Genomic DNA, 120377 nt, shown 5'->3' with positions numbered 1-120377 from the left:
GAGAGGGCTGAGAGCTGAAGTTGTCTATAGTCCAAGGGGAAGTTGGGGGCACACACTGCCATTGACAGTCAGAAAAATGTCTTGCTGTGTACCAAACCCACACCCACAGATTTACAATATTAGCTCTTTTGAGCCTCACAGCAACCTGGTGAGGTCAGAACTGTTTTTCACCACCCAAATCCTTTGCTTGACAACTCACTGCCCTTTGGCCATATTGGCCTTCTGTTCTGTGACCGTATTGCTCCTCCGCACCTCAGGACATTTGCACATGCTCTGTCTCACCACCCCCCGCTGCACAGCCCAGGATGCTCTTCTACTGGCTCACTCGTACTCACCCTTCACTCAAGGGTCTCTTTCTCATGGCGACACTCCTGGATCTTCCTGACCGGGCCACACCCTCATTATGTGTATCCCATTCTCCTACGGACAGCAGCACTCAGCCCAGTTTTGAATTACATATTTATTCTTGAGAGTCTGTTTTATCCCATAGCTGCCCAGGAAGGCAGGGGCTCTGACTGACTTCATCACCTCGTCCTTGGCACTCAGTACAATGCCTGGCACATGGTAGGTGCTCAGTAAAGGATGAACCCAAACTTACAGTGAGGAAATTGAGGTCCGGAGAGGGGAAGCAACTTTCCCCAAGTAAGCGGAAGAACCTGGCTTTAGACTCAGACCTGTTCTGCTCCAAAGCCAGTGCCCCGAACTCCTCTGCTAGGCGAGTCCTTGCAGACACAAGGCTGGGGTGTTCCAGGCTCAAGGGAGAAGCCTTCTGAGGGCCTACCGCATCCCCACTGCCCCTGCCCCTGCCCGTTGGTCTTGGAGGAGGGGAAGTCTGGCTGGGTGGGGTGGTGGCAGGCGCCTAACATGTGAATAAAGACTCAGCCTTGACAGAAGGTGCAGGCCCCTTGGCCCTGCTTAGGTGGCTAATGGAGGGGCAGACCTACCCACCACGGCTGCCTTCCCTCCCCCAGCAGCCAGCTACATGATGACTCAGGGCCCTCCCTGGGCCCCTCCTGGGCTCAGTGACAGACAGCAAGTCGGGGGGAGCAAGTGGGAGGTGTGAGAAGCTGGCTACAGGCAAGCAGCGGGGTCCCTGTGGCCAGGGGAAGGCTGTCATTGTCCCCTAAGTCCCCATAGCCTCCGTCCTTTGGGGACACCTTGTAGGCGGAGCTGTGTGTTTCCCTCTCCATCCTTTGTCTGCTGGAGTCCTTGAAGCCCCTTCTCTCTGTGTGCTGCTCTGCAATCCAAGGGCACGGCCGGCACGGCAGATGCTGGCTGCACCGGGGTGCCGGCTGCAGCCTTGCCCACGGGGCTGCAGAGGCAGCTGACTCTGCCTGGGTCTCAGGCGCCAGGGTGTCCCGAGCTGCGTGTGTGCCGTTCCTCACTCACGCCCTGGAGGTTTCCCATGGCGGGTGTTGGAGGTGGGCTCAGAGGGCAGCCCCTGAGCCCCGAGAGGGGAGAGGAGTGAGCCGTATCACATGGCCTAGAAGAAATTGCTTGCTCAGCCCAGGGCTCTGCCAGCCTCCCTCATCCCTGACCCCACCTTGCCCAGTCGGCTTCCCTGGGCCAGACAGAGAGCTCGGGAGAAGGGAGAGGACGGCCCCCAGGTCTGACAGGAGTAGGACCTCATTTCTGCGCCATAGGAGCTGTGAGCACTGAAAGCTCCTTTTTGTATTGGAGGCAGGGCCAGATGTGGAGAGGACTGACAGATGTGGGGAGCAGGGCGGCACATGGGGAGTAGTGGGCACTCATCGAGAGGCCCCTCCAGGTAAGGCCTCACACGCACTGTCTTTATGGCCCCTGACAACTCTGCACGAAGCAGCTTCTCATGGGGCAACTGAGGCCAAGGCCCCAGGGGTAGGGACAGTGGGGCTGGGAGGCGGCTCCTTCTCTCTCCAGCGCACTGCTCCCCCGAGCCCCAGTGGGGAGGCCCAGCGGGTGAGAGCAGAGGCAGCCTTGGGAAGAAGCAGCAGGCACTGGAGCAGATGTGCAGGGATGGTCAGAAGTGGGAGGAAGGCCCCGGCCCTCTTAGCTCTCAAAGAAGGGAGGGGAGCTGGCAGTGGTCAGGGTTCCCTCCATGAGGGCAGAAAATCAGCCAGAGAAGTCCAAAATGCAGGGGACAGTCAGGTGTAACGAGCAACCCGGAGCAAATAAACTGTCAAGTCCTCATCTCGCTGACCCTGGGAAGGGGGTGTGGGGAGAGGGCCGGCTGTGCAGTGGTTCCCACGGGCAGTCAGGCTTCCAGGGCAGCTGCGATGGAATTCTCAGGACTGGGGCCTGCTGCTCTGAGCTGAATGAGAGTTGGGACAAGCCTGGAGGGTGGGAAGTCGAGGTGGTGGCTGAAGGTAGGGACTGGTGGGCTTGGGACCAGGGCTGGAAATAGGCCATTTGTCACGAGAGCCAGCAGGGAACCTCTGGTCAGTCAGGCGGGTCTTGACTACCCTGATACGGACAGGCCTGCATTCTTAGGGTCCCCCAACATGAATGCATTTGCAGGGAGTATACATGCAGGGTCCCAGAGGTGCTGTTTTTTTTTTTTTTTTAAATAAATTTATTTATTTTATTTATTTATTTTTGGCTGTGTTGGGTCTTCGTTGCTGTGCGCGGGCTTTCTCTAGTTGTGGCGAGCGGGGGCTACTCTTCGTGGCAGTGCACCGGCTTCTCATTGCGGTGGCTTCTGTCGTTGTGGAGCACGGGCTCTAGGCGCGCGGGCTTCAGTAGTTGTGGCACGTGGGCTCAGTAGTTGTGGCGCACGGGCTTAGTTGCTCCGCGGCATGTGGGATCTTCCCGGACTGGGGCTTGAACCCACGTCTCCTGCATTGTCAGGCGGATTCTCAACCACTGCACCACCAGGGAAGCCCCCAGAGGTGCTGTTTTGCTTGCTCCCCACCCCCAGCTCAGCTGAACCTTTCCTCCATCTAGCTCAGGCATCCAGGACGTGGGGTTTCCAACCCAGTGTGGCAACACCAGCATGGGGATGGGGGCAAGAGATAGAAAGGACAATAGAAGTGGGCCCACGTCTGGGATAGGGTCTCCAGTCACATTGTAGGTGGATGCTGGGCTCACCGGCAGAGCTTGGCGGAAGCCTGGCGAAAGGTTTACAACCAATGCTCTCGCCACCAACCTTGGTCTAAGAGTTTTCTAGGTGTTAGGCATTCACAAAATGCCTTCAATATTTTTTGTACTACCTGTTTAATTTTTTATTTAACATATTTAGTCCTAGCCATTTAATTATTTAGTGCATTTTGGTACACCAGCTCACCTTTCATTTCAACAAAGATGAATTATGAAGGAAATCCTATGTTACTATATTACTACCAAAAAGTGAAAATCAGAATCACTTGCCAGAAACAGAAGGGACTGATATAAATCAATACTTAACTTCTAACTAGATACTGTTGCCTCCTAAAGGTTCTGAGTCCAAGGCTGGCTTTGGTTTTGTTTTATGGGGTGATTGTCAAGTGTGGAAGGGTGTTGGAGAGGCCCTACGATCTGAGATTTTCTCCTTGACTGAGCAAAAGATTGAAAAATGGAGAAAGGAAATACTTTTTTCACCAAGTGATGTACTAATTTAACATAACCTCTGTGCATCACCTAAAAGCATCTCAGGAAACACTGGTCCTTTATGAAACCTAAACATCCTTTAGCTGCAGCTCAGAGGTCATTGCCTCTTCTAGAGGTCATTGTTGACAACCCTAGCCTCTCTCTTCTTAACCCTTAACTCTTTTGTTTGGCTCTTAGCATCTCCTACCTGGAGCCATCAGTTATCTTTCCTTCATCCAATTTGTGGGGATCTTATTTGGACCAGACACAGTGCTGGGCACAAGAACAAGTTCAAGATGAGCAGCGGAGGCATAGAGGAACTTATCCTGTTGATGGGGGGTCGGGGGTTGGGGGTACGGCGATACACCGTGGAAACTGTAACGGAGAGAAGCACAAAGCCAGAGGGAGAGAACCAGGAAGGCTTCACAGAGGAGGGGGCACATAGATGGGTTGCCAAAGAAAAGTAGGAGTTTTCTGGGTAGAAGAGACAAGAGGAACTTTTTAAAAAAAATTTATTTATTTATTTTTGGCTGTGTTGGGTTTTTTTTTTGTTGCTGCGCATGGGCTTTCTCTAGTTGCGGTGAGTGGGGGCTACTTTTCGTTGCGGTGCGTGGGTTTCTCATTGCAGTGACTTCTCTTGTTGCGGAGCACGGGCTCTAGGCGCGCGGGCTTCAGTAGTTGTGGCTTGCGGGCTCTAGAGCGCAGGCTCAGTAGTTGTGGCGCACGGGCTTGCTCCGCGTCATGCGGGATCTTCCCGGACCAGGGCTCGAACCCGTGTCCCTTGCATTGGCAGGTGGGTTCCCAACCACTGCGCCACCAGGGAAGTCCTGAGAGGAACATTTTAACTGGAGGGAACTGCAAGTGTGCACGTTCTCTGAGGTACACAGGGTGCGTGGGAGCATTGTATGGTTTAGTTAAGGGGTCTGGGGAATGGTGGGAGATGGGGCTGGAATGAAAGATCGGGATAGGCCTTGAATGCCAGGAATGTGGACCCTGTCTTGGGGGTGAAGGGAAGTCAGTGACGGTCAGATAGGAATGTCTACTAGGCTTCTTGCGTGGAGGAGTCAGAAGGCCTGAAAGAAGCAGGGAGAACAGCCAGGAGCTGGTGGCAAAGGTCTGGGTGAGGGCAGAGTGGAGAGGAACTCAGGGGGCTGAATGAGCAGAGGTCAGTCTAACATTTGTCAGGTGCTTCTCATGCGTCTCTTACTAGGAGATGGGCTGACTACTAATGTCATCATTTTATAGAAGAGGGAACAAAGGCATAGAGTAGTCAAGTAACTTACCAAAGCCAAACAGCTAGTGAGCTTTGAGCTGGGTTTGAGCTCACGTAGCCTGGCATCAGAGCCCGCTCTCTTCTTGCCTTGCCCACCAGAATATGCTCTGACTTTCTGCCAGGGGCAGCGGCTTGTAAATTCCAGGAGGGCAGGATAAGTCACACATCTCAGTATCTTTCCCAGGGCTCGGTATGGGCTAGACACCTGGGAAAGGTCAATTCCATACCCATTGCTGGGCCCTGCTGAAGGACCAGGACAGTCGAGCCACTTGCCTTCCTGCTCCAAGGTCAGCTAGCGTTAGCAGTGCTTTTATTCAGTCTACTCTCTCCCAATTCCTTCGTGTGAACTCTGCTTGCTGTTTTCAAGTATTGGCGGGCACACTGCTTTGTAACTGTCTCAGCCTTTCTGCCATGCCACTCGTCTCTTCCATCAGACTGGAGACTCTGAGAGCAAGGACTGAGCTCCCCAGCAGATTGGGGCTCCATGAGGCCAGGGGCCGGGCTTTCTACCCACACGGGCAGCTCCCCCATCCTCTGTAACAACTCCTTGGTAGCCTGGTCCCAGCTCACTCACAATGGGCACCAAGTGGGAGCGGGGAGGGGTGCGGACAACAATGGTCCTCAGTGGGGGAGGTGACTCTGTTCCCGGGAGTTTCTATCCCGGAGGGGCTAAGTCTCAGATCTGCCGTCGGGCCAGTGGAGACCAAACTCTAGGATCTAGGTCACCCCCCTTGGTGGCAGAGCTGCTTTATGGTGCCCCTGACAGCCTAATATCGTCACGTTACCCCACACAGTGGAGAGAGGCTGGGCCGCCTCCAGGCAGTCAGCAAAGGATGCAGAGCCTGGGGCTGCTTGGGGCAGCCCGGCCACCTCCTGGATCTCAGACCTCCTTTGGAGTCTGTCTGGGGGAGACGGGGGCAGACAGCGGGCACACCCAGGCGTGCCACCATCACGGAGGGTATAAGTAGGCAGCCTCGGGAACTGCTCTGCATCCTGGTTCCAGAGCTGGCGGCACTCCTGCAACTGCTTTCAGCCACAAGCTGCGGGCAGTGTCGTGAGTTGCAGACAGCTCTCATCGTCCTGCTGGAGCCGGGTCGGGGAGGCACGAGGTCCTCCTTTAGCCGCTTCAGCTCCTCTGGGGCTGGTGGAGGAGGGGGCCGATTCAGCTCTACCAGTTGCTATGGTGTGGGGAGCTCTGGGGCCTGTGGGAGGGGAGGTGGCGGCCGTTCTGGCTCCGGTTATGGCAGAGGATCTGGGCGTGGTTTTAGTGTTGGGAGTTTTGGTGGAGGCTTTGGTGGAGGTTCCAGGGGCTGCGGCAGGGGAGGCTTTGGCGGTGGTGCTGAAGGCGGAGATGGGGGCATGAACTTAATAGCCGGCTGGCCTCCTACTTGGATAAGGTGCAGACACTAGAGGAGGCCAATACTGACCTTTAGAGTCAGATCTGGGACTGGTACAAAAGGCAGGGGCCCAGGACCGTCCAAAAGGATTACTCTTGTTATCATGACCCCATCCGGGATCTCAAGAACCACGTAGGCCCGGGAAACTCGGATCTCTGTCTCCCAGTCTCTCTCTCTCACACACGTGTACACACACGCTCACACACTCACTCACATGCTTTATCTCCCCCCAAAAGGCAAGATGCCGGACTCTAAGCTTAGACAGTAGCTGGAGAATCCAACTCTTGGAAACTTTAACTTAAAAAAATTTTTTCTTTTAAATTGAAGTATAGTTCTTTACAGTGTTGTGTTAATTACTGCTGTAAGGCAAAGTGATTTAGTTATACATACATATGTACATTCTTTTTAAAAATATTCTTTTCCATTATGGTTTATCACAGGATATTGAATACAGTTTGTGCTCTACAGTAGGACCTTGTTGTTTATCCAGTCTATATATAAAAGCTGACATCTGCTCACCCCATCCCCCCACTCCATCCCTCCCCCAACCACCTTCCCCTTGACAACCACCAGTCTGTTTTCCATGTCCGTGAGTCTGTTTCTGTTTCATAGATAGGGTCATTTGTGTCATATTTTAGATTCCATGGAAACTTTAACTTTTATCAGAAACAACTCTTGGCCTGGCCTAGGTGGGAAACGCAGAGGCAGCGTGGAGGGAACATAGCAATGGGGCAACCCGGTCCTGAGTCTGACACCAATTCACTATGTGATGTTGGGAAGCCCGATGCCCTGTCTGGGCCTATTCTCCTATCCTTTTAATGCAGAGGATGGGCAGACTAGATTTCAGGTCCCTGTTGGTTTAAAATTTCTGTAATCTTATGAAAAAAAAACGAGAGTGCTGTGGTCCAAAACAGGTGGATCGTATGCCTCAGGAGAGGGGAACATCTGTGCCTGTCTCTCCTCTTAACCCCTAAGAGTTCAAAGCTTTCTAGTTAGGAAAATTAGAAATCCTATCTCTCACTTCCTACTTCTCCTGGGCTCCTATAGGGACCTGTCTTGCTTTTTCCAGTTTGGCTGGATCCAGATACACATGGTAGCTGTTCAAGTGATGGAGAGGATCGAGAACTCTGGGGGTAGACATCGTCTATCCACCCATCCATCCATTCAGCCATCCATCCATCCACATGTCCATCTATCCACTCAACTTAGAGACTGAGTACCCTCAGTGTTGCTCTGGGCAGACATAGTGATGTCCCAGACATGGTCTCTGCCCTTGAGGAGCTCATAGTCTAACTAAGTCACAGTTTCTACCTGTTTCCCTTGCCTTCACAGCTTCTAATGAACAGCCTCTGGATATCTTGTTTCTTCTACCCCAAACCTCTTCCATCTGTTTATTCATGAGTGGCCGTAGCCATCTTTCAGGGACCAATTCAATTGCCACCTCCTCCCTGAAGTCTTTCTTGATTTCCTGTAGCCATAAGTCAACTCTCCTTTCCTTGAACTCTTCTAGGATATTCTGGACTCTGTAGTCGACTGTGGCCTCCTTGAGGGGCAGTATCTCATTGATCTCTAAACACCACAGTGTGCTTTGTAGTAGATCTTCAAATATTTGTTGAATGAATGAATGAAGGCCACACTGAACATCCCTGCTGAAGCCTGAGGGATCTGTGCCATGCACCAGCTGTTGGAAGCTCCTCCTGCCTCTTGGGCATTTTCCTGGATGGGATCCTCACCTCCTATGGCTTTGCCTGGCCTCTTGCTCTCCCAGAAGTGGGTCATAGCAGGGGTGCATGGGTTCCATGCCATTTCCTCTTTATTAGATTGTGTACATCACAGTGGACAACAAGAAGATTCTCCTGGACATCGACAACAGTCGCATGACCCTGAATGACTTCAGGATGAAGTGAGTCCTGCTCCCTCTCCTGTCATCCATCCTTCCTCCAGCCCCTGGTGCTCTGGAGGTCCCTGTAGGGGCTGGTACCCCCTTGCTCATGCACTACCCCTGGTTGGTCTGCAGGTTTGAGATGGAGCAGAGCCTGCGGCAAGCGGTGGAGGCTGACATAAATGGCCTGCGGAAGGTGCTGGATGATCTGACCATGCAGAAGTCTGACCTGGAGATGCAGTATGAGTCTCTGTGGGAGGAGCTCGTGGCCCTCAAGAAGAATCATGAGGATGTAGGGTCCTGGCTACTTACCACTCGTTGGGGAGAGGGAGGAACAGAAGTGCAGGGACAACTGGGGGTGGAGGGGAGCTCTGGACCATTGCCTGGGAGACACCCTCTCCCTCACACTCGAGGAGGACACGCCCAGCCTACGGTGGTGGTCGGGCTTTGACTTCACAACTGTGTCCCATCCCATTTTTGCACCCCAGGGGGAGGAGAAGGAGAGGGCTGAAAGGTGATGGAGAGGATCCCAGCCCCCTGACTTCATATCCCCTTCTTCCCTGGCAGGCGATGCACCAGCTGTGTGGGCAGGGCACCGGGGATGTCAGTGTGGAGACGAACGCTACTCCTGGCAGAGATCTCGCCAAGATCCTCAGTGACATGTGCAGGAGTATGAGCAGCTCAGTGCTAAGACCTGAAGGGACATTGAACAGCAATACGAGACTCAGGTAAGCAGCCTGGGACACCAATTCAACCTTTTCTCCCTCTGTCCACGTATCCTTCTCTTCCTCCACCCGCCCCTCCATCTCTGAGCCCAGCTGGGCTTCTCAGTCATCCTTCTGCAAATGAATTCACTGCCCACAGGTGTAATTATCGAGTAGCTTCCCAGTGCCAGGTTTCATGTGGAGTGCTGATGTCTCAGAGACGAGCCACACAAGATCGCTGCCCTCGAGAAGCTGCTCAGTGTTTATTGAATGTGTGAACAAAGGCAGAGGATGAACAGCTTACGTTAGGCTGTGTGCTGTCAGACTCTAGTAGAGGTACCCAGGTGCCCCTCACACTGCACTGAGCTCCTTGATGACTCCCTTCCTGCTGGATCTCCAGCACCTGGCGTAGAGGTGGGCACAGGAGGGCATGATCTGTAGTGTGCATGTGTGCGTGTGTGTGTGCGTGCATGTGTTTGGGCGGCACTTTGAAATAAGGTTAAAAAGTGGTTTAGGGACAAAGTATGAAGAGCCTTGAAGCCTTGCTGAGAGGGAATGTTGAGTTGAGAGAAATTGACAACCCTGCCTGGCTGGAGGGACCCAGAACTCAAGATGACTTGTCTTCGGCTTTGACTCAGTCTTGGTCCTGGAGGCGAAGGTGCTAACGAGTGGGGAAGAACCTTCTTCATTCAATGAGCTGCCCAATGAGCTTTTGTTGTTTGCAGATGAGCCAGATTGAGCAGGGGGTGACACTTTGTGGCCAGGAGGTGACAAGTTGTGGCCAGGAGGTGACAGAGTCCAACAAAAAGGAGGTGACCAAGCTTCAACACAGTGTCCAGGAGTTGGAGTTTGAGCTGCAGTCTCAGCTCAGCATGGGTGGTGGCCCTGCTCTGGACCCTCTGCCCGGGTGGGGCACAGGAGGCTGGGCACGATCCCCAGGGGCAGGAAGGGGAGCAGCTATGAGGTAGCAGCCCTCTCAGTGCCTCCTCCTGCTGCCTAGAAATTGGCCCTGGAGAAATCCTTGGGAGACACAAAGAACCGCTACTGTGGCCAGCTGCAGCAGATCCAGGAGCAGATCAGCTGGAGGCCCAGCTTGCTGAGATCTGGGCAGAGACTGAGTGTCAGAATCAGGAATACATCAGTACCAAGATGTGGCTGGAGCAGGAAACCAAGTTCTACCGCAGCCTCCTTGAGGGTGGCCAGGAGGACTTGTAGGTGCCCCAGGGCTCTGTGGAACCCCTAAGAAGTCCTAGGCCCCTGATGCTACTTCTGTTCTTCTAGATAGAGGCAGCTGGGAAAGTTCCTGTAACACAAGAGTCTGATGGATCGAGGATTTCTTCATCCCATGGGGGGAACCTCGGGGCCTTTGGGCTTTGAAGAAGGGCTTCCTGTTCCAGGGAGAGGAAAGCTCTCCCCTCCCAGCTGTGGTGCTAGCCCAGCCTCTGCCTTCTGCCTTGCGGAAAGGAAGACTTAGGAGGACTCATATTTGGGTCTTCTCTCCAGGTTCATCCTTGTGTATGTACGTGGAGGTCACTCATTTTATCTCTGTGTTTTCTTTTTTTTTTTTTTAAAGAGCTCCTGACTTATTTATTTATTTATTTATTTTTAATTTTTTTGGCTGTGTTGGGTCTTCGTTTCTGTGCGAGGGCTTTCTCCAGTTGTGGCAAGCGGGGGCCACTCTTCATCGCGGCGCGCGGGCCTTTCACTGTCGCGGCCTCTCTTGTTGCGGGGCACAGGCTCCAGACGCGCAAGCTCAGTAGTTGTGGCTCACGGGCCTAGTTGCTCCGCGGCATGTGGGATCTTCCCAGACCAGGGCTCGAACCCGTGTCCCCTGCATTGGCAGGCAGACTCTCAACCACTGCGCCACCAGGGAAGCCCCCATCTGTGTTTTCTTTACTTCTCAGTGAATCTCATGCAGCTGGACAAATTGGCTTTGGAGGTGGCAAAAGAAGTGGATCTCAAGGTGGAAGTGGAGGCAGTTACGGAAGAGGAGCCAGGGTGGAAGAGGAGGCAGCTGTGGAGGAGGAAGAGGATCCAGGGGTGGAAAAGGAGGCCGCTGTGGAGGAGGAAGTGGATCCAGGGGTGGAAGTGGAGGCAGCTGTGGTGGAGGAAGTAGCTCTGGAGGAGGACGTGGAAGGACATCCCAGCCCCCGTCCTATTCCTCAATACTGGTGGCTGTGATACACGAGGTAAGGGACAACTATAGGTTGTGGGGTGGGGGAGGAACAGGGGTTACCTGTCAAGGTACCACCCCTTTGTGAATATCCTTGAGCCTCTCTAGAGAGAGAAAAGATATTCTAAACAGAGCTAGATTTTAGGGAGGTCTCTGGTGAGTGCCATAGACTTGTCCTTGTTTCTGAATTGATCATTATTTTTGACAGAGCCTTAGGTAAGGCTAGGACACACGTGGCTTAAGTCTCAAAAGCATAGGAGATGAGTTGGAAATGGTGTATTAGCTTGTCTATTTCTCCCCACACCCTACAAGGTGGGTATTGTTATTATCCCCATTTTAGAGATAAGGAAAAAGAGGTTCAGAGAAGATAAGTAACTGACTTGAGGTCATACAAATCATAAATGAGAGATCAGCTCTGTGGGGCCCCATAGCCAGTACTTTTAATCATCATGAGGATGGGGACACCTGGGTCAGCCACGGTTCAGGCAGAAAAGAGGCTCAGGGGTTGTAGTCAGTGGTTGGTTTGGGCAAGCCAGTTTTATGATGAAACTGCCAAAAGGAGCATATATTAAAAATAAAGTCTAAATGCAAGAAAGAGTCACACAGGTGAAGTGGTCTCTAGGTCAGAGAAAGTTTCCCTTGTGCGTGTTGAATCTTGTAAAATAAAAATTTACTATGAAGTTGTAGCGAAAGGCTGGGTAACATGATTGGGAATGTTTGGCTCAGAGAAGCCTTGAGGTGCCTGGGAGCTGGTCTTCTCTAGAGAGTCTGGTGTGGTTTTGTGTGTCGGGTGGCACTGCAGAGCCATGGATGTGCATCTATGGGCAGAGGCTGAGGCCATCTTTGCCTCAACATGCAAGGGATTTACTAACAAAAACTGTTGCATGGAGGAGGGAGCTGCCTCATGAGCCTCCATCCTCACATATGGGAGAGCATCTACCAGCTGCTGCAGGAGATCTTCAGGAATTGGATGGGGGCCACTAGGACCCGAGGGTCCTTCCATCTCAGGATTCTCCAGCTCTTTGAGCTCTAGCCTCCTTGCTCCCAGTTGCCCATCTTCCTCCAAGTCCTGGTCTCTCTGTCTCTTGCTCTAAGTCCTCTCTTTTCACTCTCACCTCCCTTCTGTCTCTCCATAGGCTACCAGCTGCGATATGAGAGCCCCTGTAAACTTTCCCAGCCCCGCCCCAGCTGGGAAAGCATCCCCCAGACAGGCAGACCCTGCTCATTGCATTGTGACACTGGGAATATCTAGCAACAAGCCTCCAGGCCCATTTGGAACTGGGTTGACTGGGCATGTCGTTCCTCTGGCTGCCCATTGGCTCCCTCCTCTGGGACAGTTGGGGAGACCTCTCTCCCTCTCTGTGGTCTGGGGGTGACCCACTCCCTGTCTTATCTCGACTTCCCAATAAAGCTTTCTTACTGCAAATCAAACTTGGGACTTTGACCCATTTGTTCTTTGGGATTGAGAAGGGGCAGAAAGGAGGTGAAGGGAAAATCAAGTGAATCCACTCTAAGAGTGTTGGTTAGCTTTTCTATCAGTTAACTTTTGCTTGTAACAAAGCAACCCACAATTTAGTGGCTTAAAATCACAACCATTTATCTAGCTTGTGCTTTTGCAGTTGACAGTTTGGACTGGGCAGTTCTGTTTTCCTTTAAGCATCTGTGGTCAGCTCCGAGTCAGATGCATAGCTCTGCATCAGGGGCTTGGTTGCATACTGCTTAGGGGTGAAAGGGCCACATGACTCTCATCCTCCAGCCAGCTGGCTCAAGCAAGTCTGGATAATGAACCGAAGTGTGTAAGGTCTCTTACCTACAGAGGGAAACAAGGCAAAAATGATGTGGGTTTTGCCTTGGAAGATTTCACAGATGGTGAAACGTATAGGCACAAATAAAGTGCTCCAAGGCAAAGTGAGGAACATTCTCACAAGACAGCAGCTGACAATGTTCTCCAAGGATTCTGACTAGAGACAGATTCAGACAGAGCCCTCAGCCTATGTTCCAGATGCTACAGCTGTGTATCAAACCTCCCCAAAGCTTAGAGGCTTAAAAGAACAATGTTGATTTGGGGGCTTGGTGGGAACAGCCCACTTCTGCTCCACTTGGTGTCACCGTGGCTCATAGACTGGGGGCTGGAGTCATCTGAAGCCTTGCTTGCTCACATGTTTGGCCCCTGGGCTGGAAACACTCCAACCTGGGGGTGGCCCTGCAGGGGTTCCTTGGCGTCTCTGTATGAAGACTCTCAGTGTGATCCCTCCAGCAGGGCAGCCTCAGGGTAGCCAGACTTCTTACATGCTGACTCAGGGCTCCCAAGACATATGTTCTAAGCAAGAAAGAACCAGGAAGAAGCTGTTTTTCTTCATTGCCTAGATTTGGAAGTCATGCAGTGTCACTTCTGCTGTACTCACATGCTTGCCTAGATTCAAGGGGAGGAAGCATAGACCTTGCAGTAGGCAGAATTCTAAGATAATCCCAGTTATTCAATCAAAGACAGACTTAGGTGCTGCTGTGAAGGGATTTTGGAGAATTAATTAAGGTCTCTACTGTGTTGGCCTTAAGATAGGGAGGTTATCCAGGTGGGCCTGACATAATCACGTAAGCTCTTTAAAAGCAGATAGCTTTCTCTGGTTGGTTGCAGAAGAGGAAGTCAGAGATTTGAAGCACAAAAAGATTTCAATATTCCATTGCTGGCTTGAAGATGGAAGGGGACATGAGGCAAGGAATGTGGCTGGCCTCTAAGAGCTGAGAGCCACCAAGGAAACGGGGACCTCAGCCCTTCAGCTGCAAAGAACTGAGTTTTTCCAAGGACGAGAAAGAGTTTGGAAGTAGATTTTCTCCCAGAGTCTCCAGATGAGAACTCGACCTGGCCAACACCTTGGTTTCAGCCTTGTGATACCCTGCAAAGAGAATCCGGTCACACTTGCAGAACTGCGAGCTAATAAATGGGTGCTCTTTGAAGCTGCTACATTTGCAGTAATTTGCTTGGCAGAAATAGAAAACAAAGACCCCATCTCAAGATGGAGGAGTGGCAATGTCACATTGAAGGACAGCATGTGGAATGAGATATATCGATCTTTGGAAAACATAATTTGCCACAGACTCTCTGAATCATTGGGGGAGGGATTATGTAAGGGTAAACTTAGGACATTAAGCAAACACGGAAGCTCAGGAAAACCCAAGATCCTGGGATTTATGGAGGTGGAAGCTGTATGGTGTCTCTGGGTCCAAGATGGCTCTAGCAAGATGCCTGAGCATCGAGAGTTTGTGATCCATTCTCTAGTGCTTTGCCCTTAATGTGCAACTGGTGACAATCTTCTCTGGTTCTCTTCCTGCTACCAGCTCTCTTCCTCTCCTATCTTCTCTCTATCTCTATTTGGGGAATGCTCCATGTTGAGTCTGAGACTCCCCAAGAACTGGTTTTCCCAACTTCCCTTGCTGCTATGGCATGGCCATGTGGCATAGCTCTGCCAATCAGGTGCTCCTACACAAGACTTTGATTTGTATGTGAAGGAAGCGCTGAGTGGAATCTAATATGGCAGGAACAGGGCTGGGGCAGAGACAGGGAGTTTATTAAGGCTACAGTAGCAGTGGTTCTGCAGGGATATGCAGTGCCCAACATCAATGGTTCGAGCTGCAATGCCTGTGGCCAGCAGTGACAGCAGTGGTGTCTTCCTGGAGCAATCATTTAGTGTGATTTGGGCAATGGCTTCTGTTTGCATAACCCCCAAGTCTGATTCTCTGAAAATGCTGGAAAAGATGTACTGCTTTCTCTGTAGGTGAAAGCAAACATATTCTGGTATTCTTTGCTTATTGGGATAGAGAAAAAAGAGGTTTCCATATCAGGTGCCAAGGATTATCGTGATCCAATGTGGATCAATGATTGCTATTAGAATAGACATGTAGTAAGTTGTAAAATAATCCTTCCCTAACGTCTGCCCATATTCTGCATGGAGAAAACAACAAGTTAATTGGAAAGTGATCAGAGACATCAACCCTGAATTTATCAGATCTTTCATATGGCACTAATCTCTCTCATTCCCTTAGAGATATAGTGTTGTTGACTCTTGTCACCACAATAATCCTTACTCCATGGATCAGGGAGCCATTTACTATCTTCTTCTATTCCATTTCAGAGACTGGGAAGAAAAACACAGGCTGGGTCCAGGGTACTATTGGGCTCAGGAGAGGCAGACTTAGGTCAAAACTCCATTTGCCATATGATCCTCTGTAATGGTCAGATTCTCAGCTGCAACCAACAGAAGCTACTCTGGCTGTGTTAACAAGTAAGGGATTTATAGTTGCTCTAGATAAATCAAAGAATCATTAGGAGGGTTAGAGAAATAGGACCTAGGCTGAATTTCTAACATCTCCCAAAATGACACAGCAGAATGGGTCTGCCAAGGGAGCTGTTGCCTCTGCCAAGACTAGGAAGTTTTCAAGTCAGGATGCAGCCTTCTGAATCAACAGCCTCCCCAGCTTGGGCTTCAGGACAACACTGTCTCTGCCATCCATGCCAGCAAACGAGATGCCCCAAGTGGAGCCCATACTTCACATACCTCCCTTCTAAGTCTCACATGGTGCACCTGATTGGTAGAACCTAAATCACCTGGCTTATCTTAGTGACAAAGGAAGCTGGGAAATGTAGTTTTTGGATTTACCTGGGAAAGAATAGTGATCAAAATGACAGATATAACCTACCCCCACATAAGCTTTCTGTCTAACTGGTGAACCACAGTGTTGTTCTGCATTTTCAGAGATTAGAGTTAGTTTGGAGCCAGAGTCCAATAATCCCCAAAGGTCTGGATATTTCCCTTCCCTCAGTACACAACTACTCTTGTAAATGCCCACAGGCTCCTATGTGGAAGGTTAGGAGGTAGATGTACAGTACTTGCTTGTGATGTTATTGCAGAGCCCTTCCTCAAGGGTACCTGGACTTCCCTTTATTCAAAGTCCTCTGGGTCTAGGAGCTGATTCTGGTCTTGGAACTGGATAAGAGTCTGTCATTCTCTAACACAAGGCTTAAGACAGGCTTCTTCCTGGCCTAAAGTTTTCTTTTTGGGGGGTGGGGTAGGAAACTATGGCAGATATGACAGACTGACTTGCTCATATCAGTTCCCACATCCTTTTAGTGAACTTTCCTATTCTCTAGAGGCAGATAATCTTTAACCCTACTTTTTCTAGACTCCCTTACAGCTACAGATCTAGGTGTAATTTGGGTTTTTCCAATCAGATGCACTTCTGTGGGACATGAGTTGAGTGGAAAGAGATCTGGAGGAAGGAAGTGTTTTTTGTTGGAATAGATCTACCAGTTACTATATGGTCCTAGGGCCACTTATTGTGGCAGACCAGGAGTTCCTTTGGGGGGTGGTTCTGTGGTGTTAATCTGGGAGCCCTTCCTAGAGGCCCAATCTAGAGTCTGCTCCTCCAGCCTTCTAATGATTTTTGTAAGCAGCCAATGCTCTGTATTAAATTCCTTTCTGTTAAGAAAGTGAGATTTGTTTCTGTTACTTTAAACTGAATGCTCACTGAAGCAGGATTTTGGTGGTCTGCCCTCGTCTTTTGGTCATAGAGATCCAGGATGAACTGATCATCATATGGATCCCTACAAGTCTTATCATTCTGCTTACTATTCCAGCCCTACAGCATTGAAGGGTCCCTACTTGTCCTCTGCCACCTGGGACCCCATTTCTATAGAAATCAGGGAGGCTACTTCAACTGTAGCATCTCCCATCCACAACCCCAAAGAACAACTGCTACCATGCTTTTCAAAGACACTGTGTTTCCTCTTGTCTAGGTATTTCTTAATTGCCAGAGTCTAGACAGTGTCTTCTGGGCTCTCATAGTTGGGAACTTGTTGAGTGGGTTCTACATGATAACTCCACCCCAACATTTCTGTTTCCCTGGCTGGTTGCATTTCTTCTTCTTTATTCCTCTTCCTTTATTATTATTCCTTCCTTCTCTGCAACAAGGATTTTATGGAAACTCAAGTTTATTTTGTATAGGCCACTACTGAGTTCAGTTTCTGCCACCCAACTGAACGAATATTTAGACCAACTCCTAGACACTCAAGCTAGCAGCTGAATTGTGACTCTCTGGTTAATGCCTCTATATTGATTAATTCAGCCTGATCAAAAATTAGGGTCCATTCCCAAACCCAGTATTCACATTACTGCTGATACAGATTAGTAACATCTTGAAATTCTCTTGACGAGTAAGCCTTTTTCTCTCAGCTTTGGCTTTATAATGGACCTCTTCCCTTGGGGGTCTGATTTATAATTTTGGAGACAATAAAGGATGGTAGGGTGGAGTGTGAGGATAATTTGGAGTTTGGGGGTACTATAAGTCAATTAAATTGACTCATCTATTTCTCTTCCAGTTCTGTGGGTGCCCCTCTTTCCTGATCGATGGTCTAAATTTTACATAAGAGACTTGGCAACATTATGATTTCAGCTGATGCTGTGGTTTGGCAACTTGGAGAAGTCAACTTTCAGACGAAGTACTAGCTACTTCAGCCTTGTAAGTACAAGATATAAGAGATCTTTTCTGTATTATCATGGAAAGTCCCCAGTCCTGTGACCATCCATAGAGTCCAGACCTTAGGAATTTGAGTATATTACTCTTCCTGGAAATTCTCCAGTGCAGCTAGAAGAAACTAGACAACCCCTCTTTTATCACTGCATGCATGGGCTTCTAGAGTCCCATATTTTAGTAATAGCTGGATTTTCACTGCCTTCAGGCCCATCTAAGCCGGATAACCATTCTGATTCTCATGTCATTCATGCAACAAACTTTACTGGATAAATATACATTAAATTCCTTCTATGCAAGACACTGTTCAATGGACAAAAGAGACAAAGATTCCTGCCTACGTGGAGCTTACAATATAGGTAGGGGGAGGGGAAAACACTAAGTGTCATAAATAAATTATTATATTTTAAGGTGATAAATGCAAAGAGAAGAAGGGAATGGTGGGGGGATTGGAGTGCTGTGGTGGGGTGGGAAGGGTTGCAAACTTAAATAGGGTGGCCAAGGTCAGGGCCATTGAGAAGGTGAAATGTAAGCAATGACTTGACAGAGTGCGGAAGGCAGTCAGGTGGGTATACGGTGGGAGAGCAATCTAGGCACAGGGCTTGGGTGTGTAACGGCCCTAAGGTGGGAACGTATTTCATATGTTCAGAGATGAGTAGGGAGGCCAGTGTAGTTGGAGCAGAGAGAGTGAGGAAATAAGTGATGGAAGACGGGGTCAGAGAGATGAGTGGTTACCTCATTTAGGGCTTTGTGGGACCCTTTAAGGAACTTGGCTTTTATGCTCAGTGAAACGGGGAGCCACCGAAGGCACAGGTGAAAGTGAAGGACTCCAAGATGGCAGATGGCAGAGGATAGTAGAAACCTGAATTCCTGAGTTCACTGCTTGGAGGGGAGCTAGGAACAGTCAATCACACAGTCCTTACGTGAGCAAGTGACAAATGTTCATCACGTTAAGCCAGTGGCGTTTTTGAGGTTGTTACAGCAACCAGCACTGCCAAGCATGACTAGCACACGGGGCTTTGAGCGGAGAAGTAGCCCCATCTAAGTTACGTCTTAAGAGGATCTCTTTGGCTATTGTTTGGTAAGAGGCCGAGGGATCAGGGGTAGAAGCAGAGAGATCGGTTGGGACGGAGGTAATCTTAGTGAGAGACAATGGCACTTGCTGTGGAGATGGTCAGAGGCAGTCGGTTCTGGATGTAATTTGAAGGTAGAGCCATCAGGATTCTTGAAGAGAGGAAGGAGTCAAGGATGTCTCCGAGTCTGTTGTCTGAGGAACTGGATGAGAGGGATTGCCACCCACCGAGATGGGAAGGCTGTGAGTGGAGGCGGTGGGGGTGAAAGGTGAGTCCGTTTTGGACATGCTAGATTTACAAGGTCTGTTAGACAATGTTCTGGGCTGAATTGTGTCCCCCCAAGTTCATATGTTGAAGCCTTAACCCCTGGTACCTCAGAATGTGACTGTATTTGGAGATAGGGCCTTTAAAAAAGGAGATTAAGTCAAAGTGGGACTATTGGGGTGGCCCTAATCCAATCAGTCTTATAAGGATTGGTGTCCTTATAAGAAGAGGAAATTTGGACGCACAGAGAGACATCAGGGTTGTGCTTCCTCAGAGAAAGACCGTGTGAGGACACGGCAAGAAGGTGGCCATCTGTAAGCCAAGGAGAGAGGCCTCAGAAGAAACCAAACCTGCAACAGCCTGATTTTGGACTTCTTCCACCCCCCAGAACTGTGAGAAAATAAATTTCTGTTGTGTAGGCCACCTAGTCTGTGGCATTTTGTGGCAGTCCAAGCAAACTAAGACAGGCCCCCAAGTAGAGATTTCTTAGGCGTCTCTTTCCTGCAATCACTCCTTTTACTAAATTCTGTATCAATCAGTGTTTTTACCTACAAAGATCAGAACCCTCACTTCGAAGCCAGTTTGTTAAGGGATGTGAGGTAAGTCCTAGAATCTTCAGGAAGAACTTCCAGAGAACGAGGCTTGAAGACTGCACAGCTAGAGGAATCCCACTCGTGCCACCATCTGTGGGCACAGACATGGCGGCACGTTCCACTCGTGGCTACTGCTACATCTCTGGCATTGCTGCTTCTGGAAGCTGGATGTCTCTGTGGCCACTCCTGCCAGACGGATTCCATGGAGCACCTCCTTCTTAGGACATTAGCTGCCACCTGCAAGCTTTTGTGATGTGTTTGTTTGGGGGATCCTGATCATGTCACATGTCTGTGCTCCAGAGGCAAGGGAGGCTGGAAGGCTAATTTCTGGCTTCTACAATGGGGAGCATAGCCACCAGATGGAGAATTCCTTTTCAAAGGAGTTGGGTGACCAAGAGGAAGAACAACTGTCCACAAAAGGAATGGGCAGGGTCAAGCATTCGCTGAATGCTTACTGCGTGCCAGGCACTGTGGTAAACCCCTTATATATATTACCTTATTCAATCCTCACAGCAACCTCACGCTGCTGCTTATATTTTCACTTTACACATGAGTACACTTGCTGAGAGGGATTAAATGACTTGCCCAAAAGATCACACAGCTTCTAAGTGGTAGAGCCAGGCTTTGAATATGGGACGTCTGATCCAACAAAGCAGGGGTTATTATGCCCATTTTACAGATGAAGAAACTCTAGCTCAGAGAGGTTAAGTAATGTGTCTGAGGCGACACAGCTTATCAGTGACTGAGTAAAGACTGAAATCCAGTTTGGCCTGGCTTCAAAGCAGGTATGCTTTTTCCTGCCCTCTCTGTCCTCAAACAATTATTGAGCCCCCACTGAATACAGAGACAAACAACTCCCATAGGCAGAAGCTTGTCAGAAGTGCCCTGTGTGGGAGGCAATGACTCTGCAAAGGGCTGGGAAGAAGATGGGTGACGGACTTCCCTGGTGGCGCAGTGGTTAAGAATCCGCCTGCCAATGCAGGGGACATGGGTTCGAGCCCTGGCCCGGGAAGATCCCACATGCCGTGGAGCAACTAAGCCCGCAAGCCACAACTATTGAGCCTGCATGCCACAACTACTGAAGCCTGCGCGCTTAGAGCCCGTGCTCCGCAGCAAGAGAAGCCACTGCAATGAGAAGCCCGCGCACTGCAATGAAGAGTAGCCCCTGCTCTCTGCAACTAGAGAAAGTTCATGAGCAACAACAATGGCCCAACCCAGCCATAAATAAATAGATAAATAAATAAATAAATTTATACCAAAAAAAAAAAGAAGATGGGTGACTTCCCACACGTGGATTCTTTCCCAGGACCTGATTCCCCGCCTAAGGCCCTGGCTCAGTGCTGAACAATGGGAGGTGCGGGTAACTGAGCGGATAGTGGAGGAATGAGGGTGACAGCTGGATGGTCTCCAAGAATCCTCTTGGCTCCAGCATCTATTACTCCAACACTCATAAACCCCGAGTGCCTTGATCTCCCTGCGTTTCCCTCCCCTTCGAGTCTCTGCTACATGTCGAGGCTGCTGCCGGCCCTCTTGGCCTCGGGGCCCTGAGGCTCTCTCTCTATCTCAGGCCCAAACAGGAACATAATCAGTTCCCTTCTCTGTAACTCTTACTAGACTGAGATCACTGGGATTATCGGAGGGGGTTCCTGTGAAACTGAAAATAAAGTTCAAGGGGACGAGCCACCACCATCAGCAACAAATAAAACCCAGCAGCGACAGTACAGTGTGAGGTTAAAAGATGGTGAGGAAAGGTGGGTGTGGGGACTGTGCTTCTGTGAACATCTCTAGCTGCAGTCTCTATTTTAATTGCTTCTTCAAATCATTCATTCATCTGTTGATTCATTCGACGAATATTTATTGGTGCCTTTTCTGGGTCAGGGGGTGGAAATCAATAAAACTGTGAACAAAACAGATGAGGTCTGTTTCCCCATGGGGCTCGCAGTCTAGTGCTGGGGGCAGATAAGCAGCCTGGTCATTGCTGGACAATGTGGTGTGTGCAGTTGGTGATGGGAGGGAACAGGGGCTGGGACAGCACACAGGCCCGCTGACCTGACCATGGCGGCAGGGGACGCTTCCTATGACAGGTGTGTCCGTAACATCTCATTATTTCTCACAACACCTGTGAGAGGTAGCTATTGTTGTTTCCATTTACAGATGAGGAAACCAGGGCTCAGAGAGGGAAGTAAGTTGCCCAAGTCACACACACCAAGGTTGTTCTGGCTCCAGATGCTGCCATCCTAGTACTGCCTATGTGGCCTCTAACAATTTCTAGCACTTTTTTTTTTAACTTATTTTATTGAAGTATAGTTGATTTATAATGTTAATTTCTGCTGTAGAGCAAAGCGATGCAGTTATACATATATATATTCTTTTTCATTTTCTTTTCCATTATGGTTTATTCTAGCACTTTCTAAGGTCAGAGATGGGCTTCTGAAGAGCAGAGGAGAGCTGTTTTGAGACAATTGTGCAAATAATTAGGCAAGCTCTGCCATGTCTGGCCTCAGTTTCCCCCATGAAGGCACTTTGTCTGAGTTTGTTGAAGGAATGAGTAAATGAATGACACTAAGGAAGGATGAGGGTTTTGGACCAGATGGTCCCTAAGGACTCCTCTGCCCCAACACTGTCTGGTTCTGACACTCATACACCTTCAGATGGCTTTGATCTTCCTGAACTTTGGGGAGTCTCTAGTCCTGGAGACTCTCGATCCATCTTTGCTGCCACCAGCACCCTCAGTCGCAGGGACTTGCCATTCTCACCTTAACTCAGGCCCGACCCAGCCAACTGTCATCTCTCTCAACTGTTCCCCTCGGCATGACTGAGACACGTGGGCCATTATCAGAAGTACTTTCGTCAAGGGAGAGGGAAACCTCAGGAAAGTGAATCAAGAAAACACAAAACCTGTAAGAAAGAGTCAAGTCTGAGACCCAAAGGTGGGGTAGGGGTGGGGGGGAAGCTGGCTCCCCTGAGCCTCCGGTTCATGGGGGTCCCCAGTGGAGCCCCTGTCTACCTTTACCAAGTCATTGACCCCTTCATTCACAACACGCACTTATCCAGGGCCTGCTCTGTGCACGCTGCTGGTTACCGGGGCTACGACAGGGACCCAGGCGGACACGGGCTCTGCCCCGGAGTCTTACGGGGGGAGACCAACGAGTAGCAGAAGCACAACCCAGGGTGCTGAGCTCCGCTCTGGGAAGCCCGGGGGCTCTGGGGCACACAGCACGAGTCCTAACCCAGCCTTGGGAGTCAGGGAACATTCCATGGAGCCAGGGCTGGGCCGAGACCTGAAGGACTGGTTGGATTTATCCAGGTGAAAATCTATGGGGGTGTGGTGTTTGTGTGCATGTGTGTGTTGCGGAGAGGCCAGTGCTCTGGGCAGGGGCAGCTGTCAAGGCCTGGAGGTGACACTGAGTGTGGCCTAATGGAGGAACTGGAACCCGCTTTCTGGGGCTGGTGAGAGGGCAGGTTGGGTTGGCAGGGGCTGGGGATGGGACAAGGGGAGGACTTGTTCGGTGAAGGGGAGGAGACTGAACTGGATCCCGAGGGCCCCAGGTAAGCCCGTGACCTCTCTACACTCACCTTTTCCCAGCCTGTGTGGGGGACAAAGCCCCATTGGCCAAAAAGTGCCACCATCTTTGGTCCGGATGCAATCCTCCTAGTAGAGAATGAGTCTGGCAAGAAGATAGATACATGGTCTCCAATCTGGTCGGAAGCTGCTCTAGAGTTGGGAAGCATCATTTATCAAACTCCCAGCACCTGCTTTCTCTGAGTAAACACCATGGCTGAGTTGTATCCACGGCTTCAATAGCTCCCTGTGTGCGCCCATGACACCCGTCACTGATGAGGACCCCACCCCCCAGCTTACAACTGTGCCTGAGTTGGGTCCCTTCCTTTCTCCAAAGTTATGCTCCATTGGTAACAACTATAAGTCTCCTTGTCGTTTTTGTCCTCCGCCTCCACCCCATCCTCATCATGATTGCAGCTGCACCTCTTTTATGCTGGCCCTGTGGCAGGCCTTTACGTAAGTCATCTACTTGATTGCCCACAACCAACCAACTTCAAAGATGGGAAACTGAGGCTCAGACAGATGACATAACTCAGCTGACAAAAGATCTGGGTTGGTCTGACTCACAAGCCCACCCTCATCATCTCATGCCATCTAAAATAATCCCTGGGCACCTACTGAGTGCAGAGATGAACACCTCCCATGAGCAGGAAAGCTTTGGAAATTCTCTTCTTAGGAAGGAAGTAGCCACAAATGAACAATGAGTCCCTGTCTCAGCTATTTCTTGTCTCTGGACCTCAGTTTCCCCACTAGAGGTCTTCAGTGTGTGGAACAAATGGATTGACACTGAAGGGATGAGGGCACTGGGGTGGGTGGTCTCCACGGACTTCCTGAGCCAGGGAAATCCATCATTCATAATCTCTCTGACTTTTCTCTGCCCCTGGGGTCTTATATCCATCTGTCTTGTTGCTACCCCCTCAACCTCAGGGCCACACCATCTTCTTTCTCTCAGGCCCAAACATGAACCAAACCAAATCCCTTCTCTCTGTTCTCTTCAACATGACATGCTGGGATTTTCCAAGGGAACTTCTGTCAGCCCTGGCAGATATCTCAGATAAATACAAAGGAAACAAAATTCAAAATCCACTGCAAATAGTTTTGTTTGAGGTGCAAAAAGTATGTATGTGTGTTGGGGTGGGCTTGCTCAAAGCATCCTCTTCATAATAGTTCCTAACAGAAGTCCCTTCCTAGATTCTTTGAGGCTCTCAATTTTCCAATGTATTTTCCTGGGGGTGCCAATAAAAATAACCCCCCCCCCACAACCAAAACTCTTGAGATCAAATCCAGTGGGAAACATGGAAGTAAACAAGTCAAAACAGTTTTCTGTATTTGCAGGACTTTTTAAAGCCTTTGTTTTCTTAAAGTGCTTTGTGAGTTTCCAAGAGGAGGTAACAGTATCCAGAATTCCCTCATCAATTTGCTGAAGAGCTGGTGCTCTCTGAAGGATGCTGATGGGGTGGTTGGGGTCCCCCAACCCACCTTCCTCAGCTGGGCAGAGAACTTCTAGAAGGGGCCCCCACTGAAGATGGACACAGGTCATCTCAGAGTTTCTGAGAAACTCCAGCCCCAGGGCACATGGGACAAGGGAAAAGAGAGTTGTGGCTCTACCTCAGTGTGTAGAAGCAGAGCGTGGGGAATGGTAGAAGCATTCCTTGCCTCCACCACCACCTCCCAGCCTATCTCTCCTCCCAGCAACTATCAAGGCAGAGCCTTGCCATTGTCCCAACGGATGTCTGTGTCAGTTCATCACACGTTGTTTTCACCATCACGCATATTAAGCCCCTGAGCTGGGGACCTTCTCTCTTGCAACGTGTGCACAAGAACCATATTACAACTACTACTAATAATTAAAAAAAAAAAAACAAAGTAAATGACGCCCATTGGTCGAGTTTCAGCTAGGTCCCAGCCCTGTCCCAGGCAGGTTAGATATGCTGTTTCATGAATTCTCACAACCACGATTTGAGGAAGGTCTTGCTGTCTCAAGAGCCTGAGTCTTAGAGGTTCACCAACTCACCCAAGGTCACTTAACATATAAGTGACCAGGTTTGGCCTGGCTCCAAAGTGGCAGAGAAGACTTCCCATCAATTCTCCGATGACAGGGGTTCAGATAGGTGAGAACCCAAGCTGTGCTGACTTCTAAACCAACCCCTTCTCCTCTGAGGAGGGGCTGAGGTCTATGCTTGTTGAACACATGTTGAAGTGTAACTGATGAAAGAACAGCAGCCAGGGCTGGGGACCCTCTGGCTCTACTGATTTATGATTCCGAAACTCATCAATCTCAAAGAAAATCTGCATTTTCCTCAAGCTTTCGCCTCCCTGCAGGGCCTCTCATCTCCCTCTCCAATGTCATGGCTCCCCTCAGCCTCAGGGGAAAGTTGCTCTAGCTTTTTCTTAGGCCCAAACACACAAAAAAATCCTCTTTTCTCTTCTCTTGGTTTTCTTCCTTTCCCTTCTCTTCTTGGTTCTGTCTGAGATGCTTTGGAATTTTCAGAGGAAATGTCTGGGAAGCACAGGGAGAACTTTATGGGAATGAACAAGGAATATTCAGAGCCTCTAAGACCCTGTGAGATGGAGTGAAGCTTGTGGGACTAAGGGTAAAGGAAAACAAGAGAGGCTGTGTCCAAAGCTGCTCCTGCCGTTAAATCTGGGTCCACAGTCCCCTTCCCAGGTCATCCGTGCAGTTGGCAAATCTTCCATGAGCACATAGCCCCTTGTTCCCATGGACCTCACCACCCACCAGGGACACACAGGTAAACATGGGGAGGAATACAGGCTGGGGAGCTCGGTGCAGGGACTCCCAATCTAGACTAGGGAGAGGATTAAGGAGACACAGGTGGGAGAGGACAAAGTGGAGGTGCTGCTGGTGGTGGAATGGGTAATAAGGAGGGCATATGCAGAAGCCTGGAGGGAAGGGCCAGCCTGGCACATTTGAGAAGACAGGGGCTTCCCTGGTGGTGCAGTGGTTAAGAATCCACCTGCCAATGCAGGGGACACAGGTTCAAGCCCTGGTCCAGGAAGATCCCACATGCTGCAGAGCAACTAAGCCTGTGTGCCACAACTACTGAGCCCACGAGCCACAACTACTGAAGCCCGTGTGCCTAGAGCCTGTGCTCCACAACAAGAGGAGCCACCGCAATGAGAAGCCCGTGCACCACATTGAAGAGTAGCCCCGGCTTGCTGCAACTAGAGAAAGCCCGTGCACAGCAACGAAGACGCAACGCAGCCAAAAAAAAAAATAAATAAATAAAATAAATAAATTAAAAAAAGAGAAAGAAACCAGAAGAAGTTTGGAATGGTGGGAGGGGGAGAGTGATGAGGGTTGGAGGTGGAGAAGTAGGCTGGGCTGGATCACAAAGGATTTTAAAAGCCATGCTGGAGAGGGGTACCCATGTAGAGTCCTGTGTTCAGGCTGTGGATCCTTCTTTTTTTAAAAAAATTCTTTTCCATTATGGTTAATTACAGGATATTGAATATAGTTCCCTGCACTATACAATAGGACCTTGTTGTGTATCCATTCTATATATAATAGTTTGCATCTGCTAATCCCAAACTCTCAATCCAACCCTCCCCCGCCCCCTCCCCCTCCCCTTTGGCAACCACAAGTCTGTTCTCTATGTCTGTGAACCTGTTTCTGTTTCATAGATAAGTTCATTTGTGTCATATTTTACATTCAACATATAAGTGATATCATATGGTATTTGTCTTTGTCTGACTTCCTTCACTTAGTATAATAATCTCTAGGTCCATCTATGTTGCTACAAATGGCATTATTTCATTCTTTTTATGGCTGGGTAGTATTCCATTGTATATATGTACCACATCTTCTTTATCCATTCATCTGTTGATGGACATTTAGGTTGCTTCCGTGTCTTGGCTATTGTGAATAGTGCTGTTATGAACATAGGGATGTGTGTATCTTTTCAAATTACAGTTTTGTCTGGATATATGCCCAGGAGTGGAATTGCTGGATCATATGGCAACTCTATTTTTAGTTTTTTGAGGAATCTCCATACTGTTCTACATAGTGGGTGCACCAATTTACATTCCCTACAGCAGTGTAGGAGGGTTAGGCTGAGGAATCTTCTAATGTCACATCTCTAGAGTGATCTCAAGGGTTGCTCTGAGGCTGCTATGAGCCCCTTGCCTATGCCCACATTTCCTATCTGTGCAGGGCAACTGCTGGGGATGGGGGGAACTTGGGGGTGGGTCCCCCAGTTCAAATACTGACCCCACCTGCAGAGGGTTTCCTCCTACCAGGTGGTTCTGGGAAGAAATCAAAGTTCAGAGAGGTTCATTGACTTGTCTAAGGACCAACAGCTAGTTGGGGACTCCCTACCCTCCTGGATTTGAGCCCACGCACATGGGATTCCATGGCTGACCGGATTTCCTTTTGGCATCTTGTCTTAGCCCCTTGCAAGGGATTTAGGGGTGTTTCTAGGTCTCACTGGATATATGCTCCTAGTTTGCCCAGCTTTCTGTAGCTCCATCTCCTAATGGTCCCACTAAGCTCCACCCCCAATAGAACTATGAATTGAGGGGACTGTCCTATTCTGGGAAGGTTGTAAACATTTGGGTTACGTTATGATTCCGGCAGGGATGGTACTGGGATGAGGGAGGCTGCGCTGACTGCCCGCGGGGTCGTGCCGGGGCTGTGGCGCGGCCAGGCAGTTCAGCTGGGAAGGTGTGGCCAGTTTCTATGAGCGCCAGCTTCTTTCATAGCTGTGGCTGCAGCGCCCCCTTGTGGCCATTTTGCACGGAGGCGACTAAATGTCAGACAAACTACAATTTTAGAATTGGGAGGGGAGGTACGTTTCCTTAGACGGCCTCCTCCACTCCTCTGTTGCCCAGAGAGGGAAAGACACACGCCCAGGGTCCCACAGGTAGAATCTGGGTCTTTGGACTTCCAGCCCTTCTGGGGCTCTTTCTTTTGTACCACTCTCAGCTCAGTGCCCGTTTGCTCTCCATAGGGAGGCCAAGGAGTAGACTGGAGTGTAGGGCCTGCCCTTGCCCAGACAGACCTCTCTGACCCTTCCTCTCTTCTCAGAACTGAGCAGTCAGAGATGCAGAAAGGGGAGGGCCGCATCCCGTGGCAGGGCGGCGAGTCCCCATGCGGCCTCCAGGGGGCGCTGTGGCACCGAGTTGGCCTGGTCCTGGGCGCCCGCCGCACAGGCGTAATGAGCTCAGCACGCTGAGGACAAAGGGAGCTGCAGGCGGCCGGGGAGCTTGTAAAGTCAGCCCGGTGGCCCGCAGCCTGCCCGCAGCCTGCTCTTTCCGAAGCCGTGGCTGGCTGCGGGGCGGACACCACCGCCTCCTTCCGTGGCTCAGATGCCAGCCTCTGATCCGCCTTGCAATTCCCTCTTCTCTCAGACAGAGCCCAGACTCCATCCAGTGCTTTGGACTCGACACCCAGCGCCCTTTCCTCCATACTGTGACTTCCCTGAGTTTGGCTCAGGGTAAACAGGAAAGCTGCCGTGGCTGGAGGCAGAGGGCTTTGGAGTTCGCTCCACTGCCACCTGCCCCTGTAGCTTTCAGCAAGTCACTTACCTCTCTGTGCCTCAGTGTCATCATCTGTGAAATGGGTGCTGGTGATCTCCCTTGGAAAGTTGTACAAAATGGATGCAACGCGTTACGTCCGGGCGCCTGGTCTAGGGTAGCTAGTGTTGGAAATGTGGGGTGCGCCGGGTCTGGGCTGGGACATCAGAGGCCTGCTGTATCTCCGTGAGGCAGGGGCGAGCTTCCCTGGATTCTGGGGGTGCAGAGCGTGGGGCAGCATTGCTCAGGCTGTTGGAACCAGTCAGGGGCAGGGTCAGGGTGTGAGGGGTGTGGGGTGAGTCACTTAGCAGCCCAGACCCTGGGGAGTGAAGGGGAAGGAGTACGGCAGCTGGCCAGGCCTGGTGGCACCAGGCACCAGACACCAGGCACCGAGGCAGCCCTGCAGAAGGAGGCGAGGGCGTGGCACCGTGCCAGCCCCACCCCACCAGCTCCTGCCCTGCCCACGTGCCCCAGGAGCAGGGGTGGAGCCAGAGGAGAAATGTGGCTGGGATCTCTCCAGGTGTGGGCAGTGGGGTCCAGAGAACCTGATGGGGGTGAGGGCCAGGCTGCTTTGCTCCACCTGGTGCCCAGTCCCTCCTGCTCTCCCCCCTTGCTAAGGCTTTTCTTCCTGCCTGCATGGCTGGGGGTGGAGGATGAATGCTCCGTGGGCCTCTCCCAGCCCTGGTGGAGTCACCATCTAAGACAGAACAGACCGAGGCGGTGTCCACATGGGCAGCAGGCCCATTGCAGCTGACTGCCACGCCTGCACGGGTCAGGGTGCCCGCAGAATACAATGACTCTCGGGGTCAGCTGAAAGGACTTTAGAGAAAGAACTATTTTTGGAGGTCTGGACAGGAGCAGGGATGGGGTAGCAACCGGGGTGGGGGGGAGCATGGGAGCTGAAGGGACAGTGGAGGGGGGAGCAGTGTGATGGGAGCTGGTGGGGACTGAGGCCAGGAGGGCTGCTCTGCCGAAGCAGCGACCCCAGCTGCCCTTGGGGGGAGTGTATGCCCAGCCTCTTTCTTCCCTCCTGTCCATCTCCTGCAGCCGCCCCCCACTGGCTGATCCAACGGGGCAGCCAGAGATTAGCCGTCGGGGCACAGAGCAGGGCCAAGAAGGGTCGAAAATACATCTGGAAGGATGCAGAAGAATTATCAGGGCGGTGGGGACACAAACATAAAGAGCCAGACCTTGCCCTCAAGGAGCTCACCGTCTAGTAGAGGAGCTAAGAGCCAACTAACTCTCACCAGGCGGGGAGAGGACAGCCCCAGGAGAGGGTCAGATAAAGCACCAGATGGGCTAGAGGAGGGAAGGAGTTGGGGTGGAGAGGGTGCCAGGGCCACAGAGGCTTGAAGGAGGAAGTGGTGTATTGGTTTCCTATTTCTGCTCGAAAAAGCTACCTCAAACTTAGTGTCTTAAAACAACACAATCTTAGTATCTTATAGTTCTAACGGTCCGAAGTCTGAAATGGGTCTTATGGGCTAAAATCAAGGTGTCAGCAGAACGGTGTTCCTTCTGGAGGTTTTAGGAGAGAATCTTGTTTCCTTGCCTTTTGCAGCTTTTAGAGGCCACTTGCGTTCCTTGGCTTGTGGCCCCTTCCTTCTTCAGTGTGCATCACTCCAACCTCTGTTTCTGTGGTCACATCTCCTGTCTCTGATTTTGACCATCTTCCTTCCCTCTTATAAGGACCCTTGTGATTGCACTGAGCCCATTTAGATGATCCAGGATAATGTCTCCATCTCAAGGTCTTTAACTTAATCACATTCGCAGACTCCCTTTTTGCCATGTGAGATACATAGTTGTGGGTCCCGGAGATTAGGATTTGTACATCTCTGGAGGGTCACTATCTGCCTATCACATCGGGCACTGGAGAAGGGCTAGGGTTCGAGCTCTGATGGCCGAAGGCAAGGACACCGCAGGTGGAGGGGATGGCGGAGCAGAGACAGGAGCCTGAGGACATAAGCAGCTCCTGCCGCCACCTGGCGTCTGGTTGCAGGAAGGTGTGGTTTTGGGGAATAGGCCTGGAAAAGCTGAAAGGCCAGTGCCTGCTCCATTTCCAAATCCACATAGTTGGCCTCTGAGATGAGGGGGCAAACATTGCCCCAGAGGGATGGTGGGGCTGGGGCGGGCCCTGTGGGTACCGGTTCGCGTTTAGCTTTCATTCCCCTGCTTTATTGAGGTACCAGTCATGGCCAGTTTGGCCTTTGTAATTGTCCCTCAGTGACTGTTCTCCATTTAGCCTGCTCCCCTCCCACCCATGTGACCCTCGCAGCTGACGGCTTTAGAATCGGTACCACTCTCTCCCCCGTGGAAGTGTGGGTCTGGACTTTGCTCCCCTCAATGACCTTCCCCAGCCTCCACGCCTCCAACTTTACTCCGTAGCCACACTGAACCACTCCCAGCTCCTGAATGCCCTGCATTCACTGACAAAAATCAGCACCTGCTGAGCGGCCGTCCACGCAGGGATGGTGGCCATGTCACATCCAATCCTCCTATTGGTGTTACAAGCTATTGGCTGTTGAAGGCTCTCCCTATGCCAGGCCCTGTTCATTACGTATGATTTTTATTTATCTCGCACAAGCCCTCTGAGGTTGGTGCCGTTAGCCCCATTTCAGAGACGGGGAAACTGAGGTTCTGAAATGTTAAGTAACTGGCCTTGGATGACATGGCCTTAAAATAAATAGTGGATCCATGAATCAAACCCAGGCCACATTTTATAAGGGAGGAAACTGAAGCTTGGGGCGGTGAAACAACTGGACCAGGCTAATGAGTAGTTCATAAACTGAGGTGTGGCTCGTTTCAAAGGCCAGCTTGTCACTGGCCTACTACACAGTCACTCATTAATCTTAACTGCTGCACTAAACTGCTTAGCCTCTGCCCCGTAGTTATTTGTACAGATATTCTTTGCTTCGCCTCCACCTTGCCCACTCTACAGGGAGCTGGCCAGCGGCTGGGCCTGGGTCTCTTTCATCTCGCTCTGTATTCTGCATCTGGCGCAGGGCCTGGCTCAGAGCACATGCGTGGCAGACAAATGAGTGAGGCAGTGAATGATACTTTCTGGGCGTGGCTCTGGACACAGGTCAGGGGGGCCACCTGCAGCCACGGAGATCCAGAGTGGCTGAAGTCTTGAGGCCCTACTGGGCCCAGGCTTGGGGTCCCAGGCCATCCAAATTTCTTGGCGGGTCTGAAAGCCCAAGTTTGTTTTTTTTTCACAAATGTATTTTATATGTAGCTTTTGGAAGAGGTGCTACATGCACAATATAGTACAAAATTTAAAAGTACGAAGGATAGACAACAAAATGTTAGTCTTCCTGCATCCTTTGAATCCAATCTCCTAGCTCCCCTCCCAGGAAGCATTCCTTGCCATCACTTTCTTGTGTATTTTTCTAGAGCTATCCTATGCATATACAAATATACGTGTGTTCAAGTTCTTCCCTGGAGCACACATACAAAGGGTAGCAAACGATATTCTTTGCTCTGCAATCTTATTTTTCATCTAAGTATTTGGAAAATCTTTCCTATCAGTCCCATATAGAGCTGCCTCATTCTTTTTGATGGTTGCACAGTATTGTATTGTATAGAGGTATCATATAATGGATATTTAGATGTTTCCACCTTTTGCTATTATAAATAACACTGCAATGAACATCCTAGTACATCATGTCATTTTGCATGTGTGCAAAAATACACCCAAAAGATAAATACCTGTAAGAGAAGTTGATGGGTCAAAGAACTATATCTAAAATTTTGATGGAAGTTGGAAATCACTGTTCATAGATTTTATACTGATTTTCCTGCTATCAACAATGGGTGGATTTTTCAGTTCCCCATATGCCCAACAAATAGTAAGTTATCAACCCTTTTCATCTTTACCAATCTGACATGTAAAAAATGAGAAATCATGATAGCCTAATTTGCATTTCTCTTATTGTGAGTGACGTTGAACATTTTCATATGTCTAAATGCAATTTGTATATCCTGAGATATATTATATATATATATATTCTGTGAACTCTTTGCTCACATGCTTGGCTCTTTTTTCCTCCTGGGTTGTTGATCTCTTACTTGGTTATTTGTAGGAACTCTAAATGTCTTAAGGCTATTGGCTGTGGGTTCATGATATAGCTTGCCAATATTTCCCCTTGGTTGTTCCCACAAATTCTGTAGTGAAAGGCTACTCATTAGCCTGGTCCAGTTGCTTCACCGCCCTGAGCTTCAGTTTCCTCCCCTATAAAATGTGGCCTGGGTTTGATTCATGGATCCACTATTTATTTTAAGGCCACGTCATCCAAGGCCAGTTACTTAACATTTCAGAACCTCAGTTTCCCCATCTCTGAAATGGGGCTAACAGCATCAACCTCAGAGAGCTTGTGCAAGATAAATAAAAATCATATGTAATGAACAGTGCCTGGCACAGGGAGAGCCTTCAATAGCCGATAGCTTGTAACACCAATAGGAGGATTGGATGTGATATGTCCACCATCCCTGTGTGGGCCCTCAGTTTCCTAGTTGGTAAAATGGGGATATTGCTGTTTGCAACAGTATCTACAGCACAGGGGAGCTTTTATGATTGAAACAAGTCAGTTTGCTACATACTTGAACAGAGCCAGGCATGTAGTAAGGACTCAATACATTTGGGCTGTTTTTACAGCATCCTTTCTGGAACTTTCCACTCATCTGCCACCTTGGTGTCCTCACTCTGCTCACCCTGGGCTCTGCTCACTCCGCCTCCTCCAGGGGTGCCTCCCTGCTCACCCCAGGCCTCACACAGCGGCTTTCCTTCCCTGAGCTCCCGCAGTCCTCTGTACGTGTCCCTCCTCTGCCCCTGGCCTGTCACCTGCTCTTGTCAGGAGCCTGCAGTGTTTACCCCTTTCTCTTCTGTGAGCTCAGATCTTCCCCTGGGGGCAGACAGCTTGGTTCCAGGGCACCTGCCTGCTGGTCTCAGTTCGGCTGCGGGAAACCAGCTGTGTGACCTCAGGGAGGCCAAGTCTCTCTCCTGTCTCTGTCTCCTGACCTACAAACTGATGGAGTTGGGTGAAAGTGCCAGTCGTTGAGCTTTAGAAGAGGGACAATCCTTTGCTCAAGCAAAACCTTACAGGAAGCTGGCTGTGCGAAACCAGTGAGAGCAGAGCTGCTTTGGATGGAGGAATGTGAGTGTGTAAGTGTGTGTGTGTATGTGTGAGCATGTGAGTGCGTGACTATATGAGTGTGGGGAGTGTGTGCACGTGTGTGAGTGAATGAGCGTGTATGCATGTGACAGTGAGCATGTGAGTGTGTGTAAGTGTGTGAGTGTATGTGTGAGCACGCAATTGAGTGTGGAGGGTGTGAGAGCGTGTGCACGTGTGCATATGTACAGCTGTGTGAGTGAGCGAGTGTGTGCACACCTGTGTGAGAGTGAGTGAATGAGTGTGTATGTATGAGTGTGAGTGTGGGTGTGTGAGTGTGTGTGAGTGTGTGGGGTCAGCAGAGGTCTGCTCAGTTGGCATCTCTGCGGAGGGTTCCTCAGGCCAGACTTGAAAACCTCGGGGTGAGGAAGTTTCCGCCCTCCCATCCTACAGGGGTAGGAGTTTCATCTGAGTCCTCTTGCTGGGCCTGCAGCGGAGGTTTACCGTATTTCTTAGTGGTCAAGATGCCAGTGAAGACAAGGTAAAGTGGGCCTGGCAGGAATGGCAAGTTCCGGGTTCCCGGGGCCTCCCCTCCCCCTCCCTGGCTCAAACCCTTTCTTCTGAAACCCCAGATCTGGATCTCTGCCTGAAGGTGTTGGTTGGGTTTCTGCCCGCCGGGGACCTCTCTGTGTGTTTACTGAGCTAGGATTGATGTCTTCGCTGCATGTTCTGGTCTCGTCAGTCCCCTGCCCTGATCCCAGACCAGGCCTGCAAAGGAAGTCCCCGCCCCCCCTCAACCCCAGCACATTCCACTGGAGAGGGCTGGGGCTCAGGCCGGGGTGGCTGGAAGGCTTCCTGGCCCTGGGGCTCCAGAGCTGATTCCCCGAGCTCCCTGGTGGTGGCTGGGAGGCCTCAGGCCTGGTGCTTGGGTGCCCCGGTGAGGGCTGGTGCTGGCATCCCATAGGTCCTGCCTGGAATGGCAGTGAAGCACCCAAGGGAGCCAGTGAGGTTTCGTCCTCCATTAATGGTGTGTGTGTGTGTTTGTCTGGGGCGGGGCGCATTTTCCCTCCCAATCGACTGTAGGTTGACCAAAACGCCCCTTGGATACCAGGCCCCTGGCAGACGACGGGGCCTCAGTCGTTCTTTCTTTGGGCAAAGGGCTTCTCCCCCAGCACACCCCAGACCTGGGGCCCTCCTTTGTTCCCAGCTTCTGGCAGCCCGCCTTGTTCTGGGATTCTTTGCGGTTTCTGCTTAATGAATGTTTATCCTGCAGCTGGCTGGAGCCAGGAGGGGCCAGGAAGAGCCGAGAGGAGCCAGGAAGGGCCAGGAGGGTCAAGGCGCAGCATTCTGTCTCCAGAGGGCTCTGAATTCCGGCTGCTCTCAAGAATGTACCCCACCCCTCGCCCCCCAACACACACCCTTCCATCTGCCCTCCTCCCTGGGGAGGTAGCTGTTTTTCCAGGAGCTTGGCCAACCTGATCACCCCTCTCCCAGTCTGCTGGGCCGCACTTGCCAGATTGAGGCCACTGAAGCCTAGGGCAAGTCAGAACTGAAAATATGTAAACACCTTCCGTCCCAGATTATAGAGGTGATACATGTTCACTGTTGCTCTGCTGAGATTTTGGAAAACGCAGGTTCTGGTCAGAAGTCACCTCCGTACTCCTGGCCCTGACTGTGGGCTCCGTGTGGGCAGGCCCTGTGTGGACACAGCCTTTGTCTTTCCCCCTCCCTCAGTGGGCATCAGTGCTGGCAGACGTGCGCACAGGGAGTGCTTCGTGAGTAGAACCCAGTTAGAACCTATTTCTGGACTTCATCCAAAGCAGATCCAGGGATGACCCTGGGGGGTGACCACTGACCTTCTGGGGGGCAGAATCGGATAAGCCACGGCTCCAGACCAGTCCTCTGACTGCAGTGCACATGCCAGGCTCAGGCCCCAGGCTAGGAGCCATTCTAGATTCCTCTCCTTCCCTCGTGCTCCTCGTGACTCCATCAGCTCCATCCGTAGGCTCTGCGTCAGGATACGCCCCAGTCAGGCCACTTCTCACCAACCTCTCACATCTCCTTGGATCCAGCCCCCAGCTTCTCTTGCCTGGACTTTTGTCAGAGTCTCTTATCAGATCTCCAGCTTCCTCTGTTGGCTCCTGGTCTGTGATCTGGAGAGCGGCCACAGGGATCCCAGGGCTCCTCGGATCAAAGCCTCTTTACTCTCAGAATAAAGCCCAGCTCCCTAGTAAGACTGCCGACCTGTGTGCCTGGCCTCCTCCAGGACTCGCCTCCTGCACACCCGCCCCTGGCACATGCCTCTCAGCTCCGGGCATTCTTCCTCAGGGAGTCTGCCTCTGCTGTGCCCTCAGCCCGGTCCCCAGGGATCTGGAGGCTCCTTTGTCTCCCTCAGGTCTCTGTCCATGTGCCACCTCCTCAGGGTCCTCTCTTCCACGCCCCCCCAACGCCCTTCACTCCTTCCCTTCTTTGCTTATCCCCGTGTGCCCCTCACTCCTAGAATCACACTGTCTGCCAGTGTGAAATCTGGCAGAAACCCAGCATGAAAGCTCAGGAGGGCAGGGAGATTTTGATTGTTTTGTTCTAGAAGCCCAGAGTCTAGAAGGTGACTGGCACATAGAGGGTGATCTGTAATTATTGTTCGAATGAAAACAAAAAAGGTCTTCTCCCTTTTTCTTCATCTTTTCCAGCAAATAATTATTAAGCATTTACTCGTGCTGGTGTTGGCCTGGGGCTAGATGCGGAGGGGAAGCTCTGTCTAGCTGGGGAGACAGAGCCAGGGCATGTGATGGGGCGAATCCGGGGGCTGGGGCCGGGGAGGCTGGGAAAAACTGGCCCAGCCTGAATGGCTCAGGCGGACGTCCCAGAGGAGGTGATGGCCAAGCTGGGTGCTGAAAGAGGGACTAGAGTTACTGGCATCCAGGTAAAGGAGGCAGGTGAGAAGGGACGATGCGCCAGGTCTGAGGAAGGGCCTGCTCCCCTCCTGGAGGGCAGGGATGTGGCCCTCACGGCCTCGGGTCAGCCTCTGGTGCACAGCAGGTGTTTGGTGAAAATGCTGAGATAGCTTGAGTCCAGGAACCACACCTGATTTTCAGGAAGACAGTTTCAGTTCCTGGACAGGAACCTTGCTGTGGGGAGGTCAGCAAGGGCTCTGTAGGGTTCAGAGGATCAGATCAGTTTTGAAATGGAAAGGATCCCACATCCTAGAGCCTCTGCCCCTGAGGGAGGAAGCGCCGGTTCCCTTGAGGATGCTGGCGGGAGGGAAGTTAGCAGAAGACCACTCAGGGGACCACGGTGGGCTCTAGGAAATCAGGGCAAACACGGGACATTTTTCTTTCTCTCTGTCCTGTGTCTGGCCCTCCCCATGCCCCAGCTCACGTGGTACTGGCCGAGGTTTGGCGCAGGACTCTAAATGGGGCCCAAGTAGCCCAGAATCAGGGCAGAGGCAGAGAGAGGTACCCCTGGCTAGGAGGCCGGCCAGGGCCCTGCTTGTATGGAGAGGAGCTGAACCTGGTCACGTACACTCAGCCCCGCGGGAGGGACAGGGCAGGGAGAGGGCAGTCCTGTCTCCCTGGGGCGTGGAATGTGGCACTTGGGGGGAGGCTGACTCTCTCCCTCCCCCCCTGGTCTGGACCTGGGGCAGTTCCCCAGGACTCAGCGCTCCCTCCCTTCCCCCATGCTTGGTCCCGGTTCCGGTCAGGCTGGCTTTTCCTCCCCTGGGGACTCTAAGGGAACACCTGGGGTCATCCTGGGCCAGCCTGCTGTGTCCCACCTTCCCTGGGTCCCCACTTGTGGGAAGTGACAGCGATGAGTTGCTGCAGAGGGAGCCGGACTTGGGTTGGGGGGAGCTCCCACCCCACCGCTGGCCTCGGTCCCCATGACACCACCCACCTGGCCTGAGCAAGCCGCTCCATAGCATGGCCAGCCGTTTCTTGTCTCCATCCTTTACTCTACATCATCAATCCTAGGACTCAGTCCAGGCCCTCTTTATCCCCAACGGGGACTATCTCAACAGACCTAACCTGGTCTCCCCACCCCTGGCCATGCCTCGCTCATCCGACCAACCCATTCAACACGTGGAACCCACGGCAATTTCTAAAATATGAAATTGACCACATCACATCCCTGGTTGAAATGACTTTCCACTGTCTTCAGGATAAATCAACTCCTTGGCTGAGATTTACAGCCCCTGTGACTTCTTCCCTGGCTTCGCCCCTCCCCCACATGCCCCCAACTGAACTGAATGTCCAATGGCCCCCGAGTTGGCCCCAGTGATCCCACTCTCCCAGGACCTCCTGCCTGATAAACACCAACAGGTCTTTCAGCCTCTTGCTCGAGGGTGGTGCCTCTGTGAAACATCTTGCTCCCAGGCAGAAATGAGGGCTCCCTCCCTTTGCCCCCCTCCCTGCCCGCCCACTCCTGCGTAGGAATTCCCGGCACCCACACACCCGATTATACTGATTTGTTTGAGGTCCACATGCCTACTGGCTCAATAGTTTTATATATATATATTTTTTTTTAAAAAAAATAAATTTACTTTTATTTTTTGTTTATGATTTTTTTTGGCTACGTTGGGTCTTTGTTGCTGCACGGGGGCTTTCTCTAGTTGCGGGGAGTGGGGGCTACCCTTCGTTGCGGTGCGTGGGCTTCTCATTGCGGTGGCTTCTCTTGTTGCGGAGCACGGGCTCTAGAGCACACTGGTTTCAGTAGATGCGGCACGTGGGCTCAGTAGTTGTGGCTCGCGGACTCTAGAGCGCAGGCTCAGTAGTTGTGGCGCACGGGCTTAGTTGCTCCGCGGCATGTGGGATCTTCCCGGACCAGGGCTCAAACCCGTGTCCCCTGCATTGGCAGGCCGATTCTTAACCCCTGCGCCACCAGGGAAGCCTGACTCAACAGCTTCAGAACGGTGGCCCATAGAGTGGCTACTCCCTCCAGCACCCCTAGAAACTCCCCCACAAATGTCTCCCATGTGCTCTCAAGGTGGCTGCTGGTTGCAGGCTCAGGCGGGGGTCACTCCAGCTCCAGCTCACCCGTCCACGTGCACTACCTGGGGAGGCTGGCTGTCCGTCGTGGGAACCCCCAGGTCCCCACCAGAGGGTGACACCGGGTATTCCTAAGGTTTCCAATCCTTGGGGAGCCAGAACGGAAGGGACCTCCCCCCCAACCCCCGGGTCCAAGTCATCCGAGCTGAAGGAGCCCTCCTGCACCCAGACTCTTTCCAAGTCCCTCTTGAAATGTTCTGTCATGGGATTTCCTGGTGGTCCAGTGGATAAGACTCCGTGCTTCCACTGCAGGGGGCATGGGTTCGATCCCTGGTAGGGGAACTAAGATGCTGCATGCCACGTGGTGTGGCCAAAAAAAAAAAAAAGAAAAAAGAAAAGAAAAGTTCTGTCGCCTTCTCTTCTTTTCCCTTCTCACCCTCTTGCTTCATAAAGAGGGAAAATCAGAGCAAAGGACCCAGGGGTAGGGGCAGGAGCCTAGAAACCTTTTGTGGGGGGCTCTTTTCTCCCCACATCTACCGCTCCTCTTTCCAAAACTTCCTCTCTCCGTTCCTAACCCAAGACTAGAGTGTCAGAGTGTATGAGTGGGGACACAGAGGTCGGTGTTGTGGGTACGGGGAGGGGAAGAGGGATTTACTGTATTAAATATGGCCAGTTCTAAATGTCCATCATATAGTGTTTCCTAAGAAATTATTTTTAATTAGTAATTAATCATTTTTAATTAACTAGTAATACGTAAATACATACTTGTTGTAAAAATTAGAATAGCAGAGACAAGCCTGGGTTCCCCTGACTACTATCCTTCAATCAGCTTCTCTCCAAGGAAATCTCTGTTGTCGGTCTGGTGTGTTTCCTTCCTTATTTATGTGCTTATGTGCATATTCATATGTACTTGTAGAAATATCATCTTTTAAGTGTATGTCAGCATTAATTATGTTATATGTATTGCTCTCCCGCTGCTTTTATTTTACCCAGCAACTGGTTCTTTAAGATTCTTCACGTCACTAAATATTGACATGACTCATTCTGTTTAATTCTTCTCACATCATGTGAATGTTACGTAGTTTACTCAACTGTCCCCCTACCTGTTGTTGTTTCCGTCTTTCCTTTATTACAAACAATGCTTCAGAGAGTATCTTTTTATATGCCTCCCTGAATATATGAACAAGGGTTCTTTGGGGTAAATGCAGAAGAGTGGAACTGGGGCTTGCAGGGTGTGTGGATTTTTTTAAAGAAAGACACTGCCAAATGGCCCTGCAAAGTGGTAGCTGCAACCTGCCTCCCACTAATGTGTCTGTGGGAGTTCATTTGCCCACATCTTCCCCAGCACTTGATGTTATCAAACTTTGTAATTTTCCAGTCTAATGGGGAAGAGTGAATCTCCCATCTTCTCCTGGTTGCCCTTAGTTGGGCTGGGGATCTGGGAGGGGAAATTGGTGCTGTTTTTTTTTTTTTTTTTGCCCATGGGTCATAGTTTCCCAACTCCTACTTTCTTTTTTAATTTTTATTTTATATTGGAGTATAGTTGATTAACAATGTTGTGTTAGTTTCAGGTGTATAGCTGAGTGATTCAGTTATACATATACGTGTACATCTATTCTTTCAAGTTAACTTGGTGCTGTTTATAGAAACTTCTAGCTAGCCCTGTTCACAGTCCCATCTTCTACTTCTCCTTTCAGGGTCCCTGGTGCCCCAGTTCCCGAGCTTCTGGGTTTTGTGTTGAGAATCTTCTTGCTTCTGTGGATTTCCTGCCCTCCCCTCTTCTGTGCCCTCCCTATGCTCCCAAGCCCTAGGTCTCAGCTTCCTCTTGTCTGCTTTTAGTTACCATTTTCGAGCTTTAAAATTTTCGTGGCCATTTATCATCTTCTGTTGTCTCTTCTTTTATTCTTTTAAAATAGTCCTTTACTGTCAGCTTAACAGGGTTTTAGGAAGGTGCAAAGATTAATGTGGGTATTCAATCTACCACATTTAATCAAAACGAAATGTCTCTATAATTCCCTGCCAGACTGTCAGCTTCTTAGAGGCAGGAAAGGCTCGTTTTTACTTCTGTATCCCAGCATCTAGCATCTTGCCTGGCAAATAGGGGATAGGACTTGATACACTTTTGCTGAATGGAGGAGCGAGTGAGAAAGTATTGATAGCTGAGCATCTTGTGATGATGGTCCTTAGGAAGGGGATGTTGCTTAGGGAAGGGTTACCAATTTACATGACAGGCAAGTTCATGAAGTCTTGCATCCTTTTCCTTTCTGTCCTCCAGCTTATGACTTCTGTTCTGTTTACATACACGAGCCCATCTCCTCTTCAAGGCTGAACTTTGAATCTTGTTTGTATGACCCACTGACTGACCAAATAGATACTTGTGTATCCAAGCAGGGGGGACAAGTTGGGACCTTGGCAGGTGACACTATGCCTTTCCCAACTTGATGACCCTTTCTCCAGACCAGTGGAAGAAGTCACCTTAACCCCCAACTCATGAGAGGAGGGACAGCGTTAGTGGTTGGGACTACAGCTTTAGGGAGTTAAAGATCTGGGCTTGAATCCTGGGTCCACTATTTATTTGTGTGACTTTGGTCAAGTCAGTAACCTTTTTGAGCCTCAGTTTTTTGGTCTGTAAAATGGGGATGATAATACTTTAAGTCACAGGATTAGTTGAGATAATGTATACAAAGTGTTTAACCTAGAGGCTGGCCCAGTAGATGCTGGCTGTCATCATCATCACCTTCATCATCATTATCACCTTTGTCATCGTTATCATCGTCGCCCTTATTGTCATAGTCACACCATTTCGTTCTACCCAGGGACTAGGACTCTCACTTCTTTCCAGTGGTCCCCAACCACTATTTCATTTCCTCAGGGATGATGAAAACTCCCCTACCTTCAGTCTCTCCCCTCTGGGAACTGCAATCTGCATTTGCTCTAGTGTAAGAAGCTTCTAGGGTAGGTCCAGGTGGAGATGCAGAGAGAACCGTTGGCCTCGGGACTTGGACACAAGTTAGCCATGTGACCTCAGGCGAGTCACTTTACCTCTCTGAGCTTCCTTGGACTGGATCAGCTTTTCTTGTGATATATGGATTATTAATAGGCATTACCTGACAAAAGACGCCATGGTCCAGTATATTTTGGAACTGCTGATTAAATGAAGTTAAATAATAATACTTAAAATAATATAATACTTACATGTATATAATACATTATATACCATCAAATGATAAGTATTTATTGTGTTACATTGTTATTATTAAATAGTACATTACTATCTATCTAATTAGCATCTATCTAACCACTGAAACAACTCCAGGAACTAGATTGTTATTATGATTATTATCCCTGTTTTACAAATGAAGGACTGAGGTTTTCACAGCCTTTAGTACCGTGCATTGTGAATTTCCAAAAGGGAGTGGGGACATCAGTGTTTCTGATCCTATCTGACAGTGGCCCCCCTTTCCCACAAGGATGTCGTGGGGCTGCGGCTCTGCAGCAACAAGCGGGGTGGGGGGGAAGGCTGGGCAGTTTCCTCTCTGGGATCCCTTCATGCTCAAACATTCCCTTCTCATCACTCCTGACCCTGTGTGTCCCTCCTCTGCAGACTGCGGATCACCAGGCTGGAGATCAGGACTTGGGAAAGGAGCTACTCCGATCAGGTTCTACAGGTTCTTGCCCTCACTCAGCCAGAGGCAGATCAAGGACTCTGCTCGTGGGCAGTCTGTTTACCGAATGGGAACCGCAGCTTGATTCCTCAGTTCTGTCTCTGGGGGTGGGGGGCAGACTTTACAGTTTGTTCTCTTGAGTTCTTGATGTGCCAGAGAAGTGTTTAAAAGCCACACAACTCATGGTGGAAGGTGCTAGGCACTGTTCTGGCCAGAGTGGGAGCAGGGGACTGTCTTTGGAGTTGGCCTAGGATTTGGGGGGAAAGAGACCCAAAGGAGTTGTTTTGGAGCTGGGACTTCCTTGGAAGGGAGAGTGCAGCCTTTGTTGCACTCAGGAACCCAGGCCATGGGGCTGAGGGTTAAGAGGCTGGAAGCCAGAATCTGACACTCCTGGCTGTCCCTCTCGAAGCTTCTGTTTCCTCATCTGTAAAATGGGCATAAGAATACCTTTTCCACTGGGCTGCTGTGGGGATCCAATGAGATCTGAAAAGGCTTTGTAAATGGTACTACCCTGCAGTCAATTGTTCTTATGGCTTTGGGGTAGGGGGCTGGGACTCTAAGCTCTTCTGAAGTTTAGTGAACTCACAACCCATTAATCTTTGGAGGAGAACTGTTGGTCCTATTCTTTGTTTCCTAATGCAAAGTCCCTTCCCAAACTCTCCTATCAGGCCACAGAAGCAGAGGTTCCAGCTGGGGGTTGTTGTGCTAGCAACTCTCTGGCCAATCTCCCCCTTCCCCGACCAGGAGCAGGCCTCCTCCTTAAGGCCAAATAGTGACTCACGTCAGATCAGCCCTGGCAGCTACAACCTTTGTGAAGGCCCAGCCACACCCTGCTTTCAGGGCCAGCCTTGAGTCTTCTTCCCCCTTGGAGCCCCTGGACCCACTTGCAGGTCTGATTCACTAGTTTAGACAGCCTCAGGCTGGCCTTCCTAGTGGCTCTGGGGCTGCTCCTGGTGGGTTATGGGTGTGTGTGTGTGTGTGTGTGTGTGTGTGTGTAGGGGGGGTTTGCTGCCCCTGTTCCTGGATCAATTGGTGGCCAGAAGACAGTTTACTGGGGACAGGTTTCAGAGGCTGGGGACAGGTCTTCATTTAGCCACAGGTGACCCAGGGGATAATATGCAGAGAGGAGGCCTAAGATTTCACAGGAAACCGAGAGTAACTGACCCATCTCCCTACCACCCTGTCTAAAGGGCACCGGGCCTCTGTCCTGAGATTGGGTGGCTGCTCTGACATAAGGATGCAAAGGAACTGTGGGGACAGTTCTGAGGAGGGGTGAGGTCCCTGCGGACAGGAACCGGGGTGAGGCTGCTTCAGGGCCCTGCAGTGTCTGGCAGGGAGGCCTCCAAGGCGATTAAAAAGGTGGGTGGAATTACTGAGCTGGATGAAGAATGGGGCTGGGGGTTGTGTGTGGAGCGGAGGGACTCCCTCCTCTATTATCGAAACTCGCCACGTTGTGTGTGGGCGCCCTCCCTAGCAATCCAGTCATTCATCCATGTACTGGGACAGGACTGTTAGGCACAGGAGGATTCAACCTCTGACACCCTCCTTGGAGATGCTCACAGGAGGGAGGGATTCCATCCTGTCTCCAGGCGGCAGGTGCTAAAAGTCTCATGGGCGAGTTACTCGCCTCCCTTAGGCTCAGATGCCTCACTACAGCATCACTTCAGTAAGTCTGTGTCGAATGCATGCTTTTGGGGTTGGAGGGTAGAGGGTTGTCCTGGTTAGGGGCGGGGGCAGCGTGGGTGGATGGTTGGTGAGAGTACTGAGTCGGGGGTTCAGCTCCCAGGTGGGGTTCTGGCTTGAGCTCCGGATTCTGAAGGTGCCTTTTACAGTCCAGCTGCAGAACCCCTCCCAGCAGCTGTTCCCAGGAGCCTATTGTCACCTTGGGGCTTTGTATGGCCACAGCAGGGTGGGGCGGCTTTGTCTCAGGAGGCCTGGGAAGTTGCAGCTCAGAGCACCTCATGTGGGGGACTGAGGGGGGGTCAGGGTGTGGGTGATCCCCAAGGGGCAGGTTCTGAGAGGCTGTAATTCCCAGTGGGGCGTAGGAATCAGGTGAATGTACTTTGGGGGGGTTAATTTTGATCACAAGGAAGGGGCTCAGAATATGATGGGGGGACTCTGAGTGAGGGATCACTGGGGGGGCTGACGTCTCGGCGTGTACTCTCAGAAAAACTATAATTCCTGGGGGGTGTCAAACTCTGGGTGATCTTAATGGGGGAGGGCCAGCAGTGTGAATTGCGGGGATATCTAAGTGTGCGTGTGGTTGGGGTGAAGATCCGAACGAGTGTGCCAGCGGGGTGTGCGGCTGGGCGTCGGCGTGGGCTGGTGTGGGGCAGCTCTCCGGAGGGCAGGAGCCTCTGGCCCCTGGGAGGGGAGAGTCGGAAGCAGAGCCGCCAGGAACTGACCAATGGGGAGAGCGCCCGTATTTGCACTCAGGAGCCTGCAAATTCCTGGGCCCTCAGATATCCGCCCGACACCGTCCCCCCTCCCCCGCCCAACCCCGGGCATAAAAGGCGCCAGGTGAGGGCCTCGCCACTCCTCTTGCCGACTGCAGCCACTCCGACCGGTGTCGCCCGCGTCCTCCTTCGCCATGACTTCCTACAGCCTTCGCCAGTCGTCGGCCACCTCGTCCTTCGGGGGTCTGGGCAGCGGCTCCATGCGCTTCGGGGCGGGAGGCGCCTTCCGCGCGCCCAGCATCCACGGCGGCTCGGGTGGCCGCGGCGTGTCGGTGTCCTCCGCCCGCTTCGTGTCCTCGTCCTCCTCCGGGGGCTACGGCGGCGGCTATGCGGGCGCCCTGGCCGGCTCCGACGGGCTGCTGGCGGGCAACGAGAAGGTCACCATGCAGAACCTCAACGACCGCCTGGCCTCCTACCTGGAGAAGGTGCGCGCCCTGGAGGAGGCCAACGACGACTTGGAGGGGAAGATCCGCGACTGGTACCAGAAGCAGGGGCCCGGGCCCGCCCGCGACTACAGCCACTACTTCAAGACCATCGAGGACCTGCGGGGCCAGGTGGGAGGCGGCCCGGCCGCGGGAAGTGCACCTGCCGCGGATACCCAGCCCCGCGGGCCGGGTGAGGCCCGAGGCGGGGACGGCGGGCGCCAGGGCCACCTCCCGGCCGGGGCGGGAGCGAGTGTTAGGATCGGGGAGGGCCCGCAGGGTGGGGCGGAGGGAAGCCGGCCGGGGAGGAGGGGCAGGACCACGGGGCAGGAAGTGGAGGCCTGGGGGTGGGGGTGGGGCGGGGAAGTGGGGGCGGCGGGTTAATGTGGGGGACTCGAGGGCGGGAGGAAGAAGGCGCGCCGGTCGGCTAGGCCTGGGAAAGGAGGGAGGAAGGAGGGGGAAGAGATGGGGCGCGCTGTGGGCTGCCCTGAGGTCTGGACCCGAGTCGCTGTGCAACAGGGAAATGCAAGAGTTTGGCCAGGGAGGAATCTGGTTCTCGCCGGGCCAGACCTGCCTTCTGCTGCCCCCGGTGAGAGGCCCTCCGCATTCCTTTTCTCCCGGCCGGGCGGGTCTGGTTTCCATCACGCTGAGGCTGAAGCCCCTCCCCCCGCCCAGGGGGCCACTAGGGACTTAGAGGCGCTCTAGGAAGAATGGGAGAGGCCAACTCTGGCCCGTGGTCAAGGAGGGACATATGCTGTGGCCCCCGAACTGGGTAAAGGAGAGACGAATGCTGAGCTTGTGAAGACCTCTGTGGAGAGGCCCAGTGCCGTGTGGGTGGAGACCCCAGGTCTCACCCACAGCCTCTTGCTGGGGGGCCCTCAGGGTCCTTCAGGGTGGGGCTTGGTCTCTGCCCACAGGGAACAGCTCGGAGCTGGGATCTGGGTCCAGAAGAAATGTTTCAAAAGCCAGTGGGACATTTAACAGCCTCACACGTTGGGTCTCCAAACGCACAGTCCCCACAGCGTAGGCCTGGGCCCACCCTGTGCCTGGCGTGGTGCTGGATGCCAGGGCCCTAGACCAGACCCGTAGATGAGGGAGAGCTAGAGATGTAAACAACGAGCGTAGTGCTTTCAAACTTTATAAACTGTGACCTACACGAGGGAATACATTTTGCCTCAAAGAGGAGGCACAAAGTGCCGGCACGTAATACGTGCTCAACAGAAGGCTTTCCCTTCCCTGAAGGCAGAATGTGCTTTGAGTGGGGGTCAGACCACAGGGTGACCCCTGTGCTCCCTGCGTCTGGTTTGCGAATCACTAGAAGTTGCCTCCCTACGAGCATTTAGAGTTTCCGTGGGTGCAGGTTGTGGATTGTGGAGACTTTTCCCCCAGGCTTACCTCCCTGCCCTTCCCGTTTCCCCCTGGCTCAGCCTCCCTCGCAGTAGTTTCTCCTGCTCCAGCTCCTGGGCCTGGACCCATTCCAAGGCCTCCCAGAGAGCAGGCTGATGGGCAGCCTGGGGTGGCCGAGGCTTTGGTCTCCTGGCGGTGGAGGCACACAGGCACGCATACTCCTTTGCTTTTCTCTCTCTTCTGGGAAGAAAGTGGGTGGACAGTGCCCATATACTGAACTGGTGCCAACCTCCTGCCTTCTGCCTTCCAGATTCTTGGTGCCACCATTGAGAATTCCAGGATAGTCCTGCAGATCGACAACGCCCGTTTGGCTGCAGATGACTTTCGAACCAAGTGAGTGTCTCTGCCTTGGGGGCTGCAGGAGCCAGGGCAGGGGAGGGGGGCAATCTCAGGCCCTTATGGGGCTCAGTGCCGTGGGGGGAATGGACTCTGCTCTCACCCACCGCAGCTGGTCTGAAGCACACCCCATCCCCCATGGGCCCCTGAACCCAGGGGAGGTGGGCAAGTCTTCAGAGGTGCAGAGGAAATGCTGGCCTGACTGCAACTGTTTCCTCTGAAAGGTTTGAGACGGAGCACGCCCTGCGAGTGAGCGTGGAGGCCGACATCAACGGCCTGCGCAGGTTGCTGGATGAGCTGACTCTGGCCAGGACTGACCTGGAGATGCAGATCGAGGGTCTGAAGGAGGAGCTGGCCTACCTCCGGAAGAACCACGAGGAGGTGGGTTTCAAGCTGGGCTTCCCATCCATCCCAGCCCAGCTTCCCAGAGCTGAGGACACTTTTTTTTTTTATTCTGTATCCTCTGACTGTGGCCACATTTGCTGCACCCTTGACCTGGCCCTGAGTGTGTCATGTGGATCCCAAGGGTTCCAGCAGGGGATGGTGGTGACCCCATCTGTACCCCAGTGCTGGCTCCTAGGTCTGCACCTGAAAACCAGCCCCCCGATGGCCTGGGGGATAGGGGAGTGACGTGGCTCAGGCCCAGCAGGCTCTGGGCCCTGACATGCCCATCTCTGCTGTATCTTTCTAGGAAATCAGTGTCCTGAAGGGCCAGGTGGGAGGTCAGGTCAACGTGGAGGTAGACTCCGCTCCGGGCATCGACCTAGCCAAGATCCTGAGCGACATGAGAAGCCAACATGAGGTCATGGCTGAGAAGAACCGGAAGGATGCTGAGGCCTGGTTCACCAGCCAGGTATGGAGGGGGAGGCAGGTGCCCCTTGGGGAGGTGGCAAGGAGAGCGGGCTTAATGCTCCCAGGCAAGGGTCTGCCTCAGCGCTTACTCCCTCTGCCTCCTCTCACTGCAGACCGAGGAGCTGAACAGGGAGGTCGCTGGCCACACGGAGCAGCTGCAGATCAGCAAGACGGAGGTCACCGACCTGCGGCGTACCCTCCAGGGTCTGGAGATCGAGCTGCAGTCTCAGCTCAGCATGGTATGTGCCCTCTGCCCTGTGGGACGCACACTCGTGTCCTTGCGGCCTCGGGCAGCCCGGATGGTGGCTGGGCCCGTGCCATCGCTGGGCACCAGGCTCTGCTGAGTCTCCTTCGCTCTCCCTGCCCTCAGAAAGCTGCCCTGGAAGACACGCTGGCCGAAACGGAGGCTCGCTTCGGAGCCCAGCTGGCGCATATCCAGGCGCTGATCAGTGGTGTCGAAGCCCAGCTGAGCAATGTGCGTGCCGACACCGAGCGGCAGAACCAGGAGTACCAGCACCTCATGGACATCAAGTCCCGGCTGGAGCAGGAGATCGCCACCTACCGAAGCCTGCTGGAGGGCCAGGACGCCTTCTCCAACAACCTGCCCACCCCGAAGGTCCTCTGAGTCTGGCAGACTCCTGGCCTTCCTACCCTGCTGCAGAGGGATTCCCCTGGGTAGGGGCATGGGAGGGGAGGGACCCTTATCCCTGGCTCTCCCCCTGACCTTCCAATAAAACTTTATGGCCCAGGGGAGGAAGGACGTTGAGTTTGTTATTTCAGCCCATGGCGGGGCGGGGTGCGGGGGCCAGACCTTGGCACTGTTTAGGTTTTATTGTTTAGGTTTCATTTGGACCAGAGTCCACGCTTTCCCAGGAAAGGGGAGGGAGGGCGCTCACAAACTCCAGCTGTTACAGTAATTCCTGTTTGCAGAGGTCTTCCTGTATTCACCTGTTCCCTAAAACAAGGTTGTTAAATAAGCATTGCTCCCATTTTACAGAGGGATAAACTAAGGCTCAGAGAGGCGAGGTGGGTTGTTGTAATATATAACTGTTCTAACACATGGCAAAGGTGGGATTTGAAACTGGTTTTTGCTTCCAGATTTAGTTTTCTTTCCACTGAACTCACCCCAAGGGTTGGTGTGTGTTTGTGTATCTGTAATTAATGTTTACTGAGCACCTACTAAGTGCTATTTAATCAGACAACCCTGAAAGGTAGTATGAGTTATATCCTATAGAGTAGGAAACAGGGTCAGAGAGGTTAAGTAACTTGACCAAGGCCACATAGCAACTACATGGCAGAGCTAGGACCAGAATTACATTTCCTGATCCTTAACCCACAGTGCCACCCCTGCACCCCGTCTCCTAGGATGACACTGCTTGTGCCATTTCCTCAGTACATTCCAGTCTTGCTCTGTGTGAAGGCCCCTGAGGCAGTTCCTCCTGACAGGTTTCTCCACCTAACTTAAGGAGAAACTGGGGCTTTGGGGTCAGGGGGCGGGCACCAGCTCAGAACAGAGCTGGAGAGGGCGCCCTCGTAGGGCTGTGTGTGCGCATGCACTGACACCTCCTTCCATCCCCTGGCAGCCCTGCGTAAGCCCCTTATGCCCACCAGCCCATACCTGGGCCCAGAGCCTGGAATAGGACCCAGCTGTGACCTAGACCTCCCACAGAGACCCCCAAACTGGCTTGCCTGGGGCCCGTCCTGGGCCCCCAAAGGAATGCAAGTCCCAGCTTCCTGGTACAACTCTGCCCTTGGGTTGGTATGGTCCTGTCCCTGTGGTTTACAACTTAGCTGCCAAGAACGGAGGCCAATTAAAGGTAAATAAGTCCCACTTCCCCCAGCAGAGAGGTTCAGGCTGAGCGGGTCTGTTCAGGCCCCGTGGATCTGTCTGTGACAGCGGCCGACCCTGTGAGGGAGGGGGCTGAGTGAGGCGGAAGGTCTCTAGGGGGACAGATCGTCGCTCTGCCACCTGTGCTCGGCACTGCGCTATGGAGGCTCAGGACCCCGCCATACCTGGTGTTCATCCTGAAGGGGGTGCTTTTCTCGCCATTTTCCGTGGAGCTTGGTAGGCTTATTAGTTTACTCCAAATCCCAGGCTGGTGACTCCAGAGCCCAGCTCTTCCCGCTTCCCCTGCCGCAGCCCTGGGCCAGGAGCCCCTTCTGCCACCTCCCCAGCTATTCCGCTCTGGCCATCAGCACCTACAGGCCCACTCTCCCACTTAACTTAGGAGGCCTTGGAGCTAGAGGCCAGAGGCCTGGCTGCACCCCCAGTCCCAGGCTGGGACTGCCCAGAGATATTTGTCCCCTGTTCATGAAAGCCTCTGTTGTCACAGCTGAAACCCTCCCCTGTGCCCCAGAGGCCCCTGGAATGTGGCTGTGAGGCGGGGTCTGGGCCCCATACAGGTGGGGCTGGTGACGGGGTCTCAGGTCTGGGTGTCAGGAAGAAAGCTTTCCTTTGTGTGCGTGCACGCGCGCATGTGTGTGTGTGTGTGTGGACACTTTTCTGTCTCAGTCTGGGAGCTGAAACTAGGGGTACCGTGTTGACAGAAGCAGCTGGGATAGAGGAAAGGGAGCGAGAGGCAGGGGGAGGGGATTTGGGGGGGCAGGGTCTTTCCAGCCCTGCTGGTCATCATGACCACTTCGGTTTGCAAGCATTTCCAGTCCGTCATCTTGCTCCATCTCCGTGAGTCAGACTGGGCCAGAGTTATTTCCATTTTTCCAATTGGTAGACTGAGGCTCGGAGAGAGGAGGCTTGATTCCTCAAAGCCACATAACTAATAAATGAGAAATGAGGAATTCTCCAGGCCCCAGGGCATGCCCTCTCTCTGACCCTGGCATCTCCCTGGGGAGCGGAGGAGTGAGGGAGGATCCTAACGTCTGTGGAGGTCCCCACTCCCCCTGTGACGTTGAATGCTCACTGTGGCCCTGTAGCTGGGGCCAGTGTTAACGGGGTCAGTGTTTTGTTTTTTTTTTAATTTTTTTATTGTGGTAAATACACATAACATAAACGTTACCATCTTACGCATTTCTCGGTGCACAGTCCTGTGGCAGTTCTGTGCGTGCACGTTGTTGTGCAAGCATGATTACCCTCCATCCTCATAACTCTTTCCATCTTGTAAAACTGAAACTTTATCCCCATTAAACCATAACTCCTCATTCTCCCTCCCCACCCCTGGCAACCACCATTACACTTTCTGTCTCTATGATTTTGACTCTTCTTAGTACCTCATGTAAGTGGGAAAATGACCCAATTTTAAGTCAGGAACCTGGCTCGGAGATGTTAAGTCACACCCAGAGGTGGAGTCCAGCTCAGGCTCTTTCCACTGGGCTGCATCGTCCCATCCCAAGGAGGGAAGGCCGGCTCTGGGGCAGCCTGTCTGCCTTCAGTGGGCAAAGGACAGAAACTGGCACAGCAACCCGGGCAGGCTGCCTGGGGCAGGGCCCAGGTCTGCAGTCTGGGCTGGAGCCAAATGGAGCTTGATCTCTGCCCTTGCCCAGCCATCACCTTCTGGTGCTAACGAGTAGACTCCGGCCACCCAGACCTTGAGCTCATAGGAACTGTTTGGACCGAAACCAGGGATTTGTGACTGGGGCAGCTGCTGCCTGGCCTGGGCCTGAGAGGGTAGGGAAAGCCCCCTTGAGGGGCTGCTGGAGGGGAGTCAGGGTGCAGAGAGAGGCTGGCTGGGGTCCAGCCCTCCCTCATCCCGGGGTGATGGCACATAATTTTTCCCCGGGGTAATTGCTGGGGCCGTAATGTCTGCAGAGGCTTTAATGAGCTAGGGTTGATCTGAGTTTGATTATTTTTCTTTCAGAGGAAAAGACAGTATCCTCCCACCCTCGAGACAATACCTCACTGTCTGGGCCCAGCACTCAGAGGCTGGCTTACTGTGACGCTGGGCAAGGAGAAGCCCACCCCCGCGTACCAGGAATATGCCACTACCCTTGCTCAGGTGCAGGAATCTGGGGTCTGGGGAGGGGAACACCTTCTTTTCCTGTCTCCTGTTTGAGTGCGGGGGGAGCGGTCAGAGGACCCAGTGAGTCCTGGCGATGCCCTCTTACTAGCTGTGCCACCTTATACAAATCACTTCCCTCTCTGAGCTGCAATTTCATTTCTTCTGAAATAGGGGCAGGGATCATCTTCTTAGCTGTGAGGAATAGAGGAGGCGTGGATGCAGAAGTGCTTTGTGAACTGTGAAGGATGCCGTGGAAGTAAGAATTTACTGTTATTAGAGCAATAATAACAATGACCTGCATTGCCCAATAGGTGCTGGTTATGGAAGAATATGGCAGAGTGTGACGGTCACTCACAGGGCAGATCTGATGCCCAAGGACAAAAAAAAGTCCCCCCAGGTGATGGTACTCGGGAGTCCTAAGTATTGGACGTGCACCCCACTATCCGGCGCCTCAGAAGACGGGGAGCAAGGAGGAGGCAGGATGGGGGCTCTTGGGCCTCAGGGCTTCCCTGTAAGTGGGAGCTGAGAGTGCCCGTTGCCACAAGGAAACTGAGACTTGAAAGGTACCGTGTCCAAGGTTTTCCAAGCAGTGATGGCTAGAGCCAGGCTTGAAGCCAGGTCCCAGGGAATCCAGAGCTCCGTCAACTTCACGGTGCTGCAGCTGTGGTCCAGGAATCCTCCTCCTGACTCTCCAGCCTGGTCTTGCTCACTTCCCCACCGCTGGCTCTCTCTAAACCCCGCAGCCAAAGCCAGAGGGCCAGGCCACGCCTCCAGTGGCACTGCCCACAGGTATCAGGTATCCCCGGAAAGCGGGCCCCTGAGCTGGCGGCAGAGAAAAGGGCTCTCCTGAGTGTTGGACTCCCCTCTCCGGCCTCAGCATCCTGCTCTCTGAAGCGGTGCCTTGACCTTCAAGATCTCCGAGGTGTCTTCCAGCCCGCCCGCCAGGCCCCTCTATCCCCTCCCTCCTCATGGTGCTCAGGCACGTACGGCTTTCTGGATCGGGTCCCTCCCCAGCCCCGCGGTGCTTGACAGGACAAACAGGGTTAATCTAGCCCCGCTGTGCAGCGACTTGCCTCTCCCTGGAGAAAGCAGGGGCTTTCTGGAACTTGCTCCCGTCTTATCTGCAGAGGTTTGCCCCAACTCGTCCCAGGAGCAAGCAAAGGTTCAGTGACATGTAGTTGGCAGGTGGTGGGATTATCAATCAGCCCCTTGTCAGCCCTGAGCCCGCTGGCTTTTGTGAGGATGCCAGTGCCATGGGGCTGAGGGCGGGGGTGGGGGGAGCTGGAGAAGAAGGAGGGGGACTGTGGGTGGGGGAGGAGAGGAGGAGAGGGGTCCATTTGGAGCATCAGGGAAGTGACAGATGCTGGCCCCTCCGGTCACCTCAGCTGGAACTTGACTCAGAATCCCTCTCCTGTCCTCAGTCTATCCCCGTGGGCCCCGCATTCCTCTGTGTACCTCTGCCCGCCAATCCCCAGAGCCCGCAGGCTCGCACATGGGGCCTGTGAGAGGGACCACACAGGGCAGCGATGGGAAGTGGATTCTCAAACTGAGATCAGGGAGCCGGCCACCTGCGGGCAGCAGAGAAGTCCAGCGGAGGGTGGAGTTGGCCTGAGCCTCTAAGAGGGCAGGCGGAGGCCTGGCAGATGTGATGCGAGTTTGCTCCTTTCCATTTTCTCCTGGAGTGTAGAGATGAACCTGTAATCCAAGTGTTAAAACCATGACCCGGGGCAAAACACCGTTCATTCTGAATCATCACTTTTGTTGCATTTAAAAAAAAAAAAAAAGAAAGAGAGAAAAGAAAAACCCCATACCAGCCACGTAGAGGTGTGCAGGTAGCTGTGTTTGTCAGGAACGCAGAAGGAGTTGGCTTCCCTTTGGGGGAGGAGACATGGTCCCACAACACCCTGGGAGGGGTATATAAGGAGCCTGGGGCTGGGGGTGACAGGCGCAGCCCTCGGGTTTCAGCCCAGCTCACGCCTCCTGCCAGCTTTGCTTGTGCCGCTGAGAGCTCAGGGCTGCTGCCTGGCCATGAGCACCACGTTTCTGCAGACTTCTTCCTCCACCTTTGGGGGTGGCTCGACCTGGGGGGGTTCCCTCACGGCTGGGGGAGGAGGCTTTGCTGGGGGGAGTCTCTATGGGGGAGGTGGGAGCCGCAGTATCTCAGCTTCTTCTGCCAGGTTTGTCTCCTCGGGGTCAGCAGGGGGCTATGGGGGCGGCTTCAGTGGAGGGGCTGGTAGTGGTTTGGGTGGAGGCTTTGGAGGTGGCCTTGGAGGTGGCCTTGGAGGTGGCTTTGGTGGTGGCTTTGGTGACTTCGGCGGTGACGGCCTCCTCTCTGGCAACGAGAAGCTCACCATGCAGAACCTCAACGAGCGCCTGGCCTCCTACCTGGAGAAGGTGCGCGCCCTGGAGGAGGCCAACGCTGACCTGGAGGTGAAGATCCGCGACTGGTACCAGAAGCAACGGCCCACTGAGATCAAGGACTACAGCCCCTACTTCAAGACCATAGAAGAACTCCGAGACAAGGTGAGTCCCCGGGTGTCAGGGAGAGGGGAGCAGGTGGCTGGTGCCAGCTGCCTGGGGGAAATCCTTTCCTTCCCAGGTAATGATGTGTAACCTCGGCAAACTTGGAGCACGGGAAATGCGTTCCAGGTGTGGATGCCCGCAAACATCTGCTCAGCCTGGCAGTGCTGGGCATCCTGGCACGCTGGTCTCGACCAGTAGGGGCCGAGGAGGGGGCAGTGCTCACACCCTGCAGGGCTTTGCCTAGAGCGTTCCTTTGGTTTTTTTTGCAAGAACGGAGGTGTAGAGATGAACCTCAGGTTCTAGGAGTCCAGAACGCCAGGACTGCCTGCCTCACCCTTCGAATGTCTTGGGTGGCAAAAGCACTGTTGGACCTTAGGAGACCTGGAACTGGGTATGGGCTCTCCCAGCCACTCACTCACCCTTCACTCACCTGCACCAGTTTCTGCAGCTGCCCTCCAGTTTCTCCCTGACTGGAATGTTCTGTAGATGCATGGCTGTGTTAAGGTGTGCAGGAGGCTGGCGACCATGAGTTGTTTACAGGGGAGGCTGGTGGAGTACCCCCAAGAGGGCACCCTCTCCAGGCCAGGCAGTTTCCACAGGGGGTTCCCTGCAACCCTGGCTCCTTGGTCTTTCATGTTCTGGAGACGAGGAGGGTGGCTTGGGGCAGACCAAGTGGTGGCCTGGACTCTGCCCCGGGGTCCTACAGGCTTCCGTTGCTGGTGTCAGAGGGGAGATGTTTAGTGAGGGGTCCCGCCTGGGGTGCAGGGCGGGGAGAGCAGCAGGGAAGAGGGAGGGGTCCTCCAGCTCCCTGTCTCCCGCAGATCCTGGCGGCCACCATCGACAACTCCCGGGTTATCCTGGAGGTTGACAACGCCAGGTTGGCTGCGGATGACTTCAGACTCAAGTATGCTCCTTCTGCCCCGTCTCCCGACTCAAGCGGCCCAGACCCCTCACCCTTCCTCACCTGGGTTCCCTCTTCCTTTCCAGGTATGAGAACGAGCTGGCCCTGCGCCAGAGCGTGGAGGCTGACATCAACGGCCTGCGCAGGCTGCTGGATGAGCTGACCCTGGCAAAGAGCGACCTGGAGCTGCAGATCGAGAGCCTGAACGAGGAGCTGGCCTACCTCCGGAAGAACCACGGGGAGGTGAGAGCCAGGCAGTGGCTGGGGCTGATGGGACGCAGAGTGGGGCCTCTGGGGTCTCCTCATAGTTGGGGGAAGGGCTTCGTGGTTCAGATATGCACGCCCCCCAACACAGGGGCCCCCATGGAGAGGAAGGGGCACTGTCGACCCAGACCCCTTTTCTCCTCTGATCCACAGCCAGGCCAGGCGGCCCGTGGGCACTGCTGTCCTGATTTGCTTCATGAACTCACACAAGGGCCCTACCGTCTTGAGGTCTTCCCTCGGCAGGACCTAGAGAGGAGGAGGGACCCTTAGTGCTGAGGGGCTCGTGCGATCAAAACCCTTCACGCGCAGTGGGAAACAGGGGCCCGGGGTGGGTACGGGGCAGAGCCAACGTCACGTGGTGAGTTAGGGATGGAGCCGGGATTGGCACGTGGGACCCCAGACTCGGCTCTGGCTTCCTCCCTCTGTCTCTGAATGGGCCCCACCCACCCTGCAGGAGATGAAGGAGTTCAGCAACCAGCTGGCCGGCCAGGTCAACGTGGAGATGGACGCGGCACCCGGCGTGGACCTGACCCGCGTGCTGTTGGAGATGAGGGAGCAGTACGAGGCCATGGCGGAGAAGAACCGCCGGGATGCTGAGGCCTGGTTCTTCAGCAAGGTGGGCCTGACCTGCCAGCCCCGCTCCAGCTCCCTGAGCTCCTGGGAGGCCCGTGGAGCTCACTTGTCTTGTGCGTGACCTACAGACGGAGGAGCTGAATGAGGAGGTGGCCTCCAACACAGAGATGATCCAGACCAGCGAGACGGAGATCGTAGACCTGAGACGCACGATGCAGGGGCTGGAGATGGAGCTGCAGTCCCAGCTCAGCATGGTCTGCCTCCCGCCCCACCCACCCCAGCCTCTCCCACCCTCCATGGCTGTGTAAGCCTTGGCGTTCCCGAGCTCCCTTTGGGGGTGTTCCTTGCGATCCATTCAGCCCCTCTCCCCAGGCCCTCGGCGGCTTCCTGTCTAGCCTGATGTGACGTCTGTTGGTCTGCTGCCCCACCAGAAAGCCGGGCTGGAGAGCACGCTGGCGGAGACCGAGTGCCGCTACGCCCTGCAGCTGCAGCACATCCAGGGCCTCATCAGCAGCGTCGAGGCCCAGCTGAGCGAGCTCCGCAGTGAGATGGAGTGCCAGAACCAGGAGTACAAGATGCTGCTGGACATCAAGACGCGGCTGGAGCAGGAGATCGCCACCTACCGCAGCCTGCTGGAGGGCCAGGACGCCAGGCAGGGGCTCGGGTGCAGGGGGCAGTGAGGGAGGGGCCAGTTGTGGTTGAGGGGGGAGAGTCATCTTAAGTGCAGCATCTACAGTGAAAAGAGAACAGAACAAGGAGTAAGAGGTTCCGGACTCTGCGCTCTGGTCTTTGGCCGTTACCTTGGGCAGGTCATGTCACCTCTCTGGACCTGTGTGCCTTCTGTAAATGATAGCAATTGGGCTCGTGGTCTTGGATTTAAGGCTGGTTCCATTTCCAGCATGAAATAGATGGGGTGTTATAGTAGGTCAGAATTTGTGTGCTTGGGGGTGGCTCTCAGGATGTCCCAGGCTTTAGAGAAGTCAGATGTGGGAGTGAGGGTGGTGTGAGGGCTGGGGAGGACGGCTTAGCTGTCTCCTGGGGCCTCCTGTAGGCAGACCTGAGCTTTTGTCCGTTGCTTACATCTGCTTCCCCCTCTCTTTCAGGATGGCTGGCATTGGTACCAGAGAAGGTAAGAGGCTTCACTCTTCTTTTTTTTTTTTTTTTCTGGCCACACTGGGCGGCATGTGGGATCTTAGTTCCCCGACCAGGGATTGAACCTGTGCCCCCTGCAGTGGAAGTGTGGAGACTTAACCACTGAACCGCCAGAGAAGTCCAAGAGACTTAACTCTTCCTGAGTTGAGGGGAGAGGGAAGCTATTGAAGCCACAATTCTTCTTGGAATGGGGAGGAAGGTGAAAGAGGCCAAGCATCCCAATAGGGTGGGGACATGCCCATTCCAGTAGGTACCTCTTCCCCAGTGGGACCCCTCTATCAGCCCCAGGTAGGGTTGGGATTGAAGATTTACTCAGAACCTTCCAGGATGAGTAAGCTTTGTCCAGGGCATAGCCCCCCCACTGCCTCCCCCCCACCCCGCCCACCCCACCTTCATGCACTTATGGTAAGATGCCCATGATTAATTTCTGTTTATGTACAGCTTAAAAGCCCTAACATTCTTGTTCAGTGCAAAGCATACCTGCCGCTGCCGCCGCCAATCTCTTTGACGAGTGATTCAGCACCAGTCCTCCTGGCAGCTCTGGGAGGATGGGCCAATGGCCATTATCAGGGGTGCTGTGCAGTTCTCCCAGAGCTCAGCCAAGGTCCTGGCCCCTTGGGAGGGAGGACAGGGAGAGTCTCCCACTCTAAAGCTTGCCTCTTCTTTCTACAGCCTCCCTGGGAGGTGGTGGCAGTGGCAAAGTCCGTATCAACGTTGAGGAGTCAGTGGATGGGAAGGTGGTTTCTTCTCGAAAGAGAGACATCTAAGTGCCCAGCGCAGGAGAGATACCCCCGTCATCCCCACCCTCCCCAGGCTGAGTGGACAGCTGGCCGGAGGGACCAGAAAAGCAAACTCCAGGCCCTGCCTTCAGAGGGTCCAGCTCAAGGGGTCCCTCATCTCCTAGTTGGGTGCTTCACATGCTTTCCCGGACCCCGCTCCAGCTTTCCCACCTCCCTTAGAGCAGGGAGGTGCAAGAAACAGCTGTATTGTGTAACAAGCTCATAGATTGTACCATGTCCATGCAATAAAGAATTGCTTTTCCTTTTGCAAATATCTCTTGGTAGTATGTCCAGTTTTTCTTGTTGGTGGCCTCTGAGGAAGCCCAGGGCCCACACGCTGCCATCTGCCCCTGACTTTGAACTCGTCCCTGCGCGGTCACTCTTTGGGTTACCTGGAGCGCCTGGGACAAATCAGGTGGCTCAGATGACTTGCTGTCTTGCTTACCCCATTTAGTGATCACGGAAGCAGGATGCGGGGTTCCTTAGAGCAGTGTGTTGTACTTAGCACAGGGCTGGACACATGGACTAATCACTTACTGGATGGTTGACTGAATAGATGGCTCTGGTTCGCCACTGTATGGTTGGCACTGTGCTAAGCACACACACCTATGGGTCTCATTTAATCAACTGCCGGTGGTCAGGATTTATTATTCCATCTTAGAGATGAGGGAACTTAGAGAAACTTACAGATGAGGAAGTCAGGCTGATGAGTTGCCCAGAGGCCTCGTGGATGGATCGTAAGCAGCAGGGCTGGGGCTGGGCCCCACACCTGTATGACTCCAAGACCAGGGCTTGTTCTGGGACCCCAGGCCCTGGTTCTTCACAGCTCATTGCCAGGACCTTCCTCCTTGCTTCTGGCCCTCACCATATGTACCCCCTGAACCTCCCCTCTTTTCCAGCCAGGCACACCTGACCTCCAGAGCGGCTGAGCCAGTTCCCCTCTCTGCCCCCCTGCAAAGCTGGTCCCCATCCCCTCCGAAGCTGCCATCTCCCCACAAAGCACTGAAAGTGCCCAGAGGGAAAAACGCCAGCTCCAGGAAGTCCTCCCTGATTTCTCCAAGCTTAAGTCCAAAGCAACACCAACCCCTACTTGCCCTTCTCTGTCTAAATCCTGCTCCTGCTCTCCTGTCACCAGTCTCCACCTGAGGGCTCATTAGAGCAGCGATATCCATGCACACCTGATTTGTTGTTTCTGGTTTGGGGCTGTTTCCTCTGGGATTCATAGCCCCTGATAGAGGGCAGGGAATGAGGAAGTGGAGAACTCTGGGTGCCATGGCTGGGCTGGGCTCCGGTGAGGATTGCGGGGAGAGGGAGAACCGGTTTCTTTGTTCTGCTGGGAAGAGCAGGTAGGAGGTGCCGCTGTTCTCCTTAGAATCAGATCATTTGGGAGGAGGGCCAGGCCCTCTGAGAGGGAACCCGTAGGTCTCGCTGGGTACAACTCCTCACCCAGCAGCCATGGCTGGAGAGAAGGTGGCATCTGTTCTTTCTGGGGGAGATTTAATCTAGAATGTGTCTCCTGAGTACACACTTTGAGGCCAGATTTCCCTGGGGCCGGAGGAAGGAAAGGGAATTTATTAAGTGTCTGCACACTGCCAGGCTCTGGGCAGGGCATTCAATGGATGGCATCTCATTTACTCTCCAGACAGCTTTTGAAGCTGGGGGTCAGACTTCAGCGGCAGTTTTCAGAAGAGGAAACCGAGGCCCAGGGAAGCTGAGTCACTTGAATGAAGCCATAAACTAGGAAATAGTGAAACTGGGTTTGGGACGGTCTCTCTGATTCCAGACCTTTGCTTTTCCCTGGATGCCATAAAGGTGACAGAAGCTGGCAACACCTTCCTTAGAGGGTGTGCTGGTCTGAAACCCATTTCTTCTTTTTCTTTTTTTTAAAAATATTTATTTATTTGGTTGTGCCGGGTCTTAGTGGCGGCAGGCAGACTACTTAGTTGCTGCATGCATGTGGGATCTAGTTCCCTGACCAGGGATCGAACCCAGGCCCCCTGCATTGGGAGCACAGAGTCTTATCCACTGCGCCACCAGGGAAGTCCCTGAAACCCATTTCTTAACCTCTAGGGGCAGCCTGTTCAAGTGTCACACAGCCATTACAGTCAGAGAGGTTGTCGTCACATGCCACCTTGGTCTCTCACGCTGTGGTTCAAGCCCAGAGCACCAGGTTCCACGTCCCCAACATCCCGGGATCATCCAGGCTCCTTTTGGGAACTCTCCGACCCCACTGAGGCCGGGCTGCTTTTCCTGTCTCGCCGACTTCCGGGCCTCTGTTGGGAGGGCTCAGGCCTTCTAAACAGCCACCGAAGAGTCTTCTTTGCTTGCAAGAATAACCACATCTGCAAAGGTGCAGGGTGTCGTGGGGGCTCAGCCCTGATCCAGTGAGCCTTCTCTCTGGGCCAGACCCTGAGCTGGGGGTGGGTGGGAAGGGGAGGCTGCTTCTATCTCCCCCGAATCCCCATTCTTGCTCTGCTGGGATTCAGGGACAGGCTATCAGAGAAGCCCTTGGAACCTGCCAAGTCCTGTCCCCTGCCTGACCGTGGAGTGAGATGCCCACACCTAGGGATAGCTCGTGCCTGGCTGAGCCCTTAAATCATCTTCGGGGCAGAGACAGCCCGCTTCCTGCCCCTGGATGGAGGTGGGGCTGGCTTTCCAGCCAATCCGGGAAGCAGGCAGCAGGCCTCTCTCCTCCCCACAGAGAGGGCAGCTTTGGGACTAGGGATTAGGGCCCCGGGCGTGTCCTGTGTTCAGGCTGGCCTTCCCAGAGCAGGCGTGGGGCATGCCCACCCCTCTCTCCCCGAGGACTTTGGTCCCTGTTCTCCTCCGGGTCTCAGTTTCCGCATCTTTAAATGGAGGCGTCTGACTGGATGAGATGCTCTCAAGGTTGTCTATGAGCTGCTCTGTGTCCTGGGACCTCCGAAGGGAGCCTGGCCTGTGGGATCTGCGACAGCAGGGGCTGTGTCTGCACCCTGCACTGCTGAGTCCTCAGAAGGGTAGCTCAATAAATAGCTGTTGCACGAAGGCATGAACTTTCTTCTCTTCTGCTCTTTCTTGCCTTAGACATGGCTCTGGACATTTGCTCATGTCTTGGGCATGTGCCCACCTGGGGGTCACCTGTCCCTCCGTGGGCAGCTGGCGGTACGAGGGGAAATAAGGAGGTGGCAGCTTTTCCCATGAGATTTGCAGCTGGGGTGACCCCACTTGATACCATTCCTGCTAGATATTCCTTCTCACCTAAAGCCAGCAGACAGTGTGTCTCTGAAACAGCTTCTCGGACGGTTAGCCAGAGCTCCCCTGTGCCAGGAGCAGTATTTGGAGGACAAAGCCCTTGTCTTCAGGGAATGTAAGACTGAGCGGGGGAAATAAGACAGGAATGCCACCAACTGTCACATGTCTGGTTGCCGTGGGTGCCGTGCTGGCTGCAGAGACCAGAGAGGGAGGCGAAGCAACGAGCTGGCCCTGGATGGAGGAGGCCCAGAAGAATTCTCCGACGGGTCATCTAACAAGGAGAAGCTCGCATTTCCTCATTTGTAACAGGGAGGGAAGAGTAACCTTCCGCCTGCCGGGAGCTCCTGTGGGTCAGGTGCTTCTCAAATACTAACTCATCGAATGCCTATTCTTCAGTTGCGGTCACCGAGGCACTGAAAGGTTGAGTAACGTTCCCAAGGTCACACAGCCAGTCTGTGGCAGAAGTAGGGTTGAAACAGGTCCACCTAACTCAAAGCCTTTGCTGGCCTCGCTGGGTTTCTGGGGAACCCTGGTGGTATAAAAGGGATTTTAGAAAGCTGATTATGTAGAAACGTGAAGCCCTGAGGCCTTGAGGCTAGTCTGGAGAAGGTTCCTGAGGATTGCTGTGTCAAGCAGGTGTCTCTGAGGGTGGAGGGCTGCCAGAGGGCCCAGGTCCACCGTCTGGGGTGGGTCTGCCTTTCACAAGAGACCCCTCCCCTGGGGGGGAGCCTTAGGACCCTTTGGGAGGTGGTCAGCCAGCCTGGGCTCTGGGCCCCCTGTTGTCCAGGGAGAGAGGGAAGGAGGGAGGAGCCTGACCCAAGATTCAAGCAAGGACCGCTGGGTTAGGAGCTGGGGGATGAGGTCTAGGCCTCAGCTTTGCAGATGAACAATCTGGTGACTCTGGATACATTTTGGAGAACAAGAGCCTCAGAGGGCATTGCTGCAGGAAACTTAGAAGTCATTTCAACATAAGGCCCGCAATGAATCAGTGGTAGAGCTAGAGATCCATGCATTACTCTTCCCTTCCCACTGCCCTGGGCCTTGGCATTCTGGGTCTCAGTTTTTCCCACGTGTGAAATGAAGGAGTTGGATGGGGAATTTCCTACGACAATTTAGGCTTTGACATTTTGCGTTGAGTAAGTACCCTTACAAGCCCCCGAGCTTTGGAGCTCACATCAGGCCAGACAGCAGACAGGCTGACCATCAGGCCAACAGCTGCACAGGCCTAACCGCTGTGGGATTCAGGACCATCCACCAGCTGGGTCTTGGGTGACAGGAGGCCTGAGAATGGAGAGGGCAAGAGAGAAGGCCCTCTGGATGGGACAGCGCTAACACTGGCCTGAAAGGGATCGACCAGGCAGTAGTTAAGGGCACAGACCCTAGAGCCAGAGGTTTGAATCTTGGCTCTGACATACTCAAGTTTGGGCAATGTAGTTAACCTCTCTGGGCCTTTGTTTCCTCATCTGCAAAAAGGATACAATAACAATAGCAGAGTTGTCTCAAGGACCAAATGAAGTCATGCATGTAGAGTGTTTCACACAGTATTCAGAAATGTTAGCTAGTGTTATTTTATTATCTTTTAACACACACAGAATGGAACCCTCAGAGATCAGACACTGAGTTTGCAGCAAGGCTCCAAGACACCAACCGGTGGGGTAGAGAGAGCCAGATGCCAGTTTAAATCTTGACTTCATGGTGACCTTGGACTAGTGACTTAGCTTCCCTGAACCTCAGCTGCCACATCTATAAAATGGGGCGAATAAAACCCCTCTCCTGTTGTTGTGTGACAACCTGTTAAGCTCAGCTTCCTCAGCAGGGGTCACTCATAAATGGGGCTTTCCCTCCCCTTCCCTGGAAACATTATAGCGGAGGTGATTTTGCCAGAAAGCAAAGAAGGAAGCTTTAGACATGTGGGCAGTGCCTCAGCCCCAGCACTCTGTCATGCCCCATTTGGACAAGGGTTGGGAGAGGAGAAATGGGGTCCCCAGGATGGGTCTCTACCCAGCTCCTTCAGTAGCACTGGCATGTGTCCCCCCGCCCCATGGGCCCTGGGGTTCACTTGGGGTCAGAGGAAGGCATTCAGGTGTCAAGGCATCACATACCCTGCTCGGGAGGGGTGCAGAGGGGCCGTGCCCTGACCCTGTGAGGGAGGCATGTCCTGGCCACCATGGGGCTTTGGAGGATCTGTGGTTATTGTTCCTCTAAGAGGCGTTGGCTGAACCTGCTCTTCAGCCCCAGGAGGATTGTCATTCCAGGTCTGGCAGGTTCCATTAATCACCTTCTTGTCAGTTTTGATCCCCACTGAGAGAGCGAGGGCTCCTGCTTTGGGCTGAATCACACGTTTTCAGAGAGAGAGCTGAGCCATCAGTTTGGGCAGGAAGGCCGGGCAGGGTCAGGGGTCAGCCTGAATCCCTGGCCTCCCCGTGGTCTTAGAGCACCGCAGCCTGGCCCGGCTCTCTCCCTGACACTGACACCCGCTGGGGGAGACGCAGGCCCACTTCCCTACCCACAGAAAATAAAGGCCAAGAAAGCCCTGACTCCGAGCCCTCCTTTCTGGTCTTGCTGAATCAGCGAAGGGGCTTCCAGCACAACCTCAAGCTTGTGCCACCTCACCCCAGCTCCTGGCCTATCCCACCCAGCCCTTCAGGCTGCTGTGGGCAGGCAGCTCCCAGGAGGCCATTCACGGAAACCTTGGCCCCCTTGGTGAGTGGAGGCTTGGAGCTCGAGTCCAGTGTCCTGCACTCTCAGCCCTGGAAACTCTCCTTCTCTCCCGGGCTTCTGAGAGGCCAGCTCAAGGCCCATTTCTTTTTTCATTCAGCCTGAGTGGTGAGGCCTCCTCCGCCGGCTTCCTAAGTAGACCCTGAGTTTCAGTCACATCCCAGGCTCCTCGGCAGAGACCCTGGCCCCAGGCCCTGGGTCACATCCTCTATGTGGCCTCTTGGTCAAACACTCACAAGCTGGGGCAGGTGTCATGTGGTTGGGGGGCTAGAAAGAGCCCTGCTCAGTATTAGAAGACTTCCTTTCTGGACGTGGCTGTGGCTCTGTGGCTGCTATAATGGAGTAATTAAACCCATGGGCCAGGCTGACCTAGGGCTTTTTGACCTCGACACTACTGACCTTCTGGGCTGGAGAATTCTTTGGGGCAGGGGCTGTCCTGTGCACAGTAGGATATTTAGCCACATCTCTGGTGTCTATCCCCCAGATCCCAGTAGCATCCCCCAGTTGTGACAACCAAAATGTCTCCAGACACTATTGAATGTCCCTTGGGGAGCAAAATAGCCCCTGGCTGAGAACATCTGAATTGATCTATGGTGACAGAGTTGGAATTATGGGTATGTCAGGGGCACGGAGTGTATGGGGGGGCGATTGACTGGGAAAAGGTACAATGAGCTTTATGGGGTGCTGGAAATGTTCTGGGTGGTGGTTACAAAGTAAACACATGCTTAAAATTTCATACGTGGGTAAAAATGCATTAAGCTGGATGCTTATGATTTGTCCATTTTACTGTAGGAAAAAAATGCCTAAAAAAATGAGCCTAGTGTAGACAGGACCAGACTTGGGTTTCAGTCCTGACTCTGCCCTTAAGGCTCAGTTTCCTCCTGTGTAAAATGGGGATAATAGGAGTACTCACCTTATTGGGCTGTTGCAAAGATTAAATGAGGCAGTCAATATAAATTTCTTAGCCCAGTGCCTGCATATGGTGAGGGATCTCAGGGTGTTAGCTATTATAATGTGCAGGGCCACTTGCTCTTTCTATGCCTCAGTTTCCCCAGCTGTGTTGGATGGTCCCTAAGGTCCCTTGCCACCATGACTTTACCTGATGGTCTTGGAGCCATTTTTTTCTCAGCCTAAAAGCCTTCAAGGTTGTTGATTCTACAGGACCAAGCAAAGTTTGTCATTGTTGCTGGGAGCACTGGAGTAGATGAAATGCTGAGAAAGACGCAGAACATTCCAGTCAGACCTCTTAGAAACAGGAAGAAGGGAGGCAGAGGGCTGAAGTGACAACGCGGGGCCACCTTGCAGCCACCCTTCCTCGGCAGAGGCTCCCTGGCAGACCGGTGCAGCTCAGTCCTGGTTCTAACATTGGGTGGGGCCGATGGGAGTGAGTTCCCTAAGTGGAGAGGTGAGACAGAATTCAGTTGTCAAAGGGTAGTCTCAAGTACAACACCGTTCCCTCTGAATCATCACTTTTGTTAAGGATTAAGAAAAAAAAATGCCCCCTCCCCCAATGGCACAACCCACCCTGGAGAACAGAGGTAATGAGCTTGTGGGAAACAGATGTGCAGTTGGCACCAGTAAGAGGGTGGGGAAGGGAGGAGAGAAGATGGGGCAACCGTCCAACCCCCTGGAAGGTGTATAAAAGGCATCCACTCCGGGGAAGAGCCACAGACCTCAGCCAGGCCAAGCCAAGATCCTACTGCACCAACTCTCTGCCCATCTCGCTCTCACCATGAGCAGTTTCCTGCAGAATTCCTCTGCCAGCTATGGAGGTGGCTTTGGGGGTGGCTCCTGCAAGCTGGGAGGAGGTCGCAGTATCTCTACCGGCTCAACCCGGTTTTTCTCTGGGGGATCAGCTGGGAGCTTTGGAGGTGGCATAAGCTGCGGCTTCGGTGGAGGGGCTGGTAGTGGTTTGGGTGGAGGCTTTGGAGGTGACCTTGGAGGTGGCTTTGGAGGTGGCCTTGGAGGTGGCTTTGGAGGTGGCCTTGGAGGTGGCTTTGGTGACTTCAGTGGTGGCGATGGCAGCCTCCTCTCTGGCAATGAGAAGATCACCATGCAGAACCTCAACGAACGCCTGGCCTCCTACCTGGGGAAGGTGCGCGCCCTGGAGGAGGCCAACACCGACCTGGAGAAGAAGATCCATGACTGGTATCTGAAGAAGAGCCCAGTCAGCCAAGAGCACGACTACAGCCCCTACTTCAAGACCATCGAGGACCTCCGGGGCAAGGTGAGTCCTTGCAGGTCGAGGAGGGTTCCTCTGAGCGGGGCAGAGATGCGATGGCCAGGAAAAGCAGGGTCCCTAGGGACCAGAAGGTGCAGTGTGGGCAGAATTCTTACCCTTCCTTTGGGGGAAAATCTAGTCTTTTACTGTCTATCAAGCATCTCTATTCCTGATGGGCTTTCTCAGGCTATGTGTTCTCTCCCATTATTCATTTTTATTGTTCTTACTCATGCCAACATTTTTTACTGCTTTCCAGTTATGTTATTAGTGACTTGATCTCTATAATCCTAACCCACTGGGTTATTTGGAAGCTGTGCTGGGTTATTTGGAAGTTTTAAAAGCCACTAAGAATGGCTAAAACCAACAGAGAAAGGAATGCATGTTCATTCATTGGTTTGGGAACACTATTTTGTAGGGGCCTCCTTTAAACTGGCATTCTCAATTGGCAGCGACCAGGTAGGGGAGATGAAGGCAGAGGCTTAGGCAGTGCTAAGCTGAGATTCTCTCCGTCAAGGCCTGTCCATCACGCTGTGATGCCAGCTTGTTGGAACAGAAATCTATCTGCCTGGGCTGAGTCCCAGCTATGTGGGGTGGATTTTAAATGTTCTGGAACACAAAAGTTTAGACAAGAAATTCAAATGGATGGGGGTATTTGTTGGAATTCCACGCTGCTCAGAGGGGAGGCCAGCTCCGGTGATGTTATCATGAACTGTGACGAGCCAGGCTGATTCTGTCCTGATCTTAAGGAGAAGAAAGGCTCTCAAGACAGCGGCCTCGAGAGGTTGCCAGTCTGACGCTGCAGAGACGTGACTAACCACAGACGTTCTTGGTGGGGTCGTTCCCCTGAAATGTACATCCCGATCCTTCCCACCATGACCAGACATAGAATGATGGAGTGACAGAACAAACCAAGGGGACCTGTCCTGTCTCTCACTTTACAGAAGAGGAACTGAGGCCCAGAGAGAAGTGCCCTGTCCCAGCTCACAGGGGCAGAGAAGAGGCAGAGTCTGATGGCCACCCGTCCTGCCCGTGTTTTCTCAGTCCTGCTCCCCAAGCTTGTGGACCCTCCAGTGGTTGGTTACCTTTTGTATTTTGCAGATCTTGGCGGCCACCATCGACAACAACCACATCATTCTGGAGATTGACAACTCCAGGCTGGCTGCCGACGACTTCAGGCTCAAGTGAGTTTATTTCCCTCATTCCCCTTTCCCAGCAGTTATAGTTTTAGACAAATGTTCCTCTGAACAATGTAACCAGAGCATCCCAGGAGTGAAGGTCTTGCGGAAGTAGCAGAGTCCAGTGCAGGGGTAGTGGAGTGTCTAATACCATTTCTTCCTTCCTTCCTCCCTCCCTCCCTCCCTTCCTTCCTTCCTTCCTTTTTTTTTATTGGAGCAGAGAAATGTTTATTGCAGGGCTAAGTAAGGAGAATGGGTGACTTGTGCTCAAAAACCCAAACTCCTAATACCATTTCTATGTTGTTTTTTTCAATTTAAAAATCCTTTAGGTATGAGAACGAGCTGGCCCTGCGCCAGAGCGTGGAGGCCGACACCAACGGCCTGCGCAGGGTGATGGACGAACTGACCCTGCTGAAGACCGACCTGGAGATGCAGATTGAGAACCTGACCGAGGAGCTGACCTACATGAAGAAGAACCACGAGGAGGTGAGAGGTGGGCTGTGTTTGCCATGGCTGAATTACCTTCAGTGATGACAGAGAGCCCTCTGCCGCAGCCAGGCTCAGCCCTCCACCGTGGGACCTGGAAGCACTTTCCAGAACATTCCAGTAGCATTCAGAGCCAAGGAGGGGCAGGCTGAGGAGCTTCATGCATCTTCCTTTTCCATCCCTACAGGAGATGAAGGAGTTCAGAAACCAGGTGGTCGGCCAGGTCAATGTGGAGATGGACGCCACCCCAGGCATTGACCTGACCCACGTGCTGACGGAGATGAGGGAGCAGTACGAGGCCATGGCGGAGAAGAACCGCCGGGATGCCGAGGAATGGTTCCGTGGCAAGGTACCTGGCCCTCTAACCTCGCTGAGCCAGGGGGTGCTTGGGCCTTCCAGCTGGGCTCTTCCGTCACCTTGGTCCTGCTTGAATTCCAGAGTGCAGAGCTGACCAAGGAGGTGTCTTCCAGCACCGCCGTTATCCAGACCAGCAAGACGGAGATCACGGAGCTCAGGCATACACTCCAGGGTCTGGAGATTGAGCTGCAGTCCCAGCTGAGCATGGTACACCTGCTGCCCCTGCCCAGTGGCTGCCCCCTCTAGGCCCCTCCCCCTGGCCCGGCTCCCCTCAGACCTTCTCCTCTGCTGCCCCACCAGAAAGCCGGGCTGGAGAGCACGCTGGCGGAGACCGAGTGCCGCTACGCCCTGCAGCTGCAGCACATCCAGGGCCTCATCAGCAGCGTCGAGGCCCAGCTGAGCGAGCTCCGCAATGAGATGGAGTGCCAGAACCAGGAGTACAGGATGCTGCTGGACATCAAGGCGCGGCTGGAGCAGGAGATCGCCACCTACCGCAGCCTGCTGGAGGGCCAGGACGCCAGGTAGGTCATGTGGGAAAGTGACTGCGGGACCCTGGGCTGTCAGGGCAGGCAGGGCCTTAGGGATCAGGCCCTTGTGTCTGGGAGGGAAGGACACCTGTCAGCTTAAACAGCCTGGACCAAGAGCCAGGACCACAGCTTCCTCTTTGTCCTCTGGCATCAGACTGTAGGGGCATTTCCTTTAACTTTTTTTTTTTTGCAAGACCGCATGTTTGTTTGTTTGTTTATTTGTTTATTTATTTATTTATTTATTTATTTATGGCTGTGTTGGGTCTTCGTTTCTGTGCGAGGGCTTTCTCTAGTTGCGGCAAGCAGGGGCCGCTCTTCATCGCGGTGCACGGGCCCCTCACTATCGCGGCCTCTCTTGTTGCGGAGCACAGGCTCCAGATGCGCAGGCTCAGTAGTTGTGGCTCACGGGCCCAGTCGCTCCACCGCATGTGGGATCTTCCCAGACCAGGGCTCGAACCCGTGTCCCCTGCATTGGCAGGCAGATTCTCAACCACTGCGCCACCAGGGAAGCCCCCTTTAACTTTTTAATTCAGGCCTCCAGGTTAGATTGGCAGGACTAGGGACTATGGAGAAAATATCTCATATTGGAAAAGTATTAGCTTGGATTCAGGGCAGCCCAACAAAGCTGTTAAAATAGAGATTTAACTGCCTTCAGACTATCTGCAGGGATCAGGCCATCCTTGTGGGATCAAGGGAGGGGTAAGGGGTCGAGTGAAGCAGAGGGAGGACAAGACGTCCAGCAAATGCCTAATAATATCTCCTCCTGAGGCTTCACAGACAGACAGACAGACAGACAGGACAGGCCTGGGAGTCACCTGCTGCTGCTGCTCTGTGGGGCTGGGGGCACAGCTGGGCAAAGAGCCCAACTCAGGGGCTCCAAGTGATGATCTGAGCGACTCCATCTGAGGACAGGTAGGCGGCTGTCCTCAGTGGCCGTCCGCTCATGGCTGCCTCTCTCCTTTCTCCCAGGTTGCCCGCCTTCGCCACAGGAGGTAAGGAAATAACCCAGTGGGAGAGGCGATGAGCCTCCTGCCCTGTGGGCGGGCTGGGCGGCAGTGCCGGGTTCCCCAGTGTAGGGAGGGGGGATGGTACTGGAGCAGAAGTCGTCACGTGCTCCTCTGTTTTCCTTTCAGAATAGGTGGCTCTGTCCCCGCAGACCCACGGGGCTGTCGTGGAGGGAGTCCCCCAGACAATAACACAGTCCCCATCAACTACCCCCCACGCCACCAGACTGACTAGGGGTTTGGGGCCCTCCTGGGGGGCCTGAGCTGGCCTGAGCTGGGTCTTCTCCAGCCTGAAGGTCTTTTGCCTCTTCCATTTCCCAGGAAACACCATCATCTCTACTAGCGGCACCACCAGCTCCACTCGCCGCCTTATAGAAAAAAATAAGCCTTAAATCTGCCGGGCAGGCCCTCCCTCTGTCTTCAGCACCCAGAGGAGAGAGCTGACGGTTCCCTGCAGGAGCAAAGGAGGGACTGCAGGACCCGAGGCTCGGCCACTCCGCTCTCGGCCCGCAACCCCCCCCGAGGACAGCCACTCCCCGCCCTTCTCTCTGGGTCTGCTTCCTCTTCCCCCTGACCTGTCTCCTCTGATTCCTCCGCTTCTCTACTAAACAGAAAAGCTAATTCAATAAAGTTTCCCACTTTCTTGCAAATGTATTTTTGATTCTGGTTTGGTTTCTGAGGGTGGCACCTGCCAAGGCCCTGACTGGGGGTGGCGGGGGGAGGTGGGTGGGTGAGGTCGGGCTGAGCGGCCCACTCTGACGAGCCCCGGCCCAGAGAGCTCCCAGCTGGGAGGGACACAAGGCACCCGGGCCGACCGTCAGCCACGGGGTCGATAATGACAAACACAGGGCCACAGCTGGCTCACGGGTGATGGCGCCCTGCAAACATGCACATGCGGGAAAGAGGTACAGAGGGCTTGGGGCAGAATGCAAGGGGTTAGTGCAGGGCTGGTGTGGGGAGAAGGAGGCCTAGGACAATTGCTCCAGCCCCAACTACTGCCTTCCTGCTTTCTGCGGAGACAGCTTCCTTTGGGCACCCTCACCTGCAGTCCCCCCACGCCTCTGCTTGCCCCAAGGTCCTGCCATTCCAAGCCACTCAGTGACCAGATGCACGACTCAAGGAGTGACCTCAGCCTGTGCTGACACTGACCCTCCTCCCCGCCTCCCCTCTGGACCCCTCTTCCCCCTGCTTCTCTGGACATCCCAGCTTAGACGTGCATCCTCCTCTGGCTCTGCTTACTCCTCACGGGGACGGGTCCCCTGAATTCCGACATAGGCAGTCTTCTCTTTCGCTTCTTCACCCCGCCCCTCCTCGGGCCATCTGGGACATATCCATGGTCACAATTACCAGTATGTCCTGATGACTCTCCACCGAGGCCCCTCTCCTCTGTTCCAGTCTCACACGCCCAGATGAGCCAGCCGTCACCTCCTCAGATCCACTCATCTGAAGGAACATCCCTCCTTCTCCCAGATCTGGGCCTTCCTGGTCCTCCATCCCAGAGGACCCAGAAATCCAAGCCAGGAGCCTGGGCATCCTCTTGGCTCCCTCTCTCCTTCACCCCCTCACAAGTTCATGCCGTGGATGCACAATGTCCTTAATGTCTTAACTTGCTGGGCAGGTTGCCACAGCCTCCCTGGCCTCCCTGCCTCCAGTTTGAGCTTCCCCTTTATCCGTGCTTCACACACCAGCCAGGGCCATTGCTGGAAATGGAAAGTCCTCCTCCTGGCTTAGAGATGCTGCAATAGCTCCCCACAGGCCACTGAGGAAAGTCCAGACTCCTCACCAGCCAAGAGGCCAGCGGGGTCTGGCTTCTTTCGGCCTCTCTCTGGCCCTAATTCTACACTAGCTTCTCCCCGCCCACCCAGAGGTCCTGCCACTCCAAACTGTTCTCAGTGAGCCAGCCACATGGCTGGACCCCTCAGGCCCTTGTTCAATGAGTGACCTCCGTTTGATCTGACCTTCCTCCCCTGTTCTCTTTGTTTTATTGGAGACCACCAGGTTTTTATTCAACGCTCCGACTGAGATGGACACCCCCTCCTCTGTGGCACCCGGAGAGAGTGGGGTGCACTCAGGTGTTGGCATATCTGTGCCCTCCTGCCCGGTGTTGACCATAGACCGTGTGTGCTGAGGGGGCCGGGCTGTGTCCAGCCGACTGCTGGGGCTTAGTCAGTGCTTATTGAGGGGAGACACCGGTGAATGAACTGGGGGAGTGCCTCTCGGATGCCATCTGAGTTTTGTCATGGGGTAGTAGGCCAGAGGGTAGGGGGGTTCTGCCACTCTTGCCAATTGCCCTTTCCCTGCCCCTTCCTCATTTCCCCTCCCCCTCCCGCCACCCCCGTCCACATAGTCGGTGCCCTCATTCATCCTCCTCCTCCTCCTCCACCCCAAGCCTGTCTGGGCACTGGGCAGTTGGTTTAGTTCACAGCGGTCGCTCAGAGGTGACCCGCCCAGCGTGCTAAGCCAGGGGAAAGGTGTCTCTGTCCACTCATCCCAGATCCCACCCCCACTGAGGAACGAGGTGCGGCTCAGTTCTCGTCCACGTGCCCAGAGCTGTGCTAGGAGCTCAGACGTCAGAGAGAAAGAGGACATGATCTCCACTCCCAAACCCGGTTCCTTTTTTTGTTAATCTATTTCATCAGCAGCTGTTAATTGAGTGCACCATGTATCAGACGCTATATTGGATCCTGGAGAGAAAGCGATGTGCAAAAACGCAGCCTCTTTCTTTAGGGGGTTCACAGACTGGCGGGCGGTAGGAGGTGACACCCGCAACAATAAATTACTGCCATCTTCAAAGCTCAGTTCAGGGTTCACCTTCTGCCACAGATCTCTGCTCTTTCCCCACCACTCCCACCCTCCCCGGTCCGTCCCCAAGGCCCCCTGTACTGATGGCCATCATGGCCATTATTGGAGGGCAGGGCGCGATGGCCACAGGCTCTGGAGCCACGCTATCCTGGCGTGCGTCCCATCTCTGCCACTGATTCCATCTGTAACCCTGACCAAGCCACTTAACCCTGTGGGCGCACTTTCCTACCTGCTAAGTACCACCTCCCTCGGAAGTTATGAAAGTCAAATGTTTAGAACAGTCCAGGCTCGTAGTAAGCGCCCAGTAAACTAAGCTCTGTTGTCCTCTTTCCTTCAGGGCAGGGATGGATTTGTCCTCATCACCATCCTCCTAACTAGGCTGTTACAGGAGCTCAGTAAATGTGTTGGATGGAGGGATGAGCGCTGACAAGGAAGACAAGCTCTGGGCAATGAAAGAGGTAGGCAAGCACACTGTCCTGTAGGCATGAAGGAGGGGACTGGGCTGGAGAAGGCCCTGAGAGCTGAGCCCCAGGGCTGGTGCAAGGCCCTCCCAGGCCTTTCTGGGCTTGGAGCAGCCCCTCTTCCCGAGACCCAGGCCAAGGCTATGTAGGGAACAGCCCCCTCCTTTTCTGAGCCAGTGCTGGGGGGCTTGGTGGTGTGTGGGGTTAATTGCCCACGTGGAGTAGCGAAATGAGCTGCACCCTGGGCCTGGTAGGGGCTCTGACCTGGGACCCTTTCACCCAGACCCCGGGGAGGATACCGAGAAGCTGCGCTGCATCCGAGGGTCTGTGTGGCCTTATCAGGAATCCCGAGGAAGCCTGGAGGGGACCCTGGGGTGTGGAGGTGGTGGTGGTGGGTGTTTCTGTCAAAGCCAATCCGGGAGCCTTCCTGAGCTGGACAGGGGTGGTGACCTCAGGGCTCTGGTCTGAGATGTGGGAGAGGCTTGGGGGAGGGGAGGGCAATCTGCTCTTTCTATCCAGGACTCATTTCATCCCCTCAGTCATCTGCATGGGGTGACCATTCAAGGGAGGGCAGCTTCATCAGTCCTGCTTGGTCAATACTGCCCCTCCCTGGGGTTGGCCGGGTGCCCACGTGCCCCACCCCTCCCCCAGGCTCAACACCCCTGCTTCCCAGGGCTGTGAGGAGCGGCCCTGTCCGCGGAGGCTGACTAACCTCTATGTCACTGGTTGCCAGCGAACACAGTTAATGCAAAAGATGCCAAAATAGAGGGGATGCTAATAAAGGGGAAAGTCACGTGTCCAGCATTTGTCTAGGGCTCTTTTTTATTCTTTATTTCATTTCATCTTTACAACAACCCCGAGCTGGCACTGTTGCACCCATTTTACACATCTGAAGATCGAGGCTCAGACTGGTTGAGAGACCTGCCCAGCAGGAGAGCTGGGATCCACATTCCAACGTGCTTTCCAAGACTGTGGCTGGCCCTCCGTCAAAGCCGAAGTTTCAGCTCTGGAACCTGTGGCAGAAGCGGGCTCTCGCTTAAGCCCCAATGCTTAGGGGACAAAGGCATCAGCGTGGAATGTGCCCATAGCATCCCCGTGCCTCAGAGCTTGGGGTGGAGGTGCCTCCCCACAGCAATGCTGCACGAAGGTGGCTGATTGCTGTGTGACTCCTGGCTGCGCAGTCAGCCTCTTCCTCACCCCCAGCACGAGGCGCCTCCCTCTCCCAAAGGCTCCGCCCTGGGTGGATGGACCAGCGCACCTCTGCTTTCCCTAATGGGGTTGTGCGTCCCGCCTGGGCCCTGCAGGGGGTAGGCTCACTCCAGAAAGCATGTCAGTGCCACGTTAGCCACTTGCTGTGACGTGGAGTGGAGGGACGGTCCCGACATGAGACCCTGTCCAGTCCCCAGCCTTGAGTGGGGCAGCTGGGCAGCAGGCCATGGCTAAGGGCAGAGCTGCAGCCCCGAGACCCCCTGGGTGCCTGTTGTCCCTCTGTTTTGGGGAGCAGCCTCGAGGGTCCACAGAAGACCCTGAGTATGATGAGGGTGCCTGGGGCTTCCTAGTAAGGGGAATCTCGCTGGAGGGAAGAGGAGGAAGAGATGGCACAGGAGGGCTGTGGTCCATGGGGTGTGATGACGCACTGTCCCAGCTTCCCCATGTCCGTGGCTGTGCCCTTCTTCTCTGCCGGCCTGGGACAGTGCATCTCGGGGTGGCTGGGACCTGCCCCCTGTTGGATGGTGTTCCTGGAGCTGTTGGGGGCTGGAGAGGAGCAGGGTATGCAGGCTGCATCCTCCTGAGCAGCTTGTCCTGGGGGGCTCTCAAAGAGCTGAGCACATCAGACTCTCCATCCTGCTGCAGCGCTCGGGAGGGACCAGGTGGGTGGGCACCTGTTGGAGGGGGTGGGGATTTGGGGGAGTTGGCAAGGAGCTGGTATTCACTCTTCTGGCCCATTTTTATGAACAGCCATAATAACTCTGTGGCTTCTTTCATCCGAGGATCTCAGATGAGTTTGAAAGTAGAACCCCCAGTATAAATCCTGGTTAATTACTGCCTGGAGCCCATAGTCTGTTTTGCAGACAAACTGTCATTAGCAGGAAGAGAGTGAGGTCGACTGCACCCCAGCCCCTGGAAATGCAGACGATGGTATCCAATCAAACAGGGTGTTTGGGGAACTCGTTTTGTGGTCCAGTTAAGTGGTACCTGAATCAAGGGGACACGGGAGACTGAGGCACCAGCTTCTTCTCCCAGTGGGTCTGTGCGTCTCCCACAAACCACAGGTTCTCTAAGGACATCAGGGAGAGCAGTGACAGCTCTGGAATTCTCCGTAAAAGCCGGGTGGGGGGAGTTAGGAACCGAGTGGATCTGAGTAGGAGGCCCTGGCCTCTTCCAGACACACAGGAGCGGTGAGCCAGTGCAGCTGTGCAGGAAGAGCTGGCCTGTGGGCGAGACAGAAGTGGCCCTAGGATGCAGAAGGCAGAGCTTGGTGTGAGAGAACTGGAGAGGTATGGCTTAAGATTGGGGTCAGGGCAGCTCTCTGGGCCACCCCAATGGCAAGAACAGTTTGGGGCAGAATCCTGCATCCCTGGACAGTTGCCAAAACCATACCCCAGGGCGAGAGAAAGTACCTTTATATCTTGGGAGAGATGGGGGTTCCAGGGTGATTCTGGGCCTGGTAAAGGGGGAGTGTCGAGGCCTAATTAGAGTCAGGTCCTGGCCCAGTGGGGCTTCAGGACCATCCACGGAGCGGCACATTGAGAAGCTGGATGTTGAGGAGCCTGGCAGAGCCCTAGAGTCTTGGGAGAAGCCAAGGGCCGCGGTCACCTCGCTGCTCTCCTGAGGCCCCTAGCACTGGCTCTGGGCCCTGTAGAGGGGCAGCCAGGGAGAGGGGAAGACCTCCATGGTCAATTAGTGTGTGCACCCAGAATGCCCTGAGGCTGGTGAGGCCTGGCGACAGCAGGGGGTAGGCGGAAGTTGGGGGCACAGGCCGGGCGACCAGGAAATGGAGCCGAGAGGGACTTGCCAAATCTTGCCGAGGAAGGACTGAGTCACCCCGCTGAAGGCAGCTACCATCGGGGGTGGAATGTCACTGAGGTGGCCAGGAGAGAGAAAGGACACCTTAGCACTCTTCTGAATCCTGCTCACCGGGCCTGTGAGGGCAAAAATGGCAGCCACTGAGATCGGGGTACAAAGGACGGAAAGTCACGATTTTCCAAGGGAAGCCCGTTATACCTGTTCCTGAGACCAGCCAGTCATGGTGACAAGTCACAGCGGAAGGAGGGAAGGAACAGCTGTGTCATGTTTGGCCAAAGTTCTCAAACAGTGATGCTTCCTTAGTGAGGATTACCAGAGAAAATGCAGGACGCCTAGTTAAATTGCAGTTGCAAATACACACGAATACATTTTTAGTATAAATATGTCCCAGATGTTGCGTGTATTCTTATTTGCTAAATCTGGCAACCCTACCCTCAGCAGGTTTGCAAACCGCCCTGAGTTTTCCACCATCAAAACCAAATAAGCAAGACCTTTCTCTGATTCTTTGGACAAATTAAATTGGTGGCTCGAAATGTCATAATTGAAGATTATTTTTTCCCCTACCATAATGCTTCCTTCAACTTTGTGGACCTGTTTCTGCCTGTCTGTACTAAAATCTAACATCAGCTGGCAGGAGATCTGGCAGGAGTTTTGATGTGGTTATTTGACACAGAGTATGTAGTAACCCTGCTGTTCAGGGAGGGGCCGGGAATCCTGAGTGCTTTGTTGCTTGAACAAATTCTTTGTTACAAGGAAAAAGCACCCGTGTTGAGGGGAATGAGATCAGTGTGGGTCTCCCTTTTTCTGGGTGGGTTCTGGGTCGGAGTCTAAAAAGGTTAAGACACAGACGGGGTGAGCACTTCTTAGATGCCTCTTACGGTGGGAAATTTGTAGGACTTGCGTGTGTGAATGCCAAAGATGGGATAGGGAGCAGGAGAAAACCAGGAAGATGAAGCCTATGCCAGCAGGACACTCTAAGAGAGGCAGTCACTGGGCTTTTTGAATGGTCTCATTCCCCTTGCTGTCCAGTCGTAGGGGATCTGGCTGCCCCATGGTCCACTGTCTGCTTCTGCCACTGCCACTGGGGCACTGGGGGTGCTGGCACATTCTGACCACAGATCAGAGGAGTAGGGCTCCTTGGGCACACTGTGACAGGCGGTGCCTGAAGCCTTCTGCATCGAAGGGACAGCTCAGAGCTGGGTAGAAGAGACTCAGGCTTGACTTCTTGGGTCTCTGCCCAAGGGGAACCTTGGCTTTCAAATGGAAGCTCATTTGAGGGTGGAGACGTAGTTTTACCAAAGAAGGAGCCACACACTCAGCTGCTGACTTTGAACTTGGTGGCTTTCCAAGGTGGGCTTGGGGAAAGCAAGAGTGTTCCTGCAGCAGCAACCTCCCTCTTCGCCCTGCCCCCCAAGCTGAGGTCATGGTGGTCAGAGAGCATCCTGTTAGCTCTGTAGCCCCCAAGCCGGCACCTGTGTCTGCAATAGGTGGGGTCAGGGAGCTTTTAGGAGCTTCTACAGTAAAGGTCAGAGGCCAGAGAGTCCTGGATACAGTCTAGGGCCCCTGCAGTTCTGGACACAGTCCCAGCTACAACCTCTTTGAGCAGCTGTCTTTCCTTGCACAGCTGGGTTAGGCCTCCAAATCAGCATCCCATGAAACCTGGGTGAGCAGTTTGTGCCCTGGAAATAGCATTCAGCTGGGGCTCAGACTACATGGGCTGTAAGAAGATTTTTTTTTTTTTTTTTTGGCTGTGCCATGCGGCCTGTGGGATCTCAGTTTCCCAACCAGGGATTGAACCCGGGCCACAGCAGTGAAAACCTGGAATCCTAACCACTAGGCCACCAGGGATCTCCCTTAAGAAGAGTTTTGATCTCTTAAATCTGTGAAGTGAGTTCCTGTTTATCAAGCACGTTTCAACTTAGTTGTCACAATCCTGTGAATATGGCATTATGAGCTCCACTCACCTTTTGGGAAAATGGAGGCTTGAAGAAATTAAGGAGCTTGAACCAAGGTCTGGCTGAGTCCAGGCCCAGGGCCCCTGCTGTCCTGCCCAGTACTTTCTAAGCCCTTCTTCTGCAAAGCCAAGTCTTAGTTGGCTCAGTTGGCCAGAGATATCATTTCAGCCTGGACATGTGGGGATGACTGACTAATGTCCTGGTGACCCTGCACCTCCAAATGGGCCCTTCTAGGGACCAGCCTTGGGAGGTGGACTCATGTTGACTCTGCCTATGGAGGGACGCTGGGAGGAAGCCGAGCCATTGCGTTTTCCTGGTGTGCAGGTGTTGGAGGATGTCAGAGGACGGCGGGAAGGATAAGTGCCCACCGAACTGAGAAGGCATCTTGAGACCAAAAAGCAAGGCAGGCAGCTCCATCCAATCGATGGGATCAGTTTATTACTCACAGGGTGGGATGGGGCTGACAGCGATCTGGAAGCATCTGCAGCTGTACTCCGCACCACCGAGGCACCATGGGGACAACTTTAGAGTTAACTTAGGGTATGGGGATAGGAGCTTGGAGACAGGACGTGCATTCCTGAGTCAAGATTTATGAATGGGACACTAGTCTCATGGATGCCGGGAATACGTCATGGAAGGTTTTCATCATTGTTTGGGGACTAACAGAGCACAGAGGTCACCCGGTCCTAATGATTATTAGACAATATCTATTAGCTACAAAGTCCTTGATGACAGAGAAGTGATTTACTGCCCAGTACAGTCCTGGGTAGGGTCAGCAGAAGGAGAGGAGGAGCTGTAAGGGCCCAAGAGGACGCTATGCTAACAGCCATACAGTAGACCTGGAGGCAAAGGGAGACTGAGGTCCACGCGGACTGCAAAGAAGAGAAAACCCAACCGCGTCACAGGCTGAACCTCCATAACTCCACTTTGTTCTGTGGTCAGTGACAGAGAAGGGACAGTGGCTGATGGTGAAGGAGTCACAGACACGTCCAGGTGACTCCTGGCCGGCTGCACGGGAAACACTTGGGCCTTAAATCCTATGTCTGAGATGCAAGGATCTCGGGCTCACCCTGTCCAGACCCTTCCTGTTCAGACTGGGGCTCTGGGGCCCAGAGTGGTTGAGGCTCAAACAGAGCGCGGCAGAGGTCGGCCTGGAGTCCAGGCCCCCTGACTCTTAGCCCAGTGTATTTTTTTTTTTTTTAAACATTTTAAAATTTATTTATTTGTTTATTTTTGGCTGTGTTGGGTCTTCGTTTCTGTGTGAGGGCTTTCTCTAGTTGCGGCAAGTGGGGGCCACTCTTCATTGCGGTGCGCGGGCCTCTCACTGTCGCGGCCTCTCTTGTTGCGGAGCACAGGCTCCAGACGCGCAGGCTCAGCAATCGTGGCTCATGGGCCCAGTTGCTCCGCGGCATGTGGGATCTTCCCAGACCAGGGCTCGAACCCGTGTGCCCTGCATTGGCAGGCAGATTCTCAACCACAGCGCCACCAGGGAAGCCCAGCCCAGTGTATTTTTGATTCATGTTAGAAAGGATGGTCTCAGAATAGGACCCTATTTTGAAATAAAACCTGATGCCTGGGTACCCCTGATGTACTTAACCCTGAGTAGGTGGATTTTCTCCAGGGCCACCATGGGTGGGGGGGTGGGCTGAGTTGCCTTGGGAGGTGAGCAGCCCTGTGAGTCCTGGGTTCTCTCCTCTGATACAGGAAGAGCATGTGTTCCTCTCGGGCATCAGTTCATCCCGTGATGGTCCAGGCTTCTGAGGTGAAAGAGAGCAGAGGAATTCCTCTCATGAGGCCCCCCTACCACACTTCCCTCCAAGAGGTGGCCTTGCAGTCTACACCATGGAGAAAGGCAGGGGACCAAGGGCGACCGAAAGACCTTCTCTGGCTAGCTTGTCACTCGCTCCAGAAGAGGTACGTGCCTCTCTTCACGGCCTTGGAGACACCTGTCTGGACTCCGGCCCACAGTGGCCCTCTGGATGTACGTACTGAGTGACAGGACACAGCTGAAGCAGCAGACACCTGTTCACTCCATGGCCCTGAGGGAAACTTAGAACCAGCTTCAGATACAGATTGCACAAGGGGAGGGATTAAAAAAAAAAAAAAGAAAGAAAATGAGAACGTTAACTTCAGATGCCAGCAGCCAGAGACCGCAAAGAGAGAAGAGCTGTGTCAGGGGCGTAGGAGGTGCTACCCTCAGGACGAGCATGCTGTGTCACAAGTGAGGTGAGTTGGGTCATGGGTGCATTAAGGACTTGCCTGAATGGGCCCTACAGTGACAGCCAGACTCTGCACTAGTTGTCCTAGAAAACAAAGGAGGTGCTTACAGGAGATCTGGCCAGAGCCCCAGCCCCCGTCCTGATGGTGCAGTGGGTCTCAACTGGGGGCAGTTTTGCCGCCCAGGGGACATTTGGCAGCGTCTGGAGACATTTTTGGTTGTCACGCCTGGGGGAAGAGGTTGCTACTGGCATCCGGCGGTAAAGTTCAGGGATGCTGCAGACACGTCACGATGCACAGGGCGCCCCCGCGCTGGGAATCACGTAGTCTGCAATGTCCACAGGGCCGAGGTTGAGAGACCTCGAGACAGCCCCGTCCTAGACCCTGCAGGGAGAGCAGGGAGGATGGGCAGCCATAAGGAACCATTGCTGAGGCAGCAGAGCTCTGGAGGCCTGATGCCCCTGCTGTCCCTCCTAGGAGGGGCCGCACAGCGTGTGCACCCCGGGGAGCCCATCGGGTGGCTCTCGGGCATCCTGTTGAGGTGTCCACTGAACTGGGCGAGGTGTGTGCACCACAGCCAACCCTCCTGAGTAATTTCAGAGAGAAGCTTATAATGTGTTTTAAGAGGTTGGTAAATTACAACCTCAGAAGCACATAAATGCTTCTGTAAACGCCAGCCTTGCTGTGTGTGTCTGTGTGGGGGAAGAGTGAGCAGGTTGTTCAAGCCTTGGGAAAACCCACTTTGAGGGTGGAAGACTGAATTTAACTTTGGTCCTTAAGTCTCAGGCTCTCCTCCTGGCTCGCTTAACTCTCTGGCAGTGTGTCATCCGTTCCTCCCTTCCCTGTCCAAAGGGTCTGCTGCATTGACTGTTTCTGTAACCTGTTTAGGCACCCGTGGGGTGTCCAGGGTCCTGGTTTTACCCTCTTAGGTTCAGGAAATTGGGGCTCACAAAGGAAACTTCCCTCCAAAGCAGCTACGACCCTTTGCCAGCCACAGCCATAAACCATCATCAAAGACTGTCCTCTGAGCCCAACCAACTTTTCTACGGCACCCGATGGGTTTTAAAACACTTTTACTTCTGGCCTGGTTTGACTCTCCTCGTATCCGTGTGAAGCAGGCAGGGCAGGCTGATGCTCTGTACTGTCCCAGTGAGGACCCTGAGGATGCCTGGGGGGAAGTGATGTGCTCAGCGTCACAGGGCAGATCATCAGCAGAGCCAGGGTTTGAACCTAGGTCTCCTGTCCCGAAATTCTGGGTGCCTGCACTTGACCTTGGTTGTATGGGGGAAGCAGTGGGACAAGGGCATGGGATTTGGGGTCCGAGATCCCTGGTTTCAGATCCAAGATCTGTTACTCACTGCCTGTTCATCTCAAGCAAGCTTTCCCTCCCTCTTTCTTTCTTTATTTTTCTCCCTCCCCCCTCCCTCTCTTCTTTCTTTCTCTCTCTCTTCCTTCCTTCCTTCCCTTCCTCCCTCCCTCCCTCCCTCCTTTCTTCCTTTCTTCTTTCTTTCTTTCTTTCTTTCTTTCTTTCTTTCTTTCTTTCTTTCTTTCTTTCTTTCTTTCTTTCTTTCTTTCTTTCTTTCTTTCTCTCTCTCTCTCTCTCTCTCTCTCTTTCTCTCTTTCTCTCTTTCTTTCATTTCTTTCTACCATTCTCACCTTCACTCTCCACACTGGTAAAATGGAAATAATATTGAACACCTCTCAGGATTGTTGTGAGGTGTGAATGAAATAACCACGAGCCTGGCACATGATGAGTGCTCCATGAATTTTAGTTCCCTTTGCTCCCTTCTCACCATCCCAGTGGCCCAGGCAGAGGTGAGCAGCTATGAGGGGGGGGGGTTGGGGTAGTGGACAGAGGTGACAAATAACTGGTTCCTCGGGGAAAGCATGCAGAGAGGGCAGGTACCAAATGTCATTTGTGAGGCCACTCCTGATTCATGGGATCTGGTGCAAGAACTTTGAGGAGGCAATAAAATTCATATTCTGCTAGGAAATGACAACAGCTGAGAGTCCTGACTTAGCAAACTAATTTTTTTTTTCTTTTTATAAGGCAAGGGATTTGGATGGGTAGCAAAAAATCACATTCTAATGAGACTAATTTCCTGGAATAGGAATAACATGGCAACACCCCACAGAAAGTGTATATAAATGCCCCAGAGAGGCCATGAGACTCAGAACCTGAGCTCCTTGCTAAGCTGCAACCTTCTCTGCTAGCATCATGGCCAGCCAGCTCTGCTCTCCGATCTTCTCCTCTGGGTCCATCAAAGGCCTCTGTGGCACCACAGGTGGCGTCTCTCGGGTGTCCTGTGTCCGCTCTGTGGGCTCCTGCAGAGTCTCTGGCCTTTCTGGTGTTGGGGGGTCAGCCTCCTCTGTCAGGCTGGGCCTCTCCGGCCTTGGGAGCTGCTTGCCTCGTTCCTGCCTGTCCTCTGGGTACCACTCCTCCTGCTTTACCGGGAGCGGGGGCTGGTCCTGCGAGGGCTCCTTCAACGGCAACGAGAAGGAGACCATGCAGTTCCTGAACGACCGGCTGGCCAGCTACCTGGAGAAGGTGCGCCAGCTGGAGCGGGAGAACGCGGAGCTGGAGTGCCGCATCCGGGAGCGGAGCCAGCAACAAGACCCCCTTGTGTGCCCCAACTACCAGTCCTATTTCCGGACCATCGAGGAGCTCCAGCAGAAGGTAACTGGGACCTGGCCCCTCTCCAGCCCAGCAGCCCAAACCCTGGGAGGGGTCTGTCTCGTCCCACTACAGATGGGACTGTAGCTCTTAGGGGATTCTCTCTCCTATTAGGGCCAGCTTTTCTCTCTAGGGTCTTGGTTTCTTGGGGGGACCCAGACCTCTCTGCTGCTTGTAACCTCCCCTCCAATCCAGCCACTTCTCCAGCCAGCCATTCCTCCCCTCCCTCCGCTGTCTCAGCTATAGATAGGGCAGTCGCATGCACCAAGCCCCTACTGGACACAAGCCCTGGGGCTGACAGCTTCCCATCCTTTCGCTTGTTTATTCCTCATCTTATAGAGATGGATATGACTGGATCCATCTAACAGATGCGGAAGTTGAATTTTAGGGAGGTTCAGCAACTTGCCCAAGGTCCCATAGCCTGTTGGTGTTGGATGCAGAACCTGAGTCCAGGTTGGCCTGGTTCTCTCCACTCGCCTCTCCACTCACCCACTGGGCCACTTTGGGGCTGCGGATGTCAGGACTGATGGCCACTGACATCCCTGTGATGCCGCTTCCGGGACTGATGTTCCTTCTACACCTGGGCTCAGGATGCTCAGGGCTGGAAATGCCAAAGGTGCTGGTGGTACTTAGAAGCATGGCATCCGAAAGATGGGCTGTCCCCTCCCCACCTGTCCCCACACTGCTGGGCCTTCCCCAGCTCATGGGACAACCCCCTGTTCCCCAGATCCTGCTGACCAAGGCTGACAATGCCAGGCTGGTCCTGCAAATTGACAATGCTAAGCTGGCTGCTGACGACTTCCGAACCAAGTGAGTGGCCTGATCTAGGAAGGTTTCTGTGCTGCTCCCTTGCCTCTGTCCCCCGCCTCTGAGAGCTGGTGAGTGGGAGTGAGGCCCGATGGAGCTGTAAGTGGGAAATGTGGCATCAATCCTGGATCCCTTTCGGGTCAAGGGAGAGGACCACAGTGATGCTGACCCCCAATCAGCCACTGCAGCTGGTCAGCAGGGCAGTGGGTCCTGCTTGTGCATGGCTGCTTTGCTGCAGACTCGGCGGGGTTCTGTGCGTGCAGGTACGAGACGGAGCTGGGCATGCGGCAGCTGGTGGAGGCTGACACCAATGGACTGCGCCGGATCCTGGACGAACTGGCTCTGTGCAAGGCCGACCTGGAGATGCAGGTGGAGTCCCTGAAGGAGGAGCTGATGTGCCTCAAGAAGAACCACGAGGAGGTGAGGTTGATGCCACGCACCCTCTCGATGTTTCCCATCCAGCAGGGAGCCACTGCTGACCCTTGGGTGTAACAACTATGACAGCCACCTCCACAGTAACCCCAGCTGACATTTACTGATGGCCCACTGTGTGCCAGGAACTATACGAAGCACTTTGCATTTCATTCTCACTTCATGTCATCCTCACAATCATCCCAGGAGGTATATACTATTACAAGCTCCATTTTACAGATGAGAAAACTGAGGCACAGAGAGGTTAAGTCACTTGCCTAATGTCACACAGATCCCAGACTCCTGCCCATGACACTCAATCTCCCTTTGGAGGGTAGTGCCTGATAATGATTCTATTTGCCTGGTGTTTGCATCGTCTCACTTTACTCTCCCAAATCCTCTGAGGAGGCAGGTAGAGGTGCACAAGGAGGCTGAAGCTCAGAGAGGTTAAGTATCCTGTTTAATGTCACACAGCTGGCAACTGAAGGAGGAGGGTTTTTAGCCAGGTCAGTCGAACCCTCATCCAGCATCTTTTTCACAGCCTTATGCCATCTTGCCTCCTCTCTGCAGGAAGTCAACACACTTCGATGCCAACTTGGGGACCGGCTGAATGTGGAGGTGGATGCCGCCCCCCCAGTGGATCTCAACAAGATCCTGGATGAGATGAGATGCCAGTATGAGGCCCTGGTGGAAAATAACCGCAGAGATGTGGAGGCCTGGTTCAACACCCAGGTGGGGCCGGGCCAGCCCAGGACAAGCTCCAGGGGAGGGGTCACCCTTGACAGTAGCTTCACTTGCTCTGACCATGCTCTGGATCCTCTCATGCTTTTCAGACTGACGAGCTGAACCAGCAAGTGGTGTCCAGCTCGGAGCAGCTGCAGTGCTGCCAGACAGAGATCATTGAGCTGAGACGCACGGTCAATGCCCTGGAAATCGAGCTGCAGGCCCAGCACAGCATGGTGAGTGGCCCCGGCCTGAGTGGCTGGCCAAGCTCGTGGTAGGCACCCCGATCCACCAGCCTCAGGTTATCATGGGATGTGATCACAAGTGGTACCCGGATACCCAGGGCTGTGGGTCTCTGGGTGGGATTCCCTCCTGTTGGGAGTGCTTCCTCTTTCCCACTGCAGCGGAATTCCCTGGAATCCACCCTGGCGGAGACCGAGGCCCGCTACAGCTCCCAGCTGGCTCAGATACAGGGCCTGATCGGCAACGTGGAGGCTCAGCTGTCCGAGATCCGCTGTGACCTGGAGCGGCAGAGCCAGGAGTACCAGGTCCTCCTGGATGTCAAGGCCCGCCTGGAGTCGGAGATCACCACCTACCGCTGCCTGCTGGAGGGAGAAGACTGCAAGTGAGTGGGTTCCGGAGGTCCCGGCTTGTGGAAAGGGCTCACCTGGGCCCAACCCTCAGTGCCGCGGTGAGGGCATCAGTCCTAGAGTGGTTATTGCACAGATGAAGGGGGATTGATCAAAGCATCTTCAGAGAGAGTCCTTCCAGCCCTGGGCTTTGGGCTTTTGCAGGGGGACAAGTCGGCCCCATTCATGGTACTTCTCCAACCATTGTTTTTGGCTGGGACTTTCTGGTCTTCATCCCTGCAGCCCTTGGGGATTTCAGAGGGACTGTCTGAGCCATTTGTCATTGTCACCCACCCACCCGTCTCACTTGAACCCTGTTTACATTTAACGCGAATGTCAGTCCAATGGCCGATGCCAAACACCCTGATATGATCTCATTTCCTCAGGCTGCCTGCCCACCCTTGTGCCATGGAATGCAAGCCTGCCGTTAGAGTTCCTTACATCTCAAGTGCGCCCTGCGCCCCGGCTCCCCAGCTCGGCACCCAGATCCGTACCATCAAGGAGGAGATCAGAGATGGGAAAGTCATTTCCAGCAGGGAGCACGTGCAGCCGCTGTAGCCAGCTGCCCGGCTCAAGGGGGCAGGCCCTGGCCCACAGGAAGGAGGATACCCCCCTGGGTCCCGGCTCTAAAAGACCACCCCCCCCCTTCCCTAGAGGCACTCCCCGCTCAGCAGATTTTTCTACCAAAAATACTTCCTGGATTGTGTTTCTGACTTTTACTGCTTCTATGCCGTGTAAAGCTAGGTTTCCCTGGAAACTTACCCAATAAAGTGTGTTCTCTTGGCAAAGCAAACTTGCCTCTGTCGATCTTCTGTGGTTAGTTACTGGGGGTATTTGATCTGGGCTTGCTGCGAAGGCGTGGATTTTGGTTTCAGGTCTGTCTCCTCTGGCTCTGAGTGGTAGGACGTGACAGAATGATTCAAAATATTTCATAACAGGGATACCTGAGGGCCTGGCCCACGAGAACAGACGCTGACCTAATCCAATGGCTGTGGGCCATAACCTACAGGCTTGGCTCTGCCCATGGGGACCACCTGGGGCGGCCCCAGGAGAGGCAAAGGCTCCCAAGCTGTCCTCCTAGGTAGCCCTGCCTGGTCTGGCGGTTCTCTCTTCCCTTCAGTTTCTCCTCCCTTGTCCAGCTCCTGTCACCTCACTGGCCACCTCCAGGCCGGACACTGTGGACATTTTAGGAGAGGTGGTGCCACCCAGAGAGGCAAACTCCAAGCAGCCAGCCTGGGCCAACCACTCCAGGGAGGGGAGTTGTGTGAGCTGGGAGATGCAGGTGGGAAGGCTGGGTGAACCCAAGTCCCTAACCCTGGACACAGGGCTGAAGTGAAGGGCGGCCGGGACAGTGAAGTGGGGAAGGGGGAGGGGACCGCCAGACCTCACTGTGGAGCAGAGTTCAGCGTGCCCCAGATTCCACTGGCTGAGCCATGCTCATCTGGGCATGGCTCAGCCTGGACGCCCCTCTGATCAGAGAAGCATGGCCTGTGAGAAGTCTGAGGGCCCCATGCCTCCTTTGTCCCCCTGCCTCATTCTTCAGTTGAGAATATAGGCCCAGAGAGGGCAGTGACTTGCCCCAGGCCACACAGTGGTGAGTGGCGGGGACGAGGCCATCGCTCAGCTCTTCTGACTCTAACTCGGGCACCCTTCCCAGCGCACAGATTCTCTGTCTCTGTCTCTCCCTGACCCCCTTCCCTCTTTTCTCTACCTCTGGGCTCTTGAGTCCAAGACCCGTGGGAACGACCTGCTTCTGTCTATGTCACCAGGTAGTTGGTGCTAAACATGAATCTTCAACCTGCTTGACAAGCCAGAGGTGCAGCAAACACATCTTGGACCTTAGGGGAAGAAGCGCTCGGGCGAGCTGGAGCAGCTGGTGCTGAGCCTGGCTGTGCACCCTAACCACGTCACGTGACCTCTCTGGTCCAGCTGGTGCATCTGTAAAATGGGGCTGGGGGAGGCTCCAATGTGTGCACAGTGCCCGGAAGTGGTAGCTATGAGCGCTGGTATTAAATGAAGCGTCCCTGGGCGGAGAGTGGGGAATGGGAAAGCCCAGCTCTTTGCTTGGTTACACGGCAGGACACTGTCGGGGCCAATACTGCCCGCCAGCAGCACCCTCAGAGCTGAACCCAAAGGGCTCAACCTCAGACCTGCTTGGCTTTGGGGCAAGAGGCCGGGCAGCAGGGCCAGTCCACGTGGTCTCAGCCCTGCCCTGCCGCTCTCTGTGCTCCGCACTCCTGCTCTGGGGTCTCAGGTCTGCAACTCCGGCTCTGGCAGAGGTTCAGACGAGAGGTGGGCGGCCGGGCATGCGCAGAGCGCACCACACCCCAGTGTGCTGCTCCATAGAAATAGGCAGGGGTTGGGCAGTGGGTTGAGCCTCTGTTCTGGCCACTGCTCCGGCTGCCTGCCTCCTGCGTGGAAACAGCAGACAGATGGTGCCGGCTTGTGACCTGACAATCACGCTGTCAACTCCTCGAACCACGCAACGTGTTCCCTGTTTATGTGCATTCTACGGTTTGCAGAGTGCATTCACAGCCTCGTCCCATGCATTCAAACAGCCTGTGTGTGGTAGGTGCTTTATTTATGCAGCTTTCTCTACCTTTTTATCCAGTTGTTCAGAGCATCTGCATTGGTTAAGGAAACCCTGCTCTTTTTTTTTTTTTTTAACATCTTTATTGGAGTATAATTGCTTTACAATGTTGTGTTAGTTTCTGCTGTATAACAAAGTGAATCAGCTATATGCACGCGTATATCCCCATATCCCCTCCCTCTTGCATGTCCCTCCCACCCTCCCTATCCCACGCCTCTAGGTGGTCACAAAGCACTGAGCTGATCTCCCTGTGCTATACAGCTGCTTCTCACTAGCTAACCATTTCACATTTGGTAGTGTATATATGTCAATGTCACTCTCTCACTTTGACCCAGCTTACACTTCCCCCTCCCTGTGTCCTCACGTCCATTCTCTACGTCTGTGTCTTTATTCCTGTCCTGCCCGTAGGTTCATCAGAAACATTTTTTTTTCTTAGATTCCATATATATGTGTTAGCATAAGGTATTTGTTTATCTCTTTCTGATTTACTTCACTCTGTATGACAGACTCTAGGTCCATCCACCTCACAACAAATAACTCAATTTCGTTTCTTTTTATGGCTGAGTAATATTTCATTGTATATATGTGCCACATCTTCTTTATCTATTCATCTGTCGATGGACACTTAGGTTGCTTCCGTGTCCTGGCTATTGTAAACAGAGCGGCAATGCTCATTGTGGTACATGACTCTTTTGGAACTATGGTTTTCTCAGGGTATATGCCCAGTAGTGGGATTGCTGGGTCATATGGTAGTTCTATTTTTAGTTTTTTAAGGAATCTCCATACTGTTCTCCATAGTGGCTGTATCAACTTACATTCCCACCAACAGTGCAAGAGGGTTCCCTTTTCTCCATACCCTCTCCAGCATTTATTGTTTGTAGATTTTTTGATGATGGCCATTCTGACTGGTGTGGGGTGATACCTCTTGTAGTTTTGATTTGCATTTCTCTAATGATTAGTGATGTTGAGCATCTTTTCATGTGTTTGTGGGCAATCTGTATATCTTCTTTGGAGAAATGTCTATTTAGGTCTTCTGCCCATTTTTGGATTGGGTTGTTAGTTTTTTTGAAATTGAGCTGCCTGAGCTGCCTGTATATTTTGGAGATTAATCCTTTGTCAGTTGCTTCATTTGCAAATATTTTCTCCCATTCTCAGGGTTGTCTTTTCGTCTTCTTTATGGTTTCCTTTGCTGTGCAAAAGCTTTGAAGTTTCATTAGGTCCCATTTGTTTATTTTTGTTTTTATTTCCGTTTCTCTAGGAGGTGGGTCAAAAAGGATCTTGCTGTGATTTATGTCATAGAATGTTCTGCCTATGTTTTCCGCTAAGAGTTTGATAGTGTCTGGCCTTACATTTAGGTCTTTAATCCATTTTGAGTTTATTTTTGTGTATGGTGTTAGGGAGTGTTCTAATTTCACTCTTTTACATGTAGCTGTCCAGTTTTCCCAGCACCACTTATTGAAGAGGCTGTCTTTTCTCCATTGTATATTCTTGCCTCCTTTATCAAAGATAAGGTGACCATATGTGCATGGGTTTATCTCTGGGCTTTCTATCCTGTTCCATTGATCTATATTTCTGTTTTTGTGCTGGTACCATACTGTCCTGATCACTGTAGATTTGTAGTATAGTCTGAAGTCACGGAACCTGATTCCTTCAGTTCTGTTTTTCTTTCTCAAGATTGCTTTGGCTATTTGGGGTCTTTTGTGTTTCCATACAAATTGTGCAATTTTTTGTTCTAGTTTTGTGAAAAATGCCATTGGTAGTTTGATAGGGATTGCATTGTATCTGTAGACTGTTTTGGGTAGTATAGTCATTTTCACGATGTTGATTCTTCCACTCCAAGAACATGGTACATCTCTCCATCTGTTTTTATCATCTTTAATTTCTTTCATCAGTGTCTTAGAGTTTTCTGCATACAGGTCCTTTTTTTTTTTTTTTTAAACATCTTTATTGGAGTATAATTGCTTTACAATGGTGTGTTAGCTTCTGCTTTATAACAAAGTGAATCAGTTATACATATACATATGTCCCCATATCTCTCCCCTCTTGCGTCTCCCTTCCTCCCACCCTCCCTATCCCACCCTGCTAGGTGGTCACAAAGCACCGACCTGATCTCCCTGTGTTATGCAGCTGCTTCCCACTAGCTATCTATTTTACATTTGGTACTGTATATATGTCCATGCCACTCTCTCACTTTGCCCCAGCTTACCCTTCCCCCTCCCCGTATCCTCAAGTCCATTCTCTAGTAGGTCTGCATCTTTATTCCCGGTCTTGCCCCTAGGTTCTTCTGACTTTTTTTTTTTAGATTCCTTATATATGTGTTAGCATACCGTATTTGTTTTTCTCTTTCTGACTTACTTCACTCTGTATGACAGTCTCTAGGTCCATCCACCTCACTACAAATAACTCAGTTTCGTTCCTTTTTATGGCTGAGTAATATTCCGTTGTATATATGTGCCACATCTTCTTTATCCATTCATCTGTTGATGGACACTTAAGTTGCTTCCATGTCCTGGCTATTGTAAGTAGAGCTGCAATGAACATTTTTAGTTCTGTACATTTTTAAAAGACATAATGCTACTGAATACTTAATAGACTACAGCACAGTGTAGACATAACTTTTATATGCACTGGGAAACCTAAAAATTTGTGTGACTCGCTTTAGTGCAATATTTGCTTGATTGCCACGGTCTGGAACTGAACCTGCAATAACCCCAAGGTATAATTATATCTTATATTTTTAGGGTAAGGATTAAAATGGGCAATTTAATGCCAAGCATCCAGCACAGTACCTGGTACTTTTACACATTCAAAAAGTGCTGGCGATGATTCTGAAGGCTGTTCTGATGAGTCTCATTCCATGTGGTTGGTATTTGCATCACCTATCCTTCTGTTCTCTCTAAACAGTTAATACAGACAAAACAACTGGAATTTATGGTTATTGCAGGAAATCAAACTGAGAGATGATTTAATCTAACCCTTTCAATTTGCAGGAGGGAACTGAAGCCCAGAGAGGTGGAGTGACTTTCCCAAGGTCACACAGCTAGTTAGAAGGTAGCATCTCTTTTTTGACTTTTCTTAAGCAACACATTTCAGGGAATAGGGCTGGGTGGCATTTTTCCTTCCATGCCCCTTCACCAACTCTTCTAGAAATATATGAAAAATAAGAAAAGCACTTATACTTCAATATTATATCGAGAAGATGCGTAAATAAAAAGTGGCTATATAACACACCCATATTAAACACGAAGTGTGTGAGCCCACAAGTATTACAGGCAGGACTAAAAACCACTGGTCTCACCTGCTGCTTTCTTAGGAAGTGCCCAAGGGCTTCTAGAATCAGAGACACTTGCTCCTGGTCTCCTGGCTTTGCTCATCCCAGGGCTGCAGTGTCACTTCTCAAGGGAGCTGATTCACTCTGCTCCTGTCTCTGGGGTCCCAGAGTGAGCCCCCCCCATTGCAGACAGTGAGGGCAGAGCCATTTCCAGCTTGTTCAACAAACAATAATCGAACCCTCTGTACGTGGAGCAGTGAGAAACGAAGGGGAGGATCCAGAGATGGTCAAGATAGAGCGTCTGCTCACAGAGGTGTTCATGACATTGACTTCCTTTCGCAAGATTGGGGTCCTTACCTCTCTCTTTCTCAGTAGCATCCAGCTGAAAGGAGGTCCCTGATTCTTAGGCTGTGCTGAGTTTGTTCTCTCCTCCCTAATATTATTTTCTTCCCCTGGGAGGAAGATGATGTACGTTAATAAGACTCAGAGGCTCTTTTTCTTTCCTCCCTGGATTTACACCACTGCCAGTATCGGTGCAGCTTCTGTCACCCACACATTTCCTCCTTAAGGGGCCGGGCCTCCTCTTCCCGCAGGGAATGCTCTCATTAAAAGGAGGGGTCGCTGCCCCACAGAACTGTGGCCTCTCTCAGGGCCAGAGCAGGTGGGGCCGCAGGGGGCAATGCCACTGGCAGCACAGGGCCAGGCCTGGCAGCCCCACCCTAGTAATGAGGGCCCGGGCCTGGAGCTGGTCCTTTGAAGATGTATCCTGAAGCTCTCGCCCGGAGATCAATGACGGGAGCCCAGAGTCCTGCCTTAGCCAAATGACAAGCTTGGCCTCTTTCATGAGGAAAGGAACTCCTTATTGGAAACCAAATGACAAATGAATTAGCAGCTTCCTCTGGGACTGATGATCTTCTAGCATAAGCCCCCTGACTCCAAGGGTATAAAAAGGCCTGAGCAGATTGGGGCTGGCAGACACTGGCAATGCAGGTAGCTGCAGCCTCTCCCACACGACGTCTAACTGCTCCCCAGCCTCTGTCAAGAGCTGCCCCCAGTCCTCTGTCTGCTCCAGCAGCACGAGCTGCCGGCTGGAGCTGTGCCTGGGTTACAGCTGCCAGCCCGGGATGTGCGTGCCCTCTGTCTGCGCGCCCACCCCCTACCGGCCAGCCACCTGCCTCTCCAAGGCCCACCTAGCCAGCTCCTGCCAGCCCAGCAGCTGCCGCCCGACCAGCAGAATCTCCAGCTCCATGGGTTCCTACAGCCCGTACTTTGAGGGCTCCTTCAATGGCAACGAGAAGGAGACCATGCAGTTCCTGAGCAACCACCTGGCCAGCTACCTGGAGAGGGTGCAGCGGCTGGAACGAGACAACGCACAGCTGGAGAGCCGCATCTGAGACGCCTCCCAGTCTCAAGCGCCTGCCTTGGGTCCTGACTAGCAGTCTTATTTCAAGACCATCGAGGAGCTCCAGCAGAAGGTGAGGGCAAGCGGTAAACAGACTCCCTGGGAAGGCGACCCAAAGAGCTGGCTTTCCAGGTTTGAATCTCACTCATTTCTTAAGCTACGTTCAGGGAAAAGAAACTTCCCTGGGGCGCAGGATTATCTAATAATTCGAGTGCTCAGCCAGAGCCCTTCACGTGGAAAGAGGCCTGGGATCTCGTCTCAGTTCTGTCATGGATTCATTGCATGACTCTAGGAGGTCCTTTCCCTGGGCCTCAGTTTCCTCATCTGGAAAATGGGGATAATAAGGGTCCTTATGTCAAAAAGTTTCCTTGGGTTAATACAGGTAAAGTGCTTAGCCCAGCCCTTGGTACGTGGTGAGTTTTCAGTAAACGTGAGTGCTTGTTAAGGACCCTTCTAACCGTCACGTCTAACAAAGTTTTTCGTCCCACGTTGCTCATTGCATTCAAAATGGGGCATTCAGATTTATGAAGACCCAGTGCTTGAAAAATAAACCTCACGTTTTCCGAGGACTAGCAGTTCACTGAATAGCCCTCAGAGTTCCAGAGGCTTCGGCAGGGATGGCTGCAGGATTACTGGTTCTCCTCACTTGGGTTCTTTTTCCTTCTTCTTGCCCTGGACCGACCCCCTCTGTGTGCTGTGGCCCCCAGGTTCTGTACACCAAGGCAGAGAATGCCAGGATGATCGTGAATGTCGACAATGCCAAGCTGGCTGCCGACGACTTCAGGACCAAGTGGGTTTGGCCAGGGGATGGAGGAGCCCTGTCTCCTGGCACATGCTTGGGGGCAGCTTTCTGTTAGTTTCATAGACAGTCGGAAAAGCGCCAGTGGCTCAAGGTCTTCCCTGGGGTTGGCACTCAGTTTCACCCCTCAGTCGCTGACCCTGTCCTGGCACAGGTACGAGATGGAGCTGGCCACGCGGCAGCTGGTGGAGGCCGACGCCAGTAGCCTGCGCAGGGTGCTGGACGAGCTGACCCTGTGCAAGGCTGACCTGGAGATGCAGGTGGAGTCCCTGAAGGAGGAGCTGATGTGTCTCAAGTAGAACCACGAGGAGGTGAGGCCTGAAGTCCAACTGAGGTGGTCCTGGGGAGCCCAGTGGGAAGAACGTGCGATTTGGGGTTGGGGAGTCATGGGTTGAAATTCCCAGGCCGGCCACAGATTGTATATGTAACTTTGCCCAATTTATTTAACCTTTCTGTAACCTTTCCTTTATGTTCTCATCTGTAAAATGGGGCTAAATCTATCAACAAGGCTGCTGTGAGAATTCAATGAAGTCACAGGTCTTAAACACCTGTCCTTTGGTTGGTGCTTGGAAATGCTAACGACCTTCCCTTCTGCATTTCCTGGAGTGGCGTGACTGCCAAGTGCTTGTGGTGACTTGTTTTTCTCATGAGAGCTGCATACCAGGGGTAGAGTGGCCCACTAGGGCTGGAGGGGGTTGTTTTCCAGAACCAACACGGAATGGCCCGTCCGTCTCTGCTAGGCTCACTGCGGGGGGTGGCCCCCATCTCTTCTAAGGGAGAGGTGAACTGCAGCGGTTTTCTTCTTTTTTTCTCTCCCCATCCTTGTTCCCCTTCCTCTCTTCTGTTTGCATTTAATACACTTAATCCAAAAGCCACAGGTCGACCCTCTGCTTTCTGATTTTTCCTCATCTCCTGTAGGTCCTTGGAGGGGAACCCCTCCACCCTGGGCACCTGTATGCTGTAAAGCCCACCTGAGCTCTGGTGTTTTTTACCTCCTTCCCTGGGTTGACACTCAACCTCTCAACTTGGGATTTGAGAGCGCAAGTGCCTCTGAATCCTGGCTGGGTTTCCTTAGGCTGAAGTGTAAAGTAACAATGCTACCACATACTCAATGAGTGCCCCAAGGCACCTGACTCACCCCATCTAAATCAGAGAACTGGGAACTGCCCCTGGAGGCCACTAATGAGGAGTTATCGCTTGGTACCGGCAGCCTCAGCAACAGCTTTCTCTTCTTGGCAGCCAAGCCTGGGAGGCGCCTGCTCTAACTTGGGCCTTGAACCAAGTAAAGCCAGGCCCCTGCTGCTCTCCTTCCCCGATGAACGCAGGCTGGGAGGGTGGCCGGGGACACAGGGCACAGTTGTTCCATTTTAGTCCAAATGGACCAGACAAGCCCTGATGTTGCTCCTGGCTTCTGCCAAAGCTATAGGAAGCCTCTCCCATCACAGGGGGCTCCGGGTGGAGCCGAAAGGCCCTTGGGATGCTGCAGTCCTCACAGGGCCCCTCTAAGGCAGAGATCTTTAGCATCCTTTGCTCCACCTTTTCACATCTCCTCGGGGAGGTGATCTAGGATCTCACGACTTCACACTTGCCTGGTGTTCTTGTGTCTTTTCGGGAAGTCGATGCCCTCCGATGCCAGCTTGGGGACCGCCTTAACGTTGAAGTGGACGCCGCAACCCCCGTGGACCTGAACAGGGTTCTGGAAGAGATGTGGTGTCAGTACGGGGCCCTGGTGGAGAACAATCGCAGGGACGCGGAGGGATGGTTCACCCGGGCAGGCGGGCCTCTCGCAGGGGGCTGGCCTCCCCAGAATCCCTGAGAGGCACTCGAGCCTTCTCCTGTCTCCCCCATTGCAGACGGAAGAACTTAACCAGCAGGGAGCCACGAGCTCTGAGCGGCTTCAGAGCTACCAGTCAGACATCAGTGATCTGAGACGAACGGTCAACACGCTGGAGATCGAGCTGCAGGCCCAACACAGCCTGGTGAATGCGCCTGTGGGCACCTCTCTCCCAGCTCTGGATCTCAGGCAGCACCGAATGTAGGTGCAGGCATCCAGGAAGGAGGAGGGGGAAGAGGAAGAGGGGGGAGGAGGGGGACGGCGAGGGGGAGGAGGATGCAGCAGGGGGCGGAGGAGGAGGGGGAGGAGGTCCAGATTTAGCCACCACCATTGCTTGCCCAGCCGACCTCTCCTGCGGGGAGGTTTCTCCCAGGACCCAGCTCAGAGATAAAAGGGCCATGTTTCAAGTCTGATGTGGGTTAGGTGGCCCCTGTCAAACACTCTCCCCAAGAAGGTTTGTTCTCTGCTTAGCCTGCCCTTTCAAACCTATGCTTCTCAACCCCACCTGTGGAGATTAAAAAAAATCTCCATGCCCAGGTTCTTCCCCAGATGAATTATATCGGAGTCTCTGGAGGTGGGGCCTGGGCATGGGTGTCTTTTAGCGTCTCCCACATGACTCTAAAGTGCAGCCAGGGTTCTGGTATCATGTTACAAGTCATAATTCTAGTTATTACTTTAAAATGTATATCTCAGAAATAACTAAATTTCCTTGTCAACTGCATTATTATGAACTTTCATCAAATCTTTAACCGTGGTCGTTTTTAAGTCTTTTGTCATTTACAGACAGTTCTGGGTGTACTCTGATGCTTTTGCAAAAATGTTCCTATAAAAGGGTTTCATCGTCAAGGAATTCATGGAAAAGATTCTGACAAGTACAGGTTGCTGGTAACTGACTATACTGCTGAACTGAATGAATAAGCATTTTCAGAATGCTAATGGAAAACTGATGAACTCATAAAAGTGCTAACAAAAGATCAAGATGAAAAAAAAATTAATTACATGGGACTGAGTGAACTGATGAGGATGATTATAATTTTTGTGACTTTCTGTTTGAATTAAAAAAAAAAATCCCACAAGGACTCAGAGGCAAAAAATATACAAATCAATTTTCACTGCAAAGTAAAGGAGCTGTTACAGTGGAGGATTACTGGACTGAATGTCAATATTATGACATAGAAAAAATATATATATATGTGTGTCATCTTGGGCATGTTACTTAACTTGTCTCATATGTAAAATGGGATAGTAGTAGTATTGCTGGGAAATTATGTGAGATAGTATATGTAATGTAGAGCACTTAGAATGGTATATGGTTCAACCAAAGACTATATATGTGTTTGCTTTCTTCATGGTATTTTATTGTGTACATGCAATATAATTAATTTAGCTAGTTTCCCATTGATCAATGTATAGCATTTTCAATTCCTCTGCTATTCCGATGCTGTTGTCAATATCCTTACATATCCATTACCACTGGCAAAAAAAATAAAAAATAAAAAAATAAAAAAATAAAAAAAATAAAGTGCAGCCAGGTTGAAGACCACTGATCTCAGCGATGCTTGTTGGGGGGGAGCCTGGTGAACCTCAGGTCCAAGGCCTGAAGCCTGACTAAGGTTGAAGAAGGAATAAGGGATTTAGCATCACGTGAACGTAGGTTCAAACCCTGGCCTGTCACTTCCCAGCTGTTTAACCTTGAACAAGTCACTTGACCTTTCTGGGCTTCAGTTTCCTCAGTGACTCAGGTAGGGAGGGGTCATTCCCAAGCCCAAAGAGAGACCTGGCTCTTCTCGGCTCTTTCTTTCTTTCTTTTTTTAAAAAATTGAATGGAAGATTCTTTAAATTCTATAGCGCTTTACAATTTTCAAAAGTTTCACATGCATGATTTCACATAATTCTATAATAACCCTTTTTTCCCCTACCCTTATATTGCCCCTCACCTTTTCCCTCTCTCCACTGGTAACCACTAGTTTGCTCTCTATGTATGTGAGTCTGCTTCTTTTTTGTTTTATTCACTAGTTTGTTGTATTTTTAGAATCCACATATAAGTGATATCATAGAGTATTTGTCTTTCTCTGACTTATATCACTTAGCATAATGCCCTCCAAGTCCATCCATGTTGCTGCAAATGGCATTATTTCATTCTCTTTTATAGCTGAGTAATATTCCATTGTGTATATAAACTCCACATCTTCTTTATCCATTTATCTGTTGATGGACGCTTAGGTAGCTTCCAGGTCTTGGCTATTGTAAATAATGCTGCTATAAACATTGGGGTGCATATACCCTTCTGAATGTTTTTGTTTTCTTCATATATATACTCAGGAGTGGAATTGCTGGGTCATATGGTAGTTCTATTTTTAGTTTTTTGAGAAACCTCCATACCATCTTCCACAGTGGCTGCTTCTTGGTTCTTTCTAAGGCCATGGAAAATAGGTCCACTCCTCACAGCTATTTTGTCTTTCCTTTTGCCTTAGAGAGACTCTCTGGAGAACACCCTGGCAGAGACGGAGGCCCACTACAGCTCCCAGCTGGCCCAGATGCAATGCCTGATCACCAGCTTGGAGGTCCAGCTGGCCGACATCCACTGTGACCTGCAGCGGCAGAACCAGGAGTACAAGGTGCTCCTGGACGTGCGGGCCTGGCTGGAGTTTGAGATCAACGCGTACCGGGGGCTGCTGGAGAATGACGACTGCAAGTACGTGGTGTGAGAGAGGTTTGGGGGAGGTTATAGGAAGCAACTGGATCTACCCATAAGATAGAACCCTGTCATGATTAATAAGTGATTAGGAAGCTGGGATGATCCGAAGAAGTCAGGCAGGTATTCATGCTGCCATCCCAAACCTGGCCCATTGGGACCATTCTGCTCCATTCCAAGTTGACAGACTCCTTCTAAGTGCTCAGCATGTGCCAGGTGCCACGGGGGATACTGAGATGGATGATGACGAAGCATCTGTTCTCAAGTCTTTTCCGTCTCCAGGGAGACAGACATGCCACCGGAGATCATACTGGGGAAGGGTGGATGGTTTTGGCACTTGGAAGGATTATGTAGCTTCGTGTGTTGAGCTGTGGTGGAAAGGACAGGAAAGGTCAGCTGGGCCCCATTCAGTGGTGAACCACAAAGGCCATGCTGCGGAGGGAGGCCTTTATTCTATAGGCAGTTGGGAGGCCTTAACTTTTTTTGCGGAGGAAATGATAGAATTTGCTTAACTGCCTAGCTCCTCGCTAGATGGTAAACCCCTGGAACTCAGAGACAAAATATTTTTATCCCCTGCATCTGGTGCATAGTAGATGCTCAGTAAACGTTTCTTGACCGAGTCAATGAGAGCTCAAAGCTGCTCTTCAGGAGGATGGCACAGATGGCAACAGGAAGGGCTGAGTAGAGTGAGGGAGGAGGGGCTGGGCATGGGAGCCATTCAGGAGGCCTTGGATGTGGTCTAGGTAATAAACAATGGGGAGGGTCTGAATTTGGGCAGTGGAGGCACCTGCCCCCAGCCGTGGTACAGGCAGAAGTGGCAGGGCTTGGTGACTGCCTGGATGCAGGATACCTCTGGGCCTCGGACACCTGGTGGGCTGATGATTGCAGGTAGACATTCAGCCTTGCTTCTCTGCCATTTAGAATCTTGTCCTCCAGGGCAAGGGTTGCAAAGTCAAATATTTTCCAAGAGCTAGGCCATGAACATACGTGAGTGACGTGGGTCACTGTGGGACAGTGGAGAACCAGGGAGCTATGGCTTGTCCCATGAAGGTGGTGCTGCCCCCTCAGGGCCATTTCTACCGCGTAAGATGAAGATTCAGTACTGCTGGATCTTCTCATTATTCAAGGGAAGCTGGGAAGCAGGATTTCTTTGAAATGTTTAGGTTCTTTTAAAACAAATGTTTTAAATTCTCCTGATTTTTAAACCTTTTCAACAAATTAAAAAAAATACAGAGCTTCCCTGGTGGCGCAGTGGTTGAGAGTCTGCCTGCCGATGCAGGGGACACGGGTTCGAGCCCTGGTCTGGGAAGATCCCACGTGCCGTGGAGCAACTGGGCCCGTGAGCCACAACTACTGAGCCTGCGCGTCTGGAGCCTGTGCTCCGCAACAAGAGAGGCCGCGATAGTGAGAGGCCCGCGCACCGCGATGAAGAGTGGCCCCCGCTTGCCGTAACTAGAGAAAGTCCTCGCACAGAAACAAAGACCCAGCACAGCCAAAAATAAATTAAAAAAGAAAAATACAGTACTGGCCAAATGAAACACATTTCAGGCGGGATGTGGTCCTCAGGCTGCCTGGCCAGTCTCTGGGCTATTTGGCCTCCATCCAATGTTCAGTGTGTTGTTGCTGGTTTTGAGCTCACACCTGCCAGTCTCGGAGAACATCCTTTCTCCTTTTGTATTCCTTCTATATCAATTGATGAATCCATCTCATTTAACACATTCTTAGTAAGTGCCAGCTCTAGGCCGGGTATGCAGGGTGGGCATACATACTGCTGATCTCACTGCCTAGTGGGGAGACAGACCGTAGTAGAGTGACGACAAATCACTCTGGAAGGAGGTACATGGTCCCATAGGGGGATCTGACACAGAGATCAGGGGAGGCTTCAGGGAGGCTTCAGGGAGGATGTGACGAGTTGAAAGAAGCTGCTCTTGTTCTAGCACAAGTGGGAACCACTAGGGTTTCGGGCAGAGGAGGGGCATGATTTGTGTTTGCAGAAGATCACTCTGGCCAAGAAGCTGAGGATATTTAGGAGGGGCAAGAGTGGGGTTGGGGAGCCCAGTTAGGAAGCCGTTGGGGTCACACAGGTGAAGACGATGAGGTTAGGATGGGGGGAAACTGAGTGGAGAAGGTGGGCAGTGGGTGCGATTGAGAGGCACCGGGGGCTGGGTGGGGGACGAATTGACGGCACTTGTTGCTGAGCTGGGCTTCGTTCTAATCCTTCCCACGTGTCTTTCTTCTGCAGGTTGCCATGTAACCCATGCTCCACTCCCTCCCTTCCCCCTCGTGCTCCCTCCCCCAGTGTGCCCTGCCCCCTCCCGGCCGCCCCTGAAGTCCCTCAGCGCTGCTGGATCCTGGAGGGACGCGAGCTGGGTGGCTGGTGCCTCCTCAGGCCGAGCCTGACCACAGTTCAGTGGCCACCAAGAGAGCAGGGCCAGTTCCAGCGGGCAAGGAATGCCACTAGCAGTGCCAGGAGATGGCGTGTCCGGAACACGCTCTGATACTGCAAGGGGCGCCCTAGCCTCTGTCTCTTAGAAAAGACCGCTCTCATTTCCATAGGTAAATGGCTCTCTTGGCTGATGTTTCGGATTGCGGATGCTGACTCAGAGCACGTGTTCTTAGTTAACTGGCAAATAAAGACGCACACGTAGAGAATGGACTTGAGGACACGGGGAGGGGGAAGGGTAAACTGGGACGAAGTGAGAGAGTGGCATGGACATATATACACTACCAAATGTAAACTAGATAGCTAGTGGGAAGCAGCCGCATAGCACAGGGAGATCAGCTCGGTGCTTTGTGACCACCTAGAGGGGTGGGATAGGGAGGGTGGGAGGGAGACGCAAGAGGGAGGAGATATGGGGATACATGCATATGTATAGCTGATTCACTTTGTTATAAAGCAGAAGCTAACACACCATTGTAAAGCAATTATACTCCAATAAAGATGTTAAAAAAAAAAGCCTCATCCAGTGGCCCTGCACACCCGTCTTTCTCTCCTTGTCACTTATGCTGCTATATCCACCAGCCAGTTCTGCTCAGTTGGGCTCAGAGGAGTGTGGCCAAATTCTATGTTTATTTTTATGCCCCTTCTGCTTCCATAGAGACTTGAGAGGCATTTACTAAAAAGGCCTGCATGCCATAAACCAGTTAAAACAAGGCCACTGGTCCAGAGCCAAGTAATAAAAGAATAAAGAGAGGAGGGATCTGATGATGCCAGAAACCTAGGCCAGACTACTGTTAATTGAGAATAATACTGTGATAACTCCACCCCTAAACCTCATTACACCTGGTACAATGGGATCATTCATTCATTCATTCAAAAAATCTTTATGCAGGTTCCATATTAGGGGTTGTTAACCCAAAGCAGTAGTCCTCCAGACACCTTGTTAATGCCCATTTAATCCTTGCAACAATCTATTAAAAAGGTACCATTATTTTCTTCCCTTTACAAATGAGGAAACTGAGGCCCAGAGAGGTTAAGAAACTTGCCCAAGGTCACACAGCTAGTAAGTGGTGGACCAGGACTCAAATATGGGCCTGCAGTTCCCAGAGATGCTCAAGCAATTCATATTCTGTGTCCTCACTATTTTCAAACACAGCTGGGGGCAGGAGGTAACCAAAAAATGCAAGCAATTGCCACTGTCCAGATACTTCTAATTAGGGAGGGAGCTTACCTGTGTAAGGCCACACTCCTTCCACAATAAGAGCCAATAATATAATAATAATAACTACTACTACCACTTATTGAGCACTTATAAGGCACCTGGTACCGTGTTGAACACCTTAACATAAATTAATTTATGAAGTTTTCATGAACACCCTGTAAGGTAGGCATCAGACGTGGTGTCCATTTTAGAGATGGGAAACTGAGGCTCAGAGAGTGGTTTAGTCAGTTGTCCAAGGTTATAGACAAGAACAGTATTTGAACGTAGGTCTAGCCGGCTGCACTGCAGCGTTATTCTAGCCACTCTGCTACATCCTGAAATTCCTACCTAGAAAGAGTACACACTGGCAAAGATTGGGAGAGGTACTAGCTTGAGGGAGAACAGAAGAACTTCATGTAACTGGCGGCATTTGAGATGGGCCTGGAAGGTTGAATAGGATGTCTACAGAACAAAGGACAGGAATAAGTGCATGAGGTCTGCTGGAAAGCAGAAATCAGGCCCAGGAGGCCTTGAATGGCCCTGCTGACTGGAGCAGTGCGCTCTTGGAAAAGACTGGTGGGAATAAAGTTCAGATGGTAGGAAGGCGTCAGCCAGCAGGGGCCCTTGGGTACCCCTTGAAGAGCCTGGACCCCATCCTGAAGGCAGTGGGAGGGCTGCAGCTGGATTTGAGCCCAAGGATGACATAACTGGAGTGATATTTTCGAAAGTTCCACAAAGGAGTCTAAACAGGATGGCTGAGAGGCAGGCAGAGAGCTGATGAATAGCGTGTGGAAGAAGCTAACAGGGTCTCAACTAAGGCAATTACAGTGGGAATGGAAAAATCAGGGATTAATCTGAGCGACTCAGTGAAGGACCCGAGTAGGCGATAGATGGGCCATGACAGATAAAGAGGAGAGAGCTGGGACCAGGAATCTTGAAAACCTTTCTGAACCTCACCCTCCAAAGACACAGTTCTTCCTTAATGGGCTGAAGTGATGTTTCTATTAAGGATCTGCCCCCTCTACTTGCCAAGAAGTGATGAGGAATGGATTGGATCCTGAAGCTGCCTGGGGCTTCCCTGACATGATCCTGCATGCATGCCTGGCAGATAGGGTTGTGAGCCTGGCAGGAGACTCAAACACACTGCTTAGCCAGCTGTGGTTACAGGTTGGAGTTGGGGGTAAAACTTCAATGAGCTGGAGTGTCAAGGGAGAGGGATTTCTGGCTCACCGGCTGCTCCAATAACTGAGTGCAGACCAGCCTTCCTTCTTACTTTCAATCCCTGTGCAAAATTCATCTAGAATGTACTCAGCTTGATAAATATAATAGACTGAACAGAACCAAATCTTTGGTTCTAGAATCCTGGGCCTTTTCTGTCCAGTATGGTAGCTACTACCTACATGTGGCTATTTAATTTTTAATGAAATAAAATGGAAAAATTTGGTTCCTCAGTTGTACTAGCCACATTTCAAGTGCTCAATACCTACCTGTGGCTGGTGGTACCATACATTGCAGAAAATAAGATATTTCTATTATTGTAGAAAGTTCTACTGGCTGGCACTGTCCTGGACTGTCAGAATCACAAAGAGCCTTTCAGATGAGCTGGTCCAGCGTCTTTCATTTATGGACCAGGAGTCTAAGGCCCAGGGGGATGGAAAGATGTGCTCACAGACACACAACCAACAGGTGGAAATTGGAGCCAAGTGTTTCACTGCCAAGCCTAGCGGGTGTCTCTGAGCACTTTATGCTTTCTCCATGCACCAAGGTTTATTATTATTTCAGGTTAAGTATTTTCCCCTTTCCCCTGCTTTCACATCTCTAAGAATAGAGACACTTTTTTCTGAGATGCTGAAACTCTTTCCCAGGAATATAGTTCCCCTTTCAAAAAGAACTCGCAACCACCAAACTCAGAATCTCCTCATACTCCAAGCATTTGGGTCAGTAGGAGCCCAGACCTCAGGCTGTGGCCAGAGCTGCAGCAGAAATAATCACACAGGAAGTCACAGACCAGGAGTTCAGGCCCCTGGACACTTTGGGGACCTCTGTAGGCTCTCTGTCCCCCATCACACATTGTCCAATCCAACCTGGCCCCTGTTTCCACACCCGTGTGTCATTCCGACTTACCAAGACCTGTCTGACCACCCAAATGCCTGCTCAAGGTTTTTACTATGAAACCAAGCCCCACAGCCCAGGGCCAGGAGTGCCACCCACCGCTGGATACAGATGGCCACCGTCTTCCATGTTTGGATGGTCCTTCCAAGTTAGAGATGTCACGAGCTATCCTCCTGCCCAGCCCATCTCTCTTATTTGATGGATGAGGACGCCCTGGGCATAGACTTTGGGAAGTATTTTTGCCCACCAGCACCAGGACCTCCTGGAGACTGGACCCAGTGCTATACATGTAGGGATTCTCAGAGGAACTCTATCACCATATCAAAGCATTTGGATTTAATTAACTCAGGTTTATAGGAAAACCTAGCTTGGGCCACGGCAAAGTAAGGAAACCTCGGGCATAATTGATGTTTGGGAGAAACTCCCACAGGTAGCAGGATCCTCCCCGAGTGGGGACTGGGGAAGAAGGGACCTGCATTTCAAAGATGCAATTTTCCCTGAGGCCATTAAAGAGACTGGGCCTCACATCTGCCACTCACTGCCCGAGAGCAAGGCCTCCTTCTGGGGTGGAAGTGGGGACCCACGGGCAGAGCAGCCATGCAGGGAAGCTTGGCCAGAGGGTGACGCTTCCAGAGAGAAGAGGCCAGGAGTTGGACACAGTGACCCAGAGGCCAGGCAGTTTGTGGAATGAATTGCACTGAATGGTACCCTCCCTACTTTGTTGGGGAAACTTTTACAATACGATCAAAACAGGGTATGTCAGGTGATGACTGGGAAAATCATTCACAATAAAACAATTCTTTTTTTGGGTTTTGTAAATTTTAACCTATGAATGCAATGATCTCAAGTTGGCCGAACAGAAAGTTCCTAAGATCATTTGATATATATCTTCTCAAACAATTGGTCAAGATAAGTTTACTTCCAAATAGTCCTTTCCTTTCGCCATCCATAAGTAACCAGACACACCAACCAGCATCTTGCCGGAATGGAAACAATCAGTGGCTTTGACTTTAAAAAACCTGGGCTAGAATTCAAATTCTACTACTAACGTGCTGTGTGATTTTGGCACATAGCCTAATCTCTGTGCATCTCCGTCTCCTTCTCCCCCGTGGAGATGGGGATAAGTCTATCTCCTTCACAGAGTCATTGGGATAGAATGCATGTGGAAATGCCTTTCATGATGCCTGGCGTATCGTAAGCGTTTGGTAAATGTTGGTTAAAGAAAATCTGCTTTGCTTTTATATATAGAATGGATAAACAACAGGTCCTACCATACAGCACAAAGAACTATATTCAATATCCTATGATAAATCATAATGGAAAAGAATATAAACAAGAATGTATATATATGTATAACTGAATCACTTTGCTGTACAGCAGAAATTAACACAACATTGTAAATCAACTATACTTCAATAAAAAAATATTGATTAAAAAAAAAGAAAATCTACTTTGGCAACAAGCCCCCTTTGTCTTCTGATTTTCCCCAATGACTATGGTAGCTGAGTCACTTTTATGAGTCATTTGGACACCAAGTTTCAGAAATAACAGGAGCAGCAACAAAAGCACGCCAACACCGTCACTTGCGCAGCTTAGCTTTGCTCCAAGGTTAATTAGCATCTGGATGCACTTCCAGTCTTGGTCTGAATGCCTTGGTAAAATGGAGGGTCCAGTGACCGGTTCTGGAGTCCACCTGAGGGATGCCCTCTCTCCACCCCAGCCCCCTGACTCCAGAGCTGACTTTAGGTCTCCCCACGTGCTCTAGGAGCCAAGTTTTAGGCCTCATTCATTGTGCTGTGTAGAGCTAGGGGTTGGCAGACTACAGCTCACAGGTCAAATCCAGCTGCTGCCTGTTTTGGTAAAGAAAATGCAACCAGAACACGGCTACACCCATTTGCTTCTATATTGTCTGGGTCTGCTCTGTGCCCCGAGGGCAGAGCCGAGCAGTTGCAGGGCAGAGGCTGTATGGCCTGCAAAGCCTAAAATAGTGACCATCTGGCCCTTTAATAGAAAAGGTGTGATGCAGAGGAGAACGAACACACTGGAGTTAGGAGCTCTGGGTCCTACCTGGACCTGGTAGCCACCTCCACCTTAGCGCCCCTTCATTCTATTGCCCAGTCTCTCTGGGGGCTCCTGCCCATGCTCAGTGACCCCTCCCTCTTTGAGAGAGGACTGCTGCATCTTAGAGGCCATGCAGACACCAGATGGTCACGCAGGGAGCAGAGATGACTTCTTGACAGGGTATCTTTAAAGCAGTAACGCGACACATCCCTGTTAGCAAGAGAGAGCAGTGACAAGGAGTCCAAAGGCAGCTACTCCTCTCTTTTAGAAGGAGGGGAGCTACTTATGGACCCTGAGTAATTGACTGATGGTTGTTCTGATGGCCGTGGATCTGAGGATGTCGTGGGGGAAACTTGTGTATTGCACCTGCCCCTGCCGCGGGTGGATGAAAGGTCCAGACAATGAAGCGCTCTCACTCTGCTTGGCCCTGAGGACCATGGCTTCTAGTGCAGCAGGAACCCCAGCTCTTCAAGCTCTGTGAAGAACTGTTTGAAGCCTCCTCGCTGCAAGGAAGCTGTGGTCGGTGGCTTCCTTGGGAAGGCTACGCTCCATGGAGACCCCAGCCTCCAGCACCACACTGGGGCCCGCCTGAGAGAGAGTAGCCAACCTAGTAGGCATATTCCCAGAGACTGTGGTTTGTGGCCAATCCAGCCTGGCCCTTCCAGTGGTCATCCAGGGGTCGGTGGGGACCCTCCTGTCACTGCATATGAGAGTGAGGTGGGAAGCAAGGAACTCACCTGCAGCTGAAGCGTACCTTACAAATGGCTCGCCTCTGGGGAGAGGGCGCCCCCATGGCTCTGCAGATTCTCATGACTTTGACCTGCGTTTTGATTTTCAAGTTTTCTTAGTGGGGCCACTTTCTTTCTGCAGCACGTGGGAAACTGCATCTCTCTCTTCTGGGTCCTGGTCAATGAATGAAATGAATAAACTAGTAAATGAGGTTGCATATTTAGTTAATCTACTGTTGTCAGGTTATTTCACTGAATTACAGTGGGCCCTGGTCCAGTGTTTTGTTAACTACGGCTGTGACTCACTGATGGTCTGTGAAGTCATTTTAGTGGGTTTTAATCAGCCCGAGATACACACACACACACACACACACACACACACACACAAACACACACACAGAGAGATTGAAATGAAACAATAGAAATTAGAAAAGACAAGCATTTTTATGGGAAACTCAGGTCAGAGGTTCTGCCTGGCCCCCCTAGAATACGCTACTTAAAGTAAGCTTTTGTGATCACATGCCCATTATGAGCAAGGCACCGTGTTGGGGCTTTATAGACATGGTGACACAGGGTCCCACAAAAACCCTGCAAAGAGGGAGCGGCTGTTACTATTTTCAGCTGGTGGCTGAATCAAGGCTTGAACCCCAGTTTCTTTGCAGTAGATCCAAAACCCATACTTTGAAAGCTTTGAAGGGGTAAAAAATTCAACATGAGAAGGTTTAGGGTGGTTGTTCTAAAAGTGTGGTCCTCCATCCAGTAATACCAGCATCCCCTGGGAACATGTTGGAAATGCAAATTCTTGGGCCCCACCCCAGACTTTCTTAATAAGCAGTCTGTTTCATGGAGGCTTCCAGGTGATTCCATGCACACTCAAGTTTAAGAATCACAGTGGGGCTTCCCTGGTGGCGCAGTGGTTGAGAATCTGCCTGCTAATGCAGGGGACACGGGTTCGAGCCCTGGTCTGGGAAGATCCCACATGCTGCGGAGCAACTGGGCCCGTGAGCCACAACTACTGAGCCTGCGCGTCTGGAGTCTGTGCTCCGCAACAAGAGAGGCCGCGGCAGTGAGAGGCCCGTGCACCGCGATGAAGAGTGGCCCCCGCTTGCCGCAACTAGAGAAAGCCCTCGCACAGAAACGAAGACCCAACACAGCCAAAAATAAATAAATAAATTAAAAAAAAAAAAAAAGAATCACAGTGTAAGGGGGGTTTATTTGTGAAGTAAGATCCCGAATGGCCAGACCCACTGCAGAAGAGATGGGCCTTACTCTCCTGATCTCATGGGTGAGGAACTCTTGATCCCATTGAGACAGTGCTGAACATGTTAAATGATGGTAATTGCTGAGCCGGTCACACCATCAGTCTAGAAAAGGCCAATCAAACTCACCCACCCAAAGCTCCCCCACAGGCTCCACTGGCAAGTCCTTCTGGCAGCTGCCCAGCTTGGAACTTGCAGTCAATTGTCACATGAACCAGAAGCTCCATATTTAGGCAGCCATGGATGAGAACAGCATGTCTTCAGAAACCAGCATGAGAGCTGACCAAGCAGTGAGTTCCCCATCACTGGAGGCATTCAAGGAGGGCCTTTATAACCACCTGGTGGGGACGTTGAGAAGGTCGCTCAGGCAGCTGATGGAGTTGGATGAGATGGTTGTAGGGGTCTTCTAGCCTCAAAATTTGATGACTCCCTTCTTTCTGGGTCTTATTAATCAGTGAAACTATAAGTGGAGCTAACACACTGACTCTTGCAGCTGGTTCTTGTCTTCCTTCTCTACTCCGTGAACTCTCTGAATCAGAGTAGCTTGCTGAGAAATTTACAAAGTCCAGCTGATGGTTGTTGAGTCCAGCCCGTCCTGATGCGGGAGTGACAACAGTCCCAAGTCCCAGGGGTGGAGAGAGCTTAAGTCAGGCCTTGGTTGCTGTACCTCCAACTGCTCTCAAGCCCAGAATCCTACCTGTTGGCCACCGTCTGTGTAGACAGGACTGATTTGCTTAAGAGCCATCAAGACTTCCATCATAGGAAGCTCTGGAAGGTCAGAGGCTGTCTACCCTTTCCTCCCTTCCCCTCCACTGTGCCTCTGCTCTTTTTCCCAAGCGTAAAGGTGTCTGGGTACAGGCGATGCATCCCTAAGGTACTTACCCAAGAGTAGGTCCCAATAAGAAAGAGCAATCTTGATCAGTCTTAATTTAGCACCTGGCCCAAACACCTTCACCTCTTCCTTTGTCCTTAAATAGCTCCTTTCATCCAACAAGTTCAAAGCTGTCTAACAAAATAAAGCCATTTATTCTTGTACCACCATGTTCTTCTCATGTAAGGAGAGGGAGAGAAGGTGAGTCATTCGGTGATGGAGGGATTCTTCTGGTGACATGAAATGAGTCAGTGGGGCCCCAGGATGATTGACCTGTGTTTCTTAAGTTCATATCCAATGCCCTGACTGTCATCTATAATTAAAATATTAGCTTTGATGAGACACTGTTTGTGTGTGTGTGTGTGCGTGTATGTGTGAAGTGGCTTGCGTTCCTGGGAAGAAATGCTGGGTAAAGGGGATGATTGTGCTTGGGGAGGTGTGAAGAGCTTCCCCGGAAACCAAACAATCCATCATTACCATCATCACTACCATCACCGCCACCACAATTATCCTTTTCATCATCACCACCATCAGCATCACATAGCTTCGTCATCATTGTCATGGACGCTCACACTCATTGAGCTCTTACTATGAGCCAGGCACTGATCTAAGTTAGGGATAAGCTTATATACATATACTCATCTAATCCTTACAGCAATCCGATGAAGCCAATGTTATTGTTATCTCCATTTTGCAGATGAGGACTCAAGGCTCAGAAAAGTTAAGTAACGTGCCCAAGTTCACACAGCTACTAGATGGGGAAGCCAGGGTTCAGACCAGGTAGTCTGCCTCTAGCAACTGTTCTTTCAACCATTGTGCTTTACAGAGGCCAAGTCTACAGAGGCCATCCTACAGACACAGTCTGTCAGTAGGATGACAGAACCATAATCACCCCCAACATTTTGATTCTTTTTCCTTGCATGAAATAAGAGAGTGTTTATGCCAGGGAATTCTTCCATGTCTGAGAATTTATGCCAGAAAGGGTGGTGCAAAGAATGAACATTCTATGGTATCTGAAAATAGCACAAGGACCTGGCAATTTTTTAAAAAAATCTCAATAATATTTTATTTTATTTATTTATTTTTTAACATCTTTATTGGAGTATAATTGCTTTACAATGTTGTCAGTTTCTGCTGTGTAACAAAGTGAATCGGCTATATGCATACGTATATCCTCATATCCCCTCCCTCTTGAGCCTCCCTCCCACCCTCCCTATCCCACCCCTCTAGGTGGTCACAAAGCACCGAGCTGATCTCCCTGTGCTATGCGGCTGCTTCCCACTAGCTATGTAGTTTACATTTGGTAGTGTATATATGTCAATGGACCCTGGCAATTTTTTTTTTTTTAAGTATTTGTTTATTTATTTGTTTATGGCTGTGTTGGGTCTTCGTTTCTGTGCGAGGGCTTTCTCTAGTTGCGGCAAGTGGGGGCCACTCTTCATCGTGGTGCGCGGGCCTGTCACTGTCGCGGCCTCTCTTGTTGCGGAGCACAGGCTCCAGACGCACAGGCTCAGTAGTTGTGGCTCACGGGCCTAGTTGCTCCGCGGCATGCGGGATCTTCCCAGACCAGGGCTCGAACCCGTGTCCCCTGCATTGGCAGGCAGATTCTCAACCACTGCGCCACCAGGGAAGCCCGACCCTGGCAATTTTAATGGTGGGGAATCAGCAAAGAAGGTCAGTCCACCCTCTGTCATTACTACGACCACTTTGTCCACTGAGGAAGGGAAGACGAGAAATAGTCAGAACCCCTTATGTGTGTTCATCATTTCACCATTTACAAAGCCCTTTCATATGTGTTATCCAATTTGAGCCCCTACCCCCAAACTCTGAGAGAGACAGAACAGACTTCACAATCCCCATTTTGCAGAGGAAAAAATTCAAGGTTAGGGAGGTGAGACGAACTCCGCCCCCCCAGTCTCACAGCTGGTCTCACTCAAGCCCAAGTCTTCTCATTCCCGGCCCGTTGCCCTTTACCTGCACCAAACTGCTAAGGACTTTGCTGGATAAAACTGCCCGTTCAGACCCACTCTCCTAGGCTGGCGCGAGGTGGTTGAGATGGATTTTGCAGGGCCCGGGAATCTCCCCGAGGATAATCTTTCTGGTGTTTCCTCCCACCCTGTAATGTCCTCCCCACCCAACCACATTGCAGGCTGAGCTTCTGGCCTTTGGTTATCTCCTGGCCTTCCTCAGCGGAGGCACCCCCTTTAGGCTAGTTTTTGTACCCAAATCTCCCTTATCTCCCTGACCCCTTCTCCCACCTCTGGTTTTCGGACATCCTAAACACGTGCCTTGGTCATTCACATTGGCGCCAAGGCCCTCCACCAAGATGCCTCTACTACCCCCATTAGCTCTCTCTGATCCTGAGGGTGGGGGACTGTGTCTACTCACCAGCAGGTCACTCATCACCCCCATTTCTCTCCACTAGTCTCATTCCCTTTTCTAGAAAGAGGAAACTCTTTCACTTGTTTGACTTAGCATTGCCTCTTTTCTTTCTGCTGCCCCACACCCCAACCCTGGAAGCCTCTTTCACCTGCTTTGAAACTCATCTTAACGACCACAGATCTTACGGGGATGCTGAAGGGCCACCACCCTGTGGTCTCCAAAGCAGCAAGAACCAGTATCAAAATAACTCATTACCAGGCTTGGTTGAAGAAAAGATTCTTAGAGGGATTAGGATTCTAAGGAGATCAGTTGTTTGAATCCTACCTCTGAGTCACCTAGAGAGTGGAATCACGAATAAATCTCCTTTGGGGGACAGGGAGATAATCTGAAATGGCCTCATCCCTCACCTCCTGGCTGAGAATCATGAACTGGGTTGAAATGGCCTGACTGGAGTTTGGGGCAGGGATGGGTGTGGGAAAAGTGGGAGGGGGGAAGGAAGGAATTATTTTTCTTCAGAGGGGAGGTGAAGGGCTCAATTATATTACTTTGCGTTAGAGTTAGTCCACAAGGCTGTCTCCTCAGCAGGACTGAGAGCATGTCATCTTCCTCTTCCCCACCAGTATCCCCCTCCCCACCCACCCCCAGCCCCCATCCCCCCATCCTGCTGTCCTGGAACTATGCCAGGCGCTTGGTAGAAATTCAACAAATGATTGCTGCCCTTAATGTCATATATACAGTTTTCTAATTACATTAAATACAAACATATTTCCAAACGTCCATCTCACACCTTTTAAATATCTCACTTCCTTATCTTCTTGTTATTTCTCATATATTTTGGAGACCCATTTTAGCCTGAGTTGTTCATAAACATATAATCTACTAAGGGAACTGTGATTCTTCTGTTTCAATTTTGTCCCATGCCCAGCATGGAGAAGTTGCTCATTAGATGTATTTTGAAAAAACTGAACTAAATAAAAAAGTGGATTTGATAGTCCCTTGTCTGCTCAATTTCTCTCTGAATGAATCAAATTTGCAAGTATTTCAATTAAGAAATCAAGAGAGTACCTGAAGTCTACTCCTAATATGTGTGAGGCCATGGAGACCTTCTAACCCCATGGTCCCATCTTCTCCACTAATTCAAGAAGCAAGTTGACTCAAGCCTATTGATATTTTGAAAACATTGCAAGACAGAAGCTAGATTTACAAGGGATGGTAGCATTATGTTTACTTACCAGCCATTTCATCTGCTCTCTTGCTCCTGAATTCTTGGGCCATTCACCTTCTGCAGGGAAAAAAGGAATCTCCAGGAGAAGCCAGCAGGTGACAGGTGTAACCTGCTCTTTGCTGCGTCTTCTGTGTGGTTGCCAATTGGCCGTGACCTGAAGCCGTGCTGGCCAGACTACCCTTGTTCCTTTCTTCCTTTCTCCTCCCCACACTCTTATCATTCAGGAACAGGTAGCAGTGCCCCTTTTTGACATTTTGCAGCCCGGGTGTAGACAGCAGTGCGTTTCTCAGCCACGAACAAATCTCAGACTGGATTGTGGAGGCAATGCTCTGGTCTGGACATCTTGGAACAATGTCATTTCTGTCTGAGGCCTCAGAAGCTGTGGTCCCATGTCTGTAGATCTTTTCTGAGTCTTCATTTACATCTTGCAGGACACTCAGCAGGGTGAACCACTCTTCTGTGCATCTATTCAGGTTGTCTTGGCTACTTCTCAGTTTTCCACGCTGCAGGTTCCCTCACTTGAAGATGGGCTAGCTTTGTCTGATCAGCATGGCTTGGCGTGGTTCTGACGATTCCTTCCAGGTTTCCTCCTTGCCTCTTCTTCGTATCCTTATCTCTCTTATTAAACACACCTCTCCCTGTTTCCATCTCTCCCCATTTCTCTGCTCTCTCTGCATTGTATGCAAAGTCTCTTTTTTCTTTTTTGTCGACCCAATCCTTGAATCTTCTCATACTTAGAACCTAAACATTCTCCTTTGCTTAAAGCCTCCATGATGCTACACTGGCCAATCAGTAGATAAGACCGCAGAGCTTGGAGGACGCTGCTGGTATATAGTCTGTGCTCCCTGGTGGGGAGGAAGGCAGGACTGGGGAAACAGAGACTTGCTGGAAAGCCAGTGCTTTGGAGCAGGCCGACAAGAGTTGGGAAGCAGGAGGTCTGTGCTGTTCCCTAGGAGCGAATGCCCATCGGTCTGATTCACAGGGTTTTCCATTTGTCCCAAGTCCGGATGAGTGAGACAGGAGCTCCTAGCCTCGCATCCTTTCTCCGGGAAGTCTCAGTGATGCCTGCCCACCTATTTCTCCCCCTTTAACTGCCTTGGAGGAAAACAAAGAGATTTTGATTTTATTATAAGTCTGGAGCTTTTGGTCTGAACGGCGTTATAATAAGCAGCGATAATGGTGTTGGAGAGGGTGGATGAAGGACCTTTCATCCAAGACTTAAACAGAGCACCACGTGAACACTATCATGAAAGGTTGATGGGGAGAAGGACTCCAATAAGTTGTCAATAAAACTGCCTATGGCAGGAGCCAAAGCCGCAGCAGAGTTTGGGGTGCTGCTCCCCAGGATGCAGGTGGTACCTAGTGGTGCCTGTAATGATGCAACTTCTGTATGTTCAGAACTTTGGTCACCCCTTCCTCAGACCTTCTGGTGCCTTCCTTCACCTCCCAAATCAACCCTAAATGACTCCAAGCTTGTCTTGCAAAATCCCCTGCCTAAGCTGTGTCCCCTCATTTTCTCTCCAGGGTGCCCAGGTCCTTGGATTCAATGACATGACCACCACCCCGCCCCACCCCTTGGTATTTTTCAACCTTTGGTTCTTAAACTAGATTGCATGTAACACAGTAAGGCTGATGGTGGGAGCCTAGGAGAGGATACGGGGCATCTTCTTGGTGTGTCGATTATACTTGGAGGATTGGGCAAAACGTTAGAAAGTCTAACTGGGAATTTTAAAACATTTTATGTTAAAGCCAACATGATGTTTTCATGCTTGAGGAGGCTCCTTTGTGCTATCTCCTGACTTTTCCAATTACCGCTCACTTTGTTCTAATGCTACGGATACCTCATTGGAAAAGTTTGGCAAGCACTGCCTTATTCCTTTCTCACACCTGCCTCCAGATACGTTCCTTAGATAGTTTCAATGCATTTGTCTGGATCTCTCAGCTTGCCTTTTTTCAGCCTTCTTTCTAAATGATCTCTTCTTTCAGAATCTTCCTTGTTCTCAAACTAATTATCAAAGCCTCTATCTTTAAAATTCCTCTACAGTCCTTTTTAAAAATTTTTATTTATTTTTAAGATTAGTTTTTATTGGAGTACAGTTGATATACAATGTTGTGTTAGTTTCTGCTCTACATCAAAGTGACTCTCATAAATATACATACACATATATGTTGTATATACACATATATCCACTTTTTTTTACATTCTTTTCCCATTACAGTCCTTTTTAGTGATAGGCAGGTAACACTGCACCAACAGCTGTCCATCCTTCTTGGCCATGGCCCCCAAGTCAATCCTTATCCAGCTCAAGTCTTCAAGGCTTGGGGTGCTAAATCATTGAAGGATTCTTCTCTCAAAGCGGATGGAAAGGGAGGTTACTGCTGCCCCTTAATGCAACTTGTTCCTTGATTCAATCTTCGTCCCTCCCTGGAAATGCCAGGTGTGTCAGGAGATGAGTCTGATTATGGTTTTACCAGATCACGTGCCACAAAAGAATGTCATTAGATGGACTGACTCCCAATTAACAAGGGCAGATACTTGGGCTAGACCGTGTGGCCTCTTTGAAGGTCTACCACAGGACTCTGATTTCAGGGGTGCCTAGCCTGAAGAGGAGTCCTGACTTAACAAGAAGCCAAGTAAAAAAATTTATGGGACGAGGGACTCTTCTGAGGAAGGCCAATAACAGATTGAAGGGAAGGGCATTTGAAAAGCAGTGAGGAAGTAAAAAGAAAAAAGACATTACGTACTGTGTCCACACCCTCTGGGGATGGGGTATAAATGCTCCCCAGATGCAGAAGACTCCAAAGCTCCTTGCAGAACTTGGACTCTGTCTTCAGCCGGTCACCTCACTCCCTCCATCACCATGCCTTACAGCTGCTCTCTGCCCAGCCTGAGCTGCCGCTCTAGCTGCTTCTCCCGGCCCTGTGTGCCCCCCAGCTGCCACGGCTCCACCCTGCCCGGGGCCTGCAACATCCCCGCCAACGTGGGCAACAGCAGCTGGTCCTGCGAGGGCTCCTTCAACGGCAACGAGAAGGAGACCATGCAGTTCCTGAACGGCCGGCTGGCCAGCTACCTGGAGAAGGTGCGCCAGCTGGAGCGGGAGAATGCGGAGCTGGAGTGCCACATCCGGGAGCGGAGCCAGCAACAAGACCCCCTTGTGTGCCCCAACTACCAGTCCTACTTCCGGACCATCGAGGAGCTCCAGCAGAAGGTGAGGGGCCTTGTTGTCATCTCTAAGCAGGGGAAGTTTGCTAGGATTCTCAATCTGTGGGAGAGAGCTATGTTTCTTGCATCTATGCCATCGTGATTCTTTCTTCTTCCTTTTACCTTCAAAATGGCTTTTTAAGCATTTTTAAAGAAGTCGATGGTTTCATATTTATTTTCAATCCTCACTTAGTAACCTCTCATTCCCCAGATCCTTTGCACCAAGGCAGAGAACACTAGGCTGGTAGTGCAGATTGACAATGCCAAGCTGGCCGCAGATGACTTCAGGACCAAGTGAGTTGTTCAGAGTTTACACGGGTCTGCTCCTTTTGTTCAATCTCTAGTAAAAGAAAAGGGATTTCCATAGCTTACTGAACAGCAGTTCAATCCATCAATTGTGAAGGATTCTGCAGAGGATTGGGGGGAACCAAGAAAGAAGTCACAAAAGTGGATGAGGACTCAAATCAATTTTTGAATCAATATTGGGTCTTGACTGAGCCTCCAGAACCCTCTGCCTCTTGGGTCCACTCATTGCCGAAAGAGGGAAGAAGAGGTGAATGGGGTTATCCAAGATCATTCTTGTCAGTCTTCAAGGTCTACCAGTTACCTCTCTGACCCTGTCCTTGTGCAGGTATGAGATGGAGCTGGGCTTGAGGCAGCTGGTGGAGTCGGACATAAATGGCCTGCGTAGGATCCTGGACGAGCTGACCCTGTGCAAGTCTGACCTGGAGGTCCAGGTGGAGTCCCTGAAGGAGGAGCTGACCTGCCTCAAGAGCAACCACGAGGAGGTGAGACCAGAAATGAGAAATGAAGAAACCTGACTCAGCCTCAGGCTGAGGGTGGCTTTAGTGATTTGGGGTGGCAGAATCAGGAATAAGAATCTTCTAAATTTCCTTCAAAAACACCAAAACTTCAGGATAAAAGAAAACATTGAGAGATGAAACCTATCCATGTTCCCAGATAAGCTGTTTTTCACTCAGAACTGGTGCCTCACTTGAGTTTCCCAGGGCACCTCCATGGGCTTGTGATTGGTTACTGAGTTGTAGGAGGAGTCCCAGCATTGCTCTGATCATGCCATGCAAAGCCATTTCTCTTTGCCCTCAAAGCCAAAATATCAATCCTGGTGAACTGGAGTCTCCACTTTTTCAAAGTCTTGATGACGAATGATCTGGGGTTCCTTCTCTCTCCTGGGAGGGGCCATGACAAGATCTTACTTGATGGCAAAAATGCTGTGATATACAATCTGAGATCATAGAGCCAATTCTTTTTCTTATGAGGTCATCTGCAGCCAATCTGCAAACTGGGCAAGTTAGGCATTCATCCATCCTTGAGTGGCCCCCAAGCAAATCCTTGGGAATTTTTTTTGAATCCAAGTGCCATGACACAGTCATGGTGGGAAGGAGCCGAACACATGGAACGCAGACCACTTGGCCTTCTGTTGTCATAGTCGCTCCACTAAAAGTTTCTTTTCCGAGGAAATAGACAAACAGGACTTTGACAAGCAGTGCCATTTCTTTGGGTCCACTTTTTATTGAGGATAGTCACTCTTGCGTTTTCTACATCCACAGGAAGTCAACTCCCTGCGGAGCCAGCTTGGAGACCGCCTCAACGTGGAGGTGGACGCCGCCCCCACCGAGGACCTGAACCGCGTGCTCAACGAGACCAGGTGTCAGTACGAGGCCCTGGTGGAGAGCAACCGCAGGGACGTGGAGGAATGGTTCACCAGGCAGGTGGGCATCTCGGCACGTGGCCGCTCAGGCCCCTCGGCCCCTCAGGGCCCTTCAGACAGGGTCTGATCCTGCCTTCTCCCCTTTGATGTTTCAGACCGAGGAGCTGAATGGGCAGGTGGTGTCCAGCTCGGAGCAGCTGCAGTCCTACCAGCTGGAGATCACTGAGCTGAGACGCACGGTCCATGCCCTGGAGGTGGAGCTGCAGGCCCAGCACAACCTGGTGGGTATCGTTCAGACTCCTGGTGAGAAGGGGAGGTCGGGGAGTCAGAGGCACCGGGCTGGCCTTTGGGCCCTCCTCTCCTTAACTCTTGGAGCTTGTGACTTCTTGGGATCCTGCGGAGAAGCCCTTTCAGGAGCAGCTCTGTGACCTTCCTTCCCTTCCCCACGACAGAGAGACTCTCTGGAGAACACCCTGACGGAGATAGAGGCCCGCTACAGCTCCCAGCTGGCCCAGGTGCAGTGCCTGATCGGCAAGGTGGAGGCCCAGCTGGCGGAGATCAGGAGGGACCTGGAGCGGCAGAACCAGGAGTACCGGGTGCTGCTGGATGTCCGGGCCCGGCTGGAGGGTGAGATCAACACATACCGGGGGCTGCTGGAGAGCGAGGACTGCAAGTGAGTACTCAGCTGCCGGTGTTTGGAGAAGCTATGCACATATAGGCGCACTTCTCAGTTTGACTCCAGGCAAAGATTGCATACCTTGGAGAGGAAATTATGCCTTCACACCAGACGTGCTCAGACAGAACTCAGAAAACAATGTGGCCATCATTAAAACATAAAATGGCAGGAATTGTGTGATGTGCAAACTGAAATTGCACAGTCAACTCTTCGCATTCTACTCTGATGACACTGATATGTGATCAGTGATATTTCTTACATCTTAACAATACCGTAGTGTGTAGAAGTTACATTTCCACATGCTACCTTATCTGCCCTGTTACCATCAGGCAGGCAGGATCAGTATTCTCTTCATTCTGTAGGTGAAGGGACTGGGGCCTGGAGAAGGTAAGCGACTTCTCTAAGGTCACCAGCTAGGAATGGACATTGCTGGGCGCTGACACCGGAGTTTCTGAGCCTCTGTCCAGCACTTTTGACATGATATGACAGGGAGACCATTAGCATTGATAGTGAGCTTCGCAGCAGGTGAGCCTGTGACCTTCTCTGTTACAGGTCAGGCCAAGTCCCAGAGAGCAGTCCACTCTTGAGGTCTCTCTGGTGTATATTACAAGCCGCCCTCAATTCGCTTTCCATATCATTCTTTTTCTCCAGGCTGCCCTGCAACCCCTGCGCCACGACCAATGCGTGTGTCAAGACCATCATGCCCTGTGTCTCCAGTGCCTGCACCCCCTGTGCTCCTGCTACCCGCTTCTCTACCTGTGTCCCCCGCCCCAACTGTGGGCCCTGCAACTCCTACGTGTGCTAGAGTCCAGTGGTTGCCAGAAGAGCAAGGAGGCAGGGCCCAGTGTTCCAGAGCTTTGACCTGGCCCTGGTTCATTCCACCAAATGGGCCAGAAAACACAATTGCATGGCTGGAGCTGCCCCAGGGAGGTGGTCAAGAAACTCACCCAACCTACTCCAGATAATTCCCTGCCTACATTTTCCTTCACTGGAGACCATTTCTTCTTAGCTAGCCCAGAGAACCCTCCCACGTGCCATGAGCTTTCCCTTGTAACCTCCTAATAAACTTGATTTCCTTGGCAAAGCAGATGCCTTTCTCACTGGTATTCATTTGTCTCACCATGACCATCACTTGAGCACTTTATAAAAGGGCCACTTGAAAGCAGAGCCCTATAATAGCCTCACTCTTGGATATGAGAGCCTGGCAGGCAGATGGCTGGCCTTGCATCCTGACCCCACAGGTGAGGCAGGATGGCAGCAAAGAGGGTAGGGCAGCTGCTGTGTGGCTTCATCTCCCTTTGGCCGTTCCTGGATTTTCTTCCTCACCCCTCTTGACCAGGACATCTCCTAGAGACGATTTTATCCAAATCTAAAGTGAGGAGGCATGAGCTGGGGGCTGGAAAGAGGCTCTGGAAAGCTCATCTTTTCTCAGCAGGAAGTTTTAGGTCCAGCCCTGTATTACCTGGGTTACTGGTCGTTCAGGCAGCCTCAGGACCATGCAGCAAAGGGACCATCTGGCTTGCCTACTGTGCCCAGGACTTCCTCCTTCCTTCTGATCTCCTTCCTGGGGATCATTATCAGCCTGGGCTCCAGCCGCTCACTTCCCCTCCCCGGATCTGGGGCTCAGAGAACCCACCAACTTTTCCTTTAATACTTCCGCCTTCCTCTATTCAATCCAACCAGTGCCTGTTGGATACCTGCTCTGTGCAGACCCTGGATGGTGGGGAGGGGAGAAGCACATAATGAAAGACACAGTCCTGGCTGCAAGTTATTTATAATTTCTTAAAAGGGATAAAACTAGTCCCCAAGTAGGGCTATTATAAACCTAGTCCCTGGCACTGTGAACGCTCAGGCTGGTGCTGCAGGAAATCTCAGAGTACTGAAAGTGATATCAGTGTTCATCAAGAATGGGTATCTTTCTTTAACTCTAATGAAGAGTTTCCAGAAAGGAACGCAGTCTTGCCAACACCCTGATTTTTCAAAATTTGGGAAAAATATATATAACATAAATTTACCATTTTATCCATTTTTAGTGTACAATTCAGTAGCGTGAAGTATATTCACATTGTGGTGCAACCATTGCCTCTACCCCTCTCTAGATCTTTTTCATCATCTCAGACGGAAACTCTGGACACATTAAACAATAACTTCCCAAACCCCCCTGCCATGAGCCCCTGGTAACCTCTATTCTATTTTCTGTCTATATGAATTTGACTATTCTGGGTACCTTGTATAAAGAAATGGAATTGTATATTATTTGTCCTTTAGGGTCTGGCTTTTTTCATTGTATAATATTTTCCAGGTTCATCCATGTCGTAGCATGTATCAGAATTTAGTTCTTTTAAAGATTTAATAATATTCCATTGTATGTATATAATGCATTTTGTTTGTTCATTCATCATTGATGGATATTTTGGGTTATTTCCACCTTTTGGTTATTGCGACATGCTGCTATCAACATTGGTGTACATATGTCTTCTGTTCAAATCCCTGCTTTCAATTTGTGTGTGTGTGTGTGTGTGTGTGTGTTTATGTACCTAGATGTGGAATTACTGAATCATATGGTAATTCTATGTTTTTTGAGTAACCTCCCTACTGTTTTCCACTGTGGCTGAACCATTTAACATTCCCACAAGTAACGTAC

The 120377-nt window shown here is 51.9% G+C and overlaps 7 protein-coding genes across 8 annotated transcripts; all 7 read left to right on the top strand.

The window, feature by feature from the left end:
* The first annotated feature begins 5391 nt into the window (after positions 1 to 5391).
* LOC118886675 (keratin, type I cytoskeletal 9-like) lies at positions 5392 to 28328 on the top strand. The gene is given in 15 exon segments (XM_036836732.1): positions 5392 to 5402; positions 5611 to 6173; positions 6176 to 6345; positions 8034 to 8116; positions 8231 to 8387; positions 8663 to 8756; positions 8759 to 8823; positions 9525 to 9672; positions 9798 to 9875; positions 9878 to 10010; positions 10704 to 10789; positions 10792 to 10988; positions 21042 to 21178; positions 28034 to 28160; positions 28251 to 28328. Coding segments are annotated over 15 exon segments (2127 nt in total).
* Positions 28329 to 44777: 16449 nt separating this feature from the next.
* Positions 44778 to 48507, top strand: KRT19 (keratin 19). Its single transcript, XM_036837437.1, has 6 exons — positions 44778 to 45283; positions 46809 to 46891; positions 47119 to 47275; positions 47586 to 47747; positions 47860 to 47985; positions 48117 to 48507. Exons 1-6 carry the CDS (start codon positions 44864 to 44866, stop codon positions 48369 to 48371), a joined length of 1203 nt encoding a protein of 400 aa, XP_036693332.1. The 5' UTR covers positions 44778 to 44863; the 3' UTR covers positions 48372 to 48507.
* A 5124-nt stretch (positions 48508 to 53631) lies between these two features.
* Positions 53632 to 58165, top strand: KRT15 (keratin 15). Of its 2 annotated transcripts, XM_036837435.1 has the most exons (8): positions 53634 to 54222; positions 55044 to 55126; positions 55210 to 55366; positions 55842 to 56003; positions 56089 to 56214; positions 56392 to 56612; positions 57064 to 57089; positions 57785 to 58165. In XM_036837435.1, the coding sequence occupies exons 1-8, from the start codon at positions 53728 to 53730 to the stop codon at positions 57877 to 57879; spliced, it is 1365 nt and encodes a 454-aa protein (XP_036693330.1). In that variant the 5' UTR covers positions 53634 to 53727; the 3' UTR covers positions 57880 to 58165. The 2 variants fall into 2 exon arrangements, 1 of the variants encoding a protein (XP_036693330.1); XR_005017841.1 differs by lacking the exon at positions 57785 to 58165 and having other exon boundaries at positions 53632 to 54222; positions 56089 to 56264.
* Positions 58166 to 65500: 7335 nt separating this feature from the next.
* On the top strand, positions 65501 to 70264 carry KRT13 (keratin 13). Its single transcript, XM_036837872.1, has 8 exons — positions 65501 to 66067; positions 67160 to 67242; positions 67566 to 67722; positions 67910 to 68071; positions 68161 to 68286; positions 68380 to 68600; positions 69576 to 69598; positions 69932 to 70264. Exons 1-8 carry the CDS (start codon positions 65573 to 65575, stop codon positions 70000 to 70002), a joined length of 1338 nt encoding a protein of 445 aa, XP_036693767.1. The 5' UTR covers positions 65501 to 65572; the 3' UTR covers positions 70003 to 70264.
* Positions 70265 to 82244: 11980 nt separating this feature from the next.
* Positions 82245 to 86105, top strand: KRT36 (keratin 36). The gene is made up of 7 exons (XM_036836786.1): positions 82245 to 82749; positions 83474 to 83556; positions 83817 to 83973; positions 84535 to 84696; positions 84798 to 84923; positions 85092 to 85312; positions 85703 to 86105. Exons 1-7 carry the CDS (start codon positions 82291 to 82293, stop codon positions 85872 to 85874), a joined length of 1380 nt encoding a protein of 459 aa, XP_036692681.1. The 5' UTR covers positions 82245 to 82290; the 3' UTR covers positions 85875 to 86105.
* A 5000-nt stretch (positions 86106 to 91105) lies between these two features.
* Positions 91106 to 100405, top strand: LOC118886674 (keratin, type I cuticular Ha2-like). Its single transcript, XM_036836731.1, is given in 8 exon segments — positions 91106 to 91109; positions 92210 to 92652; positions 93287 to 93369; positions 93533 to 93688; positions 94990 to 95149; positions 95232 to 95357; positions 97687 to 97907; positions 100150 to 100405. Coding segments are annotated over 8 exon segments (1449 nt in total).
* A 13886-nt stretch (positions 100406 to 114291) lies between these two features.
* LOC118887147 (keratin, type I microfibrillar 48 kDa, component 8C-1-like) lies at positions 114292 to 118820 on the top strand. The gene is made up of 7 exons (XM_036837749.1): positions 114292 to 115395; positions 115600 to 115682; positions 116020 to 116176; positions 116957 to 117118; positions 117213 to 117338; positions 117510 to 117730; positions 118385 to 118820. The coding sequence occupies exons 1-7, from the start codon at positions 114952 to 114954 to the stop codon at positions 118536 to 118538; spliced, it is 1347 nt and encodes a 448-aa protein (XP_036693644.1). The 5' UTR covers positions 114292 to 114951; the 3' UTR covers positions 118539 to 118820.
* The last annotated feature ends 1557 nt before the right edge of the window (positions 118821 to 120377 follow it).

Source organism: Balaenoptera musculus, chromosome 20, assembly GCF_009873245.2.
Source record: "Balaenoptera musculus isolate JJ_BM4_2016_0621 chromosome 20, mBalMus1.pri.v3, whole genome shotgun sequence".
NCBI classification, from domain to species: Eukaryota; Metazoa; Chordata; class Mammalia; order Artiodactyla; family Balaenopteridae; genus Balaenoptera; species Balaenoptera musculus.
Note: the sequence above shows the minus strand (reverse complement) of the source record. Positions and strands in the feature narration are given on the sequence as shown.

Coding starts and splice junctions, on each gene's coding strand:
- KRT13 (XM_036837872.1), top strand. CDS start 65,573: ATGAGCAGTTTCCTGCAGAATTCCTCTGCCAGCTATGGAGGTGGCTTT. Junction 67,243..67,565: donor GCCGACGACTTCAGGCTCAA/GTGAGTTTATTT, acceptor AAAATCCTTTAG/GTATGAGAACGAGCTGGCCC. Junction 67,723..67,909: donor TGAAGAAGAACCACGAGGAG/GTGAGAGGTGGG, acceptor CCATCCCTACAG/GAGATGAAGGAGTTCAGAAA.
- KRT15 (XM_036837435.1), top strand. CDS start 53,728: ATGAGCACCACGTTTCTGCAGACTTCTTCCTCCACCTTTGGGGGTGGC. Junction 54,223..55,043: donor TAGAAGAACTCCGAGACAAG/GTGAGTCCCCGG, acceptor TGTCTCCCGCAG/ATCCTGGCGGCCACCATCGA. Junction 55,127..55,209: donor GCGGATGACTTCAGACTCAA/GTATGCTCCTTC, acceptor CTTCCTTTCCAG/GTATGAGAACGAGCTGGCCC.
- KRT36 (XM_036836786.1), top strand. CDS start 82,291: ATGGCCAGCCAGCTCTGCTCTCCGATCTTCTCCTCTGGGTCCATCAAA. Junction 82,750..83,473: donor TCGAGGAGCTCCAGCAGAAG/GTAACTGGGACC, acceptor CCTGTTCCCCAG/ATCCTGCTGACCAAGGCTGA. Junction 83,557..83,816: donor GCTGACGACTTCCGAACCAA/GTGAGTGGCCTG, acceptor CTGTGCGTGCAG/GTACGAGACGGAGCTGGGCA.
- KRT19 (XM_036837437.1), top strand. CDS start 44,864: ATGACTTCCTACAGCCTTCGCCAGTCGTCGGCCACCTCGTCCTTCGGG. Junction 47,748..47,859: donor AGGCCTGGTTCACCAGCCAG/GTATGGAGGGGG, acceptor CTCTCACTGCAG/ACCGAGGAGCTGAACAGGGA. Junction 47,986..48,116: donor TGCAGTCTCAGCTCAGCATG/GTATGTGCCCTC, acceptor CCCTGCCCTCAG/AAAGCTGCCCTGGAAGACAC.
- LOC118887147 (XM_036837749.1), top strand. CDS start 114,952: ATGGGGTATAAATGCTCCCCAGATGCAGAAGACTCCAAAGCTCCTTGC. Junction 115,683..116,019: donor GCAGATGACTTCAGGACCAA/GTGAGTTGTTCA, acceptor GTCCTTGTGCAG/GTATGAGATGGAGCTGGGCT. Junction 117,731..118,384: donor CTGGAGAGCGAGGACTGCAA/GTGAGTACTCAG, acceptor CTTTTTCTCCAG/GCTGCCCTGCAACCCCTGCG.